This window comes from Leptosomus discolor, chromosome 2 (assembly GCF_034619465.1).
Source record: "Leptosomus discolor isolate bLepDis1 chromosome 2, bLepDis1.hap2, whole genome shotgun sequence".
Classification (NCBI taxonomy): domain Eukaryota; kingdom Metazoa; phylum Chordata; class Aves; order Leptosomiformes; family Leptosomidae; genus Leptosomus; species Leptosomus discolor.
Window position 1 is genome coordinate 12691297 of NC_141392.1, and position 144179 is coordinate 12835475.

A 144179-nucleotide genomic window follows, 5' to 3' on the forward strand; every position below is an offset into this window, starting at 1 on the left:
AGAATCACAGAATGATAGGGGTTGGAAGAGACCTGTGGAGATCATCTAGTTCAACCCCCCCTGCCAGAGCAGAATCACCTAGAGCAGGTTGCACAGAAATGCATCCAGGCAGATTTTGAATGTCTCCAGGGACAGAGGCTCCACAACCTCCCTGGGCAGCCTGTTCCAGTGCTCTGTCACCCTCAAAGTAAAGAAGTTCCTCCTTACGTTTAGATGGAACCTCCTACGTTCAAGTTTGTGCCCATTACCTCTTGTCCTGTCACTGGGCACCACTGAAAAAAGACTGGCCCCATCCTCCTGACACTCATCCTTTAAGTATTTATAAGCATTGATAAGATCCCCCCTCAGTCTTCTCTTCTTTAGGCTAAAAATCCTGAAGTCCCTCATTTAACAAAAAAAATATGCCCAAACCATTTCATAAAACAGGTAAACTTATGGAACTAGTTATTACTTTTTATTTTAAAATCTAAAATTGCCCTATCTGACATGAAGATCTACTGGGCCATCTGATACAAGTGTGTTCTACAGCAGACTAAAGAGATCCTGGAAACACATTTTTGGGGACAGAGTTGGAGAGAAAAGGTAGGGAAAAAGAAAGGAAGAAAATAGACAGTAAGGACAAAATGGAAAATAATGTAAGATCTACCGGCTGTAATATTTTTTCAATTTCTAGAAAATTCAAGTGACTACAATTGAATGACTACAATTGAGAGACATGATATCAGAGTTATGACTGCATGATCTTGGACTACAAATGAGATTTGCATTATTTTATCAAGGAAAAGAAAATTCGTTCTACCCTAATTCTCGGGACAACCCAGCAGAGTTCCCATTCCCCTAGGAATTCCAAGAAAACCTGTTATTTAGTCTCTGATTCATAGAGTCTGACTCTTCCCTTACTCTGGATTTACACTCGAAGGTCTTCATTAACTGACTCATATTAAGTGAATTCATTTCATACTTTCCTAATTATTGTCAGTACCCAAGTGCAGGCACACTAGATTTACAGAGAGTTGTGGCAATTCCTCACAGAAATGAGTTACACAACTTACAGAAATGGGAAAAGAAAACAGGCAATTTGTGTTCTTGTGTAATGACCAAATGATCAAAAATGGTCTAAGTAAAGAGAAGTGATAATCTGAAAGTGTTTTTGTAGACATGCACACCAGGAAAATGTTTTGCCTGTAGATAAAGCAATCAAAACAGAATTAGAGCAGAAATACATGCTATGTGGAATATCTCTCTTGATAATTTATGCTTTCAGCTCACAGTGTCAGGCTTGCTTTGGCCATCTTTGATGCTCCTTTTAGTTCCAAGAACTTCTTACTTATTTTTGACCTAAAACTCCTGGGGCTTGGTTTTCTGTGGGATTGATTTTTGTTGGTTCTTAGGTGGCAGCATTTACATGTTCATTTTCACAGAGAGACAGAAAGCTGGATCAAAAGATCTGTATCACTTCAAATTAAATGGGAGCAGAGGAGCATTGTCTATCTGAACTGTTACTGTAAGCAGTTGCCTACAGAGTAGCTGGGATCCTGTCCTTAAAATGCACAAAAATAGAAAACATTCTCTAATTTGAAGAACTCCTTATACTAGTGACTTATTAACAAAGAATACATATCTAAGTCTTGCTGAAAGGCAGATTTTCCTTTGATTTGCATCTCCATCATCATAGCTGTCAGGCTTTTGGTAAGTATAATGTTTTAAAGTTAATAAAAAATACTGCTATGGTCTTATTTTATTTGGTCTTTGTCAACTACAACTCATATTTCCAGCTTTTCACTGCAAACAAAAGACCAAGAAATCGAAGAAAAAATGTGGTGTTCTAAAATATTTGCCTGGCTTCAGACATCAGGGCTTTAAGCAAAATATTAACTGTTTTAGAGCTCCTGGTGGAAAGTTATGAAAGTTGGGCATATGGAACTCTTGAAGTATCTATCACAGGGACACACAGATGGCACATCTCCATATTAAGACTTCTATGAAAATCTTAAGAAAAGACATCACATTACTGGCCATGAGCACTATCATTGCTTTAATGCTGTCACATATGGGTCTGTTTCCAAAGTCTGGGCCCAGTTTACCAACCTGTGAAAGTAATGAGAAAAATTATTTTTATATTTAATATATTAAAATCCTTCTAATTAAATAAGACTGGGAATGAGTTCTCTGTAACACAGCCTTTAGAAACAGTTTTTTAAAATATTTTTCTTTTTGTCTAGAGGAGTTCATCTATTGGCCACAAAATAATTGGGATTATAAGTAGTGGATTGGAAATCAAGTGAGCACAAGTGTTTGGCTACAACTTAAAGTGCCAAGGGTCAAGCCAGACTTTCTTTTACTGAGAATAATATTTCTTTGTGGATGCATATATCTACAAGTGGATTACAGAATGTTTAAGAGAGAGAAAGTTACATTCATTCTCTTAACCCCTTGCCATGTCTTCAAATATTTCAAATGATGTATCGGAAATTTAAGAATAATGTTATATGACTGCCATATCACCACATTACTTAAAATAGTATTCTTTGTCTGCTTTGTTAGGTGACTGTTGTGACATTACATTTTCACAAATATTGCTAACAGACCGGTTTTTCTGTGTAAAATTCCTGTGTCATGTGATTTTCTAGAATAGAGAATAACTACGCCATATTATTTTTTTAAGGAATTCAATAAAAATGTAAACAGCATGCCTCAAATTACTGACATCTGAACTTGGCAAATCTGTGTGCAACTGAAGGTAGGGAACTAAATAAATCAGGGTCCTTTTTCAAAATTTGTCATTGGGATAATCATAATTCTGCAGCCCATGGGGAGGAGGAGTGGATGGGGGAGACATGAATAAAATTCCTAAAAAAAGTTACAGAAAATAAAATCAAACTCAAAAGATCTTGTTATTCTCTTCTCCTTTGTCCTAATCAATAACTATTGATACAGTTGAGAATAGATGCTTAAAAGCCTGTTTTGTGAATGCTACTTATGAAACTCACAACTGAAAAAGAAATTGTAGCAATGTAAGCCTTCCTCCTTTAAACAATGGAGAAAATTTTATGCTTTGAAGCACACCTGACTCTCTAAAACATGCTGGGGATCTTTCAGCGGCAATTAGACTGCATGCTGCATATGCATGTTTCGTGTGAATGATGCTTAAGAAAGGAAGAATTAATGGGAACACTGTTTTTCATCTATTATAGTAAAGAAGCTGTGGTCTTTTAAAGCCTTCTGGAACATTTGAGATACAATTATTCAATCTTTTAAGGGACTCTGGGTAATTTTGGTTCAGGTTTCTAAGCGCTTCCTAACCTGTTCAATCAGCTGCCCTTTGTAAAGTACTATAAAAATGTAAAAAAAAAAAAAAAAAAAAAAAAAAAGAATCATGATATGAATGCTATGTATCAGAATTAGTAACTTACTAGTTTACTTTTATGTGTACGTTGAGTATTTTGGACAGGAAATACAGAGAGAGAACATACGTGTACTTCGGAAGAGAATATGTTATGATGAAATGATTTGTTCAGAAGACTTCTTAAAGCCAGCAATAAAGGAAATGCTTTATCTTAGAACAAAAGTATGGTGACTTCTGAATATTACATCACCAAATGAGGAACCCACAAGCAAGACATAATTTTTACTGTAAGTACCACTACTAGAGACAAAAATTAGTTAAACTTTATAGTTTCTAATCAATTTCCATAACTTGAGATGGTCTAGAACATAGAATTAGATTAATTAATAATTAAATCAGAAAAAAAGCCTCAATGACATACAAATCAATTCTGAATAAAAGTGTCTTATTTTAGTTAATGTCCATTCTTTTGAAATGTTGATTTTGTGGTAAGGTCTGTTTAGACACAACACTCGTGTATGTATTGAAGACTTGCTATATCTAAATGGTATCATAAGGCAAATTGCATCAGTTATCCAGTATGCTGTTACTGAGAATGCTTATTTGGGTAGTTGTAGATATCCTTAACTTTGCTCAGATCACAAATATCACTTAAATATTGTGCATAATAGCAATGTGATGATTAATTTGGAGCTTGGAGATTAAGAAACTGTTGAATAGAGTGATCTTCACCCAAAAGCCCCACGGAAAATATGCTTTCACTTAAACATGTTAGTGTGAGTAGTCCCTACTGCAGTCAGATCTTGGACGTCCTTCTGTTTTTACTTGGGGATTCAGCAGGTATGTAAGTTTTGACTGGAAAGTTTTGTCAGGCCCTGAGGAAAATCTTAGACAAAATCTGAGAAAGAAAAAATTAATGCTGTAGTGCTTAGACTGTGTGAAAGAGGAAAATCTGTCTGCAGAGCTCCATCAGACTAGGGACTTGCATTGTAGGTTTCTGAATTGGAGGTGAGTCTTTTGGGCCACCACAAAAGGAGCTGTTCTGAGTTTAGAATATTTCCTTTGCTTTTATGTTTTTTTTTGTTCTGTTGTTTTTGTTTTGCTTTTTTCCCTGAAAAAAAAAAAAAATTTAGAAAGTTTCCTTCTCATGTGAGGTATGAGTGTTTTTTGTTTGTAAGCAGGAATTTTCTCCTTCTGCTTGGTTGTCTGTAGTCCTCACTGAGCATAAGGGTAAACAAAATCTTGAGTAATTGTGTTGGATTGGAGATAAACAACTTATCACCATAATGGAACCTTTAGTGCCATGTGACAGAACTTTATTCTTTCATGCAGTTCTGTTGTTCACAGAGTTCTGTGTCTCCTTTGGATCACTGCCTACTGCTTAACATTTCTGAAAGTGAACTAGAATTTATCTTTCTTTTAAATGCCTCATTATGCTGAAATGATACCTCCCAAAACACTTAACCCTCTTCATTGAAGGTCCACTTTTCCTTGAATTAATTGAATCCTTTATCTTATACTTCTTTTACTGCTTTAAGGTGTGTACTATGGATGTGCATGTTTAGGCTGGAATTACTGATTAAAAAGCCAGGTCTACGGTGATTTCTCCTTGTTTTACTTTCTTTCCTTCTCTGCCCTCTCAGAGTATAAGTGATACATAACTTTTCTCTAGAATTAGGTTAACATTGCTTTCTGGAGCAATGTCATAGGCTTTAGATAACTGTCAACCATTAGCATTACAGCTGAAGAAAGAGTAGATTTGAATCTTTAGGAAGCTGATGAACTCAAGCATTTATTTCTAAATACTGAAAACAACCACCACCATCACCACCACCAAGTTATTTTCTATTAGTTTTTATCCCACAATTCTAAAGATTATGGAAAACAGCTCAGGTAAATTATACTGAGGTACCAAGACTGCTGTAGCACCCAAGTGCAGCTGTTCCATAGCCTGCAGCACCACTACAAACTCATGACAAATGAAGAATACATTTTCAACGTCTAAAGGAGACCTCAGGCAGGCAGAATGTAATTACCTAACTAGAATTTCAGTAAGGCCCCAGGACCACCTGGGAAGGAAGTTGTTGCTTGCTGTTAGTATGGTGCCAGGCAGGAAATGTTTTTAGATTATTTACTACATAGAGTAACCTACAGTGCAGTCATAATTTACAATGATAGAATACTAAAGAGAAAAATGTACAGTGTCAGTAATTTTCAACCTAGTAATGAAGCATAATGGAACAGAGCCATCATGCTATATTATGCAGTCTGCATTTTATAGAAAGTGTGAATATAATTTGCTGTCTATTGGGTGAAATTGCACCAAGTAATATTTTTTAAAAAAAGTGCTTTTCGAAAGAAAAGGCAAAGAAGTTGCAACTCTGTCCTCTCTGAAATGTAAGTTTCATGTAGGGGCTTGGATTAGTAGAACACAATCCTTTTGTGCATCTATCTGTGGCATAAAATCGGAAGGGTACATTAGAGTGCATCTCAAAACAGAGTTGGTCCACCATATATAGGAGGAAGGTGGAGGTAAATATTAGCCATGGTCTGTAGCACAACCCCCTTTTCATATAAAAACAAAACATAATGCAAACAAGCCAACAAGATCAGATGTGCTTTGATTTGAAGTCTAATGTGTCTAGTAGACATTTAATTTGTACATCTTTAGGGTTATTGATGCTGTTTCAGTATTTGCAAGACAGGTGTTGCCAGAAAAGCCATAATCTGAAATAAGAAAGGTGAACTAAGAGCAGAAATAATAAAAAATCATAAACAGCCTAATACCACAAACAGCTCCTCACCTTCTTTCTCTGAGGATACTGGAGAAACTCAGGTGAAAGTCTGTTAAGAGAATGGAAAAGAGATAATATTTCTGGTATTTCTACATGCTTTAGAGATAGGTATTATGTTTGAAAGTAAAAGAGAAGTAGAAGGCTGTCCCAGAATTGGCACTCGTTGTTTGACCAACTGTTGGCCTTGCAAATATTTTTGGTACATCCTAGGTCATTCTCGAGCCAAATGGATGATGTTTTATTCTTGTAGCCTCTGTTCTATTATTCCATTGGTCTTCAAACTCTCTAGTCTTCTAGATTAGTTAAGGAACTTCATCAATAAATATAGTCAGGCATTTGTCAGCCCACTACATCTGTAAGGACTTAAATGCAGAGGTTATTTAAATTTATGTATGCTTAGTATGTATGCTTTGTGTTTCTCCTGGCCCTTGATGAGAATTCTACTGTGGTCAAGATTTTAAATTTGGTAGTATACCAAATGCAGGAACAGGGGAAAGCTGAAAATTGTCTGGGAGAAGATAATGAGACAGGGTTTGAAAAAGACAGGGAAAAAAAATAGGTGGAAATTAATTCCTAATACCTGTAAATTATGAAGACAAAAAGATAAACAGTACTGACAAAGCATGTTTGAGAAGTTAAGAGGCATCATGTTGAGATGAAGTAGACTTTTCATACTTTTATTTTAATGTGATTGATTGACATAGATAAAATAGATGGTAGTTTAATTTTCCCATATGTATAACCACTTCCAATCTTAATTAATCTGTGATTAAAAGAGAGGATTTACTTTCTATATTCACTTCTGGAAGAGAAAGGAACTGCTCTATGCTGGCAAGCAAATTCATATAACATTCAACACGGTATAGTGCTGAGATCTTCAGGATGATGCGGTAAACCACAAAACAACATGAAGACAAATACCTTTTTGGCCTCCTTCCACTGCTTTATTTATTACATCCTTTCTTTATTTTTGACTAGGGGAGAGTAAAAAAATATACGATGTGAAGTAGTCATGACCAATTTTCGTCTTTTGAGAAAATACTTGCTACACGAAACGTTAGAGTAAATGCATAGAGCTGTCCACACATGACTTTTGAGTGTGCACATCTTTCTACAGGGAGGTCAGAGCGGGCTGGGAGAGGGATGATTTTATTCATGTGGTGTTTCCTGTAAAGGTGAAATGCAGATTCACAGTGACGTGTAATATGCTGTAGTCCAGGATTCCACAGCAGGCTGGCACAAGTATGATAGTTTTTTTTTTTCTACCTCCTCTTTCACATTCCACAGGAGTCTAGGCTAGGATCTAAAAGTTCCATTCCTAACTGTTCTGTCTGCGCATTTTGACTAATCAAACCCACAAAGTTTGGGCAGGTTCTGGTTCCTGTCAATACAAACAATCCAAAATGTTTGGGCAAAAAAGTCCAGTGTGATTTTTCTGAGGAAGCACTGGCCAAAAATAGCCATGACTTTGAGTTTTGGCCTCCTGAAGCATTGTTGCAATAGCACTCTCCTAAATCAAACTCAGTGGCCACAGTTGCAGGACATCAGCCTATCTTCAAGGTTCAGCTTCTGTTCCCAGTGTTTTGGAAGGAGATGGAGATCAGCTTTCTTTGGTCACTGTTTATTCTTCGAAATAGGGTGGCTAGGACTTAATGGATCAAGTAGATGCTATGTCTCTCTGAATTACTGGAACTGTGATAGATGAAATGCTGCCCTGCAGCTGTGCAAGGATACAGTGTCAAAGCAAGGGTTCTAGTGGTGGGACCAAGGGAAGGTGAGTGGCTGAGAGGCAGCAGCGACAAGGCTGTGACATTTAGTGCTTAGCCTGTATGGACTGCGGAAGAAGGGAGAAGAACTGAGTACTTATCCAGGCAAGAGAGAGACCCCATTGTCAGAAAGAGGGTGCCTGGCGATAGAGCTTTCTGCAGAGAGCTTTTTAACTCTCACCTCTGCCAAACTAGATCAAAATGACCTCAGTACAGCTCTGCAGCTTTCCATCCCTGCATGCTTCAAAGAATTTAAGTCCTTTCTGTGCTTAAACCAAAGCAACCCTACTTCGGTAAAATAAAAGACAATTGTGACAGATTGAGTTCTGGATTGTTACTTTAATCCTTTTGCTGAAATGCTGATAATTTACAGAGCAGCATTAACAGGAAGGTTTTTTTCTTTTTTAAACTTTAGTAAAATCAGCCCTCCAAAAGGAAGACTATGTCTTTCAATCCTTGAAATAAACCGTTGCATTGCAGGGGCACTTAACTAAGTTATTGATATTTTTTTAAAAAAGACTCATATTCAATGTTATGAAACACTGAGAAAGATTTTTAAAATTGCTCTCCAAAATATGTTTTGCACACATTCTGCAAGAATCCACTTTCAGATCTATAAAGACATTATCTTCTTAGGCATAAAATAAAATTCCTTTGCCAGTTCATACTGCTTTAAGTAGAAATCCATTTTAAATACTACATTTATTTCAGAAAAATATGAAATTAAATACAAAGCTTGGGATGCATCAACCCACGTGAAACAGCAAAAACATTAAATTGCCAACTAGTGATCTTGAAGCATCGAATTTGGCAAAGGCTTTAGTTAAAAAAAGTAGAAGGAGAAACAGGATGATTTAAAAAAAAAAAATCATAATTTCTTTGCTCTATAACATCTAAAATGCTTTAACTAATGCCTAACTTAAAAGGAAGGCGTTTCCTCCCCTATCCAGGGTGCATAGTAAATATCGAGCTAGATGGAGTGCCTCTTTTTTCTTAACTTGAAGCTAAAACTGCAGAGCTTCGCTCTTTTCCTGGATGAATAGCCCTCGTGTAGCAGATAAATTTGCATGTGCGCAGGGGCCACAAAGTACTACTTTTAGACAGCTTTCTAGTTTTAACTTCGGAGCCACATCTTTGATTCTAGCTTGTGAAATGGATCAACAGATAAACAAAAATGACAAAAGTCTGCCTTGAAAGTCTGCTTCCAGCAGGGAAGAAACTGCATTCTAGAAATGTGTTGTTGTCTATGTAGGGGGTTGGTGCAAGTGCGAGGCCACAGGACTGGGAACACTCCAGTGTGGGACAGTGAAGAGAAGTGCCTGCATGTGAGGTTGGTTCATGTGCTCTGCCTGTTTTGAGTGAAAATGGGGATATTTTAAAGAAACTTTTGATTTAAAAAAAATGATTTAATACATTTATAGATCCATGAACATCACTTTTTCTCTGAATGAAAAAATGTATGTGACGTATGTTACATTAACTATCATGAAGAATGAAAGGTTGTTTTCCTTACTGCCGGATATTTGTTCTTGGAATTAATAGATAAAAGAATTGCGATTCCTGGAAATTAAATATATGACAGTCATCAAAACTACAAGTTTGATTTTTGGGTCAAATTAAAGGCTGCTAGTGTCATCTACAGGGTCTTCTTTCAAGAGATGTTCAGGGAGACTAGTATATCCTGTACTAGTTATTTAAATATTAACCTGACCCCTGTTAGATGAAGAATGCCTATTGCTGCTCACATGTAACAAAAAAAACATCACTTCTTTTTAATTTTGAATCTGCATATAAACAATTTAAAAGCCAAAATATTTCCTAATATCTCTTTTGATCTGGATTTTTTTTTGGTCTTGGTTTTAGACTCTTTACAAGTTAGGATAGTCTCTTATTTAAAAGCTCGATGGCAAAATTAAGTGATTCAAAATACATAAACTTAATTAGAAAACAGTTTCATTTATTTTAGGATCAGGATTAAGATTATAATACGATACTTTTTACTGATGATATGTGGTGGGAAGAGAAGCCCAGAGAAGAATAATATTTTTTCCACAAAATGAATGAGCAATTTTAGGAGCTGCTGTACTGGAACATATATTGGACACAGATAGGGCAGATAGAAAGCAACTTAAGCAAGCTTATTACCTCACTTTTTCCTGCTACCTGATAAGTATACAAATCTCCATGTATAAAATCAGTGTTATTCCATACAGGCATAGGAATCTGTTCAGAATTGATCGACAAATAGGAGAAACCCTGCCAATTCTATGTTTTAAGCCAAAATATGTTGCTTATTTCTGTGCTTAACATGGACCAGTCCTTGCACCAAAGCTGAAAAAAATTATTTTCCTTTCATACGTTTATACTAAAAATGTTACGTGTAGATTATTTAGGAGAAAAATTATTTTGACTTGTTTTCTCCCTCAAAGATTTGGAGTAATATATGCTGTATCATATTATAAACTAAGCATCTGTAAATACCAGGAAAAAATCTTAACAGTCACTTGAATGGTGGAGTGGTGGTTGCTGAACTGTTCATTTGAAAACTCATCAAGTTGCACAGTAATCACAGAATCTCCAGTTTTATTATCCTCTATGCCGCTGAGAAATGCCTGCTGTTTTGTTGTTCTGTATTCATTTTCATCATGTTCCAAACCAGAAATGTATCACTGTCTAAAAATGTGTTAGTTGGTAATAGAGAAAGGCGAGTGAATGGTCAAATCTCTTACAAATTGGTTAAACCACATAACTTGAATTTAAATAGAAACCACATTATATGACCAGAGATAAACAACTTATGGATTGTAGTATAATTTATAAAATGAAGAACATTATCATTAAGGGTACCTGGGACTGTAGCACTGATGAATAAGGCAAAATTCCCATTGACTTGCCTTTAGATGTGTGCTGCACTCTTGTTTGGTTGAGGTAACGGCATTTTTTTGGATTTTCTCTGCTGCCTCTAATACCTCTTTTTTCTCTACTACCTCTTTTATTTCTTCCCACTCTTCTCAGAAACACGTGTACAAAACAAAAGCTCCTCAGTAGGAGACATGCCTACATAATGATTTTATCTTGCTAATATTGCCATTATTCCCTCAAATAGATCTTTCAATTTTCCCACCTACCATTTGATTTATATTTGCTCACAAAACAACTTAGTGTATTGTGTACATTTATACACACGCAGGAAACTTAGTAGAATGCTAAAGAAAGTGCTGACACCATGCTCTGTTTTCTCAGACTTGTAACTTTACCTCCAAAGGACTCTTAAGAGGCTGCTGCAGGACCCCTTCAAAGTCTCGTTCTGCCCCCATTTCCTTGGTTGACGAGGATAGCTTCAGAGATGTTACCACCATACCAGAAGTGGCAGGAGGGGTGGAGAGGCTGTACCAGGGTTCTGCAGGTGATCTTTGTCACGTGGAAGACAGGAGCTCAGATTATATCCCCATCTACAAACGCATGGCTTGAGGTCATGCAGCCTCAATAGTTCTGAGTGTTGAATCTTCACCTCCTTTTTGGAGTACTCTCATGGTGTAGGTCAATGAGGCCATGGCAGCTGCTGGCTATACATGGTAGCCTACACGTACACCAAAGAGATCTGCCTTCAGACCCACTGTTCCTCTCACATGGAGAAAGCAGAGCCTTGAACACCTGGGTACACATTCAAATAAGAGACCGTATTTGACTGTTACGGTACCAGTGTTGCCTAAACTGCTTGTGTCCAACTCTCCTCTAAAAAGGGAAGCACATCAGCAGGGTCCATCTGTAATGTGCACGTGTTGCTGGCTGAGTTTGGTGTATGTAGTCTAATCTCTCACACAAATAAGCATTTGCTTCCGAAGAAGTCCATGCAGGCAAAAATCAAACATTGGAGCCTGGTGCAACATTTTGGAAATCACAATGAACTTGTATTATATACTTTTTTTAAAGGTGTGCTACCTCCAGTGTAACCTTGGCTATTGCAAAAATCCAAACGAAGTACTGAAATGATATCCATTACCAATTTGTGTAGGAAAAGGTTTCTAAAGTTTTTCTTGAGGCCTTTTTTAGAATGCTGTGCTTCAGATGAGACATCTACTACTTTCAAATTTAATTGTTAATTATTTTAAGGAATTTTGAAAACCATTGGTCAAGAAGAGTATAAAACCCAGAAATAATCTGGTCTGGGGCTGAAGTAGAAAGATTTATAGCCCCTGTTGCTGATGTATATGCAGAAATAATGTGATGAAAAGTGATAGGCATCATCACACTTCTGCTTTAACTTGGAAAACCCGTGTAAAGAATAAACTATAGGAGACTGAAAGTAAAATCCTGTTAATTTATGAGTCACTGCTGCTTGGATTTCTGGAATGCATTTTCCTATGAATGGAATAGTTACAAGAAAATGGCAGAGAAAGGCCTCACTGAAGAGCTCTGCTGACATAGCTCAGCCTCACTGTAGTTGGTATTTCAGACTATGAGCTATATTTCACCATCTGTCTTCTGGGCCATGACCATGTCTCTTCATATCATCAGCAAACATGGAGAGGCAAGACACTCGGGAGATGCTGCATGCTAACGCTTCCCTTGTTCTTCGTATGTGCTGTTTGGAGTTGAGTCCTCTTCCAGGCTGTGGCAATTGCCACCAAATTGACAGCAATGGCTTTATGGTGGTTTGTGACTTAGTGAGAAATGGCCAGCTCTCAGCCTGTGAACCAAAGCGAAAAGTAACAGTACTTGTCCTCTTCAAGGGGGGACAGAGTTTTTGCCTTTAACAAAGTGTATGATACAAAAGTAAAATTAAGTGTAAAACTCCATTGAAATCAACAATGAAACTCAGTGAAACCAATGCTTCAGTGCAGACACTTAACTAAACAGTTTTTCTCTGTTGTTGTCTGGGCGCTGCACATGAACTGTGTTGCCGTTTGCCTGTATAGCAAGTCTTCTGGGAGTCTTTTCTTTAGCTACTTAGAGTTGCCACTAGAGTCTTGGTTCTCTTCCTACATAAATGCAACCTGATATTAAAAAGTCCAAAAGAAGCTGATATATAACCTGTGCCTTTTTTACCAAGGGTAATTATTAAAAAAAAAACCCAACAATATATAAAAAATTTCCACCTGAAAAGTCTATCCTTTATGAACATAAGGAGAAAAAAAACTTTTAACATATGTAAAATCCTGGGAGAGGAGAAACTATATGCTACTGACCTTGTAAAATACAAATTTTTGGTCATTTATATGCTTCATTCCATTAATACTGCCCTCATACAGACTGTAAGGAGGCTCTGACACTTATATTCAAGAATCTACTTCAGGCTTCTATTCAACTGATGTAAGTATCCAGCAAAAGGGGACACCACCTTGAAGAGCTCACACAGACTGCCATTGTGTGGTAAAAAGAAGGCACATAGATAAGGAATGAAATTCTGCACAGAAGTTTTCTATAAGTTACAGATGCTATTGCTTCCATAGAGAACTGAGCATTTGTGCAAGGAAGAGAGCACCACCTTCACAACGCAAACCTGCTTAACACAAGTGCAAAGCTTTGGAGTAGGGTGGCTTAAAAGATCAAATTGAAAACTGGTGCAGATAAAATGTCTCTCAACAGAGGTGTAATGACAGGAAAGAAAAATGCAGCTATATCCAGGAAACACATTTATCAACAGGCTTTGCAAGAGTGTTTGGGATTTCTAGTAAACCATGACAAACACTGTAGAAATCCTGTTTTTAGCTGTGGGTGCAGAATGGTTTCTTTGCAAAAACTCAAGTATATTTAAAGCTAAGGGGAGACAGGACTGTAACAGAACAGCAATGGCAAAACTGTGGATGCTTCCAGCTGTACGACGAGAGTGTGCTGTAGGGCAGCCTGTATGACAGATATTTGGACAGAAAATCATCAGCTCTTAAGCAGAGGGTCATTCCTGGCACAGGTTGGCAGTCCTCAGAGTTAAGAACCGGGGGAAGTCTACCGCCTTCTCTACCGAACTCCCAACCGTCCCTTCAAAATTCTCCAGCTAGGCAGGCATTTGTCTGGGAATGTCTGTGTTGGCTTCTCCAGAAAGTATTCACTGATCCATTGGGCATTATACACTTTTCATTTTGAACTAACATTAAAGTGTGCATCAGAGCTCTGTTTCCATAATCTATGGGAAAAAAGATGGGGTGGGAACTTTGCTTTTGCTGAGTTTATTCAACACCGCATAGCGCCTTAGCCATGCACGGCTTTTGTGCATGGATGTAATTATACCTTGTACTCTAGCTATGGGTGTCTATTTGCATCACTGCAGAGTTAGCATACAGTAATAGGGATGTATGACACTCATGAAAGTCTGATGCCTTCATCCAGGTTGGTGGCAGACAGAACTAGACAGCAGGAATGCACACCTGGCATAGCGGGGACAAGGCTGTGTTGCTATTCTTTGCTACCACAAATTGGAGATGGTGAGAAATTTTTTGGAGGTGTAATAAAATGTCTTTGATGACAGAAGCCAGTTCTTCAAGAACAAAACCTTTGCTTACAGGAAAGCACTGGTCTAACTGAAACTTCCCATGGGAACCTGGCATTTCAGCTCCACCATGGACACAATAATTCGACTATTTGATACTGCCAGTCTAGTTAAGGTGCTGGATCAATCAGATTAATACTGTCTCTTGACTCTTCCATATACCAGGTGAGGGTCCTGACCCACAGTCTAGTTGCTTTTGTGGGATGTGGGAGGATCTTTTACTTAGTTCTTAACAAAAAACCCAACCAAGCAACCAACAAAAAGTTGTTTTAAAAAGTTTTAATTCTTACAGTATGTGGAAGAGGTCATTCACATATGTGGGAAGATCGAGCCTCTGACTACCTGTGCAGTCAGGGCATACACTGCCTTCGCAGTTTAGCTTCAGCAATTGCCTGGCTTCTTAGATCCTTCTCAGCAGCAAATAAGTCATATCAGCCTCTGACACCATTTAGAGGAAATAAGGAAAGGTTTTTATTTACCCAAAGTAAGAAGAATAACTCTGAACAGCATAGAAAATGGAGATGGAAAAATCCTGAAAAGAAAACATTTACATAACTGAACAACTCACAGTCAGCCCATGCCCACTCTTCTGATTCATTTTCCTATCTCAATCCACAAACACATACTTTGTTCCCTGTGACTGCCCCAGAAAGGGTTGTCCTCCCATTCACTATGACATTTTTTCTATTTCACATGGACAAGCACAGCCTCTTCTGCAATTTCCAAACGTATTATAAACAGAAGTATATTGCAGGGGAAAGTAACCTTGCTAACCTATGCAAATATCAGAGAAGAGCATGGGGATTATATTAGAAAGGGTAAAAAAAGGTTAGTAATATGAAGAAGTAGAAAAGGCAGTAAAAGGGTGTTCACACTGCTTTTTAAATCTGTCTTTAAATTATTTACTTGTCACTTTGACAGCTCACAATTTAAATTTTTTCATTCATCTTAATATTTAATCACAATTTTTAATTATGTTAGTAACTTCAGGCTACTTTTTAACTCAGCAATAGCTCCATCTTCTATTAATAAATGGCACATATCCTTGGCTTTGACACTTACTTGCTGCTAGTGTTTTGGCTTTGGTAGAACATGCGGTCCAGGACAATGTTATTGCCTCTTAAATCTCAAATCTTCTCAAGTTATTAGTACAGTGTTTCACCCTAGTGATGATAACTTAGCATAAAAATGTTTGATTTTCACTGTGGTTTTTAGTGCTACCTTTGATAAAAATACAGGAGATCAGAGAACAAGTTTTTTTTTAAAAAAATCTTACTCTAAAAGATACTATTCCAGAAGATTTTTCTTCTCCTTAGTCTGGAGAAGGGACAGTGTGGTACCTGAGAGCTGTGGGTTGGAAGAATGTTACATCTCAATGTGTGACTGAAAGGGTTTGGGATTAAGGTCTAGGTTTTTTTGAGCTGCATGACAAATTAACTCCCATGCTGGGGTTAAAGTGCTCATGTGGCAGTGGGCTGCAGTGGTTTGGAGGCTGCTGGGGGACATGACCCAATGGGCATGGCTTTGTCTGGGATGCAAAGGCCATCCAGCCCAAATCCACAAGGGAACAGTAAAAGATCTGGGACTTGCTGAGCTATCCGCTCTCCCCACAGTTCTCTGAACTGTATGTGGCTCTGTGAAGACTGGAGAATGTGGCTTATGGGGTCAGGAAGATTGACCATCTCTCCACTGAGCCTCTGAGACCAATCCCTGTTTTTGCAGGCAGCATGTCAGATAAATCTTTTTTATAAATTGACCAGCCTCTATTTTACAATGTTAGGTTTTTGTTCTCATCCTCCCTGTTGAGAGTTTGTTCCAGAAGCTGTCTCTTCTCATGCTTTTTGTGATTTCCAGCCAAAATTTATTCACAGAATGGTTTTGGTTTTGTGCCAGCATGGTCCATTAGCTCAAAGAAGTCTTTGATTGATCTACACACAGCAATCAGATGTCTTCTCAGCCTTCATTTTGCCAGAATAAGTGAGCTGAGCTCTTCCAGTTTCCTCTTACACAATCCATCTGGAAGTCTTTTCTGCTTCTCTTTGGGTTAATTTTTGCAGAGCACTGATGACTAGAACTAAGTGCACTTTTCCCACTGATGTTTCACTGGGGCCTGTGGGTTGGCATGCAGCACACTGATAGCACTTTCTGGCCAAACCCCACCTCCTACATATTGTTGATACTAGCAAAAATAATTGGTATAAACAAGATGGTGAATTTAACAGGACTTCTAATAAATTTGGTTAAAAAAGACTAGAAGGGCCCAGCTTATTATGTGGCACTTCTTTGAATTCATACAGTGACAACACCAAGATCAGGAACCAGCATGCACTGGCCTACGCAGGTAGTGCTGTTTGCAGGTGAGTCTGAAAGAATCAGTCTGAAAGAATCACCCAAATGCGTGGTGTTTGGTGGCTTTCTGCTGAGGGGCTGGCCACTTTGGGTTCCTTTCAGAAAGTGCTAACTCTCCCCATTCACGTATTTGAGACCTACTGCTTATAAGAATCTCCTTCCTATGGCCACAAAGCTTATTTTAGACTCAGGTTGAAACAAGGGTTTAAGGATAATGGACCATGAACAGTCTTAGGCAGAAGTGTAACATTCCCTGTGCAATATATTGCTTTGAACCAGAACAGATCAACAGCAAGAGGAAGAAGAAGAGAAGCATCAGCTTCCCTCCCTCACAAGCTCCAGTATTACATATATCTGATAAATGTTTGTCAGTTTACCCGTTACAATCAGAAAGATTCATCACAGTTACAAGATCCAACCTGGACACTTGCATTCATTACCACCAAAAGCACGCTATGGTATCTGAAGAACACATAGAAAAAGAAACATGCGTTCAGCATCATAAAAGGAGAAGAAAATGTGAGGGATGAAGGACCAGGAATAGCAGCTAAGGACTACAGCTATTGCACCTGAGGTTCTCAGAAAATGCATCAGGCAGAGTGATTAAATGAGAATTTTGTCTCTTCAAAAAGAAGTTTATTCTAGAAAGAAAGGTGGGCAAAAGCTAGCTACTCTTTTTCAGTAACCTCAGGTCAGAGGCAGTGGATATTATTTAATAGCCTACAATTAAAGAAGAGCACTCTAATTACCAGTTTGCACTAAAAATTTTGAGGGAATCACATTCTTTGAAAGAATGAAGTTCTGAAAGGACTAATTGCACGTGAAATACCCAAAAGAGATGTTTATTTAATATTTGTTTTTAAAAAAGTGGCTTTTTCCTGTTTATGGGATCTTAATTTTGAGATCAGATTGCAGTGGAGAGACCAAAACTGAGAGAGAAACATCATATGAGATTCTGACCTAGGTTTAGAAGCAGCTGTGTTGGTTTGCCAGGCTGCAGAACACTCTTGGATGACAACACAACTTCTAGAAAGAAAAAAGGTGATGGCACAGTAGATTGGGCTAACAAACAAGTCTTATATAAAAAAAAAAAAGATTTCAAAAAAAAAGCTTAAACAGTTGAGTCTTCATGTGTAGTGAATTTGCAAGAAGTAATATGAAAGTTTACACTTGAAGGAAAAAATGGAGAACTACATGCCTGGCCTTCAAAGCTGTACCTAAAAGTAAATTTAAGTATTCTGCACAGTAGAGATTGTTCTGTGGAAATTGCTCAGATAGAGAGCTATTTCAGATGACTGAAATGCCTCCTTGAAGATGAATGAAATTGTTGCTTAGAAATTGGATATTGATGCCCAGGCCAATATGAAATCTTAAGTCAATTTGAAATCAAACAAAAAGCCCAGGTCATGCAGTGACAAACTGAGTTCCATGATAGCTGTACACAAACTAAATGTAAGCATAAAGCAGTCTCCTGGAAACATAGAATTTTACTTATTACTGAGAGACAGAAGCTGGAAATGCGGGTGGTACTTCACCTCACAAGGAGAGTATATGCGCTAGAAGGCCAGAAGCACTTGGAGGTAGAAAGAAAAACAGGTTAAAAAAACTCCAAAGTAAATCAAGGTGTAGACAGCAAGGAAAAAATTGTAAGATAAATTTCACAAAGAAAGAAAACCAAAAATGTTGTAAGAGAATGCTAAGGAAAATGTAGAACAAAGATCAGAAGTTGTTAAACATACGTGCATGATTAAAGAAATTTTCTATCCATGTTCATGATATCCATTAGGTGTTTTGGAGATTTTAGAAATGAATGTCCATTACAAATGAGAAAACCAGCCCATTTCTCTCAGCACACATTTACAACTGACTAAACCACAACCTGCTAAAAATTTCTTGTCCACAGGGAACTCTCTATGTAACATTGTCAAGTCACTATTTTCTAGGCCCCTTTGATAAAAATGGACATAACAGCACTTTTCCACCTCAAAGAACTAATGAAATAAAGAACCCTTCACCATGTTTAACATATATGTGTTGTTGTAGTGAAGCCAATACACACATCTTACCTAGGCAGACTTAGCAGTCTGTACTAGAGAGAAAGTGGCATGCCCTGCGTTCTATAGTTATGGGTGAGTGTGTTTTGGCTTGGTTCATATGCCGATTCTGAATATGATGGGTAAGCGGGTTTCTACCATAGTTCCACTTTACTCAAAACCAAGCTGTTTACACTTTTTTTTCAGGTACACTTCTTTTAGTGTTTGCCTTTTGTGCTTTCCTGCAGTTAGTATTTTCTGAGAGCTGTGCTCTGCTGAACGCCCATGGAAACTTCTTAAGCAGGTAGGCTACTTCTGTGTCACGCTATGTGGGCGTCCTTCCCATTTCCCTGAGCTCAAAAGCAGATGCAGGCTGAAGGCATCTGGGGCAAGACCCAGGGGCAAGACCCAGGCATGCGCTGATCCCTTGTCCCCGCACCTCTCAGACCCAGTTCCCATGCCAAGGAAAGCTCAAGCCCAGAGCCTAAGCATGAGCCATGGCATGTTGTAGCCGGGCGTTGGTCTGAATGTTCGGTGGAGTAGGACCCTGGGACATGCCAAGGCATGCATGGGAACATAACTACAGACCCAGCCACAGATAATGTGAGAACTGAATGCCTGTAAGTTTTTAGGCTTCCTTTGAAGTTGATGGGAATTTGCCTACATAAGGTATGTGTAAAAATGTTATAAAAGTGTTCGGTTTTGGCCTGTTAGGACATGGATGCCAATAGCAAATGCTTTATTGCTGAAATCATAAGCAGCTAAATATTTGGGGATTAAGAATACTCCACCCAATGGCTTGCTGGTTAAAGCATTCACAGGGAAGTAGAAAAAGTGAACCCAGATCTCCTTTCCTGTCTCCTGGGTGGATGCATCAGCTACTGAATTGCACCAAGTGGTGCCTTTGAGCTCTTTGTTCTCTCCCTTTCCTCCCTCTCTTCCCACTTTTTACTCCATCCTTGCCCTTTAAAAAGCCCACCAAAACAACATCTGCAATCTGAAGTGCACACAGATCCTCCTTTGAGAGACTTAAACCCCAGAGCCTGACAGGGTTTCGTACACTTCTTTTTCTGTAGTGTTGCCCAGTGGCTAGTTGACAGCAGTTCCTGGAAGACCATTGTGAGTTCCTCTCGTGAGTGACTGACTTTCCCCATATGTTATATAGGGAACTCAGGCTCTAGCTTTGGTTTGCATCTGCTGTGTTTAACTAAAGCTAGGTGCATCAGTGCAGAGCACAGTGACTCTTAAATCACTGTGTTGACTAAGCCCAAAGCCCGTAAGAGCTGAGGTGAAATCACAAGAGATAACACTAAAGCTTGGCTGACTTTATTTACAGTGGTGTAGTCTAAGTCAGTGAGATCTCATCAAGACACAGTATCTGACAAGATGTGAATCTGGACTGGAAGAAAGACTGGGTCACTTGCCCTTGTCCTGCATTATTGCAGGCAGCTAGACCATGCAATTCCTTTCACAAACTAGTGACCCTCCAGCCTCCAGCTTAACGGTATACATTCTGTAGCTCTAAATGAATATGAGTCTAAGGAACAAAAGTTACAGACTTTACTACTGCAGCATCTAGTATGTCAGTGTGTCTGTAGTAAGGGGCCTTAGGGAACGCTTATGGTAAGACAGGGAGTCCCATGCTGCAGGTCAGAAAGTCAGACATTTCAATGCCAGTAGGCTGTTCAGCTAAGTGATAGCTCTGTCTTTGTTGCATAAGAGTGTATAAACTAAGTTAATTAAACTTCTGATATTTATTTAATTATTATAAACAGCTTACAATTTACTAATATAGTTTTTAATATTATAGTAATAATTAGAGCTTATAGCTAGTGTATAAATGCAGTATGTGTAGACAATACAGATGTATGTCTATCTAAAATGTGCAAGTGGTATATTGAAGGATGCATTGCTGTTAGCTCATCAGTACTTGTTATATATGGCTTTAATGTTATTTTAAGCAAAACATGGCTGGGTGTGACACTTTAAATATGAGTTGTGTTTTTCTATATACCACTTTCTGTTAAATATTCTACACAGCAGCTATCGTGCCTATGTCCTTCCCTAAGTGGTCGTTTTGAATGGCCAGTGGTTCAGCACTTATTGACAGGTTGCTTTCTTGTCTAAAAATAGAGGAATGCGTGGATCCTTGTGCACAGTGGGTATTCAAGTAATAATGAAAGTGACTGATGATAAAAAGCTTGCTTTCTACTCTTCTGTCATCAACAACCTATTGGGATCAAGAGAACACTGGAATAGAAATTAATCTTCCTTGAGTTGTTCTAAACAGTCAACTGATGGGAGATTTCTTTGATCTCATTCAGTTGAAATTGATTAATTCTGTTAATTACCCTGTTTGAACTGAGTTAGCAGGAATTTTCTGCGTGTTGCAGCATCCTTGATCGTTTGTCTTCTTGCATGCCAAACAAGTAAACTTGGTAAGGAATTTGAAGGGAGGTGGCGTCAGTGTAGTGTTTGCTGACTAAGATCGATGATGACTATCAGTGATAAATATCTGTAGAAGTGATCAGATGCAATTTGTTTCTGTACTTGGATTTTTCATTGAAACTGTCATTGGTTAAAATGCATAAACAGTCCTTGGAGCAGAACTCATGTCTTCCTCTGCCAAGTGAATACATAATCACTAAGCTAGGAATGTTTTCTCTCTTTCTTCCTCTATCCTTTTCCCACCTTGTGAATCCTGAATTCTACAGGAAGAACTGGGGTTACATTAGAGTTCCTCAATGCCTGCAGGATTATTGGATTGTCATAAATCTAAGGAGGTCCCTTGGATCTCATGTCATCTCCTTATTACCCTGACACCTGCTGAGTAAGTTCTGATTAACATTGATAGTGGGGGACTAATCTTCTACCAGGAGTCTGTTTTTCCCAGTAAGCAGACTGAACTTACAAGATAAAGGAGACACTTGGGGTGCTTGGAACTGTGAGAATAGGCTGACATACACTGAAGGATTTGCCACAAACTGATGAGATGGCTGCTCAAGGTTTGTCAGCCACCCTGAAATCCATCTTTGCTCTAACTATCTTTCAGTCAAAAATAAAATTAATTTATTATACTAAAATGTTAAGATTCAAAAAAAACCCAGTGACTATTTCTAGAGAGAGGTATGAGAAATGAACCAATAAAACATGTTGTAGCTACATCTCATTCTAGTTAGGCTTCAAGGTGATTTGTCTTTCCTGTGTACCTAGTAGGCATTTAAGCCAAAATAACTTCCAAAATAATTGCCACAGCCCTCTGGTGCTGGGATCCAGTTCTCTTGCATCCTGCCTGCCATGGGTGAGTCTTTGCTCTATAAAGATGCCTTCTGTGACAGCGTAGGCTCAGTTGGAAGTCAGCAGCTAACTGGCTCTGAAGAAACACTTTATGCAACAGGAATGCAGAACATAATGACAAGCTCAGTACTTCCTCTGGGGGTAAACAGGTCATCTACCTGTTTCCAGTAAAATTCTTTCTGCTGATGGCAAGGGAGGCTAGACTTTCTAAGCACCCATATAAGCATATTACTTTTATAACACTCAAGTGTAAACTTTATTTTGCACAAATATGTAAGTGAGAACAGCAGACACAGCTCAGTACTATTTCCTAGAGACCAGACATGATCACAGGTCAGCACAGTCCAGTAATGTATTAGGATTGGTGATCTCTCTGCATGGCTCACTGGAACTGGGGGAGTCCCAGTGACAGGCTCTCTCCAGCAAGGTGAAAGATGTGGATTTAAATTCCTTTATGCAGAAGAAATAGTTAATTTCCCTCTTATCCTGAGAGAGTCTTCCAATCATTGTGCTATTGCATAAAATCTGGTGGAGGCATTGCTTTTATTCATGTTTTAAAAGAAAGTGGTAACCATCCCTACATTTACATTGTTCTGCCTGCCTTCCAGAAAAGCCTACCAAATAAACTCCCCTGAGGAGATAAGTAAGCTAGGCTTATTTTCTGGATCTGTTGGGCACGAGAATGCCATTAGTGTTGAGCAGCATAGTGGGAACTGTATTTGTGTCCAGAAGCAAAAAGCCTGCTAAAGAACACCAGTAGAGCCACACAGAAATGACAAGAAACAGTTTTTTCTGGATCACAATTTTGCATATAGGCACCTCTGTCCAAGTCAGATGCCATGTCTGTCCCCTGCACAATGATACAGAAAAACTCAAAGCAGCTAACATAGTGGTAACTCCAGAGCTGGAGGCAACACATGCCTGCCATGGAAGTACTGTATTTGATTCAGTTTGCCGTGCTGAGAGGTCAGAGTTACTAGTCTGAGTGTGCTGCTGTGAAGACCATACCTGCCCTGCCTTCAGGAGCTGGCAATATTGTGTTACGCTGCACAATTTATGCATGCAGCAGCTTGCTCCAAATTCCCACACGGCTCCTTGTGCGGGGTTCTGCTGTGATGTACAGGTATATCCCAAATCCTTCACACGTGGATTACGTGTATTTCTGTAGGTTTGCTTGCAGCATGTGGGACCTACTCCCTGTGACCCTGTAAGTCAGGAATAAGGGATATTTTTCCCACACATCTACTTTACTAGTTACATTATTGTGATTGTAGCTGACTTTCCAAAATATTCTAGGTAATTTTTATGAGTAAGGAAAATCATCAGATCTTCCCTCTAAAATAAAGACAGACATTGCCAATGAATCCCCAAGAATCTGGTACAAATGTTCAGCCTGAGGCTTCCTTACTCACTGCTTTTGTATTTCTTTCATTGAGATAGTCTTACTGTATAAAGCCTTAAGTAAATTTTTTGAGTATTAATCCCCTTAATAATCTGAAGTTGTTATAAGAGAGAGCATGAAAAGCTAGGAAAGCAATAATTTCAGGAATTGGTTTCTTTACGGCTTTTCTATTAACTTTCTGTGGTGATCAAGTTTCTTAAATTGGTATATTCCCATTTTTAACAAAAAAAATCACAGAAAGTTTACATAAATTGTTATAGTGGGTCACTTATGCTGTATCTGTTGCCAATATAAATAACTTAGAAAAAAAAAATTATTGAAGAATACCTTTTACACTGGCGTAATGACTTTTTTACAATCTTACCTTGCCCATTTATGCAATAGGGCAATAGGGCAAGATCTTTTGGGGCAAGTGATTATAAAAATATTATGATGTTGAGGATTTCAGAAATAGAACAGCCTTCACGTCCAGGCTGCTAAAATGTCATGGAAATTTCATAATATTAATTTTAGCTGTTTTATGTGAAGGGGTCATACAAAGTAACTTTCTCACCAGTCACAGTTCTAACTGCATCTGGTTCTATTTGGTGCCGGGGGTATTTATATCTGGTGCGTATTTATATTTGCTGTGCAAAGAGGAAAATGTGGGCCAATCTTCCGCTATATTTTGTACCTACATTTTCCTTGGAGCTGGAGATAAGCTTAACAGGAAACTGTACAAAGCAGCGGATCAGTTTCCTTGTATGCTTAACATCAGTGGCACAACACAACTGAAAGACCTTATTTCTAGCAAAACGTAGAGATAGATTGGCAGATACGTTAAAGCTGAAAAGGTGAGTATGAACCTGTAGCCTGTTCTCCTGCCAACACGTTCATAGCTAGCCAGGCCAAGATTAAGCCACCAAGCCCAGAATTTCAAGGTTTCCACTCTAAAGAAAATAGAGGCAAGAGTGTTCAAGGATGGAAGTGCTGAGCAATGCCAATGCACCGTGCATCTGAATGGCAGCAGTTTATGCTTCTTGCTGCCCAAGTGCTGTACGAAAACTGGGTTCTGTTCACCCAGCTTTCTGCCTGCATGGTGCTGGTGGCATCTTTGTCACAGCAGAAAGGTTCGGTCACTGGAAAGGGCAGGTGGTCCTTTGCAGATAAGGCTATGAAGTTGTGAGGCCCAGATTTTCAAAGTCAGACTTTTAATGTGGTATAAAATTGCTTTTTCACCTCTGTTTATGTGCTTAAATGTGAATCTGGGAGATACTTTTTTTGCCCAGAGTTTTAAAAGCTGAAACTCTACACCTCTTTAAATTAACTAACCATTACTTACAACTGTCATATTTTGACATCAGCATTAGTGCACAGCTTAGTTTCACGCTGTGATTTGTGAGCTCTGTGCCTGGCATGAGGGGAGGAGAAAATGACAAAATAATTGAGAAGGGATAAAATAAGAGGTCTATCCTTAGAACAAGCTATTGAATTAAAAAAATAAAGGACTACCAAATGCTGTCTTTTTATAAAAAATCTGTAGCATCTTTTCCAGATGTATCTCCATGTAGCTGAACACACAGAGGCTGCCAGAAAGTGGAGTCTCTTGTGGACGTTTGAAAATAATTCATGGATTTCATTGCACTTTCTGTTATAGCTACTGCCATGTAGAGCAAGTCTGGTGGTTTTAAAACATAGATGGTACTTAATGTTCTTTTTCATCTCATCATTTGTATTCTTTATTTCTGCTAGCAGGTTCTTTCATTATCCCTGCATGATACTTAGTATTGCCTGGGCTATTTTCTCTCCTCTTGTCTTTGTCTGTTGGTTTTTTTTTTGTTTCTTCCAAATTTTAATTGTGGATTACTCTACAAGAAAAGCACTAATGCTATTTTAGGCAATTTCCAGTGTCCTCTGTCTGTATTTTAATTTATTTACAGATTGTTGTGCCATGGGTCTGTGTCACTATTTCCAGAGTTCCCTAAAACGTAGATGTAGTACTTTACAAATAGAAAATTCAAATCCTCAGCTCCTCAAGACATAGTTTAAAAATAAGCACCTGCTTACTCAAGGGAAACTACCTTTAGAGTCAGCACGAACTTTGGCCATTCTCTTGTCAGGCCTGATGTGTGCTGTCTTGTATGAACGTTCTTTTTCTTTCAAAATGCTCCATACTTTTTTTTCTATTCTGCAAAGACAGTACAGAGATGAGGTTTCCATCTCATAAGTTATCCACTAGCAGCATGAAAATCTATGAGGACAATTGCATGATTGGGTGTGGACAGACAGATATAAAATCTAGATATTCCCATTGTCAGTCTCCTATTTTGAAGAGACCACAACTAGCAAAAATGAAAAACAAATTACAAACCAGCAATTTTGTAGAACATTTTGATGATTACAGAAAAACATTTTGTAATCTTCCCAAAGCACCACTAGCTGTCCCTCAAGGAGGTCAGTAATTCAAAGTAGTAGTAAGTTTTTCCTGTGCATAAATAATCCATAATAAAGGTGACATATGGCAATTCACATTTATCATTGATGAGAAAGGCATTGAAAAGTTAGTTATAATTGTTGCTTCTGAAGCTGTCCAAGCATAACAGGTTTGTGAAAGCAAATATGAAAAAACAGTGGCAGAACATGTGACAAATAAATCCCATTAGGTCTGGTAACACGACACAGGCAGGGAGGAAACCCACTGGGAGATTTGCAAGCCAGTAAAGAAAAATACACATTCACAATATTAATTACAACAGCGAATACTTTATGGGTTCTAAAACAACTTCCCACTTGCTGCACGTGGATAAATAGATAAGAATTACTAGTGATGGAAAGAATTAGAACCTAATTAAAACTGACAACTGAGCTGTATGAAAATAGATGGGCACATGTAAACATTTTTTCTAGTAATTGATGAGGTGAGAAACAATGGCTTTTCTGCTGAGCAAATAATTTGTCACACTATAAGACATTCATGGTAGATGTAATAGCTTGCTAGTGAGGTAAAACTCATTAATATATATTCTAGTTGCACAGCATATGCTTAACTCATTTAAAAATGTGAATTTAAAAGTGATCACATATTTTTCAATGGGACTGCTTTAAGGCGTTACCATTGTCAGAGGCAGATGAGGGCTGACTATCATTTAGCTGCAGGTATCTCCTGCCTGTTTCTTTCTCTTTGCCCTCCTGAAGCTGGTGGTGGGCTGGGAGGGTGTGGTCTCGGCATGGTCACTGGGAGCCTGCGAAGCACATGACCTGTCTTCTCATTTGCTCAAAGGAGAAGCAGGCTGTATGCCATTAGTGTCTCGTTTAGTGTAAATTCCCATAGCAGGATATGACTAATGGTTTAATGGCAGAATACAGTAACATGGCATGCCCTTAATGTCATAATTATCCATAAAGAACTGACAGAGATCTCTTAATGTCTCCAAAGAAGTCAAGGGACAAGTCATTCCTAAGTCCCACTGAATAAGTAAAATGAGACTTAAAATTAACTTACTAAATAAGTCCAGTAGTATTTCTGCTGAGCTCTGTTGTAATAAAAGCTTAGGAGTGGCAAAGGTTTATCCTTGACTTTAACTGGGTGTATGGTTTGGCCCATTCTGAAGAGAAGCAGGTTTCCTGCTCTCTTGACACAAGGAAGTCTAATTTCGTTTAGAGGGGGAGATGCTGTGTCCACAGCAAGGCCTGAAGCCCCCGGCAATACACTGTTTGATTAAAGGCGCGGGTCCCCTGCGGTGAATTAACTAGGTGCCCGTACAAATAGCCTGTTGAAATGAGTAAGGGAAATGCCCTCACTGGAAGCCTTGCCATAACAGTCACTTGGGAATGTAGAAATCCCTGGCACCTAAACAAGAGCAAAAAATACTTGTGGTGTCTCCTGTTATGCAGCTGGTTAAGGGAGAAAAGCATTTACTGCACACAGAAGTGGGGGCTTAGCAGGAGCCCCTTGCTCTGGGCACAAAACAAGTGCTCCTCATGGCCTTCCAGGGCGGGGATGACTCTTCTAATTGGAAAGAGGAAAAGAAAGTGTTGGCGACAGATTAGGTGCTGCTAATGTACGCTTTTAAAATTGGTCTTTCTAAGGTGATATTTTTCTGGTAAAACTATTTCCTTACAAGTGTGCTCCTGTCCTATCAAAGCTATGTTTAGCTCATCTACAGCTGTTATTTGTATGAATATGTGATTGCTATGTTTATCATGCAACTTTGACTTCCTCTGCACGCTGCATGCCTGTCTCTCTCGGCTGAACCTACTTTTAACATTTCAAAGAGTTGAGCAGCTTCCAGCAGCCACCGTCTGTGAGTAATGTGGCCATCCCAAACTCATGCCAATACATTTTTAGACAGCATTTGACAGTCCTGTACTTTCTGAGTCTTTCTCATGTTCATTTCTCATGAAATACACAAACCTGCATCTACTTACTCTTACAAGCAATTTTTTATTTTTTTAGTTCAGATAAATCTCTTTGGCTCAGCAGCAAGCCCATTTGCTTGCAAAGCTGGAACTCTGTGTTGTAGCCCCTTTTATTACTTAATCTTGTCAGTGTTGGTTGGTGGTATGTTTTGTCAGTGATACGCTGCATCGGAGTGTGTTTGCTCAGTAAAGCTCAGGCCTGATGCGTCAAACCGGTCGAATGTCAGTTCCAAATTTGAGGGCAAAACAGTCACATACAATATTCAACCAATGTGTGGTGTACATTACAATAAAAATATTGGAGGGCACGACTCCATGGAATAAATGCTGGTGCTATACTACAGCCTCCAGAAAACAGGAGCTGCTATACACAATAGGTTTTGTTGTACATTGCAAAAAGCATTACTGGATTTCTTGTTGCATTTGAAGACATCTGTCATTAAAGGTACCTGCCGTGTGTGGAGTGTTTATATCCCTGGTAGAAGTGAGAAAGCACAGCTCGAGTCCACTTTAAGTAAGTGGTAAGCTCCAGCTGAGGATTGCGTCTGGGATCACAATAGGTGGAACAGTATCGGCCAACTGAAAGTAGACATTGGAGATATTTACTAGGTAATTAATGGAAATAATTACTTTCACAGAGGCAGCCATTCAGCTGGTAAATTTAAGGCACCAATGCAGTCATTCCTGGAGTGGATCTCAAAATGGTTTCTGCCCGTTGGGTGGAATGCATAAATGTCCAAACCCTCCTGAAGCTATTGGGAGGCTTCCCACTGATTTCAAATTGTAGGCAGTAAGTCTGACCCTTTTTCAGCTTTTAATAATAATTCCTCCACTCAAGGAAAAACAAAATCTTATTCCAAATATTTAGATTGCTAAAGAAAGGCATGTAGTACTATTTTCCACAGTATTTTATACAGACATGGGTCAGCATGGAGGAAAATTTTCATGCCTATTTTCCCATAGGATGTTGGAAGAAATCCTGTGAAATTATTCTTTTCCATGAGATAGGAACAGACAGCGTTTACACAGGCCGATGGTTAAGAAATCTTTTTGGGAGAAAGATGATGATTTTCTCTTGTATAAAAAAGATCCGGGCATGAAAATGTTTCATCTTCAAGAATCCCTTTATCAAGTGAGTATCAGTAGACAGGAGTAGGCATTTCGCTTTTCTTCTGTTGTTTGAGGATTGGGACTATGTCGATGAAGTCGACCGTATGACTGAAGGTCTACTTGCAAAAGGGTTGGTTGGATCGGGCCCAACGGCTCTTGTTACTCGACAACTGCTTTGCTGGTTCACGGCGATGGAGAGCGATGAGCTACAGCTCAAACTGAAATAGCAGATGCAGCTTCCTGCTCTACGCTGCATCTTGTGGAGACGTGTGAACACACTAGGGAAGATTGGCGTGATTGATGTTGCTGAAATTGGAGTCCCAAGGAACTCAGTATTACACTCATTTGTATTATGTCACATTGGTACAGAGGAGCGTTAAAATAAGTGACTTCTAAAGTGTTTGCTGATGGTGCTGCTGATTTGAGCAGGATTATAGCCCATTAAACACCCGATGTATGACTGACTTTGGCCGTTTCACAGATACAGCCTCTGGCTTTAAATGCTTGTGACCTATACCCATTTGTTACGCTGAGTAATTTTTTAATGTGTTTGCAGAGACTTTTTAGAGAGTGGTTGTGGGAGCAGTTTTTGGATTCTCTTGGTAAATCCTCTTCTGTCTTTAGGTGAGTGTAGATGTTCATCAGTTCAGTGTGAACAACCGACCCATGGATAACGTCACAGGTGACAGATGACTGGGAAATCGGGGAGTCAGCCCACGGCAAAGACGAGAATAATTTGAGGCTTTTAGTGGCAGAAACCACAGTTGAAGCAGCATTTCTGATGTATCTATCAGACTAAAATGGAAGGAGGCACTACGCTGGCAGTGCGTGCGATAGGAGAGCAGCTACCATCCCTGACTCCTAGATCCCACCTAGTTAACTCCTTGCAGCAAAACGCCGGGCTGCAAAGCATATGGGTTAAAAATCAGGCCAAGCCGGCAAGGACGGAGCCGCCTTGCTCCGCAGCCCCGTGCCGCTGCCCGGCGAGGGCCGAGGGCTCCCCGCTTGTCCCCCCGCTCCTGCGGCTGCGGGGACATTTCGCCTAGTTCAAAAGTTCACAGGGAGGCTCTGGCGAGGCGGGCGGCGTTGGGGGCCGGAGCGGGCACCGCCGGCAGGTCCTGCCTCGCCGGCGGCGGTGGCCGGTGCCTTTTCCTCCCCTCTCTGCTTGCTCCTTTCCAGGCGAGACCTCGGGCTCGGCAGGTACCGCTCTGTCTGCCCCCCGCCTCCCCCCTCCATTTTTTTCCCCTGCGCCCCTGCAGCATCTGCCCGCCGCCCAGCCGGGCTGCGGGGCTGCCGGCGCGGAGGGGCGCGGAGGGGCGCACACCCCCCGGCGGGCCGGGAGCGGCGGGGAGCGGCGCGGCGCTGTCCCCCCCCCGCCGGCGGGGGGCGCGGGGAGAGGGGGGGGGGGAGCGGCGGCGCGGCTGCCCGCCGCCCCACAAAAGGCATCGCTGAGCTCGGGCTGCTCCGCACGCCCGGCGCACCGGGGCGCGCACGGACACACACACACGCACACGGGCACGCAGGGACACACTCACGCACGGACACACACACACACACACTCACGCACACACACACACACACGCCGCGATGTGCGATGCGCGATGCGCGACGTGAGGCACCTCGCACGCCCCGGGGCCGGGGGGAGCCGGCGGGATCCGCGCTGCCAGCCCGCCCGCCCCTGCCGCTCCCTCTCCTTCAGACCCATCCATCAGCCTCTTCCTCTCGGTCTGCTCCCTCCTTTCTTTGCCTTGCCTTGCCTTTCTTTTTTTTTTCTTTTTTTTTTTCTTTTTTCTTTTTCTTTTTTTTTTTTTTTGATTTGCTCTAACTGTATCTACCCAAGCCCTGAAAAAATGCCTGCCCGTGGAGCGAGGAGAGGGCACCGGGTCGGTAAATAAGAAGTGAGTACGAGCACAATGGCGTGCCTCCCCGCTCCCAGCCCTGCGGATGCTGCATGCGCCCCTGCTTCCCCCGCTCCCGGGCGCGGGGGGGACACCGGGATGCTCCCCGCACCGCCGCGGCGGCCCGGGCCCCCTTTGTACCTTGCTTGGCTGCTTTCCCTTCCCTTCCCGGCCCCGCTCCGCGCCTCGCCCCGGCCCCGCCGCCGGCCGCCTCGCCCCCGCGCCGCTCCCCGACGCGGAGCATCCCCGCCGGCGGCGGCCCGGGGCTCGCCCGCCGCTGCCCGCCGCACCGGGGCTGTGCCCCTCGGGGGCGGCGGGCATCTCCCGGCGCATTGCACCGGCCCGGGGGAGGGGGCAGCGGGGCCGGCGGCGGAGCGGCGGTGCCCGGTGCCCGCTCCTTTGTTCGCTGCCGGCGGCCGCGGCGGGTCGGCGCTGCTCCGGGCGGGCGGGCGGCGAGCTCGGCGGCCCCCGCCGGGAGGGAAGCGGCCCCCGTCCCCGTCTTTGGGGGCTCGGAGGGGCCCGGGGGCTGCGACGGGAGAGGGGAAGGCGGCGGGGAGGGGGCTCCCCCTGCCAAGGTGTGGGGGGCGGGGGGGGCCGTGCCCGTCCCCCCCGGTGCCCGCGGGGCGTGGGGCGGGGGCCGGGGCAGTGGGAGGCGTGACCGCGGCGCGGTGGGGTGCGCGGGGCGCCCCGGGTCCCCGCTCGGCCCGGGCTGGGGCTGCCCCGCTCCCTCCTGGCCCCTTCTCCCTCCGCCGAGGTGTGTGCCCGATGCCGGCGGTGTCCAGGAGGGGACCCTGCCGAGTGCCACCCCAGCGCCAGCCCTGTGGGGACGGGTCCCACCTCCGCCGCCCGGAGGGAGACTTCCCTCTAGATTTAGATCGGGGCTTTTCCCACCGGCAGCTGGAAGCGGTGTCGTGGCCTTCCGAAATGTACTTGTAATTCAAAACAATTTAAATATAGCTTGTGTGGTCAACTGCTGTGGCCATCTTCCCACAGGAGACCTTTACCTGCGCTTGATGTGGTGGATATTTTTTTTAGTGCCCATGTAGTTGCTGGTAGTCACATGAGTTATGGAGATACTTGATAACACACTCAGCTGCTCTTTTCCTAACCCAGTGGGGTTTTTGTAGCTGTAAATAAAAATACATGCTCTAACAAATGGGTGACTTTTCCAGTAAGTACACATATGTTTTACTGGTATTTTCTGAAAGGTGTAATCGATACGCAATTAACGCTTTAAAACCGGGACGATGAGCAATGTATCATTTTTATGGTTGTGTCTGGGGAGTTTGGAAGTGACCAGGCAACTGTTCTCAGAGTGCATTCGTTGGAGTTCAGGACAAAGTAGGTGAAAGGAAGAAGGATTTGTGTATTTCTGCTGCTTCTGTAATGCTGAGGTAAAACACGCCTGGAAAGCTGCTTAGCAGTGCTTAAGAGAGCAGCAGATGTAAAGAATCTCTGCAGTGAAGTACCACCTTCTACTAATTCAGTGAAATGCAAGAGTGTAGGGGAAATCTGCATTTTGGAAATGACTGAATATCATAAGGGGACAGACGCATATAGAAATTGTTGCAAATGTGTGTATGCATGTAAAATGGATAATACTACTCAGAGCAGCAGATTTGTTGAAAGGTGGCATGGGATTTCAGGGAAAGATTCAACAGTTTAAGAATGCCGGTTACAAGCAACAGAATTTCTGTAGTCTCTTGGCAAGAAGTTCAGTTAACACAATCTGAGTGGTACCATAAAAATTAACTTTCTTTTTCTGTTTTGCCAGTGGCGGCACCTGACTTGCTGGACCCCAAATCGGCCACTCAGAACTCCAAACCAAGATTATCATTTTCCACCAAGCCTACTGTGCTGTCTTCACGGGAGGAGAGTGATTCGGCTATTAATGTTATGAAATGGAAGACAGTCTCAACAATTTTTCTGGTGGTAGTCGTGTATTTAATAATTGGAGCAACAGTATTTAAAGCCTTGGAGCAGCCTCATGAGACCTCCCAGAGAACCACCATTGTGATTCAGAAGCAGACGTTTGTATCTCAGCATTCCTGTGTGAATGCAACAGAGCTTGATGAACTGATTCAGGTAATCCATACCAAACCCTTGTCACCATGCCTTAGAGGAACAAATATATATGGCAGCACTGCTGTGATAAAGGGGAAAAACTTTATTAGCAAAGCTCTGTATTGGCCGTGCGATGTAACAAGTGTTAAGACCAGAAGTTGAGCGATAGCATTGTCACGCAAAGCCTCATGGTTGAAAAGCTATAGCTATTTTTAGGTCCAGTACGCTTGTAGACAGCCTTTTCACTGAAGCCTCCCATTATGCTAATTAAATGATTATTCATCAGCAATATAATTAATAGTTCACAAAGGAATTGATATATTGATTGTGCCTTACTAGGTCTGTCAATATTTGAAATGCCTAATTCTGAGGAAGAAAATACAACATCCATTGTCTTAAAGGACTTCTAATTTACCCTGATTGTATCAAGCTAGCTTTCCTTCCAGCTGTTTGTTTCTTTTTATTGATTTTGTTTTAAGTAGAGGAAAGTACCACGGACTTGCTATTTTGATCTTAAATCTCAATTTTCTCTGATTCTTAAAGGCACATCCACAACTGATGTACATCAGTGTGTTTCTACTAACATGACTTTAGCCTTGCAGGTCACCTGCCTCACAACCATAGGAAATATTTATCTGCACTACCACAGGACTAGATCCAGAGCCTGATGAGGCCCACTCCAACTTAAATCCCATGTTTCCATGGTCTTATGAATATCCAGTGGCACTGCAGGGAACAGCAAGGGGCTGCCAAATAATGTCAGTTGTGGGGATAAGACCATGATACTGGAGGCTGGAGTGAACAGCTAAGAGTTGGCAAGGATTGACCCCTTTGCTGACAGTAGCCGTGGGGCCGTATGGGTCTGCAGAGCCTGAGATGGGACACTGGAAAGCAGGAGAGCATGGTGGGTGCCCACACCCTGGCTAGCACAAGCTCTGGAGCATGCCAGTCGCATGGGTGGCAAAGCTTTCTGGAGGTGGTTTTTGACAGCAGATCTGGCTGGGAGTTTAGAAGTTGGTTTTACCTCCCCAGACCAATCTGCATTGAGCATCAGCATGGACACCTGTTTTTTTTTTTATTTCAGTTTTAAATGCAGAGCTCTGAGGTACTGAGGTATTTTTATGGCACACTACTTCTGAATTTTAAAGGCAAACTGGGAAAATATCTTGTATTTTGTGATTTCTCCCCTGCCTTGTTCCTAAAATGTGTACCAAAACTGCCACCCTTCAAATGACTGTCAAATGGTTCCTATCTCCATGTATCCTAACTAGACATGCCTGAGGAGGTGCTGTTGATATGAATTATTATGCTGTGTAATAACTATGTTTCAGTGGTGTTACCAGCACAATATGAGATAATCTTTCAGAGAAATATACACGCACATTTTGATTAAAACAATCTCTTGCAGGTAGTATAAATATCCCCATCTGAAATTTTTAGGTCAGATCCTGTACTTGTGAAGATGAAAGTAGAAATTTTGAAGCAATATTTTCTTACATCATCTGTGAGGTGGCCCTTAAGGCAAAAACCTTTGAAATTTGCTCTCGATATTTTAGCGTTTATGATTCCCTACCCAGAAGCACAGATTGGTAATAAAAAACCACCTTGTCAGCATTCAGTGCCCATTGATGTTCTGCGTAAAATAAATGACAGTTTCAGCACCATTATCAGAGCTCAGATACCCGTATCAGCATTAGCTCCCGTCTTTGCTAGTGATGTTGGCGTGACCAGAGGGACGCAGGTGTGTGAAGCATGGCGGGGTGACACAGCCTCCCACAGCTTGTGGATGAGAGGTGGTTGTGGGAAGAGTTTGCTCTGCTTGTTGTTGGGGTAAATGGAAAACTTCATTCCTCCTTGTTCCCTTCTGCTGCTCTGCGAAGAACACTGCGACATGGAGGTGTGAATGTGCTGTTACACTCCTTTTATAGGAGGAGAGCTGAGGCATAGGGAGCCTGGTCCTACAAGTGCATTTGGGTGCCTTTTTTTTATGCAGATTAAATGATGACGAAGTACATCAAGTTGTTTAAGGGTCAGGAATTAAGTGACTTGCCCAAAGTAAAATAGGAAGTCAGTGGTAAAGCAGAGTTTCAAATCATTTTTCCAAGTCTAGGCTGCTACCCCAACCATGGGGTCATATTCCTTCCCTACTTACCACTTTGTCCCAGAAGCTAAATTACTGGAATACATTTTTTCTCTCTGGGTTTATGTCTGACTGCTATTACAATATAATGCAGTGTTTCTGCAGTTTTTGTTGGATGTCTGTATGAATAAAAATAAATAGTGTGTGTGAGGAAAAAGTAAATTACATTTAAGAATTCACTGAAAGCTATAAAACTGAAAATTAATACATACTAGTCTATGTAGGAAGCTGAAATGATTAGTGTGTGTGAAGCAAATTACAGAGCTTACAGACTGTAATGTCTTCTTTAATCAAGAATTTACCTTGAGTCAAACTATAATGAAATTCATTATAAAGTTTTCCTTTTGAACTTAGTGTTCTGGGATTCCAGAAACTGGTTTGGCTCTAGTTCATGCTAGTCACTGCTCAAGGTGCTTATAATGCAATTTTCAATCTTCACAACTTCTGATCTGCCATTTAATCCTTACTCTGAAGCAGGCTTGACTATTCCAAGACTGCTAACTGATAGTACAATGTTCAGTGGCTTAGGTAAGCAAACTAGGGAGACTCGCTCGAGAGCACAAATTCAGCTAAAAAAATTGTGCAAGTGGGATGAAACTCTAGTTCACTAGCACTCAGGGGCCATCTAGTTTCTGTCACCTTTGCTAAAATCTTCCCTTTGCCATAGACCTGATCACAAAACAGAGTTGTGTGCTTTTGTAGATGCACATGGGATAGGGAATTTTCCCTTCCTGTCATCTCCATCCTTATTTTATCTCACCAATCATCAAAAACCTTCCTGCCACAACAATATACTATTGCCAACTTTTCAGCACACGGCTTTATTCCCTGGGTTTCCAATTCCTGAAACTATGTATTTTCACATTGATTCTGTGGCTCCTCTAGGTGTACTCAGTGAGAATTATACTTTTATAGACTTTTTTTTTTATATACATGTGAAACATGGGACAATGAGAGCTGCTATGCAGCATAGAAGATGTGCAAATTTGGTGAAATAGAGTGCTCAGATGATGATGGCCGAGCAGCTTCTGCTGCCTCAGAAAAATGACCTGGGTTTTCCTCATAACTTTTCATCCCAGTCCAGCAGCATTGTTCGTGTGTTGACGAGGAGGTGGTCTCCATGACCACCTCTGTCTCTGACTTCCGTGGTCCAGTGTTGCAAATCTTTTTCAGTCTAAACCACTTCAGTTACTTGTTGCCTCACTATAACAAAATATATCTACAATGAACAACAGCAACGTGTGACCTGAGACCTGCTTCCAGGTACATAATTTTTCTGATATTTTGTGAGCACGTCTATTTAGTACCATACTTAAAGTGTGCAAAAGTCACACAGAGCCTATCTGTACACCCAAGAGGCCATTTTTTCCAAGCAATTTCAACTGCTTTTGTTGTAGCCTGAAGTCGGTATTAACAACAACAATATTAAGTGGATCACTGCATGCTGTACACAGCAGTGCTGAGGTTGGCAGTGCACAGCAATCAGTCATGGTATATCTAAAGCTACAACTAGAGAAATATCCCAGGAGGGAAGCTTGTGAACGTACAAACAGTACCTTGGTGAGTCTAATGAGGATACAACAGACCAGCAAGCTGTACATGGCCTGGTGTTAAACTTCATTTTTTAGTTTCAGTAGGAAGGTCTTGAAAGGATTTCCGTTGAGATGAGAAAACACTGGTTTGGTGAAGGTTATATATAATGTCAAATACATTATAAGCTGTAGAAAGGGATGTGGCCAGACACTTTGCTACTATTGCTTCTTTTGGAAGAAGAAGAACTCTTGACAATTTATCATGGATGGTGTTTTGGTTTCTCTGTCCATGCCTGCTCTCAACTTGGCCTTGCCAGGCAATGCAAAGTAACTGCCAGGTGACAGAATAAAAGAGTAAATGTGGTTCAGACTGTGTGGATTTTATGTATATGTGACAAAATATATAAACCTGATCTTCATTTACACTAGGGATTTTTTACATCTCGCATGTAACAGGTTTTTCCCCACCACTGAGCTTTTTGTTGGCAGCAGCTGATAGAAACCTGGGAGTAATCCAGCTATACGCGCACAAATAACAATAAGCATTAACGAATGAAAAAATTTTCTAATTGGAGAACTTGTATCTAATTATTTCAGTCTAGTTCTAATTCTCTTTTGGCATGTTGACTGTTCCCTACAGCAAGCTTGCCACTAAACATTTGAAAATGCTGGAGACAGTTTCCAAACTCGGATGCACAAAGCGTATTGCCAAGTACCTAGGAAGATCTCCTGCTGTATTTATGCACCTGTACATAGTAGCAAATGTAAAGAGACCTTAGGTTACATTGCTGATGTTGAGGTTGCACACATGTCCTCCTGCAGTGCTGCGCAGCCATGAAATATGTGCCTATACCTTCGTGGCATCTCCTGGGGTTAAGAGTTTGTCTCCGGGGACAGGTGAGCCTGACTGAATATGATATCCAACAGCTTTGTAAAGTTAAAGGGCTATGAAATAACAATGAATTTGCTTTCCCCTTACCCAGAGGAACTCGTGCTGTTCCTAGGAGGTATGGCTCATTGTGGGGTGTCTTGTCAATGAAGAACAAATATTTGTCCCCCTGCCAAAGAGAAAGCTCATTAAAAAAAAGAGAAGAGCTTTTTATGTAAATATCACCCAATTACATACTGCTCAGCAGTTATTTGTTTTAGTGTTGACCTTTATAAACTGAAATGGAAAAAATATATCCTTTTAATCCCCAACCATCAAGTTAAGGTATTATTTTTGCATACAAAAATTAGAAATGAGAGAAATTTCAGTTATATTATTTTAAATAATATTGAGTGTCCCAGCAAGCTGTTGTGACTTATTTTAGTTATCTTAGTGAGTTGATTCTGAAAGAGTTTTTGAGTAAAGGAACACTGAAAGTGAAATTAATAACAGAACATACCTCATATCTGGTTCATTTAGCAGAAGCATCCTTCAAATATACTTATTCTGAAAACCCCAACAAGTGGAAAAAATAATATTGAATATCACACTAAACAGCACAATCTTTTAATGTGTTCCAAGTGCTGTTTGTGGTAATTTTTGTCTTACAAAGTCTTCGTTTTGAAATCTGAACAAGTTTTCAGTGTGCTGCACCAAGCTGTCTCAGCAATAAAGGACTCTTGTATGAGAGTTTTAAGTCCAGCCCCTTTCAGGGTATGTGGCTTCTTCTGAAAACTGCATGCCCACAAAAATGTGCTTGCATTTAAAACAAACAAACAAAAAGAATTAATGAACCACCAGGATTAACTGAATTGACCTTGATCCCACAAGTCGATCTCCTTGGGTTCTTTGTGGGCTTGTGGTTAACACGAGGAGAACAGCTCTCTGTGCTGGGGTCCACAGTCATGTCCCATGCCTGTTTTCATCTTACATTTGCATCAGCTGCATTCTCCCTTTTCTTTCCATTCATCTCTTAGACTGTGAATGAGACCAAAATATGTTTTCCCTTGAGGAAAAATGTGGTTTTTTTCTTTATCTCTCTGAGGGAAGCCTGACACAGTTATGAATGACATGGGAGCAGTGTTTCTTTCATCAAACTGGCGTCACTAGAATGTCGTTGTGGCTTCTTATGTGATTAATTTCTTGTAAAAATATTTCACTGCAAAATACGTGCTTTCTGTGGCTTTGTGTTTATAGTTCAGGATAGCTAGCTGCATTAAGTTGCACCTCCACCAGTAGCTGATTTTATGTCTTTTTAATTTTTTACAACTTGCATTGTAGCCCCAAGAAACTGATTTTGCTGCATCCTCAGGAATATGTTGTTTTATTTCAGCCAGTTAGGCTCCTTGAGCTGCAACCTCTCTGATTCTGTAGAAAACGGTTAAAATAAAGAAGTGTAAATCCTTCTTTCTCTCCCGGAGGTTAGAAGGTATTTGAGCTTGATGTATCATTTTTGGAGTTAATAAATCACAGAGATTCAAAGATCTTGTTTTCATAGAAATCTGAAATTTATTTAGACAAATTTAAAATCTATTAGCTGAACCTATTAAGGTTGAATCGAATTTTATTCACTCTTTGAGTCACAGCATTTATAGACATTCTCAGTCCTGTGAGCTCTAGCTTATGGGTCCTCTAAGCAGGAACTTTTTGAGGGAGTTTGGATGTACCAGTTTAAACCCTAAATATTCTTAGTCTCTCCATTTTGCTGTTCCTTCCAGCCTCTTCAAAGGGAAGCAGGAAACATCCCGTGTCTGGATTCTAACCTAGAAGCAGCAGATGTTCATGCTTTGTAAACCTTAAAGCCTTGAAAATATTGATAGACCAGTGTAAAAGAAATTGATGCTGCAGCATATTTTATTTATTTATCTGGGGATCCAAAATACCATTGCATCAGTTTTTTTATTGTTCCATCTGCATTTCAGACACAAATCTTATGACAAATTGCAAATACTAGTAGCAGAGCTGACCGTTGATGGTGTTTTCAAAGCAACGAAAAACGAATGACTTTTAAAGTGGTTAAAACATGAAGCGCAGGGACTGTAGTTTCTGTTGTTACCCTATGCATATGTCTGTCCTTAGTAAGGTGTCTGCCCGTCAAAGCACTTGAGCTTATGTTTTCTTAACTTTAAGTATACAGGTAGTCCTAACTGGTACAGTGAGATTGTGTTTCTGTTCTACTCCCACTGAGTCTGTAAGTCTAGTGTTCACCCCTGTTTTCTGGTTCACACTTGTCAGAAATAAATGTTCAGATGCTATTGTCTCCTTTCACAGTAAAGCTCCCCAAATTCTACCTGTATCTCTAGATCAGAGGAATATTTCTTAAATAAAACACCTCTGTGAAAGACCTTCGATCATAACTTGCCCAGACCTGCCCTCCATGCAGATACCCACCCGCTGTGGTCGAGCGCGGATGGGCTGCAGAAGCCCCTGGGCTGTGTGCACTCCTCACTTAGGGTTGCTCTGGTTCCTGCTGTCCTCTTGCAGCCACATCCCCTCTTCTGGCTCTGCACTTAGCTCCTGGAGGGAGGGAATTTTTTGCCAAACTTTCTGTTGCCTGGGAGCGTTCCCTTCAGTGACAGGACAGCTCCCTTTTCTATAGTTGTTTTCTACATGGCAGATAAACCAAAAGGAATTTTTTTAACTCCGGTCTTTATCCTTCATAAGCATAAAAGCAATACACATTTTTGGGAGAATAAATAAAATCTAACTGCCCTTGTCACTTCTTTGTTCAAGCAGGTTGGTTTCTAACTTTTTTTTTGCTGCTACTGGTGTTGTGGCTGTTAAAGGATACATTTACTTCAGATGAACAGTTTTATAGGACCTAGAACCAAGCTAGCTTGAATGCATCTGAATGACAGCTTTTGTCTTAGAAAGACTGGAAGATATGACTCATTAGTAAGTCAGTTTTGCTGAGCAGCTGTCTGCATAATTCTTCCAGTCTTTAATCTCAAGAAGCAAAGCAAAGCCCTCTTCCCTCAACGTGTATGTATACATACAGACATATATGTATGCACACACACAAAATTTATATACGTAGTCTGTTTGTAGTGCATATTTAGAAATAGAAATGTATTTCAGTATGTTTCTACTTGTTTTTAGTTCAAGTAAATTGTGAACACAGGTTGAAAAGAGTTCTTCAATGTGTTGGGTACTAGTCTCCAGTGCAGATTACAGTCATATGTTATACAAACATATATAAAAAGAAAAACATGGAGTCACAGAATTATAAAGCAAACTGCCTTGCAATCTCTTTCAATGGCAAGGCTCAAAAGCATAAGCTTTTGGAGGCTGGAGAGTTGTTTGCTAAGTGTTAAAAGCATCCTAATGTGCCTCTGAACAAAGAACTAGGATTTCCATTCTTTGTAAACCAAAGCTGAAATAAAAGCGCAGGACTCGTGCAGTAGCAGGGCCATATGAGATGTATCGTTTTACTGGAAAGTGAGAGAGTGCTCTTGTCAAATGGCAGCAGGACAGTGAAGGAAGAAATCCAGGCTGAGAAATGAGTTTTCAGAAACTTCGAGGCGTATCTGACTTTTTGACATCGCTCGTTAAATGATTGCCAGGAAGCACAAGCTGACTCCTCACAAGCTGGGTAACGAAAGGCTGCGCACTCTGTATTTTGTCAGGATCATAATTTAGGGTGCTTCTCTTTTCATCTTTGGATGGAAAAGCTGAAAGTAATGAAGTGTCGTGTTACATCATTTCATGAAAGTGAAGCGACTGGAAGATGGCACAAAAGCATGTATTCAGAGCCTGATGTGGAACAAGAAGATGAGCATTAGGGTGACTGGTTTTACATACACTTATTTCTGCCTGATCTCTGTATGAGGCAGTGGTTGACTACCAGAGGGTAGCCTTCGCAGTTTATAACCTCTCTGTATTTCTCCTGTGGCTCTGCAGACCCCTGCTTAGTGGATGCAGCTCTTTGGCCAACAGGCTGGCTTTTGTCAGTCATCTCCATTGGCTCCTTGCAGGGTCAGAGGACCAGAGGCTGAAATCCTTAACCCAGGAGAATTGTCTTCTGTTTTCACAAAATGACTGTGCTGCTTGAAAGGCTGTTTTATCTCTCATTTTGACAGAAAAAAGTCACAAAATTCTGTTTTAATCTGCAAGGGTAGCTCAGCGTGGCCTCTACAGACAGATCTCTGTGTGAATGCAGGGATGTGATAATACAAAACTGCACAATGTATTTATCAGAAACGGTTTCTAAATTATATGGGAAATGAAAAGCTGACATTCAATTAAAAAGTTATTTTATATTGTCACTCTTCTCTTTCAGTGTTCTGATTTCAGGCAGAAAAGTACAGTGTGAACACAATGCTTATGGTATTTTGGAGCTCAGGTCCTGGTTTTGAAAGTAAGGCAGGTCATGCCTGGCCTATCCACTCTGGGCTCAAGGGTCTCTGCCTCTTTTCTCTGATGCTCTACTAAAGCTTATTCCTGAATACAGGTGTAAAGTCAGGTGGTTTGTGTGTAGTACGTTAGAACTTGTACTCAGACACAACTAAAGGCTATCCTAAGATACAGTACAGAGATAGCCTAAGAATCCATGTAACGTGAAAAATGGGAATTAAGTTCCTAAAATATTTGAAAATTTTATCTCAGTTCTCTTTATTATCAAAAAAAGCTCAAATTTTTGCCATTATAAAGACAATTAAAGAAGAAAAGCCTATTACTTTTATTGTAGCCGTATAATATTCTTAAAATCATTGAGCATAGAGGCCTTGATTGGGTGCCATGTGCTGGGTGACCCCTCCTCTGCTCAGTCCTCAGTCATCTGATATGAAACAATTAGTAGACAAAGGCTCTGGAAGAAGGTAAGGCAAGAGAAATGATCTACATAGTTTAAGAACTGAAACTGTCCACATCCCTATTCTAATGCTGACTTGTTCTCTAATGCTGAAGTGAAACTGATTTTTAAGTCAGAATTTAGTTTGCATATGGAATAAAAATAAGAAAAACTAGAAAAGTTGCCACTGAGGTGGTCAGTTAACTTCAATACTATAAAGAAATTTTTTAAAAGTCAAGAAATTCCCATGTTAAGATCAGACAAATTGATTATAGGCTGCAACATATGATAAATGTACAGATTACATAGCGTTTTCAAGATTCTGACTGTTTCAAGATTCAAAATGCACAGAGTTATTATCACTATTGTATAAGTTAGGATAAGCCGAAGGGCTCAGGTGACAGAAAGAAGCTATGAAGTAAGGAAATAATGACATGCCAAACTTGTGACAGATGAAGCAATTGTGTTTGCTCTAGTAGTGAGGCATCAGTCAAGAAAAAAAGGCTGAAGATCAAGAATAACGTGCCAGAGAAAATTGAATCTAACAGCACGGACAATGAATAGCATGCTGTTTGAATGCTGAGGGTGAGATCCTGGCCCTTAGTGAAGTTAGTGGAAACCAGCTACATAAGCCTGGATTTTTGTTCTGGGCTAAGGAAATGTCAATATCCAATATTCCCGGAAAGTTTGTGCAGTGGATGTCGTCAGAAAGAAAATACTCCCCTGAAATTAGTGCCCAGAAATGTACATATGTTAAGAGTTATATTATAATTATTTTCTTTTAAAATTATGCTTGGGAATAGTTTTAGATGAGATCTGCTCATAGGCACTGACCAACCTAAGAAGAAAAGATGTCCTCTGATCCAAAGAACTGAAAATGCAGTTACCCTCCCAAAAAAATCTGCAGGCAACATTCAAAGACCTTATGAGACAGTAGTATTGATCTCAGTAAACCAGCAGCATTACCTAACTGTCATCCTTGTTAGTGAAGAAGACTCTTACAGAAGACTGAAGGAATATACAGCAGCTTTGTTAATGTTTAAGGCTGGATCTTCTCAAACGTGGGAACAGCGCAGGAGAAAGCATAATAGTGTGTGTTTAGAAACTTACTAACTTGGTGATGAAGAAGACATCATCTGGCCTTTTATGACTAAAACTGTTTAAAACAACACATAAGGTAAATCAGTAAAGGTACAAAGAAAGTCCATGAGAAATACTGGCAATAAAAAATTGCTTATATACGATGTTCAACAGATTTATTTAAGTAGGTAAATATATTTAATAAGAAAGAGTCTTTAATTCAGAAAAAAAGAGGCAGCTGTTGGGTCTATAAGATCATTAATTTCTTGAAGGAGACAAATAAGAAATTGATATTCAAGTGTTTCTCATAACATAAGAACTTGTAAAATTACTTTGAAGCACATAAAAATCTCAAAAGGGAAATGCTTTTAAAATGATCCACAAGTAAATTGCAGAACTTACTGCCACAGAACAACTTGGCTTCTAAAATACATGTGAACTCCAAAAGTAGTTAGATAAATTCATGGTAAAATGATCCACCCAAACCAATCTGAACACCATGGTGCAGATGCAGCCTCCCACTCAGAAAGTCCCTAAAACTGTGCTTAGTCAGAAGTTAAGAGGATGTATGAAGAGATAGCATCACTTGCCTACTTGCCCTGATTATTTTCCTAATTGGCAGTCAGCTAAAATCAGAGACATAATAATAGTGCCTAATTGTCTTTTGCAGCCATCCGTTGTGTTTTGTTAGGTCTGACCCAACAGAGCAGATTTGGGTTAAGTCGTAATTTTTTTTCCTGGAAGTCTGTAGGTACAGTGCACTGCAGTTAGGAAATGCATAGCTGTAATGGATCTTTGAGCAGTTTGGATTGGCACACTTCTCATACAAAAGACGTTGAGGTGGTATGGCTTCAAAACGCATAGTGGTGATATAATGCTCTAAATATGTTTTAAATCTGGATCTGTATAAAACTCGGTATTGCTAGACTGCCTAAACAGGTGCATTGCTCTGGGTAGTGCATTCGTTCGGTACAAGAAACTGTAATAAAACATGAATGGTCCCATAAAATTATATTTATCCAGTGCTTTACCATATGATATCCTCACTGGAGAGCATGTGCCCATTTGCAGGTACAAGGGCTTGTGGCAAAAGCTCTCAGTCCGCTGCATTGAAACAGGACTCAGAATGTATTCAGTAGGCTTTATAGTGCAGCACACTGGGGTTTACGAGTCAAAGGAATATCTGTATTACATAAATTATAAAATCCATACAGGGATGGTTTTTACATGCTGCTTAGTCTGGTGTGTCCCTGCCTACAGTAATGCAAACACCTAAGTCAGTATCAGTGCTTCTGTATTTACTGTTGACAAGTTGTACATGATGTACAAATGTAGAAGAAGCTTTATCCTTCCAACCCAAAGGAAAATTAAACTCTCTTCCCCTTCCCTTTGCCCATCCTTTCTCCTTCCTCAATAGGATTGAAAATTCCACATCTTTAATGTCTGCCTTTCTGGTGTTTTAAAAAAAAAGTTAGAATGACAACAGTTGAAGGTATAGGAGATAAAACAGTGTAAAGCCTATGTACAGATACCCCAGCTGGCTTTCTGCTGACAGCCCTGGCTGTTGAAAATGGCTTAGGTGTGGCAGCAAGATTCCTGTGGCTGCGGAGATGCAGCTGTGGACTTTAAATTGGCTCCTTTGTGCATCTGAGCTTTGAAAATGGCAAACTGGAAATGGTGGATTTAAGTTGAGACCCCGTCATGAAAAATCAATGGCCTGGTTAATCCAGTGTTGATATTTTGTCATTTCTGTCCAGATCAACTGAGTTCCATGGGCACTGTTTAGAAACAGAAATGTTTTCACTTGCAAATTATCAGTGTATTTTGGGATTGAAGAAATTATTGCTACTGCACAACACTGTTGCTCTGCAACAGACTGCCCACATGGGTCTGCCTGTTGCTGAGTATCTTTATGGGCTTAATCATTGTTGGACAACGCGCTAAGCAGAAACTAATAGTTAAATTGTTCATTTTAGCTTTGCAATATTTCTTCCTTTGTTCTTTTGTTAAACGCCAATTATTATTTTAAGGATCATGATTATGAAATATGTCCTGGTTTAAAGTTTCAGAATTAAATGATAACTTACATTCCTTAAAATATTTATTGCAAGTTTGAAAATACTTTTTCTTGATGTGCACTGTTTAACTCAAATACTGGTATATATCTGCAATAGCGAGGTAACTAAACAGGAATACTTTTTGTGGTAAGAAGTTACGGTAGGTGACACTGCTGAAACAGGAAATGTTTTATATTTCTTGAGACTATGAAAATGTCACTAGTGGCAACCTTGTTCATTTTAGCTTCTAGAACTGCATTTTTCAAGAACGATATTTATAGACTATATAGTTGTATAAACTCAAAGATACACATTTGATATTTGACTGAATTTTTTATTAATACAGTGAAAGTTTTATAACTGTAAGTGTAATTGTTAATCTTTAGTTATTGAATTGTCTGTTCTACAAAACTGTTTTAATTAATCTGACTTCATTTGATCCAAAACGATGCATGAGTTTTTCTTGGAGTTTTAAAATTGCTGTGTTTTAAGAAGTATATTTGCTTGCCTAACCCAATAGAGGAATATTTTGGGAAACTCATTGTAAATCTTTGTCTAATGTATATTTTTCTTCACCAAATAGTTGCAACAGCAAAAATAATTGTGTTTGCCATCTAGCTAAGGTGATGCTGTTACTGATGTTGTGGATTTTGTATTGTCCTTAATGGTCTGGAATGTACAGCTTTGCTGCATGTTGAAGTGCTTGGGGTGTCTGCTGAAGATTAAATTGTAGCCTGGCTGAATGATAAAACTCAAGCAGAGCAACACTGATCCTTTTCTGGTTTATTGGATTAAATAAGTGATTTAATCAATTTACTATGTAATGTATATTAATATGATTGTTTCATGATTATTGACAAAAATCTTTTTAAACTTGCAGCAAGTAGTGGCAGCAATAAATGCAGGAATCATACCTTTAGGAAACACATCTACTCAGAACAGTCACTGGGACTTGGGAAGTTCCTTCTTCTTTGCGGGCACTGTTATTACCACCATAGGTAGGACACAGCTTATTATCTTTTCATAGTAAATGAGCTGAAACTTTTCTGATTTCTAGTGTGTACATATATTTGTTAATGGTAAATCTTCCAAATCTTATGGTTTAAAGTAGAGAGTTACTTTCTAGCTGCAGGGGCAGAAATTATAGCTGTCTGTAAGGATCCCTAGCTGAGGAACTGGTTCTCCTGTAGAAGAAAAATGTTGCTGTATATTTCTGTGAGGTGACTAGAAGAGGTTGTGGAAATATTTTCTGGGGGGAATTTGGTCAACTGTGTAATCACAAATGTTAAATAGGGCATGATTTAAAGCACAAGTGCATTAAACCTTGACTGAGATGTATGGAATTTCAAGTCTGTGTAATCTTGTTCTATATTGTTTTCTCTAAATTCTGAAAAAATATGAGAACATGGTAAAGATTTTGTTCAGCTTAATTTGTATGGATAGGCAGATTTACATTCAAAGGCTTACTTTGAGGCTTCTGTTGCATTCAGATAATTATCCATGCCCCCAAGCCCGGGGAGTTTTCTGGATCCTTTCTGCATTTGAGGGCCACTGTCCCTCTGAGCAGGTGTGACTAGGAGCAGCGTTTGATCTTTCCCTTTGACTACAGTATAGGGCGCACGATATACGGTTCACAGATGTAGTGTGGCTCACAGATCGTAGAAGGGGCATCCACAAAGGTGGCTGGAAATTTGGAGAAGAAATTAAATGAGAAAGATTTAAGGCCTACATTATGAGAATAATGTATAAGTAATTGTAGCACTGTTACAATAATTATCTCTATGTCATATATACATGTATATTGCAATGGAAGGGGATGTTCTTTTCAAGTGTTGTATGTACCTTTGTTCTTTCTTTATGTAGAAGTGCATAAGTGCTATATATTTTGTGTGACTACATATATGTCTATATATATGTATAAATATTATATCTATGTGTAATATTTTTTCACATCTAGAATAACTGAAACACAGGTTTAGAGAAAACAGAGTGAAATTTTTACCTCCCCAAGGTTAGTAACAAATGTGGTGATTTTATAGTAGTTGGTCCACAAGATAATAAAAAAACAAGTATTGAAAAATGTAATTTTAACAGAATGTAACCAAGAAAAGCAAGAAACTGGAAAGGATAGCTTTATGATCAGTATTATGTTATCCTCTTCTGAAGGCAGAAAACTTTATGTCGTCAGTAAGTATACGTGATTCTGTAGAAAGTGCTTAATACTTTTTCCAGTTCCGAATAAGGATAACAGTTGATGTATGAAAAGTGTTCAAGGAATTAAATGACTCAAAAATTATTTTAAAGCAGTGGAACATTTTGTTTCACTATTTTGTTTCTAAGTGAAAATAAGGCTTTTCTAATTAAAAATGTTTCCTGATTTAATTTGTTGACCTGATTCAACCGAAACATGCATGAATCCTGCTTAGAGGAGAGAGAAGGATCTGCAAAGGCATCCAGGCCACAGATCTGCTGTCCCCAAGAGGCAAGATAACCCAATAGGAAATACATTTGAAAATTAATATTTCATGTCATTTCTGCAAACCAGAGTCATCAGAATCAATCAGACTAGGCAACTGTAAATATTTATTTCAGGTTTTGTGATAGAAAACTGAGAAAATCTAGGGAAAAAAAATCTTCTGGAAAATATTTTGGCTTTGGAGTGACTGTGTTTTTCGTCAGAGACTCTTTCTCATGGGAAACTTGCAGTCAGTTGCAGTTTTGAGCTTTGTTTCTTAGGACTTGAGGACCACTTGCTTACATGAAAGCCAAAGTGGGGTTGGCATTGTCTTACTGCTATGAAACATCTTCCCAATGGTTCACAGGGCTTGTGGTGTGACAGCAGGCAGAGTTGTCATGAAAAGCCCTTGGAATTGTGACTTTCCTGGGAAAATGGTGACAAAAGTAAAAGTTGGGTGTGCTTTCCCTGATTTTTTATATTATTATGTACCATCAAGTGATTTTGTGTTCAGAGCAGTATCTTTTTGTATACAAGTAAACTTTTGAAAATGAAGGCATTCCTTCCAATTAGGGGGCATACGGTTATCATGTAACTTGATATTTTAATTTTTCAAACTAAAAATGTGGTTTATGATCATCTCCAGAGAGTTGCCATAGGTTACAGCCAAACACTACAGATACTTTCTATGGACAAAGACAGGACCTTATAAATTCATAAAACAACTTGACAGAAATAATTTGTAAAAGTGATTTTATAAATATGAATAAAATCTACAAATATTATGTCCTTTAGATTGTATTCCTTAAGAAGTACTTGAACAGAAGAAAAAAGATTTAGTACTATTTAGAGAAAATGATAGCTTTCCAGTGTTGCAGCAGATTCTCTAGCTTTCCAAACCTCTTATTACTATAATTTTACCTTATCATTTAGCCCACACTCCTCCTGGTGATATCTCAGAATTCAAGGCATTCAAATGGAACCAAGAGTTTATTTATGGGTAGTGTTTCCCAAACCTTTTTTAATGACAGTAGCACTTGCATCCCACAAGTACTTGGTTCCTGGAGAGACGAGATAATAAATAAAGCCTTTAGCATTTCACTAAGCAATAAGTTATTGTTTTACAGTTACTGTTATTATTGTATCACAGTAGTAATGAACATTTAAGTTAAAAATATTGACTGTATTTTGGTGGCTATTGGAAGCAGTCCAGGACCATTTGTAGTTTCTTACTCTTCTGGGTCTCCTCTAGGCTGCTGAAAGTCTCTGTTATGGGGACCTGTAAATCTATTGAGCTTCAAAGCCAGCTAACTTTTGTAGAGGTAACGCTCGAGAAAGCATGGCTTGATGTTTATTTGACAGGATGTTTTTTATTCTTGTATAATCCTTCATGTTATCCAATAAATATTACAGTGCATATTATAAAATTAATAAACTCAGTTTTAATAGAACATAATCTGGCATACTGCTACTAGATCTTTCCTAAGAAGTGGATATACTTAAGAAGTCAGGGTCAAACAATTTCACAAGATTTTATTAGAAAAGATTCTTTGTAACTTTTTTTTTCCATGTCTGAGTGCGTTGGTTTTGGATTTACATTTACTACTGTGCAACAGCATAAAACTTCCTTCAGGAAGGGACCTCACTGGTTATAGGTTTGGCTTGCTTAGTTAGGTGTTCTATGTTTCTAGAACAAATATACCTCATCTTAACAAAGAAATGTGAAACTACGTGATTACTCTGTGTGTATGGAGCAGTTTCAGACAGTCCCTAAGAGGGAAAAGGGTTACAGGGGGAAATGGGAATGCAAAAATTGTCTATGAAAAATATTGTTGCATTGTTCCCTGGGATACTGTGCATGCTGCAAAGCACAAAAGGTACTTCATTTCGCTACTTGAAAATGTCATTATCCGGTCAGTCCTATTCTAAGACCACAAGTCCAAAGAAAAGGAAAAAGACAGTTGGAGAGAAAAGCAAGAAAAAATGATAACTCAATCATAATGCTGGAGATAGTGCTGAGGAAGAGGGGAAAATAATCTTTATGTCACCTCTTTTTGTTCTGAGAGCTCATTGTTGGTGCTGTGCATGGTTTTTTTATCCTCTGGATCATTTCCTTCAATAGGTAGCTTGACTCATAAATGGGCATACAGACCCAACCTGTGCACACCATGCTTCCTCCCAAAGAACTTAGATCTTAGGGCCTGAGAAAGTTTTATATTGGCAGCAGGGTAGGAAAGGAGACCTCTCTTACTGCAAGCTTGAGACCTGTATCTAGAAAAAAGAAAAAACAAAGTAGACATGCCAAGGCCTTGAGCTTAGCAGCTGTTTCCCAAATGACTGCTCTCTCCACACATAAAAAATGTAGTGTCAACTGTAATATCAGAAACTGTATCATGAAAACCTCTGCTAGACTCCTATGGGTCTTCATCTAAAATAGCTGTTTTATTTCTGCTGCTATTCCAGCCAGTCTATAATGACTTTTTCAAGCACTGCAAGTAGACATATAGCAGAAAGGGCACTTACTCAGACTCCTGGAAGATGGAGTATCTTGAATAGCAGTTGTAAGCATGTCGGGAGTGCCAGCAACTCCACTGGTCACTGTGGTTTGCCAGAGTGCATCCTTCCAAAGAGAGCCATGTCTACACTGGGGTGAGCTCACAGAGCTCGATTAATACCTTAGCACTTGAGGATGCTTTGCAGCCATATTGACGTCTGGATCCAATAGTTGCTAATAGCTGTGTCTACAAATCAAAAAAGGAAGAACACATAATTTCATTTTGACCTTTTCCACATTTTTTAACCAGCCCTTGATTTTTAAACCCAAGCTTCTCATATACACTGGAAACTGAATCTCTTGAGAAGTTCACTCATGACTAAAGTCTTCAACTTAGCTTCACGCTATGGTAATACAGTTACGTTTTTTGGGTCCAAAAGCTTAGAAACTGTTACTAAAGAGTGTAGAGGGATATGAATCTTTTTTTAAAAAATAAAAAACCCCACAAATTGTAAATATTTATGTTTTAGGGCACAGTTGTGAATAGCAAGCAGCAAATAGTCTGAAGAAAAGATTAATATTTTTGAGTAGAAATCTGAACTTGATTTGTCACATTTAGAGTTGCAATTAGTTATGTAGCTTCAAATGTAATTTTGCTGTAAGGAATACTTCTTTCTGCCATTTTACCACTGCCTGGACACAAGCTTTACTTGTGAAGGCAGGGTATTTTAAAAAGTCTTATTACATTGCTTATTGATTTGAAACAATAATAAAATCCTGCTGCTAAATCTGTCCCTTCTGGCACCATTTCACTGCATTTTTGAAGTACAAAGTAACAGAATAATGCGTTGATAACTAAAATATACAAAATATGGTTGATGTTATAAAAAGACAAATATTATTGATAATCAAATGTTACCTGTTATGTCAGATAATCATAAAACCAAAAAATTGCAAATGATGTTGAAAAATCTATTCCCTCAGTTCAGAAAAGTAAGAAGCATCACATACTTATGTTAGAATTGTTTTCTTTTTTTGTTTGTTTGTTTGTGCCACCAAAGAAGAAACAGAGCTATCAAGAATGAGCATAAAATTTTCATTTGAAAAGATTACTCCAATTTGCTTATCAGAATATAAATACTGTGATTTTTGTTTATGTATTTGAAAGGGAAGAGAGAAGCAGCAAGCAAAAGAGAGTGAAGTAGAAACGCTGAGGTGATTGAGGGGATTGGTGAAAAACTCCTAAAAGTAAAAAACATAAAATACACTGCCTGAAAAATACTCTGATATATGATTTTCTCCATCATATCAGTACTCAAATCTTCATTGAGAACTGCGACTTAAATGAACTTGACTACATGGTGGACGTTGAGGTATATGGCTTCTAAGGACCTGTTTCTTTTAAGGCTCCTCATCTTGAAATAATCTTCTTTGGTTCCCTTTCCAAAGGCACAGGTAAAGTTTCATTAAGGCAAGGTCATGGATCTTATCTTCCACTAGTAGCCTGGATGCATGTGTCCAGATTTCAGCTTCTAGCAGAGATATGTGTGTGGCAAAGCTCAGTATAACCACTTGACGAGACAAGTTGCAGAGCAACGCAGAAAAAGAGTGCCTAAGATTTATGGTCTATGAAAATGTGGTAGTGAGAGACATGCTAAAGAGGTCTTTGGGGAATGAGGTGGAAATGCGCCTTCTATCTTACTCTGCAGAGGACTCCACCGAAAACTCCTGCTGTCTTACCGTAATTTCATATCGATGCTCAAAGAGTGTTAAATATGTATGTCTCATCTGATAAAATGTCAATAGAAAGAACTATTTTGTTTAAAAAAAGTCCCACTGAGATCTTTTCAGAATTCAATCTTTCCTCCAGGTTAGCATTGTGCTTACCTTCCCATCCCCGTCTGCTGTTCTTAATAGAAGATATTAGAGCTAAAATAGCTTTTTAGTCCATTCTAATTTATCTCCTTTGCTTCTTTTGTTGCTCCTGTGAAAAAGTGTCTGAATTTGACCCAGTTATTGGCTGTTGACAAGTAGTGGTTCACTCATGCTCTGGAGAGACCTGTTAGGATTTGGCAACGAAATTCTCCAAATATTTCATCTGAATTGAGCGTACTCTCTCCCAGGACAGTAGCGACTAAACAAGATTTCCTCTATAATTATTTCTCCCAGGAACAAGGAGTAGAGAGTGTATTACCACTATGCCCTCAATTTTCTCCTGCATTTGTTCAGGCAGTGAGAAAGAGGCCTTATCTGACTCAAATGCTGAGGAAATAACACTTGTACAGTCCAAGATTCAGAAGTAATAATTAGGATAACACTGCTGGGAGCTAGAGAACCTTGAACAGTGGTGGAGGAAGGACCATGGTGAAGAACTGAAAGGAAATGACAGATGAAGAGCTCAGAGGCATTGAGTACTTACATATCAGGAAAATGGAATTAAATTGAATGAGCAAATCAGAGAAAAGAAATTGAGCCTCACTAACCAAAATGACTGAGACTAAGAGAAGGAGAGGACCACTTTTTCTTCCTGCACATGCTAGAATACTCAACAACACTAAGGGTGGCTCTGAACTTGAAGAAGTGCAAGTTTATGGGATGATACACAGCTTTAGTTACACAGAGAAGTGTATTTTTTCCTACCAGCCCCAGGTAATATATGCAGGTATCTGACGTGGAAGTATATGGTAAATTGCAAGCACCTGCATGTTCTGTAGGCCATACTCATAACAGAAAGGATCTGATATTTCTGGTGATATTGTTACTTTAAATTATTAGCTATATTAGAAAAGCTTAGGGTGATGTAGCCTTTCAGTAGTGTGAATGTACAAGGGAGTTTTTGTTGACCTGGTAAGTTCTGAATTCCAGACAAGAAACTTGGCAGTGGCTGGTAAAAAGGGATGTTGTCTCTTTAGGGAAGGTGGTGGCATCAATGACATTTCATATCACTTTTCGTATCTTATTTGCATTGTCTTCTTTTACACATTTCTGGTCCTTTAATCCTGATTCAGAGCACTGCCAGCTACTTACTTTTCTTGTAACACTGAGTTTCCAACTATGTTTATATTCTGGAATATTTTTTCCAACCACTAGGAATGTTTTTCAACATTGGTGTGGTTTCATTAAAAATTGGTTTTGTCAAAAAAGCCTTTTTAATTTAATTGATACGCTTTCTGCTAGGCAGCACTGATGGTTTTATTTTGGTGTGGTCTCTATTTATTGTTGGATCGTGCAAAGCAAGGAGGAAGAGGTACCATTTTTGCAGTTTGATGTGCTTGTAGATTCTGACCTTTTAATCCTCCTTTTTCTCAAAACCAGCAAAATGTTGTGTAAGAACAAATTGCCAGGTATGCAGTTTTCCATCACTCTTGTACCTTCTGTAGTTTCCTCAACAACAGACTACACTTAATGCAGTTCTGCTGAGGTCTTGCTGTGGAGTGAAAATGTCAATTCATCAGTTTGACACAGGCCCCAATTTACACTGCAAATGAGCACTGAAATTTTCACAGCTTACTCTGTTAATGCTAGTGTGCTAATGGAACTGGATTTTGTTTTCTTTATTCAGATTTCTCATCACCAGCTGATCAGTATAGGGTTTCTGAGCCTCCTGATCATGTCCATTTTTATTTCCAGGTTATGAAAGCTTGTTGTTATCAATAAAAGAAAGGCCGCCAGGAAGAATTGCTGAATATAGTTACACTGTTTGCAAAATGCTAGGTTGAATGAAATTATTTCCTGCTTCCCTTTTTGTTTATTTTCATAATTGCATCTGAAGTGGTGCAACCAGCTATGAGAACCTCAAACCCCGTAAGCAAACAGAGGCACAGGATTTTGCAAAATACAGAAAAAAGTGAATGTTTTAGGGTTTTTTTCTACTAAACAAGAAGTAATAAAATTGAAGTCACAGAGTGTGTAAGGCTTAGAGGTCAGAATAAAAGCACCTGCTTGTAATGTGTATATCCCATCAGGATGATCTGTTCCCCTTTGACCATATTAAGCTGTTGACCATTATGTGCTGCTTTATTTGCAGCTGTTTGCACTTACTGCTTAGTTGAGCTGCTAAACAGGACCAGCTTTTAAAAAGGGAATGGCAGCCATAACCAATGCCAGATTTTAAAAAAAAATTTTGGAGTCTAATAATATAAGAGTTGTTGGGCTGTAGCCTTTGAAAGTGAAGCTGACTGTCCCAGTTGGAGTTCCTGTGTACTGATCACTTTCTAAAGTAAGGCATTTTTTAGGTGCCTTTATCACCAGTTCTGGGTTCTAAAGTCTTGAAGGTCTTCTGTTGAGCAGTTTGACAAATCTGGACAAATAGCCTATTGCTTTATACCAGGTTAGCCCCATGTTCATGCAAATGTTTGCATGTAAACTGGGCTGTACCATCCCTGACAGCTGGAGTTAAAAACCTGATGGATTCTATTTCAATGATATTTGAAAGATAACTTTTTTTTTCCCTTTTTTTTTTTCCCTTTTTTTTTTTTTTTCCCCTCTAAAGAATATGAAAAGGAACTTATACTGATAGCCTAGAAGGACTTAAAGATTTCTTGAGAAAGTGAACTGCTAGTAATATAAAATGTGATGTGTTGTGCCACCAGCATTATAGAATAAAATAGCATTAAAGTATCACTACAGCGCATGAGAATATCCGTTAGCATTTTATGAAAGTGGTTTTTTTTTAATACACTGAGAGCTCTCTGTATTTTATAGTTTTCTCATTATTGCCAGCAGCTTGGTTCCATTAAAAAACCTGAAAAACCAAAAGGGAATCTGGGTAGAAATACAGGCGAAGGGGAAATTAACAAAATCCATTAACTTTTTTTCAGCGAATCTTTTGCGGTATTGAATCCTCTGGTGCTTTGGAAAATCTCACCCTCTGGTGTCATCCTTTTTAGCGAGATCTGCATCAGTCTGTATGACTGCAAGCAACGTTGTGGCTCACATCTCAGTGTGTGTTAGAAAGCCATATTTTTTAGGAGTACAAGCTAGTAGTAACATGCGTATAGTCTGCCTATGCAGTGCTTAAGATAAAGAAGGTAAAAAAGTGATAAAAACTGACTTGAACTGCTAATGCAAGTGTAATTGTTGAGTACAAAAGTGCTGTTCTGATGGCTTCAGTTTTTTGTTTGGTAGGAACAGACATTTACAAAAGACACCTGTCTGTTGCAAGTTAATAGTAAGTTAGGTGGTAAAAAGGACTCACGGGATGCAGATTTTAGGTGACTGTGTAGAAAACCCTTATATATGCATTACCTACCCTTTCCTGGTCATGCTGGGTTTCACCAATAAATAGTTAGATGCTTTTCCAGGTGGGAAGAAGTGCGATGTAGGCTAAAGGAAGGACAATTGTCTGCTACATACTAGCTAAAAGCAAGTAAATATGTGTGTTAGTACAACTGTTAGCCTGTAAAACATGATGAGCTGCTCTCTTTCTCAAGGTGTTCTTGTATTGAACAGTAGTGGTTAAAATTTTAGTCTGGACTTGCACAGCAGGATCAGGAAGAATAACACTTTTCCCCTTGTAGTTAATTTACTTTCTGAAAGCCATCCTATTCCAGCTAAGACTGTCTCAGATGGATTTTTTTTTTTTTTTTTTTTTTTTAAGAGAAACAGTTAGAAATAGCCTTTGATGTTAGTAAGAGATTAGCATCTAAGTTTTTGGCCTTTTGGTTCTGTGGGAACAAATCTGCAGATAGTTTCACAGTTGTAGCTTTTACTAGAGATGTGCTTTTCTCCCTTTTCTGCAATTGTGTGGGATTCTGATGTGTTTTGCTGGACCAGTAACCAGAGCCTAGAGAAAGCCAAGTATAATTAAAGAAAAGACATTACTTCATTTGGACATCTTTACTGTGGATGTTTCATAGCAACGATGCAAACTGTGTAAATTCAAGCCTCACTTGTTGGACAGGAATTTGATGGTAATCATGGTGCCGGTTATTCTCCCTTACCTGCAGGGATCCTTAGTCAAAACCAATTGTCCATCTGAAATCAGTAATTCAATATGCTCAGATACTGTGGGTACAGAAGTATTAATTTAATATTTAGATAAATAAGTGAAAAGTATAAATCAGTCTGAGTAGCAAAAAGAATTCCAATCTTGAGAATTCCAAAATCCATCAAGGCAAAGGTGCTTTGTTGTTGGTTTTTTTTTTTTTTTCTTAATATTTTGAATGTAACTACATTTTTTTCCTTTCACAAAACTTGTTATTCTTTTCTATAAAATGTATGTTTATGTTCTGGTGTCCAGTGTTAAGACTATATGGTTAAAGATGACATTATTTGAAAATGTTAATGATGTTTCTTATTTGTCAGAATGTCATGAGGATGCCTGAAATTTTAACCAAATGGAAAAATTTGGTACACGCTCTTGGGTCCTATCTTGTTTCAGATAGCCAGGCCCCAATTGTTACTTCTAAATAATTGCTTCCTTGCTATCACCACCTTTTGCTGTATAGATTTTTCATCTTGCTTCCACTCTCCAGGCATATAATTTGAATGAAATGCTTGGCACTTGTGGGTCTAACCAATAAAGTCTTTTCTGTCACTGGGGTTAGTTGTACAACTTATTTTAGTACAGGAAAGTTTTCTTTTGGGTAAAGATAAATACTTGAAGGATCAGATTGCTTTTATTACATGTTGGCACTTTGTTAACCTGTGAAAACTTTCACCATCTGGAGAGACTGCATAGGAAGGAAATTCCCTCCTCTTACCTACAGCTGCTGTTTCTTCTTGTCCAAATTCAGGATGTTTTAGTTGTCTTTTTTCCTCTTCAACCCCAAAGATTAGCTATAGTGAGGATTATTTGTTCACCTGTAATTTTTGTAGATTTTCATTTTGAAATTATACCATTGGATCATATATTAATAATAAGTTGCTCAGTTTACCTGCATTCTTTGGGTAGCGTGGCACAAAACAGTTTTTGGGGAAAACATGGATGGAAGAATGACCTTGGTTCACAGGTCTTTGAGGCTTTTAGCTGTGTGATGCATCACAGCAAACAAATTATTGTGGAACCAGCATGGTGCTTGCCATCCACTGTTCTGACCACTTTGCTGTTGTGCTATTTTGTCTGTCTTGTTTATTTAGATCACAGACTTTTTGAAGCAAGTGTTTTGGGTCATAATGGTAACAATATGATCAAGTATCCCAAATGCCTGTATTGCTCAGTTTAACTGATGACATGTTAGAGAGGTAACTTAAAATATACAGTTAAAATTGCTATTTTTTATTTTCTAGCTCTGCAATAAAGAAAAATTTCTGCATCAAAATTCTCTCAGATTAAGGATCTGTGCCACTAATTTACATAATCTTGTTCTATGTGGTATTTGAATACTGTTTAAAAAAAACCACAACCCCCCCCAACAAACTAACTTAAAAAGGCTGAAACTTTTTTCAAATTAGTGGTGGATCTTTTAATATTGCTCTATAATCTTTTAGTTAAATAAGATAAAGCAATGTCAGAGCTATTAAAGCCTCTAACTTTGGCTTTTAAGTAGGTAACATTCTCTATAGGAAATAACTTTAGTAATTTTGATGGCTTAATCTTTGATTAGATATTGTTGGCACCCACTCTAAAGTCATGTTGGCAGTCTGAATGTAGTCTTAGATTTGGACATAAATATGCTGAAACACACTTGATGTTGCAAAATGCTTTTAGAAATCTGCCAGCATTGTGGTTTTCATGGTTTTGTTGCACCACAGATTGATAAAACTAATTCTGATCAGAAAAGCACAGGTTATTTGCAAAAACCCCAGCATCTGGGCTTTTGATAAACAACCATGATTGCTGCTTGGAGAAATGGGTGCAGGAAAATATGTTTGCTAGAGTTCAGGAAGTGTTAGGGCACCGACAGCTATGGCAGTGCTCCTGGTGAAGGCAAAGAAACTTTTGCTCTCTGGCTTGCTCTGTTCTTTCTCTGATATGAGAAAGGGTGTTGGATGTGAAAGGAGATATATTAAGGGCTGTAAACCTTGCGCCACACATTGGACAATGTAATTGGAAAGTGTAATTCAACAGCCTGAGAAAGTAGAACTCCTCTGATCATATATGTCTGTCTGCTGTCTGGTTAAGAACCAGCCAGAGAAAATGTGCTTACCAGAACAAGAATCAGTTATCTGATTCACTGCTCCGTTATAGATCCTTGAGACTGAGAAATTTCTAATTTTTGTCTGTCTCATGGTATTTGTTGAGCTTCAGCTGAGCCCTGAAGTGGTATTTTCTTAGGCTACATAAAGGTGTAATTTAGGTTTGCATTTGCCTGAGATACTCTATCTTGCTGTGAGATGATTTGTAGATAATTTGTGTGAATCTGACAGATTCTTATTAATATATTTTTCATCCTAGTAAATAGCTGTTAAGTCTGTACTTGTAAGCATTGCATGCTCTCGTCTGAACTTTTGACTGCTAATTAGTCATTGCTGTTAAATTGTTGAGAATTTTCACGTCTACAGGCAAATATGAAACGTGGGTTTGATTGTTCAAGTAAACTGATAGTCCCTTTTGTCCACTATAGGTCAGTGAAGACTTAGAGAAGTCATTATTCTGTACTCTTTGCTCTGTGTTTTTATCTTGCAATCTTCAAGCTATGCTTTTCTTATGATTGGGTAAAACACATGGTAACCAGTGTGGTTCTGCAGCAATAATTAGAGAAGAAGTGAGTCAGTGCCATCAGAAATGCACTCACAGTATAACTGAGCAGTTGCTACTAGAAGAACATTTATCTCAAAATGGTGTTAGATAAGAGTGAAGATACTTAAATGCAAGAATTAAAGATTTCATTGCTAGATGTCTTGTAAAATATATATAAATATAAACCTATTATATAAATATAATAGATTTATAGGTGCCTCTGAAGCTGCAGTATTATCAGTAGAGTGATTTTTGTACATCTGGCATAAAAAGGGAAAAAAAAGTATCCTACTAAACCAGTTGACTTTGGGTTTGTGTACAGGGTAAGATACCAACATTTCCTTCTTTCTTTTTATTTTCATTCACTTATTTGCAGCAGAGACGAATGTTTGCATGGAGTGCTTCACTGGTGGGGTGAGAAGCCTGAATTGCATGTTCAAGTATACAGTATCAATTTGGGACTTTGTGCAGTAGATTTTTGCAGTATGAAGGAACATGAGTGTGTTGCGGAGACCAAGGCTTGTGCTCCATTTTAAAGGGTGGAGTTGCAGGAATTGCAGGTGGCAGATACCTAGTCTTGGAGCTTGATGTATTAGAGCTTACAACAGAAATGGTCATTTGATATCTTAAGTTCAGCTTTTTTGTTTTACTGAAATAGTGATGTGTAAAGAAGGCAGGAATATAGTTCCTTCAAGCACAATAGGAGTGGTGTGTTACCACTTTTTTCTTTTCCCCCCATCTTTTCTGTTTGATAGTTAGAGCACCTCAACCTTGCTGGTTGTCTAATATTTCCTCATGAGTGGTAACTTATAAGAACTAGAGATAATCACTCTTTCAGTAATATGCTGAAAATAAGAGATCAGATTTAGAATAAATGAATTTAGAGATATGATTCATAAAACATAATGAAGCAGTCAAAATTATTTGTCAGTCGAGACAATGATTTGTAATACATTGGCTTCCACATTAGAGATGTCCTTTCTCCAGGTTCTGGCTGGCTGACCAAGTCCTGCGCTCTGCAGCCATGATACGGCAAGAGAGGTAGAAATCAAAGAAAGAAACATGAGGATTTAACCCTAGAACTAGCAATAAAACAGAGATGGCTGATAGGATGGGAGCCATATTCAGCTCTCGTTAGCATCAAGAAGTTTTGTATTTGACTTTGAGAGAAACTAGCCCATCATGTTTGAGTGGGTAGCTTTACACCGTGGTGCTTTGTGAACCCTATGTTTGAATGCATTTGCGTATGTATGAATATATAAAGTTACCCATCATGAAAGCAGCCTGCTGGTCTTGGGCATGTGGGAGTTCCCTGCCAGCCAGGATGCATGCAGCAGTGAGCAGTGTGCCTTTGCTGAGGATATGTGCTGTGGTATGTTTCAGAAGGGCAATATGTCATGGCAGCTTGCCACTGGCTGGCCCTGCGCTCCTACAACTGTAAGATGGTTCATGTGCTGGATGTAAAGACAGAACTACTCCATTCTCATCCTTGTCCAGAAAGTTCAGGATTTGTCGAAAGATAGATTTTTATGTTCTACTTAAAGCACCCATCTCTAGTGATGGGATAGAGGAATGAAGTATTGAAAGCTGTTGGAAGACGTGAAAGATTACCAGATGCTTGTTAGAACAGCATGTTGCTAAGTAGTCACACAGAGAGAGGATGGAAACTTCAGCTGCAGTCCTCTGTGAAAATGCCCCCACAGAGATCTGCTTATTAACTCACACCAAAAAAATCATAGCAGGAGAAGCTGAAAAAGCAGCTGGGATGGTGAATGCTTTATTGGTGAGGGACCACTGGACACAGAATAGTCCAAAGGGTGTTCTGACTCTGGGGATATTATGCCTTTCCCTGGCATATAGCCTTTGGAGAAATTGTAAACAGAAGACACCTACCGTAAGCATCAAAGATGGGATGTTCCTCTGAGTTGTCTGGAAGCCCAAGTGGGCATTCTTCATCCTGTGCTGGCTGCTTTCTCCAGCACTCTCTTTCCCCGTCTTTTTCTAACATCCTTTTCATCTCAGGTTCATCTACACCCACCTTTCTTATCTCCTTTTCTGTTTGTCCTCCCTCTGAACTCACCTGGAAAAATAACTGCAAAACTAGCAGAACACCTCTCCAGGGAAGGCTGCAGCCTGCATTTGGGTGAGGAAGGGGCTTTGAGACAGCAAGTGGCACCGTTTGGAACTGCTTCTTTTTATCATGAAGCATTTTAAAACCTTAGTTTTGGGGCTAGTACAGTTGCGAGCTCCTAGTAACAAATCTGTCACATAGTATATTGCATATGGCACTACCATTAACACTATAGCTAAATACTAAATCACAAAGGAATTTCTAGGGAAATTAAAATCTGAAGGTTACAGAGAGAAAAGCAGATTTGACAGTATTTGACAGTATTGATGCATACAGTTAGTAAATCTATACATGAGTCAGATGGAATCATATCCCATCATGAACATTTAAAAACAATGCATGTGTGATATGTGGTGTAGTTAAAATGCTGGGTCCTGAGCCTACAAATAACTGCAGGCATATGCCTGACTTGAGGAGCATGAGGAGGTTCTCTGTGGGTCGGGACCTTGGAGAACTCTGGTGGAAAAGGGATGATTTTGAGGCTAGGAGAAGATAAGACATACCTGGTCTTACAGCTGGATTCAGTATTTGTGAGTTCAGCGATGTCTGACCTCAGAATTTTCCACTCTTCTGTTTTCAGTCTATTCAGAGGCATATGCTTCTGAAGTCTTTCTGTAGTCATGACATTTTGGGCTTCCTGTGAAGCACTCTGTGGTCACATTAATACAAATCGCTTTAAAAATGCTGGAAAAAATGGTATTTAAAAAATGTACCTTCAATCTGGGAAATACCACCCGGGTGCAGCATAAAGGTAGTTTTACTGAAACTACCTCTAGGTTACTTGGCTATATATTCTTTAGTATTTCTTCAAATCAATACCATTCTAGTTTTCTTTCTTACACATTAGATTCTGATGAGTTTATTTTGATACTGCTAAAGTCCTCTGCCAATCCTTGTCTTTTCATATACATATCAAAATTCTGTTTTTCGTAGAAATTGTATGTTTCTATCAATTCTTTGGCTTTCAGTGTCCTGAAAGCATGTAAGTACAGAAATCAGCTATTGTGTACTTCACCAATGGCTCAGTTGCTACCCACGCTTACTGTATTTTGGACACTTTCCACTGAAGTCCCACTCAAAACTGGTGACTTGGTGCACAGATGCTGAGTTCAGACCTTTGTGCTGCTTTGAGTGCTGCATATACTGTCCCAGCTGACTATGCAGATAAGTTTCAAGTCCAACTTAGTAAGGTAATTCTGCACTGGAAGGTTTTGGAGATTTTCTCACACCTGTTCTAATAGCGGAGTGATTTAGCTCCTGGTAGCTGTGTTGTAGGGCAGCCACAGGTGTTCCCATAACTTACCTCAGCTTGCTCAGAGCTAATGGGAGCTAAAATTACTGGAACAGCGAAAGCTTTCCAGAAGGATATGTCTTGTTGCATGCAAGAATATGAAGATTTCCTGGTATTTGGCTACAATACCATGGCTCAGCCATGTGGCAGGAAGAACAGTATAACATAATCTGTGTAAAACAAAGTTCTTTATTTGTGAACTGCACAAATAATGTATTTTTAAAGATATGAACTTATATTTACACATATGTATTTGCATCAAGGTCTTTTAAACATATATATATATATGTGTGTGTGTGTGTGTGTATGTTGGCATCTCTACAAGCAGTTTATGGCTTTATCTTTTAATAGTCACTTATTGTTCCCACCTCCAGACAAGTAAATGTATGTTAACAACTTTTTATTCATGCAGAGATTTCTTTTCAAATTAATGCAAAGAGGAGAGAGTCTGACCAGCTGTGAGAAATCAGATATCTCATATATAAATTGTGTACCTAAGATCTCCTTCTGGGTGTTGAGTGTTACTTCACATGTAGCTGATATACATTGGTAATTGTATGTATTTATCTCTGGGATGCAAAGGTACAAACGAGTCCCTTAACGAGTATATAAGTAGACACTAATTTAAAACCTCTGGTGTCTGCAGTTCCAGTCTGAACTGGGGTAACAGATAATTTCACAGACAAATGGCTGCACCAAGGCTATGTGACCTAGTTGCTTGTGGTGTTGATATGGTGACACCTTTGGTCCTCTCCTCTTTGCCCTGATACTTCCCCACCTGGTGGGAGGGGGTCTGCAGCACTTCGTGCTCTGCAGTTTTGTTCGTTGTGAAGCTCTTGACTGACAGGTAAGCTTGACTGTCAGGGGAGACATTTGATTTGGGCAATAGCAGGAGTGATCTTGGATGAATATTATCAGTCTGTTTGAGAATAGTACTGGTTTATGTAATATCTCTAAGGAATTTCTTGGGAATTTTTGAAGCCCTGAGCAGCGTTCTAGTTTATGCAGGTCTAATCTCTGGTACAAAAAATCTAGGTGAACCTGCTTGGGCAGGGGAGTTGGACTAGATGATCTCCAGAGGCCCCTTCCAACCCCTGCCATTCTGTGATTCTGTGAAAACTAAATATATCCAGCTTTTATAAGATACTTTCTTAGGAACTTTGCAGAGGATTGGTATTGCGGTCAGAGCCTCTGGCTGAGCTCTGGATCCTGGTCTCATTTTTGGTCAGACAGGTTTTAATGGAGCTAGATTCTGTGGAACTCAAGAGTTTGTCAGCCTTCTCCAAAGAAGGTGTTTGTGGTAGGAGCGTGGGAGCAAATAAAGGAAAGCTAATTCAGTAACAATGGGTGAAAAAACCCCTTCTTTCTACTATTCATGTTCTCCTTGTTTTGAGCCTCCTTAGATGGGACATCTCACGTCACTTGGCTAAAAGATGCAGTTTCCTCCTTCGTGTCAGAAGATAACAAGCAGCACAGGGGTTAGTGGTAGGTGAAGCCAGAAACAGTTATGCGAAGAGTAAAACCAGGGAATGGCAAGTGACCAGGCCGATCCTTTGTGCCTGCTTAGAAATACAGTGGGGACAAAAAGGACACTCATGTGGCTTCTCTGAAGAAAAGGAATGGAGTTAGCAGTGAGTCTGGTTTTCTTTTTGTGCACGAACAACATGGAGGAATTTTAAATAGCTGATTTTGTTCATCAGGGAGCTCTTACACGAAGAAGTTGCATTATAATTTATATTCTTAATTAACTTTATTACATGACTGTCCAAAGGCCAGGGTATATATCCAGATTTGAGCTCTGAATTTTTTGATGTATGACAATAATTTTGCAAGGAGATCTTTGTTCTCAAACCAGCTTGAGAGTGGTAGCAGTTAAAATGAGTGAGATAGTAAAAGGGAAACATTAGCCACTTCGAAATGTGCAGCTTTTTTTGTCCAATACTAAAAATTTGATTTGAACTTCCTTCACTCTTATATTGCTTGCCCGGTTTCTCCTAGTCTTCCATGGTTGCTACAGGCAGGCCTGCATCCTAAAATACTGATGCCAAATAAGGAAACAGATTAACTTTTTTTTTTTTGTTGTTGACAAAATGCTGCTGTGTGCAAAGATGATATATTGACTGGAGAAAAGTTCTGGTTTTGAGGATATTTTTTTTGTGGAATCCTGTATTTCCTAGCCTAAATTGTTCAATTGAGTGTTCCGTTTGTGTGGTAGTTTCAAGATTCTCAGTTCATCAAAATTATGATGACAGTGCTGTAAGAAAGACCGGTTGTGCACTAGATGCTTATTAGGACTCTGTAGTTTAACCAAGAGTTTCTGAGCACAGGGTGGTATGGCACAGCTGAGGTACACAATGTAGTTTTTGGCTGAAGAGGGTGGCACTGAAAAGCTCTATGCCAGCTTCTGTTAAATGCAGATTGTATTTCTCCACTGCAGACATCAGATTTATAATTCTGCACCCCCCCACACCCCCCCACACCCCCCAGTTCTACTGATATATGAAAATGAGCATCTGGAGGCTATTGTTCATGACAGAAGAAGTAGCATCAAGTGGCTTAGTCATATGCAGTAGATTTATTTTTTTTAAGATGTGCAGGGAAAGAATTGTGGTATATAGAGCCAGTTAGTCTCTGTAGTATTGAATACGCTTATTTCCAGTTTGCAGTCTGTTCTTTGCCTGGAGAATTGGGAGGGCATTAGCTATTTTGAGATGGTTAAATGTATACTTAAAATGGTTATACCTTTTTTTTTTTTTGTCAATACACATCTGAAAGTATACTTAGTTTCAAAGGTAGAATTTTTTTTTTAGAGATATCTGGAAAGTTGTTATACTGTTCTTGTAGCTGATTTGCATTTTTAATTGGCAAAAATCTTCTCAAGATAAGGAAGGTGATTCATGTGTTTCATGATCAACATCTTATGATGTCCAAGTACTTAAGCATCTCATCAAAATAGATAACCAGAAATTTCACTTCCAAAACGCTTTCTGGTACATGTTTTTTTGAGGGTTGTTATGCACCCATGTTGAGGATTCTGATTTTAAAAATTTGATTCCTTTTTTTCACCTCCAGAGATATGAGACTGGCTCTTTGAATGCAAACTCATGATTTGGTCTATTTTCATTATTGTCTGCATGTATTTCTAACCTGTATGTACAGATCCTGAAGGCAGAAGTGTTTAAGGCACAGTCTTAATATCTTTTTGGAAGGGCGTATCTTCTATACTTAAATACACTAATATGCATTCATGAAAATAACTGTTACTGTATTTCTGGAGCACTTTGATTTAGTATGAGCTAATGTCTGGAACAGTTTTCTTGAACTGAGTAACAAGAAGGAAAGATGCATCTCTTGCATCTAACTATTTTTTTTGTATGTGTATGCTGCATGAATATAATAAGACACGAAAGGAATAGGTTACTGTTACATAGAATCTTTGTATATTCTCTGTGTTTCCTGAGCATGGCTGCATGTGAGTCCTGTATCTACCCATTTTCACAATGGCTATTCCCATTAGAGACAGCTTTGGATCATTTAGCTCCACTTCTGTGACTTCCTCTAGAAGGCATATATAACGATTGTGTTCTAGTACAAAAATACAATTTGGGAACAATATTTCTTTTGAGAACAAGTTTAATCTGGAGGCATTTCATTAACCATTTATTTCTGTTCAAAACTTTCTATCTATTTTGACCCTTCTGAACTGTAGAATTAAGAGTAAATTAAATTTACGTAAAATTGTTTAGAAAAAATATTTCTAGTCTGATTATGAATAATTTTAATGTATTTTAATGTATGTAATACTGTAGTGATCTAAATTGCCAACAGTCCCATCCGGAAGAACTGTTATTGCCATTCATTCACTTAAAATTCTTGCAGTATGGGATGTTCTCCTTTTTTTGGTGTTGTGGCAGTACTCTTGTTATGCTCTGAATACTGAAGTACTACTTTAGATTGATTTCAGTAACTATAGTATGGAAAACCCTTAGGTCCCAGAGTTTGATCCTTTTGATTGGAGTTTATGTTGGACTGCAGAAACACATGCAGTTATTTTTGTGGTCTTACTGGGCGGCGGGGGGATGTGTGTGGAATACGTGGTGCATAAGTTGTTTGACTTCAACACCTCGGATGCGGAAGGGATTTCATTAATGTCTTAGTAGCCAGTTGAGAGCCTAAAGCGTTTTTTTTTTTGGTGTGGAAAAATTTAAAATGCCAGATGACAACTATCGTAACATTTGTACATGATCACTTAAAGAAGGGAATCAAAAGACTTACACTAATGAATCCGAGTCTTTGGGAATATGAATAGACATAGGAAAATTTAGCTTTCATCTGTATGTAAACATAAAGGATTAATTCAATGGTTGTTTTCTGAGCAAGAGTCACAGAGCTATGCTGAAAAAACAAAATGGCAACAAACAATTTATTTCCCATTTTTATGTTGACAGATGAAGCTGTAAGATACCAAACAGATACAGGTTGCTCTTACAAATATTCCCGGTCCCAGAAAAGAAGTCCTGGTTAAAGCAAGCTAAAAATAGTTAGGCTTCAGTTTATAATTACTTGCTGCAAAAGTAATTGTTATAATCAGAGGATTATGGTGTTCTCTTGGTTGAATAGTGTTCAGTAGAATCAGACAATTGTAGTGTAAACAAATTAATTTAGGTTTTGAGTGGGATTTTTCTAAAACATTCACTGTTTTCCCAGTTATTGTCTCAGGTTCTGTTCTTTTTGCATGAGGAAGATGAGATCATGTAAGCAAAAGCAGTTGGAGTTACAAAATGTTTTGAGTAGTGATATTTCTGTGATAATTCCATATAAACTAAACAGGAGACAATTTTGTTTACGTATTTGGACAAAAATTAGCTATTCTAATTTCCTTGTTCAAGCTGAGTGTAAAGAAAGTAATATGGATTGGGGAAAGTACATACAATTTTGTTGCTTTGTTTTCTCTATTTGTGATTGTTATGCAGGCTTCTGTAAAATTAGCTATTATTACTTGCCAAAAAATTTGAAGAAACTAATTTGCAGCATTTAGTTTCTTGTAAGCCCTTCAGCGTAGACAGTCTTGGTAATGTTGGTGTGATTTTCAGGATCATATATTCCTAAATAAAACCTGAAACCTGTGGAGGGTGTAGATAAAAGTATGCTGAGTAATACTTTTGTATTAACCTAGACTTCTGGTGTCTGGGTTTTCACATTTTCCCATCAGGGTGGTATGTGAAATAAACACAAATACCTGTTCAGGATGGAAATGCTTACAAACAACAAATTAGTAAATATTTGTGTGAACAAAAGCTATGTATGTAAATGTTCTAAGTGTCTTAAAAGCCCAAAGGAATAGAAACATGGTTAAACTTAATACCAGTTCAGCTCTTCAGAGGCAGTTTATGAACACTGCTGCAAAATATTTGTAAAAAAACTTATAAATATTTTCTGGCAAATATTATTTGCTGTGTGAAAGGGCAAAATACATTTAAAGAAAACGAGTGCAGATTTCTTTCTCTATACAGGATTTTTTCCTGAAATGTAGCCTAAGGAATTTTAAATTCCATGCATATTTACTATTTTAAACTGAAGTGACTAATACGGAATTCACAGCAGCTAAAACATTGATGAAACTTTCCCTATAATAAAGGATGAGTCTGAGCTCCTATTTGCTTATTTCTGGTAGTGATGGAGTAGTAGTGACCTTTAGTGAGGCTAATTAACACACGTTCTTTTCTGCAATGCGTTTCAGGATGCTATAATAACAATAGAAAAATGAATATCAATATATGCTATCTGCTAAAATACTATTATGGATATTACTCTTCTTACCTTCATCTTACTGTTTTAATTTTTAAGGTTGAATAAGGTTATGGGATATACTTTAATGTAACTGTCCTCGTACCAGGAATAGCCCTATTTAAAAGTCATTAAGATTTACTGTCCTTAGCTTGCATAACTGCTGTGCTCTCCATATCTCTATATGCTTTCATGTTTTAGGGGAAGAGAAACAGTATTTTTTTATTCAGGATATGGTTTTCCTTGTCTTTCAGTTCAAAGAGATATTGTGCTTTTGAAGAAAAGGGAGCTATTGCTTTTACAAGATGTACTGACACTCAAGGAGAAACAGAGAAAAAAATAGATGCTTCTGTGTTTTAAAACTGGCGTACAGGTGAATGTGTTTGTTCAAAGTAGGAACTAGATCAAACCTGCATCCATTAAACCTAAAACTTTTCTATTGAAAAACACCAATATGCACTCCTCAAAGGTGATGCTCTTTCCTTTTCCAACTCCATTTTACTGTTTGGCAGTGGTAATGCAACCCAGGACTTTGTTTGCTTCAGATATGCTTCCATGTGGGCTGTCAGACACCAAAGGATGGAGAAACAGAAGAGCTTGACCCTGCAGAGTGTGAAATGCCCTCAAGTAGTTTAGATTTAAGTAGGACAGCAGGCTGATAGTCTCCACAAGGATCTAAGGTCAGGGAATACCTGGAGGTCTTTTGGAAAGCCAGGGAAGAGACAGATCATGTCTTTTGCCTCACATCCATGACGGAGAGGAGCATTAAATGTTTGAGCTGATGATCTGAGCTTTTTAGATTACAGATTCTCAAGTTATTTTCCTTTTGATTTTCCCTTTGCTTAATAAATAAATAATTTTTTACTCTTAGCTGATGTGCTTGGTCTAATTAAGACTGTATTTCATAAAAGATTTCAGGAGACTATACATATCCCATAGTCCAAGCAAGACTCTGAGCTGTGTTTGTAGAGCCAGATACCTTTATTCTTTGCTATAGATTGCTATCTCTAGACTTCTGTCTTTGCCAAAGGGTCAAGTGAGAATCTCCAGAGTGACAGCTTACCAAGGGGCTTGGGTGAAGGCATGGAGTTGTACTGAGGGTTGGTAGGATGCTGGTGAGCCACAGAGTGCTCATCTTCCACTGCCTTCTGCAGAAGCACTCACTGCAGAGGACAAACCCACACACCTGCCTAGTTATAAGTCACTAAAAATTGAAAACTGTGGAAGCAGAAGTTAGTTCTTGTTCCTTTGAAGGATTTAAAATATTTTTGTATTCTCATAATTGCACTTTCTTCAGTTGCTTGGATAATGACATTATAACAGAAGATTTTCGATATATACAGTGAAATTCTGGGAAATTAAAGAGCCGATGACAGCATGATTTCCAGGATTGATTTCTGCCGCATCACGACAGTGTTGAAAATCAACTGAAAATATGTTAAGAATTTTATTTGAAGAAGTATATATGTTCATTCACCTTCACACATGTATATGCTGACAGAATGAGCATGCTTTCAGGTATTTAAATGTTACCTGAATAGAGATAAATTTAAACATTTTTAAAGTTAAACATGTTACTTGCTTTGCTTATTCAGGAATATAACACTTAAGTAGCTAGAAGCCAAAATGTGAAGTCAGTAGAAGCTATTTATGCATGGTGGTCCATTTTTTCTGTTTTTTGAGAGTTCATGCTAGTCCTAATTGTGAAGATTGCTCCAGGAAAAAAAAAAAAAGAGAAATAGGAGAATGACCTCACATTTTCAGGTACCTGATGGTGAGCCTCACTGACAAAAAAATTTCTAATTTTCTTTTTAAAGAAGATAATACTATGAATAAAAAAATCTTCAGAGTGCTTTCTTTTTAACCTTGAGTCCTTTAAGGAAATTGTATTTCTTAATATGCTGGTATATGTTAGGACTAACTGCACCAAGAGGCATTTTTATTAGCAATAAAATGCTCATAAAATACTCATCTATTTGATATTATGTGCAAAATAAAGTGTATGTGTGTGTGTGTATATATATATATTTTTTTTTTTTTCTCTTGAAGAGCCCTCCTTCTTACCTGTCTTACTAAGATTAAGCAATTGTGTACTTATATATGTGCAAAGGAGGAGGTTCTCTTTCCTGGCAGTCTCCTTGCCTCTTATCTCCCCTGGACTACTCTCTCTTCTCCAGAATTTCTTTGCCTGTCTCTGATTCAGGGTGAATGAGCTGGATATATGGGCTGTGTATGTGTAGCTTATAAGCAGAAATAGATACAAGACATACAGAAAAAAACTTGATGAGGCAAAATATTTGCATTTTTGAACACTGACTCTGGTGAAAGGTCTCCTGGTGAGATAGGGTGCATGAAGAAAAGTTTAAAGACACAAAGAAAATTGTAGCTTACCTAATAGGTCGTGGTACCTGCATTCAGTTTGGCCAGTTTTATTAGCTTAACATGATCCAAGGTCCTAGTCTGCTGATTGTAGGATTTCTAGTTCTTGTTTTAAATCTGTGACTTCACTGAAACCAGGGTGCATTTACAGAATACCTGTGCTGGCACGGAACATGTTTCACAAGAGAAACCGGCTGTCCTCACCTCTGAGAACAGCGGTGCTCCTAGAGAGAAAGGGCAAGTGCTGGAGACTTGACGTATTTTAGCTGTTCACATCTCATTTGTTGCTTTAAGTCTCCCATAGTTTTAATTTGCTAACACTTTTGCTTCCCTACAAATTTTATTATTTGTAGGGAAGACAGAAATGTGTACTGTCAAGGTGGTTTTCACCTCTGCTGGAAAGCATGCTGCTTGCTTTGTGCTTGGGATGGAGAGGCCAGCAAGAGCTTGCTTTACCCAGCCCCAAGAATTGTTTTATTTGTAAACAAAAAACCCCCTTTTTTTTTTCCGATTACTTATATGGAACAAAAATGAAAGGTACTAAAAGGAAGTCCCTAAACTCTCTAGAAAAAACTTATTTCAGACTTCCGTTTAAGTTGCAGTATCAGAAAAATTATTCATAGGTTGTTTTTGTCAGTACATCTAAAATTCACAATCCCTGTTTTTCTGTGGATTACCTGGATCAATGTATTTTATCTACACATTGATATCGTTCGTGACTTTGGTGCAGAACAAGTGTCCTTTTGTCACAGTTGATACATGTTTACACTTGACAAGAATATGTGGGTAGTAAAAGTTTCATGATATTGTGAACCTATTAATTTCTTACTTTAAAGTACATTATGTTTTTGCTAGCTGTGTTAGCCAGACATCTTGCTCCCATGGGGCAATCTTGCTTAAGGAAAAAAGCAAGTGGGAGTTTTTGGGTTTTGGAGCTGAATCAATTTTGCTAGAATAAGAATTAGAGGTAAAATGAATGCAAGCGTTAACAACAACAACAAAAAAAGGAAATAATTTAAAAAGGGACAGAAGTCCTGCTATGATGAGAAGTAGGTGCTCTTCACTGGGCAATGTGACAGCTGAATGAAATGAAGAACCTGTACTGGGAGGCAGAGCTATCTGAACTGATGTTTAAGCTTTTAAAAGTCTTTTAACAATTATTAGCCAGTTCCTTGAGAAATTGCCTTAGCAACTGAATGTGAGTTATTGAATATTGCAACAGCTTCTGTATCCATACAGATACTTTCCTTACAATGCTCTTTAACCTCTCCAGCACAGCATTTTGACTTGAAGGAAACTTACTTTATATGAATATTTATAGCCTGTTCTTTTAAAAGAAGTTTTATTGATTTGATTACTGCTCCCACAGAACACAGATGAAAAGAAGCCGCTGAAAGGAGATCAGCCTCTGTCTTGTCAATTCTTGAATATTACACACTTTATTAATGTCAGTCTGTGTTTTCCTGTTATTATTTATAGTTGAAAAAGAGAGATATTGTAATTGAGAGGTTTTTTAAATAAAATGTCTTTTTTTCAGGCTTGAGACAGAACATTATAACCTTCAAAATAATATATATTCATAGAATCATTAGGTTGGAAGAGACCTCTAAGATCATCAAGTCCAACCATCAACCTAACACCACCATGCCCACTAAATCATGTCCAGAAGCGCTACATCAATATGTTTTTTGAACACCTCCGGGGATGGTGACTCCACCACTTCCCTGGGCAGCCTGTTTCAATGTTAGACCACTCTTTCAGTAAAGAAACTTTTCCTAATGTCCAATCTAAACCTCTCCTGGTGCAACTTGAGGCCATGTCCTCTCATCCTATCACTTGGGAGAGGAGACCAACACCCACCTCACTACAACCTCCTCTCAGGTAGTTGTAGAGAGCAAAAGACATTAAAAAAAATAAATTAACAGTAAAAAAATATTGACATTTCTGTGACACAGAATTATGGATTAATGCTAAAAATCAGAATTCACTAGGTTGGAATCCAGGTAATACCAAAGGGAGTGCTGTGTTGAGCAATGATACTAAGTAAAGAGCAGTACTTTGTGACAACATGGTTCCCAAACCACTGACTAAACCGAAAAGAATTGGCTTCTAGAAGCTATAGTGAGTGATAAAGAAATTATGCTTAACTAGCAGAGATTTTCAGTTTCATAGCGAACTGCAGTTTAAGACAGAGGTACCTTCCCCTCTGTGTTATTGCACAGGGCACTTCCTTCAGCAAGGTTCATGCAACAATTACATCAATTGCATGTTCAGAAAAGTATTTAACTTTTAAATTGAAGAATTAACTTGGAGGAGGAGCATTAGCTGCATGCCCGTAATGGGATCCACAGGCAACAGCTTGTGAGCAGTGGCTGTAAGATACAGTTATAGTATGTGCATGTGTGAAAGAATCTGTATGTGTGTAACACAGAAATATTGTGCTTTCACTGCAAGGATATTAACATGCAGTTCATCCAAGTATTCAGATTTGCAAATAGTCTTTGTCTTTCTTCAGCCTTCAAATTCTTTTGTGCTGTGATGCAGAATGTATGTGCCTGCACACGTGCATGTGTGTTGGCCCTGACAGAAAGAGACTCCATAGATTTTGTAAGTATGCACAACAGATTTCTGTGTGGCCTCAAACAAGCATGATGGAGGTTCTTTGAAGACTTCAGATGCCAAACTTTCCCTAGTTAAGGGTTGATATAATGTGATTGTGTAGTCCTCAGCCACAGATTTGGTGTGAGTTACAGACCTAAATGATCTAGAGAATTTTGGACTTGCCTTCCCCCTGTGCTTCAGTTACCTATTTGTAAAAAGTGGAATAGGAATTTTCTAGCTATTTCACCAGGTTGGGAGGGCCCTCACAAGTAAGACTGAAAATGCCCTTATACTATTAATAACCAAAGCCGTAAAACTCCATGAAATATTTATTTGTAAATATATATTGTATGACATGGGCGTACACAAGCATGTCAAACTTTGGAGTATACTCCATAGGACAGAGCTAAGAAGAGGAAAGGAAAAGAGATCAGTGTAAAAATGCAGGTGTTTCCACACAATGAACACAAACATGCAAGTTTTATTATTTCTGCAGTATATGCAGAGATTTCCGCATAGCCAGTATGGATATATATACTGCCTTTTTGTTTAATGATTATTTATGCTAAAACAGCTATCTTATTTATCTCTGAATAAGTGCACATCTTTGCCTTGGCACTGATGGGCAGGCATGTGTTAAAATGCTAATCTCCTGAGCCCGAGTGGAGATCCAAAGGTAAAAAGCGTCTTAGCTACTAGAAATGCAGCGAGGTACCTTTCATAAAGATTTCGTCAGATAGGTCCTCAGGGCCTGGAAAAAGCATCTTTTGATCTTTTAAAATCAACTTGACATTCAGTATCAAAACACACGTATGCCCTTTGAAAAGCGTAATCACTGTAACTGAGCTGCATAACCGCGATACTGCCGCCAGTTCCACACAGTGTCCGGAGGCTGAAGCCAAGGGCATGGCAGCCACTTCACCTGGCTCTAGCCTCATGGGATTCTGCAGCCAGGAGCTCAGCCTTTCCTCCAAGTCTATGCAATCTTCTCAGTATCAAGTTTCTGTAATCCACTTTCATGTAATTGAGGGTGTGCGTGCGTGTTTGCCAAATTGTTTATCTTTCACTATTGAACCATTTCACCAGTTGCCCACGTATCCAAACCTACAGATGAGAGTTGTTTCTCATATCTCAAAATATATGACATTATTTCAGTATAGTTTTCACTTTGTTTCCTGCATGATGAATGATGTCTCGTGTAGTCTGAGGAATGTCAAAAACAGTGAGAAAACATTTACTGGTATTTGAATTTACATTTTCTTGTTTGGAAGGAAAATGTTTCAAACCTTCCACAGACCTTTCAATCCCACTTGAGCTATTTTATATAAATGAATCATAAGTGGTGCCACTCTTTCTCCAGTCAATTTTGCAAGTAAAATCTAGTCCTAGAACTCTCAAAAGCACCTATAATCTTTCACATGAGAAATACTTAATTGCAGCCAGATAGTTTCAGTTAGAAGCCCTGCTTTGTCTAGGAATTTTCTGTGAAAATATATTCGTTTGGAGTCTCTATTCTTCTAACTCCACTTTGAAAATATATATCTAAAAGACTGAGATACTGGTTAACTGGAAAACAAAAGCATCTTTTTCTCTACTTATTTATTATGATTACATTATGAAGGTTTGAATGCAAAGACAGCCTCATCACTGTACAAAAGTGTCTTGTCAATTGTATGAGAGTTTCCTGCATTTCAAACTTTTCCATATTTGCAATATAACCTATTGTTTGTTGGGGGCGGGGGGATCCAACTCAAAATTGAAACTTCAGACATTTTTTTGCTCAAAAGCAGGAATATATTTGTAGTTATCACAGTTACTAATTTCTACTTAATAGCAAATCTATTTCAGATGGGAAAGTTACACAGACTTTCATCCTCAAAGAAATATGTCAGAAAAGGGGACATGAAAATGAAATTAATTCCTACAAAGTCTTGGGTTTTTGGTTTGGTTTTTTTTTTTTTTTCTTTTTATTTAGCATACCCTTGCTTCCGTCTCTATTGTTGACCAAAGGGACTAAGGTACCCTTTGAATCTGATTTTGAATCTTGGAGTCTGGATGGGTTTTGGAGCTGAAACCATGGAATATATGATTTTGTTGAATGGAACAATTAGTTACAATCTACTTACAATGGCCTTTTATTCTTAATTCACTCAGGTTACTGGAAGTTCCTTCTAAAATGCATTTCTTGTCCACAGCTGCTTGTCAGAGACAACGTATTCTAAATGCACAGTGCCCCTTGGGCATTAAAGGCATGCTAAGCATTTAGCGGGACATGAAAGGGATTTGGTGCAACTAGGAGGCAAATTGTGCTCCTGGTTATGAGAGTGAAGGGGAAGGTGCATTGGGGAAGGACGGTCTGAAAATGGTGCTAACATTACCTTGGGTGAATCTGATCCCATTCGGCAAGTTAATTTTGTACTCTGTACTGTTCATTGTGGATAGCATTGGTTAAAAGCTCTTTGAGGGAAACTTTCCAACAAAATTAGCAAGCCTAAATCAAGTGCTTTGTTCATTCCTGTCTAAGTGTACTGGTTGTAATGGGGAACCAACTGGTTCTGGGAACTACCCACTTAGTAGTGGGTAAGAGAGGAAGAGAAAAACGAAACAGGGGAAGAGAAAAGCTGCATGGGACCAGAGGTGTGAAGAGTAACCGAGGTACTGAGGTTGCCTGCACGATTACAGTGTGTGCCACCCCCATCCCCTCTAGGCAAGCAGCTCAGAGGGAGGGAAGAGGCATCAGAGAGTGTGGTATGATGTGGCTGATTCCCTGAGGTTTCTCGGTGAGCAAGACAGTCATAGACTTTATGCTGGCCTCTGGAGCAGAAGTGGGAACTCTGAAGTGGCAACACCGTGCCAGGGAGGTGCTCCAGCTGTGCCAGGTGTTCCTGCCCTTCACATGCTTTGTGGCAGGCAGGGATATGTGATGGCATTCCTGTGGCCATGTACCTCTCTCCAAGCACAGTGTTGGAAATGGAGTTTTCCTTGGATTTTACCTAGCAGCAGGATTCTTCTAATTTTTTTAATTTTTTATTTTTTTTTTAGGAAAAGGATAATACTTTTCTGAGACAAAACCCTCAGGAATTACATCAACAATATGAAATATAAATACATATAAATGATGGATTAGCTTTTCACTGGAGAAAGCAAAAGTAGGATGTAAGGACAATTTGTGTAACTTGTAAAGTAGGCTGTGGTGTACAGCAGGAAACTGGTATAAAACATGACACTGTAGGAAATATGATTAATGTGTGATGGAAACACTTTGGCCGATCAGTTCACTAAAGCACATGTCCTATCTGTCATGTAGGTTGTACTATGTGCAGTGAGCGCCATGGTTTGTATTATGTGCAGTGAGCATCTGGACAGAGATAAACTACTACCTGTTGGCTTATTATTTTGTCCAGTAATGTGTGAGATTTTTTAAAAAGTATAATTGATAATACAAGATATGCTGTTGATGGAAGAAAAGCATTGGTCATTTTTCAGGATGAAAAGCAAGAATTTGTGAGTGTAGAAGTGAGGTACCATCCTTTTCTTGAGCAAGACATGGCTGTAAGTTAGGGAGGAGAACACACAGCGCTGAACGTGAACTTCGTGTCCTCATAACAATTAGCAGCAGATGAGAAGTGTGCCGCAGCAGTGATTGTCTCTAATAGCTGTGGGATGCACAGAGAATGCCGGTTTGCTTTATGAAGCTAACTGAGCAAAACTGCCTGCTTGGCATGTGCTTCACTGAGCTGGTATTTTGACATTGTTACAAGACACCACTTTTGTATATAGCAGTTGAATACAGTTCTTAATCTGAAAAAGAAAAAAAAGAAAAGGGTGTTGGGGAGAGCAATTTCCAAATCCCCTAGTACGAGTTTTTTTCTGGCATATCCAGACCCCTGATTCTGAATTGCATTAAGACCCCTCAGGAATTATACCCTGGCAACTATTCAAGCTCCTGTTGGTGCATAAACAGCCATGTTTATGAAAACAGAGTAGCTTGGATCTGTTTGTCCCCTTTTGGTTGGTGATGAGCCAATTTTATTTTAAAACTCAAGGGTCTTTTCTGCTTGGTGCATGAAGGGACAGAGTGAACTCAGTGGAGCTGAAATTTCCTGAAATATAATAATCAGTAATTTTAGCCCTGGCTCTGGGTTAGGCAGGGATACTAGGTTGGTCTAAAGGCACTGTGACTTTTTCCACTTGACTGAGTCAGACTTTTTTTTCATTATATTAGTGCAGGGAAAATTTACGAAGTTGGAGGACTCCACAACCTGTAATTGGTGATACTTCATCTAATTTTGTTCATTTTGTTTAGTTTGACAGGGTTTATTAGTCATGGTTTTGGGAAAATTTTAATATAAACTCTTTTACTTTTTTTATCTAACTGAACTCTATCAGCATTGCCTTTATTGTTTACACAGTTACTATCTGGAAACTGATATTAGGGCAAAATACCTATGACTGAAATATATTCCCAATGTCATTTAATTTTATTTTAATGAAGTTGAGTGAGGGGCAGCTTTGTCTCCTGTATACTGAAAGGAAAAAGTAGTTTTGACAATAGAGTTTCAGTGTACCTTATCTACATAACAGCAGAACCAAAAATTAAGTTAAATTTCATAAAGAAAATCTATGTGTTAAACCAACATGCTCAAAATAGTTAAATACAAATTCTGGTAACAGCCAAGATATTCATTAAATGTGCTTTATATTGTAGAAGCTTACAGTCGCATTGTGCAAATATACTAAGCTATTTTGAAAAGAAAACTACATTGCAAGCTCTCAATAGAGCTGATAAAATGTCTATCAGCTTTTTCACGGGAAAATGGGATTTTCATTGAATGATTTTTGTATATATGAAAATTATGTCTTATGCAAAATTTAAGACATTAAGAAACAAATTTCTCAATTACTTGCTAAAATATTTTACTTTTTATTTACAAGTTATTTTTTTCCACCAGAAATCTAGTTTTTTTAGAAAAGGCTTTTATTTAAATTCTCCAAGGAAAATAAGCCTTTTTCTGACAAGTTGTCCCTCCTTTGCCATTGTTGTGGCATGTTGTGCACATCGTTGTGTTGAAAAGTGAAACAATGTCAAAAATGCTGGGGTGTTACTACTGCTGCTCCCCCAAAACATGAGTTTGGAGGAGAAAAAAATTGTGAATTAAAACTGAGGACTGACACTCATGAAACTTGTCTGAAGGGTTCTGCCTATGTGACCTTGGCCAAATCATTAAAATACCAATCCTGGGAGATGCATTTGAAGGCATTTCACAGATGCTGGGGCCTTTGCTCTTCGTATTTCAGCTTCTCCACTCTAAGTGGACCAGCAGCAATCAAGGTACCACAGGCATATCAAGGTGCTCTTTTGCACAAGCCAGTGAAGACAATATTATTTCCACTTTCAAATGGGCAGAGCTGTGAACTGTAAACTGTTTTTTTTTTAAGCTTGCTTTGCAACACTAAGAACACCAAAGCCTTTAATAATGAAGTCTCTAAGCAGTCCCATTTATGCTAGAAAGCCCTGTTTTGCTCATCCAAGTGTGGTTTTTTTTTTTTTCGCACTGCTTCACTTTGAAGCACAGGACATCTGGAAGAAAACTGTATCTTGTTTAAAAATACTACAGCCTGTTGATTACAAGTCCAGTAACAGACATTTCCAGGTAGCAGAGGCTAAGACATAGCTTATCCAATTGGTATTAGCTACATGTAGTAGATAAGAAAAACTGTTCTTTATTAAAAAAAAAAAAAGAATTTTTTTCTGAGAGCCTTTTTTCCTCCATGGTACATATACAATATAAAAATAAGTTGGTGAACGGTGCAGCAGTTTAATTGTATGACCTACACTTTCATTTGATTTTTAACAATGTTTGCTGTGTCATATGGATAACTTAACTGTTCTGTTCCTGCAGTCCTTTTAAAATGTGTAATGTAATATATGTAACTTCTTAAACATCTCAAGTTGTTTGTAATTTAGGCTTTGGAAACATCTCCCCACGCACACAAGGTGGAAAGATATTCTGTATCATCTATGCCTTATTGGGAATTCCTCTGTTTGGTTTTCTGTTGGCTGGTGTTGGAGATCAACTAGGGACGATCTTTGGAAAAGGAATTGCCAAAGTAGAAGATACCTTTGTTGTGAGTATGCTGGCTGCCTCTTCTGTTCTTCATGCAGCTTGTTGTTCTGAAGTTAACAAGTGAAATGAAAAGTTTGAAAAATAGGGTATAGCTCATCATTGTAATCAGATGTATAGCGGAAGGCAGGAAGAACTTCGTGAAATCGGAACATGTTATTGAACAGCTTTAACTGAGAACTGGATGAATCCCAGAACTTTCTACAGTAATTATGGTTGGGAAGAGGAACAAGATCCAAAATACTTTATTTTTGCTTGGCCTTTATAAGACTCCTAAGCTTGCTGTGATGCTTATCTTTAAAGTTTTTCATATAGATTGTATTAGGAAATCAGCGACTCGGAGATGGAAGAGAGGAGCTGTAGGTGTAATGTGGAAATTATTGCTGCTGCTTTGAGTTGATTTAGAGAAGACATTTGGTGTCTGAGTCTGAAATCATAATTCTTAAAATCTCTACTCAGATGCCATCATAGTTGAGGAAATGCTTACAGTCTGTAGGCACCTACATTTCCAGATTTATGAGTCTATAGGTGACTAAAGCTTTGGGCATTCGCAGAAGCAGGACTGCCTGAATGGTACAGAGACTGTTGGTGCTTCCCTGACATTGGACTCTTCACTAGGCTGTAGGATGTTCTAGAGTTTAAGGTATTTTCAGCCGCTTCTGCTAAACTGCTTAGCATAGCCTAGAGGTTCATGCCCTTCATTTTCTTTGGCTGTTGATCTTTAATTATTCCTGCAAAGTGGCACAGCTTCAGTAGAAGAAGAGACCTGTCAAACAGACTAGAGGCTTGTGCAGATATTGTTAAAGTTCAGCCATAGCCAGCCCTTAACAACCAAATGCCTTGAATTCTAGCAGAGGAACTTAATTTACTTAGTCTCTGTTTCACACACAGAAAAGTTTATTAAAGTTGTATTTTGCTAATGCAGTTATTAAAAATGTATTTACTGAGATTTTTGAAGCACAGAATAAATAGCCTAATGATACTTAATAAAATCAATTATTTAGATGTTTTGCTAACCTTTAGTAAAATGTTGTAGGTTTAACTACGACCTAATGTTCAAAACATGTATGAAATAATATTTGTTTTTTGATATGTAGAACATGTCATATCCAGTGAATACTTAGTAGGCAGCCTGACTTTGTAGCTGTTTGCATGAGCACTGCAAATGTTAGAAGGATTTTCTTCTGCAACAAACCCTAATCTTACATGTAGGACACATTTTCTATGTAGAAAGGGTCTGCCAGGCCTTTATTTTGGAAGCAAAGCAAAGCAAACTGGGACTGTGCTGAGTAGTCTTATGCAATAGGTAAATACAAGCTTGAAAGCTTTTTAAGAAAAGGCAGGTATTTTTGACTTTGAAACATCAGTTCAAGTCCAGACAAGGTACTGGTGAATAACATCCATTTCCATTGAGATTTGTCTAAAAAAGGCAAGAACGATCCATAAGAACACTTTATTTTTATCCTTTCTGTTCTTTTATAACTGAATTTTATTTTTTGCTTAAAAGTACAAAAGATTGAGACCAGCTTGTCTGTCTCTCAGCCTGTTGCCCATAGGGATAATGGTTTTCCTTTTTTTGTAATGGATGTATCCCTACAACAAGAATGGCCCAACATAAAAAGCGGCATCTTGCCCCCTTTTGCAATATGAGAATGAAAACAGTAGTCCGGAACACTCCCTTGTTCTGTTTACTAGTTCTCCAAAAGAACAACTGGGAGATGCTGTTGGGTCAGAGCAGGGAGTTTCATGTTACCATAAACCAAACTACTGTGACTACAAAAGCTGGACCTTGGTCATGCTGACTGTAAAACCTAGTTTCCGTTGGCACTAAACTTAAATACAAGAAACCACGTATCATGAACCATCTGATTTAATTTTTGGTCTCCTTTTGTGAAAGTTTCCAGTTTTGTGCATTCCCTTGCTTCTTTTAAGTTGATGCAGCATGCTTTGGATGGATGGAAAACTCTTTGGAAAAATGCAAATTGGCAGGTCACATCAAATGGGAATTTGCAGTGGTCTGTTCTAGCTTTGGTACAGTTTTTTTGTAAAAAAAATCATTAATAGCTTACACAACAAATAAAGGACTTGGTTCATTAAATCTACAGATTATCATCTCAAGCTGGGGAGAGAACTAAAAGTTGGAGGACAGAATTAGAATCCAAAATGATCTTGAAAATTTTGAAAAGCAGTCTGAATATGTAGGATTCAATTCAAAAAGGACCAATTCAAAGCATTATATGAAGCAATAATAAAATATGTAATTACATGTCCGGAAACAGCTGTCAGTGCAATTTTGTAGCAATGTTCTGAGGACTCCATGGGCTCATATATTAACATAGGTTAATGTCATACTGCTGTGAAAAAGCACATATCATAGTTAGAAGTATGAATAGGAGTGCAAATAAATAAATAGGCAAAGCATAAGAAAGAATTCTCTCATTCTGTGTTGTAGTATTTTTTTTATATCTAGTTTTGAGTACAACACTTACAAAACACAGATTAGTTTGCTGGAGCCAAGTGATGGCAACAAGAATAGACAAGTGAAGAAAGACTGAAAGAAATGTATTTATTTGTTCTAAAGAACATATGACTGAAAGAAGACACCTGTAAAAATTTTGCTGGAAAGAGCAAAGTAGCAATTTCTTTGCCTTGGATAAGACCGTAAATAGCAGACTTAAACTGAAGGAGACGAAATGCAGGTTAAGCATTAGGAAAACTTTCTGATGACAAGAACAGTTAAGCATGATCACACATTGCCTGGCCAGTAATATGTCTGCAGTGGCTTAGGTGGAGTTCTTAGCCAATTACTTGATTAGAGAAAACTATATGGTTAAAATTAACTTTTTTTATTCAGTTAATTGTGGATGCACAAAAGTAGAAACATTGCAGGTGCAAGCACTACTTGAAGCTCACTCAAAACTTTAGCATGATCACCTGTTAATGTTAATGAATGCCACACATGCCACTCACCCAGATCATAAGCTTGACCACAATGAACAGTCCAGCCCTGCTCTGCATTTTCTGTTGGCAAATGTTTCCTAGGATAGTCATGTTCGCTTTGAAAACCCTTTTAAAAAACAACACCCTGCTTTGATTTTCCTGTTTGTCTGAGAATTATAATGCACTGTCCTCTTGAGCAGTGTAGTGCTCACTGAGCGTGATAGGTGCTTATGTACAGTGGTGCAGTTTTATTAACGATGGGTTTCCTCTCTTTCCCCTTCCCTTTCCAGAAATGGAATGTGAGTCAGACAAAGATTCGCATCATTTCAACAATAATATTCATACTGTTTGGCTGCGTGCTGTTTGTTGCTCTTCCTGCAGTTATATTCAAGCACATAGAAGGCTGGAGCACACTAGATGCAATTTACTTTGTGGTTATCACTTTAACTACCATTGGATTTGGTGACTATGTTGCAGGTAAGATTTTCTCATAACTCTGTCTTATAATTTGCACAGTGATATATGTTCTGCATTTTTGTATTATTTTGGGACAGACACATGTCTGTTATGGTGCCTCTCTCCCAGTTTTACCCTTTATCGTTCTTGCGTCAGTGCACGTGAGGGGGCCTGCCCTCACCTTGGATGATGTAGCAGACTAGAGACAGGAGGTGGGACAGTGAAATGCATGGTGCCTGTCTCTGCAAAATCTTCTCCTGTACTTTTAAAAGATGCTTTGCTTAATTTTCTGGTAGACTTGTTGTTCTTACGCATTGAGTGAAGTGCAAGAATTAATACACTATTTTAGTTTGCTAACTGTAATTTTTTTCAGCTGGAGTTGCTTAAATGTCTCACCCTGTGAAGTTATATGACATAGTTTTTGTGTGCATCTCTTACTTTCAAAGTGTTGTACCAGAGCTCTGTTTCTGTCATTGAGATCTCTCTATTGCTTTTGGATCCCGCTTCTGTGCTTGCTTTCTTTTGCTTGTTACGTACATGTTTGTCCGTATGTGTTTTGTAATGTAAGGAGAAGATTTAGCACAACCCATAGATAATGTGTTCAACTTTTGTGGTTCTGTTAACCCAATTGGATTGGCTGAAAATAACTTTGTCAAACTGAGCTAAAAATACTTTGGGCCAGTTCTCTGCGTCAACTTTTTTCTTGAAAAGGTGTTAAAGGTGTTAGACCACTTCTCGGAATAGGATTGAGCAAGTATATGTTTTCTGTGTTGAGAAAGCATCTTGATCCAAGTCAGTGATGTGTTGAGGTGAGGATTAGAAATTCAGAGCTTTGTGCTCTGTGAGAGACTTGCTTTCTTCAGCCTGACCTTATGCTTCTCCTGATGCAGCACCATTGTCTCTCTCGCTTATGAGATGCCTCTATCCCACCTCTAATCTTTATGCAAGGCAGAGGTAGCTGAGAAGGACAGCAGTGCTGGGCTGCTGTCAGTGAGCTCCTCTGCTGGAGGGAAGTGTTTCTAGCAGACATCCATGTGGCGTGGGCTCCTCTGGTGTCCCATCTGTAGCTACGGCTGTTGCGTGAGTCCAGGTGCACCAAGGTGAGGGTCTCGGGTCGGGTGACTCCTCCTAGTGACTTGCAGGCCTGCCTAAAGTTTGCCTTGATGGCAGGAATGTGACTGGTCTTGTCAACGGCAAAAGTTTTTCAGGTTGGTGAAGTTCCACAGAGACCTCCGAAGTATCTGAACTGTTTGGCATCTTCATAAATGATCTGGGTAAAATTGGGGGAAATTTATTTAGTGTTGAAGATAGTAGGTTATGCAAGCTGTTTAAAAAGAACAGGCCACGTGAGAAGTTGCCAAAGATTCTTGTGAACTATAAACTGGGCTTCAAAATGGCAAATTAAATTTATTTATTTTGACTTTTACGTAGCTTTCTGTGATGTTTCCTTATTTCTTTTGAATGATACCTCCCTTTCCATTTTCCTTTCCCATACTGTTTTTCTTATTTCCATTTTGTCTTCAGGAATTTGTAATTCTGGTCAGATTCTAACTAGCACCAAAAAATATTTATACAGTTTTCAAGCCATGAGTCTGGGTGTTTAGACTTTCATTCCTGAGGCGTATCTGTACATTAGGGAATAAAAATAATAGTGTATAAAGGCCTGGTTATATTTACTGTAAAGCATTATGTGAAATGGCCCACTTGGCTCTAACTAGAACACTGGGTACATTTATCATTACTCTCATTATATATTTCCATGGATCTTTCTATTTGTAGACCGCTTGATATTATAATTTGTTCCTACATCGTGTCTGGTTTTTAATTTTACCAGGAAACACTTTCTTTTTCTACGGGATGTCCTTGAATTACATTGTTCTATAGCTTGTGAACTTCTATGGTTCATTTCATATATGTTTTTTTTAAAGTTCCGCTGTAAATGCATGATGTCAAAATGTCATTAATGTTTTCTATTTTCTTGTAGAGTAACATGCACAAGACTTGATTTTGTGCTGTGATATGTTTTTGACTTAAAGTTTCAGTCTGTGGGAATTGGATTTGTGCTTGCAGAGATGATGCTCAAGAGAACAGTGTTAGATGACTATCTCCATCATAAGTGGGGGGTTAACATTGCCACTGGACTGTATTTTGTCAGAGATGAAGTTGACAATATTATCATCTTTGTGTGGACTGAAATACTCAGTTTATGGCAGATGACTTGAAGGATTTTTCAAAAATGTCTATTTGTTTTCTTGTCATCCCAGTACATAATTGTCTAGTTAAACAGAAATTCTGAAAAATAGGTAAGATATTCATTGACTGTGCTTTGCGTTGTGGTAGTTTATAGTCATTGGTGTGCATAAATCCTAAGCTGTTTGAAGAAAACTGACACTGCGTGTTCTCAATAGAGCTAATAAAATTTGTCTTAAGGAGTAGGCTTCCGTATTAGTTTTGAGGAATTATGCAGAATCTTTTGCATGCTAACAAATTAGTGAGTTGTCTTTATGATTTTTTTGGTTTGCTTGTTTTTCTTTTAGGTAAGTCATAACTACCATGCAGACACTAAGGGCCATTGATATTTTTGTGGTAGATATAATCTAGAACACTCTCTCCTGAAAGTTTAGGAAAGCTGAGTGCCATAAACAGGGGTGAAACAAGCATGTAGAGTTAAGGCATGTAATGCTGTATAACACTGTAGAGGAGGTTGTCATGAGACAATATGGGTGTTGCATCTGAAATTGCGGCTCTACAGCATGGTATTCTTGGTTCTGGTTTGTCACGGTGAGGCATGCAACAGGCAGAATGATGCTTCAGTCCACTTAGTGCCTAGATGGCAATGCATTTTGGAAAAAATCTCACGCTGGCATTAATTTATTCCTTTTTCTGATTTTTCCTGGCCAGAAAGGCATGTTTCTTAAATAATCTTTAGAGTGAAAATTACCTTCTTCCACTCAGAATTATAGTCAAACCCAGAGTGGTGGTCAGTGATACTAAAATTTGCAATTATAGTGAACTTTGTTAGCAATAAAAATAAAAATGGGAATTCTTGTAGCATATTGGAGGTCTATGGGCTGTTTGAAGATTATGTGTCAGTTTTGGCTCATAAAGTTCCGTCAAAAATCCAAAATTACTAAATATTTGAAAACTGCTAAATATTCTGGTAATTTTTTTCTAGGAACTGTCATCCCAGAGGAAATAACATGTTTGCAAGCACTACATACAAATGTCATGGATGTGATAATATGTGTATTGGGGTTAAAAGAAACATTTCTTACAATATCTGTCATTTATGACATGTTCCATCTAACACGGAACTTGCTGCTTTCTGGCACCACTGCAGCTGAGAGCTGAAAAGAAGCCCTTTTAGGAGGTAAAGGAGAGAGTGTTTCTAAATAGCTGTTCCAAATGAGATCCAACAGAAGAACTTGGAATTCAGGACTGTAATGGTGTTAAAGGCTGAAGTGCAGGTTGTCATATCAGAAATTCTTGTAGAGTTCTCCAGAATTTTTCTACAAGTCTCTTCTCATTTTTCCTGGAGACCAATTACTCTGTTTCTAGAAACTAGAATGCCAAAACGTCCCTTTTTGTACTCAGCACCTAGGTTGCTATTTGGAGCCAATGGAAATTTCAGCTGCAGTTTCCACCAGCAAGTGAAGCCTTAAGAAAAACATAAAAGACTGATCGCTCAAGGTGCATGCAAGGAGGGAAAAGATGAAGACCCCTTGTAGTGCGTCTTCAAGAAAATATACAAACAGTATTCCAAAAGAGAAACTTAATATTTGTTTCTCTGTCTTAAAAAATGGTTTGATTTTTCTAATTTTTGGAGGTGTTAAATTTTTAAAAAAAATGTGTAGGGAATAAGTAATTTTTTGTAATCGAAGAAAGTTTATTGTTGTAGCTTTTAACAAAAAAAAAGGAAGAAACTGTACTACAACCTGCACTGTTCTATGAAAATCAGGACATAGTCAAACATCCCTTTTCCTGTTTTCAAGAGAAAACACTGACATTAATATGACAGAAGAAAATCCAGTCAATATTATGAATATTCTGTGAAAGTGAAAAGAAAGTGATCTTTTCATGTCAAATGTGTCATTTTTAGTATAATGAAAGATATTACTGGGTACTAAAGTTAGCACTGAGGTACGTATGTGTGTGTGTGTATATATATATATAACATGACAATATATTGTTCACATGTGCAGATAAATCCTTTAACTGAAGTGCAGATTGGAACATATAGTCCAATATTTCTAAGGGAGTTAACCTAACGGGTTTCAAATCTAAATTAGATGAGATGTCCAAAACTTTGCTGAATTAAGTAGAGGTCAGAAATGTAAATAGCACATCAGTAGTCTGTTTCACAGCAAGGCATAATGATGATATGCTGCAATCTGTCCAATTCAACAGATGACAGAATTCTGCAAGTCTCTCTTAAGAAAGTATTCTAACTCATTTTGGTTTTCTTTTTGTTGTTTTTTTCCTTGCTTGAGCTCTGATTTTTAGCTTATTGCTTCTTTACAGTTTTAGTCTGTAATTGGATTGGGTATGTTGCCACTGTAATACACATATCTGGGTCTGCAGTGTATTGCTTGGCCTGAGACCCAGTTTGTAGAGTACTGAGATATTTTAGACTCATTTAATGTCACAGAACTGGAACGCTTCACTTGGTGGTCACAGCAGCCCAGTTGATCTGCTCTCACAATGTGATATTACTTACCCTGCAGAAAGACCTCTGCAGATGGAAATCGCTGTTGTGCCAAGCAGGAGGTGTGTGTTGAGTATCCTGTGGGAGAGCACACAGCTCTTACAGGCTTTGTGTCTTTTTTTGGCATTTGGAAGTGCTCTTTGCCACCTCAGGATTTCATGTCCATAATAGGGGCTGTCTGGTGTGAACCACGCAGCCTGCTTTAAGCTTAGGTCAGCATGCCATGCCTGGCTCAATTTCTGTATAGGACAGCGTGTAAGGAGTGTTTTATAGCTGTGCTTTGTATTCTGAAGTAGCTCTCCATTTTCCACTGAGTGGCATCAAGCAACTCGTATGGCCTACTTACATCTTCTGTCACAGACAGTGCAGTGTTATCTTGTCCCAGGCATGCTGCTTTTCCACGTCTCTCCATAAGCTAGCCTTTCTCCATCGCTTTCTGCAGTTCTCTGAGGTAATTCCTTTCAAGCCGCAGGACTGAACCTCCATATTTCTTTGGAGTGGGACAAATGACATTTCTGGATTAAGCCTGTTGGCCAGGTTTGTCACAATGGAGATGATGGACAGCTACTCATTATTCTGGCATTAAAATTGTGTTTGGAGTTAATCACATTTCTACATCCAGAATAATTTGTACTGCCGTTAAAAAATAATAAAGACATTTCCTGGTTTGAAGGGCCAACTTTTGAATAACCCAGAAATTTGTGCTGGTGTGGAATTAAGATACAAAATACCAATAGCACTTTCTATTCTCTGCTTCTGCTTTTGAAGCAGAAATGCAAACAAAACCAGGCAACTTCACAGAAATAATTGAGTGCTTCAATTTTGAGTCAGTTAGCTGCAGAAAGAATGGGGAAAAGAGTGGCAACAATGAAGAAAATTATTTACTTAAAATGTACTTATTTTATGTAAATAAATAAATAAAAATATATACATACATTTGAAAACCTGATCCCTTACCTGAAAACCAGAATCTGCCCTAATACACCCCTGAAATCTTTAATGCCATCTTTCACTAAAACACAGAGCTTTCACCTCAGTAAGGAACATGCGTTTGGGCCGTAAACCTGTATCTTCCAAAGTGGTGAAAATCCCAAATAATGCAAAAGTTGTTCGGCAGATGTAAGAACGGTGGCAGCAGCAATACAACAGCCTTTGATGAAGATGGATGGAAAAACTTTATTTTCTCATAGGCTTCAAGTGACTTTGGACCAAATCTTTAGCACGAAACTTCTCAGTAATAAACTGGATCTGCTCTTGGTAAAAGATTACGGCAGTGAGACTTCTGGTTAAAGAGTAAGCACACTCCAGCTGGGAGATATATTTCTTCTTCATTGGGGTTGTGATCCATTTCAGGCAGAGGTCAAACAAAGTTGGAAAAAAGTTTTGTCCCTTGGCCCACAAAATCGGTTTTGCCAAACGAACAACAAAATTCAGCTTCTCAGCATTTTACTTCCTAAAAGGCTACATAAAATAACATGCTTTGCAAAAAAAAAAAAAAAGATAGCATTATTAAGTAAAAATTATGCTATGAATAATCTGTGCAAATGTATCATGTTGATATGCTTTTTACAACATTACCAGTAAAATCATTAGATGAATTATCTTATATACTTCAGTATAAATATTTTTACCTATATATACTCATACCCAAATACATTCATACCTGTTTATGACAATTGTAAATCAATGGTTAATGAATTCCATTTACTTTAAATTCAGTACAGTTGACTTCAGATCATGTTTTCCTACCAGTAAAATCCTATTTAATGACATTCCCAGTAACTGCATTAGAGCACTCCATGACATTTAAGCGTCATGTGTAGCATGACATTTAAGCATAAGTGTAAGGAAACAATAGTTATCTCAGGAGTGTGTCTCTCTCCCTGGTATTCCATTAAATTGACACCTCATCCAAGGAGTCCTTGAAATTCAGAAGCTCCACAGCTAATAAAGATTTTAGCTGTTAAGTCTTTTCCTAGAGGGCTGTTGACTGTCCCTTTCTAAATTTAGGAAAGCTCCTTTGGGCATGGCTAGATGGAGCCACCTCCTGGCCAGATAGTAAAGAAAACTCTTGATCGAATATGAATGTGTCCTAACTCTTGCCCTGGTAATTAACCTTGCTGTAAACAAATTAGGTGTAAACTGTGAAGGAAATGCTCCCTGCAGACTGGCAGGGTTAGTTTCCAGTTTCAGTTTATAAACTTAACAAACCAAAAATCAGAAACCAGCTTTATATGATTCTGGTGCATTGTATGAACAGCTGGAGAAGATGAACCACCAAGTGTGGTTCATTACTAGCTCCTGAGAGAGCAAAGACATGGCGGTTATCAACCATTTTTTGCATAACAACAAATTTTGTGTGAATCATCCCTAAAATCTTGATTTACTGGATTGACATGAGCTGGTTGTTAACAAATGGCGTCATTGCTGACATTTTGTTTGTCTTGGGCTGTGACAAATTCAGCCCTTTGTTGGTTGGCTGTCTTCTGTTCCAGACAGAGCCCTGTCTTGTACCCTGCTTGTGACTGTGAGGGTGTCAAAGTATATCCATTTTTGCAATGTGGATTCATCTCTTGGATAGTTGAGTAAACGACTACAGCTCAATGGATCTTATTGACATGAGAATAACAAAATTTCTATCTCTGAGGGCTTCCATACAAAGATAACCATCAGTAAAATTCTTTGTTATTTGCATGAAATCTCTGTGATGATTAGGTAATAACAGCTAGGAAAAACCATTACTCTTCATGAGAGTTAATCTTGTTACTGTAACAAGGTGCTTGATATTTTGGGGCCAATTTTCCTTTGACTGTTTCAGTACAGGATGCAGATAGATAAAGCAACTTATTACATATGTACAGACTACTTGAATATTCCTGAAAAGGTTTTACTGTAGACTCTCTTCAATTGTGGGCAGATATGCACATCAAACTTCTACTAGCAGCAACTCAAACTAGGAGCCTGATTTTATTCGTTGTAACAGAGCTGAATTGCAAATTTAAGGCTTCTGTTTTATTGTACTGCAAGATGTGAAATATGAGTTATTCTGTGTTGTCAAGAGCTCTGGATGAACATAACTTTTCTTGTGTGGAAATAAGGCATCTGTTCTCTATAGCTTTCTTGTACCTGAAAGCTCCATTACAGACAGCCTTCAGCTGACATCTATTTTATCCACCTTTTTCTTTGAGTATGATCAGTTTCAGCTCAAGTCCCTGCACCCTGGTTTCCTCCTCTGCAAAATGGAGATGATAATATTTGTCTCCCCAACAGGGACACTTCTAGTGCAGGTGCTATTCTTCTTTACAGGGCTAAAGGATTTACACAAGTATTGAGATGTGTTTCAAAGCCCTTGCAAAATCAGATTTCTCTGGATATGAACATGTTACATATTCCAGAGCAATAGTTAAAATCAGCATTGTTATTTGGAGCAGGTGGGAAGTCCTTTCATTCAAGCTGTCCTCAATGAACTCTACATTAAATAATGATATATCAGAAGTTGAATCAGTTTGTCTGTGTTCATTTTTTTAAATTGTTATGAATTTTTATCAATCATTGTCTAAAATGTGCATACTCCAAACTGTGTTTTCAAGAGTGGATGAAGTTAGATCATCATTTATTCAAATTCAACAGAATGTTTTGCTATGAACTTTTGTATGGGTAAGAAAACAGAAAAAGTTGTAAGAAATATAACTGGCTTTTTTTTTTTTTTTTTTTTTTTTTTTTGGAAAATAATGTATTTAAAAACAGTTTTGCATCTATAACTATTAAGTCTGCTTTAACTTTAATGGTATTGTTTTTCAGGGGGATCAGATATTGAGTACCTAGATTTTTACAAGCCAGTGGTGTGGTTCTGGATCCTCGTTGGGCTTGCTTACTTTGCAGCTGTCCTCAGCATGATTGGAGACTGGCTAAGAGTCATATCAAAAAAGACAAAGGAAGAGGTAAGAACATTTTGAATGGGGAAAAAATAGTACTTTAAAAAATCTTTGTTTAGAAGTCAGGTGAGTTTATAGCTACTTTTGCTCTTAGGGCATAGGTCAAAGCTGTTTATGTATGTAGTATATGCTGCAGCTCGAACTGCAGAAGACTTTGTAGCAGCCTAATCATACAGTGAGTTTTACATGGCTGTATATAAAATTAGATTAAATGTATTATTAAATTAAGTGCATATGCACAATTGCATCTGATTTATAGGAAAAAATCTCCTAAAAGGATTATTCTAGACAGTAGAATGTAGTCCTTAATTTTTGAGGCAAAAGTCATTCTAATTTGTTTTTATATAGGATGCAGGTATGTAAAGAAAAAATACTAAATCACTAAATAGTTACATTCAAGATACCTTTGATCATTTTATAGTGTTGAGAGAAAAAATGTTTCATATCATGCGATGAATTATTTGAATATGCCTGGGTGTATTTTACCATAGTATCTTCAGCGGCATGCCTAGTTATTTGTAGTCTGGTGCATTGCTTTCAGTTCAAATATATTTTTACTTGTAAATATGTATTTAGCGCTATGGTGCTACAATATTTTACTTTAAATTTTGTCATTTAAGAAGGTGTCCTGGGTTTGAAAATGTTAGAGGATAAATAAAATTTCCTTTGACTGCAGCTAGCATAGTTCAGGTTTTACCAGAAGTTTGAGAAATAAATCAATTTTGTTTTAAGCAACACATTATTTCCCTCTAATTTAATTTCAGTCCCTCTGCACGCATCAGTTCATTTGTGTTACTCAAATATAAAACCTCTAATTTCTTTTTGATGGAATGAATATATTGTTTACTGTACAGTGACCTACTACTTATATTGTTTTAAATTGTTTTCCTAGCTGTAGGGCATGGCATCAATGCCTAGATGTAATCCTGGCAATCCATGAATTCCCAAAAACCCTGCTGTAAATGGTAGCTTACCCTCATATACCTTCACTCTTTACAGACCCTCAGGGTCCCTGCTGCTTTCTGACCAGAAGGTAGCAGCAGTAATGGTGACAGCAGGCGGGAGGATGTGGGCTGGGCGCTTGGGCAGGATTAAGCCCACTTTGTGAGGCATGTATGGTGGGCAGCCCTTTTCCATTGCCCTTGCTGCGCTCGTAGCTCTTTAGAGGCAGCGTTGTTGCAGGTGTGTTGTAGGTACACTTTTACCAGGCATTTCCTAAACACTTAACTCTGAGGCAGAGGACAATATTTATTTGATCAGTTTTGTTTAAAGAGTATCATCTTCTGCCCCTGTTTGAAAGGATATTTATAACTTTTCTTACGCAATGAGCTTCACTAGTGTCCTTCACAGATACGGAGCAGCAGTTATCTCACAAGTGTTCCCATTTGCAAGTTCAGCAGTTTATAGAGTCACCATTTCGTTTTCTGGAAAAGCACTGAGGGCATCTTTAACACCCAACCTGCATGATTTACACTCGCTGCAGGGAAGCCAATAGATCACTTCAAATGCCAATAATCTGCATGGTTTTTCTTATTTTGAACTTCAGAATTAGGTCAGTCTAGCCCATTTTTCCCTCTGCACTAGGAGGAAGTAAGACCTGGGCAAGCACATGTGTGTTTCATTTCCCCTGTGCACTCTCCTAGTGCCTAACTGTTCTCAACTTGTGACATTTCCTAAACTGCTCTTAGTTTCCCTGGGTTACTTTTTTCTGGATTCTTGAAAAAATGTGGTATGACTGAGGCACTATGACTTGGGACTATGCAAAAATACCTTCTTCAGGCTTGGTTTTGCTGCATTTCCTCAGACACTGGTGACACAGTTTAGTTCTTCACACTACTTCCTAGAATTAATCTGGTCTTTGATCTCACTTTTCTCATACTCTTCTCTCTTATACGGACAGTAAGATCTCTGGATAAGATGCTGTCTTGACTATATAATTGTACATAGCACACTGAGGGTTTAATCTTGTTTAGAGTGTCTCATTATCCATATTATTATAATGACAATAATACATTAAGAATGTTTGAATTTTATAGTATCTTATTTTTGTACTGAAGCTATTTCAATATAAACTAACTTTGGAAAAGGTATTTAAAGAAACGTGAATTGAGCAAACTCATGGGTTCCTTTAACACATCAAATACATTCGTATTTTTATCAAGTAAAACTCCATTTGCCAGGTTGTGCAGCACAGTGTTATGCCAAACTTTCTTTTCTCAGGCACCAGGAATGTATGCCCTATTTCATCTTCCCATTCTTTCTCACCTTTGTAGCCTAAACAAGCAAATTCATTTTGTCTACAGAAAGGAAAACCTTGTTCTTCAGATATATCCAAATTCTCTTGGCTGATGCAGGTATTCAGGATTTTGCTGTATAGAAGTGTCTCATGTGTTAGGTTAAAGACAGACATAACATAATTGGTACCATTTGTTCAATTAATCATATCTCTGATTCTCAGAAATCTCCTCTCTTAAGCCATTTCTCAGGCATGTCTGAGAATTCATAATAGAAAGAAAATGTTTTAGAAGTTTAAAAATGCTTCAGTTTTAAAATGATGGAGACCAGTTTGAGAACTGAATTATGGCATAGTACAAGTTGTGTGCTAGTTAGAAAATATGAAAAATTATTTCTGTGTTCTATCCTAACGATACTTTGTAGGAAGAAAATCATATGAATACATTGTATTTTGTTATAAAGTTGGCTGTGTTTGAACAGAAGCATTGTACATATATTCGCTTTACAGGTAGCATTTTATGATAAAAACTGCTGCTCTTAGGTCATCCTTGCTATCTGCCTAGGAAAATTTGACTGAAGCAGCTGAGGGAGTTTAGAGGAAATGTAGTCATCAAGTCTCCTCTATGCCAGCGAAAGCCAAAGGAGACTGAATTTCTAGTATTGTCTGTTTTTTCAGTTAAACCCAAATTTACAATGGTCTGTTCCAGCTTCTGTGATGCAGATTATAGCAGAGGAACCTATCTGGAGTTCAAATACTAGAAACAAGTGCAATGGGAATTCCTAGTTCTAAGTATGTTTTTTAATTATCTTTCACGGGAACGTTCCGTTAGTCCTTGGAGAAATAGCTCATTATACCTACAGGTAGCCTTTGAAATTAGAAACAATGTTATATACTGAAATCTACCAAGAGACAGAGGCTATGATAAAATCTATAGGACCATAATTAATGCACTCTGAAAACTGAAACTGTTTAATATATAAGACACTGAAAATTTTCCTTCACAAAACCTACTTACTGTGGGTCAACACCTACAAGTAAACAAGATTTTGTGTAGGATTCGTACCATATCTTTCATGAAAAAAATAGTAGTAGCCTACCATGTTTTAGATACAGGAGGGAGCAGATCATTCAATAGTGACCCGTTGTTTTGGTTTCAGCAGTCTAAGACCGAGGGCTTAGAGCAGCCAAGTTTAGTGAATTGTACCAGAATGCAGGATGAAGACAGAGGGATTGCAAGTGTTGAAAAGCCGATCGCTCTACTTGCCCTCAACAACCAAATTCTTATAGCAGCCCAAGTATTTGATATCTCTTTTGATAGGCAGCTGTAATTATCTCCTTTTCGCCTTTCCCTGTAGTCTAAAGTAAAAAATAGTGTATTGTAGCATATTTAGGGTGTATATTACGAAAGGAAACCTCCATATTCCAGGAAGTGGGCATGCTGGTAATGAATATTACCTAATATCTCTAGTCCTGTTCACATTTTTCTTAATACAGTTGCATTGGTCTTAAAAGCAGTTTATATAAGACTTCGCAGTAATAATACATTTCACTGTTTCAACAAAATAAAACATCTATTCTTTTTTCAGGAAACTACAAGGAAAGTTTTCCATGTGTAAGTGGAACTGAGACACAAAAATCTGATCAGATATGCACTGATCCACAATAGTGCTGTATTTTGATATTAAAATCCAGATAACCAGAATATCTGTCAATTGCTCAGGTGGTTTTGTTTCCTGAAATACTCTTGACGGTTTTGAATGCATCAAATAGGGAGGGAAGTGAAAGACAAGTAGACACAGAAGTGGGAGTTCTAGAAGGATAGATCTGCTGCTGGAAGCAGTTCATACAGTAAGATAGATGAAGTGTCAGAAAGTCACTGGAACATGCTGCGTGCTGTAATCTTAAGTAGGCGATCTGTCTCTGAAGTTCAGCTTCAGCTGTACTAGCTTGCCTTAAACTCCCTCCTCTTCATTATTCTCTATACTTTGATTACTCAGAGCACTTTTAAAGTCGTCTGATTTTAGTCTCTTTGAAAGGTAAAATTTCAGCAGGATTTTTTTCCTTGTCATATTTTTCTGTAGCATGCAGCAGCTTCTGAATTTCAGAGTTTTGAGCAAAAATGCCTACCCAACCAAGAATATTAGTCATTTGGACTATAAATTTCAAATTCATGTTTTTAAAGTTGAGTGCTTATGTCCCTTGGCCTCACGATATTCTCTTCTTTAAGCTCTGGTCCAGACTCCAAGTCAATGAAGATGAGATTCATCTCCAGTGTAGATACCAACATCTGACCTAGTCATCTATGTTCCCTTTGTAGTCAGTGGAAGGAAACAAGTGTCTCTAGCATGATCCATTTGAATTTTTTAAGACATTTACCATATGAGATTAAGTGCATCTTGGAAGAGCCTGTTCTCTTCACTGTATGTGAAGAGTCCAGGTGACTGACTCATGTTAGACATTGACTCAGTTTGGACAAGTGATTTTTCACGCTGTCTATGTTTTGAATTGAACAATATGGATCCAGCTTTAAGGACCAAGTCTAAAATTTAATGAGAAATAGCACATTCACTTGTGGAAATTCAAGAGGCAATTGTTATCTTTCATATTTATAAACAAATTAAATAAATTTGACTCATCTGAATCATCATTTGGTTTAATCTTCTTGGCACCAGTGGCAGAGCTGCCACTCATGTTTGTCAAAACAGAATTAGGCTTGTCATGATGATGCCACAGAGATTATCCCATTCTCTATAATATTTGTTGTCTTTTCCTTTTACTAGTTTCAGGCTAAAGGTGCTCACACAGCATAAGGGTCCCAGCCTAAAGAGACCTTGAACCCATCTCTCATATTCCGCAAGGAGGGACCCTAAATGTAGGCTGTGTGCAGGAAAAGATGAAAAAATGAGTGGATTCAAGTGAGAAACAGTTTTGCAAGTTTGTAGTGAGTTGAACTGGAACACCAGGAAAACAGATAGGCCTCAGAGGCTATTCAGTGAGGGTGTGTGACCAAGGAGGAGATGTTCTTTCAGTGTCAGTGAGCTCCTAACTTGGCTCTCACTGTTTTAAGAAACAAGATCTGTTCGCTTAGAAATGAAGGTGATAAGAATAACTTCAGCCTGGTGATGAGAGGCATTTTACAAAGGTGTGAGCCAATTGCTGAGCCATTGTGCATCGTTATAAGCGAGATGGATCAGCTTCTGTTGAAGAAAACAACTCTTTGGGCTTTTCCTTTTCTTACAAAAATTTAAAAAACCAGTTGCAGCAGTTTTAGGAATTGTATATCCACAAGTTCAATGGGTAGGTCAGACTGACTTGCTGGGAAGTCTGTTCCTAGAAAGCACTGAATCAGACATATTTGTGGGACACAGTCATGGTGTGAAAGCCATTGCATGTGAAGTCCTTTTGCAAGGCAATGTTTAATAGGGGTGACACAATTCTGGGATGTGCAAGCAGGAGCTTATTCAATTTCTGTAGGAAAGTGGTGTTACTGCTGCAGATTTACCAGAAACCAGTCCCTAGATCTGTGGTCCGAACTTTGGAAAGAATGCAGCGAGCTACAAAAATGGCAGAAGACCAGTCTGAAGAGAAGTCCACCTAGCATTAAGAGTTTTTTCCAGTCCATTCAAGATGTACAGAAAAGTGTATTTGAGAAAGAATAACCACATTCAAAAAGGTGCTTGTTTCTAATAGTTTCCATGAGATGGGGGAAAATACGAAATCTTTCTACAATGAATACAGACTTAGGTCTCTGGTCAAATTTGACTAGTGACAGGCCAAAAAAAAAACCAAACCCAAAACCCAACCAACCAAACAACCCCCCCCCCCAAACACCCCCAAAAAGAAAGAATGGAGTACAGTCCCTCCATAATGTCTCTGAGCCTCTGAAATGTATAAAGAGCAGTATTGGTGTAAGGAGAAGGTAGAAATGGCTGACCAGGTTTTGAATGCAATTTGATCTCTTCCCTTCTCAAGAGATTATAAGTCATCCTGGTCCTGTTCTTGGTGGAACACTTCCCTAGTAAGTGTCTTGTAATACTGAGTTTCTGTATCGATCGCTCTTTTACAAGTACGCTGTAGTACTGTGTGCAATAATGAATATGAAAGAACATGTTGTTCTGGCAGTCCCAGGAAAGCTAGTCTGCTGATGGATTTTGACACTTTTTTTGAGATGTCTTTCCTCATAGCTTTGTGTACTTTGGACATGTGATGCCTGCTTAACTTCAGATAAACACGCACACACAAAGGTAATATCTACACTTACCATTTTGGTATGGTTTATATTTATATTGTTTATATCATTTATATTTATATCACACCTCTTAGCTGGGCGCATTAAAGCCCTTTAGAGATGGATGTTTTGTTATTGCATATTAAGTACCAGGTCCTGAAGTGATGCTAGTGCAGTGCTGATTACAAGAGATGCGATGCCTAAATACCCTTCTGGGGCAGCACGGCATGCTGTGCCTGCTGAGGGCAGGGGGGCACTGTCTGTGCCTCGCCTGCTGGCCCTTCTGCCTGGCCCTGCTCTCCCACAGTGCTCCCCCTTGCCTCACCATGCCAACTGGATGGTTCAGGGGAGGTGGAAATGTCTCCAGTGCGGGCTGCATGCAACCAGGTAGTGACGGCAAGAGCTATCGAACTAGCTAATACAAAACTGGAGCAAGTGACTTATACTTCATAACAAGAAAAACGGACTAAAGAGAGCTCAGTTATAGCAGTGACATTTCTTGGAGTTAATTACCCATGAAGATTCCCTGAATGTATATTATCATGGTTTACATTAGGAAATTTTTGGAGACAAGATGTAATTGATACTGTGACAAATAGATCTGTGATTTAAGTCTATTGACAGGGTGGTGTTTCATCTGGAATCTGTTCAGCCCACATCATGATTAACATTCCTGAAAATTTACTTTTTAAAGCTAATCTCAGTACTTGGATATTGTTAGGAAAACATGCCAAAACATATTAGTAATACTGAGTGTGTATGTATTTGATAGCTGTCTTGTGGACCAGTCCTCAGACAAAGGCAGTTCAGCAGAATACCCTTGCATCTTGCAGAAGTTCTGTTGACAGTGAGGAAACTGCTTTGCAGTCATGGGTAAAAAGGACTGAAGAAACTGGGGAATACTTTCCTTTACAAGGGAGGAGAGTATTTGTAATACTAGTATTGAACAAGCGAAGTGGAGCTTTAATGTTTCACACAAATATCACTGCAGATATTGACCTTAGAAAGTTAAGAATGAAAGTTTTTACTGGAACTTGACCATGTGATTACAATAACCGTTCCTTACTCAATACCAAGTCAAAATTAAAAGTCCTTTTTTTGTGTGTTTTCTTTAGCATATCTTTATAAGCTAAAGAAGTCAAATGAGTTTATGAAACAGTTGTTGTCTCTTTCCTGTGGGAGAAAGTTGAGACAGCGTTTCAACTGCCTGTGGCTTGGGTTTCATTATGCTTCTAGTATAATTCTTAAAATGTTTGCTATTTCTGGCTACAGCAAAGTCATTGATGGTATAATGCAGAAAGAGAATACATGCTGTTCTCCTGAATAACCTTAGGCTTAGCTGGTAGAGCTTTATGTAAACCTACATAGTTTCTTGTGTTTAATACAGGTAGATATCATCCACTCTCATCAGGTTGCAAGAGGGTTGGATGGCTCTCTGATGTAGATGAAACAACTAAATAGGATTGTGATAGGAAAATGTCCGCATCTTTTATCTTTGGAAGTTATTAATAAAGTAGAACATTAGGAACTGAGATAATCAGGCCAATAGTATTGAGACACACACATGCAGCTCTACGCAAAGAGGTGTCTGATGGCCAGTATTCAATAATAGTTCTGAGGAGGTACCTAACATAGGAGTGTTTATCTCTCTGGAAAAAAAGAGGTAAAACAAAATAAATGTGGTGGCTGTTAGTATATCTGGTTCTGGTTTTGTAGACATGATTTTTATTTTTTTATTTTGTAAGCTACCTGTTTTTATTTTGTTGAATCAGACCATGATAGAGCAAAAGGGCCATTTCTGCTTCTGCCATCTGTCACATCTCCACAAAACATATTCCCACAGCTGCCACCATAGATGTTCCTCCACAAAAAAAATAATCAAAATTCATGGGCTCTCTGCATTCCCATTGGAGAATGTGGTTTATTTCATCCAAGGCATCAGATGTGCTCATAGAAGTTATGTGGGTGAAACCAAACAATCATTGCTCACCAGAATGTACTCACAAACATTGCTTATTACAGGACTGAATAACCCAATTTCCAGTGGGAAAGCATAGTTTCCAAAACATTTCTGACCACCATGGGCTACAAAAATACAACTGTCTATGTAATTTAAATCTTACTCCAGAAGATGGCAATTTCACAAAATAGAATATTTTCCCTTCTATTATTTGTCTGAAAAACAGAGGGATGTGTATACCAGTCAGGGGAATGAAAAAGGTTTGGTAGCTTAAAGACCTGGTATAGAAGAGTTCTCTGCTACAGAACTGAGGTCCTGACAGAATGAAGGAATAAGAGATAGTGGTTAAATACCTGTGAAATCTCAGCATGGGTATCTCATTAGTGCCTGTGGTATTTCTATGTTGCATTTTGTTAGTTTTCCTTTACCTTTGAAGACAAGTAGAGCACAGTCTTCTCTAAATACCTGTCCACAGATTACATCACAATGGAGTTTGGGTACTTACTAATAATGGTATAATTACAGAAATACTAAAAGCCAGATAATTCAGATGGCAATTTATTTAGTTGGACTATAAATGAGATTCCCTTAAAGTACAGGAAATGCACAGACTTCAGTAAAAATGTCCGTGAAACTTGTCTTTTTCTCTTGTGCACTCCAGTCTTCTCTAGCCTATAGACAACTGATGTAGTGAACATAAATTTGCAGCCAGCAGTAGCTCAGGTGGGAAGAAGTGGCATATGCTTGCCCAGAACTGCAGGAAAGTGGGATGGCAGATAGACAAACCGCCCTACCCACGCAGGGAATCAACCCACCCAGCAGCTGCATTGTTAAACCATCAACCCTCTCCTTACCTACATTTTTTTTTTATTTTAGATTTTTAAGTGGGACTTAAAGAACAATTTCTGTAAATGCTGGATGAGTTTCTTGAAAGCTAAGGCAAGATGTTACATGCTCTACTCTGCTGCCTGGATAATGTGACATGTACATGCTCTTTCTAGTTTTGTCTCCGAGTAGCATATCATGGAGAGGTTAATTGGATGTGTTATTTTTAAAGTAACAGCAAAAGTGCATTGGAGAGGAAAAATGAAACTGTGGAACTTTGGAGAATGCATTAGGGATAAATGTTAGAAATTATATACTGAGCAACATCTAGAGGGTGAAGAATATCTGTAAGGAAGGCTACTTTTTATTTTTTTTTCCACCTAAAATCCAGTCAGTTGGATATCTCCAGCTCATCTACTTGCTTTTAATTCGAATTAGCTTTTTTGGCTTGCACTAACATGGCCATCATAAAATGTATAAGCCCTGTATGCCAAAGGGAAACAACATAAAATACAGCTATGAAAGAAAAAGCTACACAAATTATTTAAAATATATTTTTTCACTTTCTTGCATAGCATATATAATGCTATTTTTTTTCTTATCTGGTACTTAGTGGTTTAGCTCCTCCCAAGCATATCATAACTTTCATATTATATATCTGAGTTCCATCCAAGCAGGGTATCTTTCTTCTCACTCTGTAAATAGAAGTAGATTAACTGGTTATACTGTAATGTTGAGAATTTTCAAGAATCTCCCTGAGGAGTAAAACTAAGGCAAAGTTAAGTTAGACAAGTGTGTATTCATTTTGGTCTATTTAAGGATGTCCTTAATTAGGCTTGTGATTTTTCTGTCAGACCACACATGTGGCTTAATTCAAAGTCCAGATTACTCATGTAGAGGTTATGGCTGCATGGCTTGTGCTGTCCAGACCACACTTAACAGGATCGTGGTCTTCCTGCATTGTGGGCAGTTTTATTTGTATAATTATTTGGATATCTCTTGTGAGTGGAGTGTGCAGAAGGATCCCCAACCTCCTGATGAGTATAAGGAATTAGAGTAAATGTACTGAAGAATGAAGCAGGTGCTTCAGTATCTTCAATTTTTATTTTTTTTTTCTTTTAACAGTAGCATCCCCATGGATATACTTACATTCTGCGTTATTCTGTTGGCCTCTATCCAAGCGCAGAGCTCAGCTATACAGTGAGAAAGCTAAAACATGGTGGCCACCAAAATGAATACAGAGTTTTGGTCTCACTGGGTGAGAGCCAGTTTTAGGTCATTATTAGTTTAGATGAGTTCTGGCAGGAGTAGGTGAAGGAATGGTTGCTTAATGTCCAAGTTTTTTCCTAGTTTTGTCAAATTCAATATGTCTGTAAATGATAATGGTGATAATGTATATGAACACCCTGGGAACTGTTTGGTCATTCAGGAAGTTCACACAGTATTTCTTTTTTGATGTATACTTAAAAACAGACAGACAAACCCCCCAAAAATCAAAAGTGCCTTTAACAGGAATGAGTAGACGCATTTCAAAATTGTTCAGAAGCTATTCCTCATTATATCCTAATAGAATAAATGTGACATTTCCACCACAGGTAGACGGAGACACCTTAACATAGACATTTAGAGATGCTACTAGAGATGACCTGTGGTATTTGAGACAATCTCGTGGGGCTGTCAGATACGATGCAGAATGTATGGGATACGGAGGCCCATCTGCAGTGGTAGCTGGAGGCCCGGCAACCTGTGCTGGGCAAGGAATTGAGTCAATGCTCTTTATTTGATATGAGTCCTTGGACTCATAAGGCAGTAGGGTATTGCTTAATAAATTTACTAGCTGTCGATGTTCAAAGTACAATGTTAATAGGTTAGAGTTGATGATATTCTGTGTGAAATAATGAGTAACACCTTGCAGTCTAACTTGGATTCTGATGTGGAGGAAGTCAATCCTGGAGCTGGATTAGGGACTGTGTACCCATTACTGGTGGCATGTCTGTTCCCCAAAGGGTAGGAGTGAACAGCACCACCAGATTAGTGCTGCTTATTGTATGGCTGAGTCAGATGCTATCACTGTGACATGTTTTTCCTATTACTTTTGAAGTATTTTGTGTCATTCAGCCTTATGTAAAGTACTTGGTTGCCAATAATCTCCGTGACTAAGATGCCTTGTTCTCCTGTCACATTGCCCCCAACTATGACAGCTGCAGAGTCTACAGAGCTGTGTGCTGTAGTGAGGCAAGAGAATTGGAGAAAAGTAAACAATTGTTACGATAGGTAGACATGTTAAGGTTGTTTTTTTTGAGCAGCATAGGCAACTGGCATTTCAATCACTTTGCATAAGACGTTTTGTGGCTGTCATCCCCCAGATGAAGAGGAGCTGAAATGCAGTGTGATAAAATGTCATACCCTAAGGACAGAAAGAACCTGAACATACAGAAATGTCTGTATGGAAGAGTAAGTTACTTATGTACAGTGGTAGTTAAAACCTGCACATTTCTTTTCCTATAACCTTTTGTGCTTGAGTCTGTAAGTGCTATGGAATTAAGAGTTTTATTCTGAAGAGGTAACATTTTTTTTTGAGTGCATTTCAGTTCACACAAAAGCTAGGGGCAGAATGCAGTAATTTGAGGCACGCATAGTTCACACAGCACTGAACTTCTAGTTTCTCATGCTGTGCCAATTACCTCTGTTTTACTACTAATGCATTTCAATTCTGCTTAGCAATAGGACTGCATTTTTCATTTTTTTTCTGTGATTTTGATATAAAACCGAAATTGTGCCAAGCAGCACCATAGCTCTGGTCTATGGGCAGACAGAATTGAGTCTAGTATGTTCGTGTTCCAGATCACCTTAATTGGAACATAAACCCATCTCCGAAGGCATATTTAATGTTCTTTAACTGGCTGCTGAAACTTGCTTCCCAAAAGAAATCTAATTAGGATTTAGTCCTCAGATATTCTAACTACTACACTTTCAAAATTCTCCTGAATAACTTACATGCATAGGAGTTAAAATACAGCAACTTGCCCTGTGCAAGATATGTCTGTCACCAGCATGTGGTGAGGTGGACTGATGAGGGAATTCTGAACCTATCCTTCCAAAAGAGACTTGCTTTTGTCAGAAACACGACTAGCTTTTTTTTTCTTTGCTCATAAAACATGAGAGAAGTGGGAACTGAAACTACTAGTAAAAGGAAGGTTAAAAAGCATATGGGGACACAGTTCAAGACACTTGTAACTTCCAGCAGGTTGCCAAGACACAATTTTAAAGCTACCAGCCTGATAACATCCCTTGAATGTGTCCATATGCAATGCAAGAGATGTGTGCCTGAGCAAAATAACTGGTCTGGCAAATGCTTACACAGCTGGTGAGGGGTACAAATGTGTAGGGTAAGATAGGAACCCATATACTGGCTCCCCAGGCAGAAGCATGCTCCAGAACCTGAGCAGCCTGCCTTTAGTAAAGCTTTTGGAGAAGGACAAAGCTGCCCCAGGGTGTGCACTGATGTTGCTTATCATATTTTTATTACTTGTTTACTACAAATAAAAATATTGTAGCAGCTGAAATGTTTCAGCATTACAGATTTCATTATTTTCAGATCTGGAGTGCAGTGTGTCTGATCCTAATTGCACAATTTAAATACTAATAATCATTCAGCTGGGTGAGTCCTCTGTGTATAACAGATAATAATCCTTGTTTTAGAAAATATACATAATGGGTCCACATTAGTAATCTGTGTAATTCACTGAAGCTGAGACAGATGTAATAAAATGGCCCCTGAGTAAAGAGAACTTTTTTTTTTTTTTTTCTGGGGGGGGAAAGTTTTCCTGAAACCCTGTCACTCTGGGGTGAGCTGACTATTTTTTACCTATATTATATTCCTGTTTTCTACTGCCCTGCAAAGCATAAATAAGCCCATGGCCACTTTTCTCTGATGGCTTACCCCCATATTTCTCCGTGCTATTTTTTTTTTTTAATTTTATTTCTGTGCTCACCAAGTCTTAGCTTGCTTGCCAATGATTGAAATTCTGGACTGAGCAGTACCAATTAGACTAATTTATTTAAGTGGGTTAATTCTTCTGAAATGCTTTTCTTTGGAGTTATATTTGTCAGCAGTCTATCTTCCCTGTTCTTTTCCTTCCAACTATTAAACTGGCTACAAAGAAGAGATATAAAGAGAAACAATCTATTTCCTTTGCAGTAATAATGAGATAATCTCCTCAAAAGGTGCCTTCTTTAATTACCTATATAACTTATTTAATATTGTAACAGTGGTTTGGTTGAAATACAGGAGCAAAAATATAAATAGCATACAAATTACAAGGCTATAGTTCACCTCAGACTATTATCTGAGCGAGCTGCTGTCTACTTTGTGCCATATCTGTGGAAAACATAAGGGTAATTTGGGACTCTGTGCCAGCAGCTGCCTTCCTCCCCCTCCTCAGCCCTGCCCTCAGAACTTGGGCTTATGGGATGTTCCAGCTTTCCTAGTACTGAAACACTGAAACAGTGGAAAGAAATCTTAAGGAGTAAAAATTATGGTAGTTCTTAGTGAAAGTGGATCAGCTTTTGCTGTAAAGGCTGTCACAATAAGGACATACAGAGTTAGAGCACAGGAACTGAGCGGACAGCAGGGATCTACATACATTCGTGAAATGGTAACGATGGTACAAACTAGAACCTTGCAGCCAACCTGACTGGAGATCTGCACATAGCAGGGGAAATACCCCCCTCCAGCTGTTTGGCAGCAGCGACTGGCAGGCTGCGAGTCTTTGGGCATGATTGGTAACAGCTCTCCAAGTTCCACTCTGTGATGGTCCTCACGCTGTTTTTTAGTAGGTCATTTTGGTGGAGTCAGGGTGGTAAGGAGACATGTTGCTGACATGACTGAAACTGTTGCTATATCAGTGCTACATTTGAGCAAGCACAGAAAAATGACAATACAAGCAGCTGATGTTTTCTTTTAAAAAAGGCTTTCTGTCTAAATTTAGAAAATTCTTTGCCAAGTCTCCTAGGGATCTTTCCAGAGACAGTAAAAGTGCTCATAAATAACCCTGCAACCTAGTAGCAATACATAACACAGCCTGGATTGCTGGGATTTCAGCATCCCCTGACCAGCTGGGTACTGTGCAGCTGTCAGGGCTCTGCGGCTTCCTTGTATTGCTGACTGCCTATAATTAAAGAAAAAAATTTTAGCAGAAAAGATTTTTATTGTGTTTTTGGAATAACTCTTACCAGTGTGATGTTTCTTCTTGTTTAGTTGCTGTCAATAAATGAGCGAGTCTGCAGATGAGAAATCTGTGCTGGCAGCACTGGCAGCTCTTTGCTAGCCCAAAGCTGCGTTGCTTTCTCACTGGCCTCTTCAGCCTAAACAGTGTCTAAAGTCCTTGGTCCCATAATACTTTTTTTTTTTTTTTTTTTTTCTTTTCCTTGTTTTTTGCCACAGGTAGGGGAATTCAGAGCCCATGCTGCAGAGTGGACAGCCAACGTCACTGCAGAGTTCAAAGAAACTCGAAGGCGCCTGAGTGTGGAGATCTATGACAAGTTCCAGCGGGCTACCTCTATCAAAAGGAAGCTCTCTGCAGAACTCGCCGTCAACCACAATCAAGACCTGACTCCCTGCAAGAGAACCCTGTCGGTCAACCATCTCACCAGTGAGAAGGACATCTTGCCAGCTCTAACAAAGACAGACAGCATTTACATGAATGGGTTGACACCGCACTGTGCAACAGAAGAGATAGCTGTTATTGAAAACATTAAGTAGCCGGGACTTTGGATCCCAGTCCTTGAGAAGCTCTTGGCTTAGACTAGCCATATACCTTTTTTTCTCCACCCTGTTGATGATTAATGCTAATAGCATTTTATATGTGTGCATGAGTTCCACAGAAACTACAGTCCAGAGTTATCATCGCATCTCTTCAAAGACACAAAGATGAATGGCACTTCTGTTATCGAAAGATGCTGGAATAAGCAATGTCTTCTGCCTTTATCTGCCCAGACTGTTTTTCACTTCTTCTAATGTGCCATATGGCCTCAAGAATGAATCGCATTTGTTTATGTAGCTTTGACGGATCAGTCCTTAAAATTTCAGGGTCTACCTTACTGAGCCTAGGAATGCACCATTTCTGGACTACAACACATTTGTAAATGGCAAGAAATTCTTATGCAGCCTTTTACCTAAGAAATTTTTGTCAGTGCCTTATCTTTTGAAGAACAAGAACCTCTATAGTTCCTGTACGGTTTTTGTTTGTTTTTCAGTTTTGGGTTGTTTTTTTTTTTTTTTTTTTGCATGAGAAGTGTATTTCATTTGAGCTTTCATTCTTCTTGGAACGATGGTGTTTTAAAGGTGTCTGTTGTGAAGATGCCAACCAGCATGAATGAATGCCAAAACTCAACAATCGTCAAATGATGTTCTTAGCTCTAAATTTAAAGGCACTGCAGTTTCAAAAGTTGTGGACATGTCCCCCAGAAGCATTTTGTTTTACTCAGGTCCAGCTGATACTTGTTCACACTGACTTGTAGAATTTGCAGACCCTCTTTGGGTATTATTTTTTCAAGCAGTGTTCAGCAGTTGTTTTTCTCTGCGTCAGATGTACCAAAAAGTCTGCAGCTTATCTATCACTAAATAATTTGGTAGATGACAAGAGCAAATAAAAAATTACTATTTTGAGGAGAGGCAGGAGAGGGTTTTAATTGTTGTATTCTATTAACTACATCCAGAAAACAATGCAGAAAAATACAGCAATTTTTAATTATCATAAACCTTCTGACAGATATTTGCTCTATAAAAAGGATTCTTAACTTCCTCATTAAGTCAAGTCACACCAGACGCCATATGATATTTTACCCAGGAATCCTGCTGGAGTGCTTTCCTGAATGTCACACAGTACAGTGGCTGCCTGTGCCGGAGCTGTGACTAACGTGGGAATGCAATTGAAACTGGTATCACTGTGACTTTCTACATTTCAAATAGAGATGGCTCTGAATATAAGCGCAGGCATGAAGAAGAGAGCTGATAAATAGCACAATCTGAATACCGATGATTGTTCAGACAGTATAGGCTGATGAGAAGCATACCTAAACCAGACTATGGGTTTTCTTTATTGGTTTTAAGAAAACACATTAATTTTGTATCTTCTGTTTTGCTTATAGGTATACATGAGATTCAGAAGAAATGCAGGATGGAATGGATAATTTTGCATTTTTTTCTTATGTTAGTCTACTATAACCTGGCTGTACATAAAATGAATAGAACAGGCCTTAAAGAATAATTTAGGCTCTGTGTAAATTAAAAAAGAATGGGACTTTGCTGATTGGGCATGATTCAAGTGGCAAATCTTACAGCATCTCTGACCATTAGATAACATGCAAGATATGAATGTTAATGTTTTTTGGATGCTTAGCTTGTTTTCTAATAAATATAAGTTAATATGTAAATTCAGCCAATTCAGTGTAAATATCAGTCAATTAACATTTGCAGAGATACGCTTTTAAAACTAAGGAAGTTCCATGACACAGCACCAAGCAATGCTCTTATAACAAAGACCCTTGTCTCCCCAGCACAGTGTTCTGAATGTCCACATGGCAAGGGTTCGTCTTGCCATGTATAAACTGTGAATTGTAATGAAAAATAAAGTTTTTAATTAAAATAAGCTTTTCTGAATCTCCTGCTTGCTGCAACTGGAATGCTAAGAAATAATTTGTGAAACTGATCTTTGTGCTTTCATTTGTTACAGAGTATAGCAGTTTGCCACCTGCTTTAATTTAAGCTGGTTTAGCAATAAAGGCTTGACTCACCCAGCACAGAAATTTTTTTTTTCTTGATATTAAAAATAATACTATTTGGTTGCTGTACCTTAGTTGTATTTCTTGCTATTTTATTTCAAAAACTCGGCAGGCTGCAGTTTCTCCTGTCGTGCTACAGAGCTGACGGCAATTGCTCCGTCTGCACTGAGGGAGGTGCGGGGAGCTCTGACCTGCTGTCCTGCCAGTTCTCCTGCGGTTGCTGGTAACCTCCTGCAGAAGCGTGTGAACACGTAGCTCTAAGGGCAGTAGCCTTTCATGCCAGAGCAGTCATTTCTGCAGTGAACGTTTTATAATGGCGTCTTTAATTAGGTCTTGGCCAAGGGAACGATAGCCTGCAATTGTGTGTTGGTAAGTGAAGAGGACTGTCTTCTTGCTTCGTTCCAATCTGATTTGCGTTGGATGTGTCTCAGTGCCTTTTGGATCTGATTTTCAGAATGGGACTGATAATATTTAATTTTTATTGTCTTTGACACTCAGAGATGTCATGTCTTAGGTTAAACCCTTGGGTCATTCTAACCAGTTTGTTTCCGTTCACCAACCTATAGAAGTGAGTGTCTATGTGGTTTCTTTCATTTTAAAGAAATTGGGCATCTCGGGACCTGCTTGAAAAGAGTGCGTTGTTTTGAGATCCTGTGACTATGCTTGAGATACTAGTATGGATAATTGTTAAATCTCTTCAGCATTCGCTTACCTTGACTTTGTATATGGTCTCTAGGAAAAGACCCCCTGTTAATTTATATATATAAAATATATTGTTTCTTTTTTCACTTTTGTAACAGATCTAAATTATCCTACCTTATCAAACTAGATTTGCCTGCTTGGAACAAAGCATTAACAAATAAAATCCTTTATTTTTAAGTTTAATAAGTGAAGAAGAAGAAAAGATGCAACAGTCCAGATGGTGTAAGTAGGTAGAGTTATCATGATCCAAATGTGTCTAGTACCATTAATGTTATTGGAAAAGATTTTTCTCACTCTCCACATACATGTGATAGATTGCAAATGCTGAGGATGGCTAAGTGAATTTACAAAATTGATGAACCTTATAAAAGTTTTTCTTTTCATTCCTGTAAGAGCAGACTTTTGTATTAAAAACCTGTCTGTCTTGCCTCTGGAAATTTTGCATAGCTCTGTTTTCCCTTCCAAATATGAAGCTATGAAAGCATGAACTAGGACTTAAGGAAAATCCATTCGTAATCTCCTTTCTCTCTCACACAGACTGTTAGGATACTTAAGTGAGTTTGTGAAAATGGTATTTCAGTGTGGTAGAGGGTTGTTTTCTTTTGTACTGTCTATCAAATATCATAAAAAAATTGGTAAAACATTTTGGATGAGAGACGAGTTGTAGCACATAAGAATCTGTAAAGACACATGTGCCACCTAACAATTTATTTCTCAGTGTTCAAGGAAACACTATATTAATAAAAATGATCTGAAATCTGTTAGAGATGTAGCTAGAGAGAATCTGTATTGTTTACTGTTGCCCATGATAATCTCGTCTTTTCCTTCATTCTGTGGTGTACTGCATCTCGTAAAGTGTCTGTGTTGGTCAAAGCCTTGATTTTTGGATAGCCCAGCATGAGAGGCAGGCACATCGAGTTACAGAGAATTTATTCCATGCCGCATTCTTGCTCAAGTACCAGGGCAAGAGCTTACTTTGTCATCCCCTCTGTCTTTCATAGCTCCAGCCTACCTGTCCTCCTTTTTCTAATATTTAGGCAGTGTTGAGGTGATACTGTCTAAGCTGCTAACAGCCTGGAAGGATCAAAGCCAGAAGCTTGCTGAATCTCATGAACATCCTAGCCATCCCTTCCTCTCTTTACCTCTTCCTGAAACTTTTTCCATACAACAAGAGGAAAGTTGGAAGGTAACACAGGAACCCACAGAAATTCTATGCCTCTAAAGGCAGCACCCTTGAACTGGAATGGACTGACCATAGGTCACTAAGCAAACTGTAAGACCAGGATGGCAGATGGGAGAAAATCTGGTCTGTATGCTTGTTTGGAGTTCTTGCTCCTCCAGCATTACTTCTACACCAATGACCTCTAAACAGAAATATAACATGTCCCGTGGAAGAAGAAATGAAAGGCTGCTCTACTGAGTCAGACCTACATGCACATCACAAGTCTATACAAGTGTATAACTTTATTTCCTGGGAAGGAAATTTTCCTGTTAGGGAAACTACATATAGTGTCAAAATACAGCAGTAATATTTCTAGTAAATTTCTGTCGTGTGGTTATGTGGTAATTACCTTTTCTTTCCTACCTTGCAGTACCGTTTGGAAGGAAAGGATTTTATATATTAAGAGAAATATACATTTTACATGAATTTGTCAGAGTTAATTATTTTGTCATAGAAACATGAATAACATTTTTCTGTTTGTGTTGCCCTCCAGATTTAAATGAACAACGTAACCTTGCTGCAAATAAAGTGTTCTATTTTACAATACTTATTGTAGAACAACATCATTTTACCCTTTATACGTAACAGCTGAATCAGTAGCTTATACAGCTTTTTATTCTGGTCCCAGATATATTTGTGCCTTCAGTATGTATAAACATTGTTGTATCATCTTAAATTGACTAAAAAATCTACTTCGGTACACTGATTATTGTTTGATGTAAACGTAGTGATTCGAAAATATAGCTCAATCTAAAATGAGTGTCTTAGAAAACCAATGGACTTCACAACTTTTTATGAATTATAGCAGTCTATCTACACTGGTGATGTAATAAATAATATATTATTTATTGCCTGGTTTAGTTATTTCTGAATGTTTAGCTTGTTCTCTAGTCTAGTTGCTGTAGACAGATAATTATAGAGAAAGCAACTCATCTCACTATGGTTTGTATTTAATACCCTATGACCAGGCTACTGGTATTAGAATTCTTTGTGACTAGAACTGGGATAATACGTTGTGTTCTGTCTCCACTGTTACTAATTATTATTAGTAGTATTCATTAAATGCTCTGGGTGCACTGTTTTTTCTGAGAATGTCACAAGAGTGTTTATATAGACATCTTTAGTCTGACTTTGGCAAATGAATGTCCTCAGTGAGAAACTCCTTTAGAAGGATTTACTTTATTAACTCAATTGTTAATTCTAGCTAATTCTCAAGACAATTATATGTAGTCAGATCTTCATCCTCCACAGAAAGGCATATAATATGCATATAATAGAATGTACTGTTTGTCATTAGTAATAAATAACAATAATCTCCAGATGAACATCAGCCTGAATAACTTCTTAAATAGTAGTTTAGTGATAGTTCCTTTTTTTTTTTTTTTTTTCCTAATTGCCCTATTAATTTAATCCTTCAAATTAGCCAGGGAGGTATGAGAAGTTTTTCTGAAGAGGTCCATCCTTCACAGTAAGGGTATTTTAGTCTTTGGCTCACGGGAAATGGAGACTTAACTTTGCTGGATGACTAGAAATACTGAATCTATTTTTTAAAAATTCTCTCATGGGAACATGAGAGAATACATTGCTGTACTGCTGATTCTGACTTTTTCACCAGTCACAAACCTGTTCCTATTTTGTGTGGATTTTGCATTTTCTCTAAAGATTATAGCATTCAGTATTCATGCCCTCAAGAATGCTCAAGCAGAGTGGTGGAAAGCCGTTCCTGAAGTTTTTTTCCAAGATCGTGGTTTTGTCCAAAGCTTCCCTGTATTTTCTACCATGCACAAATTTCCTGACAGTTGAGTGCCAAACCCAACAGGGCTATATGAATATTCTGAAAGATGCAAATATGGTATATGCCCAAACAAGGCATTGCATCCCCGCAGTGGACAATCCCTGATTCAAGTCTTCTAGATCTGGTGCTAAACGTGACAAAGAAAGGTTCTGCTTTATCTAGCACAGCCATACTTAGTACACCCTTCTCTGTAACGTATGGAGCATTTGGAATACTTTGCCATCTTTGCTTGTTCTGTAGCAGAAGAGAGGGAATTTTACAGGCACTGTATTGTACGTTTGGACAGAATAGTAACCCAAGAGTTTCAGTGTAGGCCTTTCTGAATTACAGAAAGAAAAGTCACAAAGTCTGAATGCTTTTTTAATAGAGAATACCTTAGTGGTTTGTAGCAAAAAGGAGGATAAAAAAATTAGGCTCCTCTCTGAAAAGTGAAAGTGGGAGTAACTTGTCATGTACTACTGCATGCTTTATAAAGTGGAGGTGGTACAGGCACAAAGACCTTTTCATTTCTCAGTGTCCTTAGAGACTGTCAGAAGAGAGTCAGAGCGTAGCCTGCATCGTATCGGTGTACTCTTACTCTTTTGCAATGCTTCTGCAAGCTCTCAAAGTGCCCCAGCTATAAATGTATTATACCTTTCTGGGAGCCGGATGACTAAATATGATGGGATAGCTTGAAAGGGAAGAAAATTTTCTCTTGCTCATACTGCACAGGTGGAGTAAGAAGAGATGGGTTTGGCCTTTGTAGGACAGGAACAGCCTTTGGGAACAGGCACTCCACAGCTGAGTGCTAGATGAAATTCACTTTTTCCAATGTGAAGCCCTTAAAACACTGTTTTACATAGAGAAAGGGTTTTGAAAAAATGGATTCCTATTTGCTCTATCAAGATCAGAGCAGGGGCTGCAGTTTTGTTTCATCACTGCAGCTACATGCTGATTTTGAGCTTGGCCTGTCTTTCAGTGAACAATACTTCAGTACAAAATTAGCGTGAGAAGTGCCTTCTGCTTATATGGACTGAAAACACAAGAAAACAGTGCCTTAAAAATTAGTAAAAGAATTCCTCTAAGTTCTTTCTGCTGGTTGATGGTCATGGAAATCAGGTATAGAACTGAAACTAATTTTTATTGTTCGTACAAGAGGGCTGCATTTGCACATCAGTTTAACTCTGCTAACCTCAACAAAATTGTTCCATACTTACTGTCCTTTAAAGGAGCCTACTGCTCCAAGAGTAAAGGATTACAGTGGAGAATATGTAGAGCATACCATAAATCTTTCCTTCTTTTCATTACAAATCCTAAGCCAGTTATTCCGTACAGAAAATCAGAATGCAGAAATGCATAACTAGCTACAAAGATAAGTCAGGATATATTCCTTTTGCTCTTTTTTTTTTCTGTTTATGTCTGTAGGCTTTAGTTAAATGACTTCATACATTTTAATGTTTTTTTAGAGGCATCTTGCATAACAAATGTAACTCATTGAAGCAAATTTATGTGCTGTAGGCCTCTGGTTTGCACATTTCTGGTCCTATTAGAAATTAATAAAACAATCTCCAGTGCAGATGGAAAAGCTTATTTATGAAAAAAACGTGCATGCGAAATGGTAAAGATGGACTAAGCAACTGATCAGTGTTTTCCCAATTAATATGCCAGAAATTTTGAAACCAATATGTTGCTGCAAAGATTGTGGCATGACATGATGTATGAAGAGGACAACATGATTGTGTGCAGATCTCTATGGGTTGCCATTTCCTGCAGTGCCTAAGACAGCTGTTGGAATTGCATGCAACCAAAATAAAGCTGTTTTCTTATCTCTTCCAGCTTGTCTGCCTGTCAGTTTGGTAATTTTGCAGGAAAAAGATCTTTGAAGCCAGTTGGAAGAACAGAAAGACAGGGGATACTGACCTGAAAGGATCTGGGGGCAGCTGCAGTGATTACATCAAGTTCTCAAGTGTTTTTTTTCTCCACCTGTGCTATCTGGGAGCTGTGTGAGAGATACAGCTTGACAACTGAAGTGCTATCTCATCACTGCAGATACATAGCTCGGGTTGGAAACTGCTTGTGAGCCTCCACTAAATCTTATCTTGAAATAAATAAACTAAAAATTAATTCAAAGCAGCATTGCAATTCTTAGGACAGTAATTATCTCAGGAGCTTTTGATGGTCAGTCTATATTTGAGCTGAAGCAAGTGTTCCTTAATGCAAGTCCAGAGCATTACAAATCAGGGTACCCTGAAGTCAGGCCCTTTATACTTGACTTTGTATTCCTCCAACATCCTACAGAAGGTGATAAAAATCATTAGCCTGAAAATTCATCACAAACAAAATCAGTCCAACAGTTCAGCAGAATGCCTTCTTTCCTCAGTAGTCTTCAGCAATATCCCACCACAATGATGTTGCAATTTTTTCTTTTTTCTTTTTTTTTTTTTTAATTTTATTTTACATTTGTGGTGTTGTACAGCAGTTAGAGAGCAGTTTGAGAGTTGTTTATGTACTCTATTCCAGCTTGTGGCTGATTCAGAGAGGAGCAAAAATAATCTCTTTAGTATAGATAACAATTGTGTTAGGACACCTCTGTAAAAAGAAAAAAAAAGTTGAACACCTAACATAGGAAGCATTTTGGAACTGCATTTTGTTTTCTTTTTACTGCTTCCAGCTAGTGCCAGGACATGCTTGAGAGAAGCTCTCTACAAGTATTTTATCTGCTTTTCTTCAATCACTCTAAGAAATTTGCTTTTGCTGTGAATAAAAGATGTAGTAGTGCTTGGCTGCTGTCATGCTCAGAGCAAATTTGTTGTGGTTACTCATTTTGTTTCCATTTTGCTGGAATACCCCACATCTGTCTGTATCCCTGTACTGTCTCTTTTCCTGGGATTGTAACCTTTGGAGACAAGGATCATCTCTTTGCTCTCTGCTGTATTCTCTGCCAATCCAGTGAGGTTCTCTCTTTATGGCTGGTTGGTGTTACAGTAATGTAGATTCACAGTGTGATCAAACAGTTGCATCTTTCCATTGAGTTGGACACCAAAACGCCTAATTTCTTTCCTGTGGCAAGGAAAATAAGTTGTCTTGAATACCTAATCACATAGCCTACCAGGAACTTCTCCCTCTTTACCTTGGCCACCAACGGTTCCTTTATCACCTTGGGTATCTAGTGAAGTGCAGGGTGATTCTGAAGAAAGGAAAAAATGTCATGCACAGAAGAAATCTTTTTGAATTAGGATGTTAAAACATTGCTGTGTGTTTGGGGAATTAGGATGATACTTTAATTCTTAACCAATGCAGTTTACTGGGAATGATTTGTGGCTATGTAATAAATAAATAGGATCATGGTAGGGAAAAGTATGGGAACCACAGATAATATGTTAATTTTGTTTGTCATGTTTATTTCAGAGCACTCTAAACATCTGTGAAGTCACTGTAATGACAGGCATGTAAAATCAAAGCCAGCATGTGGGGTCTGGCCTTCTCCCCAGAAGAGAACTGCTGGCTCACTGAAACTTCATAGCGTTAGGCTGTAAACCTGTACTCATTAAATGTCCAAATTTTTCTGAAAAATAGGCAACCCTTAGAGTACAGACTCTTGGAAAGAGTGTGAAAGGACTTTGGACCTACACTTTAAACTGTAACAATGGTTACCTCTGGATTCCCTTTCATGGGAGATGACAGCAATTATTAATCTACTAAAATCTATGTTGCCAAATTACAGTAAAACACTGGACATGAAGCTGCTTTGATAAATGAGGTAGCCAGATTGCTGGAGTGCTTCAGAGGTGCTACTCATGAAAAATCCAAGTCCAGTGTAAGGTACATGAAATGAAAAAAAAGCAAGAGAAAATATAAAAGGAGAGCTTTGCTTTGAGTACTGCTACCAAGAATGAAAAGACTACAAGCCAGAGTCATGTTTTTAATGTCAAACAAACTGTCAGTAAAGGCAACATAAATAACTCTGCTTCCTATGAGAAGGCTATTACAGGGATATCCTTCCGTCTGGACAGAAATCAGGCCATAGACTCATTTCTGTGTCTCTTTGACTAGCTATATCCCTCAGTCTCCTCCTGGAGTAGGATAAATGACGGTAGTTTCTACCCAAAGGAATTGAACGATTGAGAAAGAAAACAAGAATACAATGCTTGTGGAGATAATTTCAGTGCTGTGTGCCTCTCTAGGGTTCTAAAGTTTTGATGAAGTGTGTTGTTAAAGTGCCTTTCCAACCATTTTTTGACCCTCTTCCTGAAATTATCTCTTATCCAGTTTCTGAATGGGGGGATGGGGGAAGTCTTTTCTTGCTGTTTCTTCTCATTTCCTTGTGCAGTTGAACCTCACATATAAATACCACAATTGTTTCTGCTCCAATAACACACAAGGTAACATTGTCTTCAAGAAAAAGTGGGAGAGCAAGGACATTGCAGGAAAGGGTTTGCTTTAAATCAACCTGAACTCTTAGTATTTGCAAAAGCACAATTTATGCAGTGAGTGGGAGCTTAATACAAGTGCAATTAGCCATAATGATGCTGCTAATATGCCTGTTCATTCATCTTAGCACTTGAAGCTACAAAACCAAGTCACCTTCAGGCCTGTTGAGGTCTGCAGCCACCCCAGCTCACTGGCAGTGTAGCTGAGTGGCAGAAGGGAAAAAAGCTGCTCCGGGCATCTTAACAGCTGATCCTAGGGTGACAAGGTGCACCGAACTAGAGCTTCCTATGGCTGTCCTAAGCTGTGCAACTTGTACTCGCTTCAGACCTCTTCTGCTAGCCCTTCACTGGAAAGATGTGTCCTGTGTATTGGAGTGAGAAATATGGACTCAAGCTGGAAGCAGAATAGTCACAGCGCCGTGGCACTTCAAGTCACCTAAGCTTTTGGGAGATTGTCTTGGGGTTCAGTAACTTGCCAGCTCAGCAATTTTGCTTTCTGAACTAGTTGTGTGTGCCTGACAGCTTGTGTGCCGAGCTGCATGGAGGTGAGGGAAGAGATACCTCAATGGTCCCTTTGATGTTCCCCATCCTCCAGAGGAGCCAAACCTTCTGAAGGTGCTTTTCCCATCCAAGGGAGTGCCTGTCCTGTCTTTGTCACTTTCACTTTATTCCATATATAGAAGGACAGATAGGCTGACAGATGACATTAGAGCTGGATTTTTCCTTTTTTTTTAATAAATCAAGCTAGTAAAAAGAAGTGGATGAAGAGGAGGAAATCGGCTTCAGCTTCATCTTCATCCTTCTGCAATGCACTGCTACAGTCATCTGAAGATCTTGTCACAGCCTTCAAGATTCTAGAAGAAAACAAAGGTCATGGTATCACTTATCTAAAAGGGGGAAAGAAAAAGCAAACCAAAAGAACACTTTCTAAGGCAATCTTTATGCACCTCAGATCCACAAACGAAAGGGCATAATATGTCTAAATTTTCCTTTGCAAATCATGGAGATGACATAAGCACAAGAGATGAGGCTGGAATATCATGTGGTGGGACTGACCCATCTAGTCTTGCCCCGTTTTTGAGTGACCTCCATGCAGCTAAATTCTTATTGTGTATAAAAGCGCCTATCAACTGCTGGTGGGTTTTTTTGGTAGAATAAAATACAGAGTTAATTAACATGCATTAGAATAACTTCCAGCCCTCACTTTTATTATATCACAGAACATTTTCCTTCTAATTCATAAGCCCTCAAGTTTAAAAGATCAAGCTTGACATAAAAATGTCTGAAATGACAGAAAATGAGAAGAAGAGACAGAGACCTCTGATCAAATGAGGGAATGCTAAGCTTTTCAGCTAACATGAAAGACTAATTACTGAGGTGATACTTAATAATTGATGCCTTCATTCAGTATAGCTCTGAGATTTAGGTCCAATAAAGAATTTATGTACCTAAAAATAGTTAACATAGAACCTAATTTTCCAGCATTTAGTCCCCAGACAGGGACCCAGAACCCTATGCATATTATTGAGGCCCCAGAGCAACAAAGCAGCCAAGGAAATTTCTCAGATCATCAGAGAGGGGCTAAGGCTAGTGCCCTCAGCCTGCCCACAATTAGCTAGGCTGGATGTGACTCTGCTAATGATGCAGAGGATGTGGCGGGAGGGCTGAGGAGCAACTGAGCTCTCTTCTGCCACCTGATAGAAAGTACCATTAACATGGATGTTGCAGTTTCCTTCAAATCCCCATTGAATCCTCACGTCTGGATCCAGTTTAAAAAATGGAAAAGCTGAAAGTAGAGGCAAGTGTTATGTTCAAGATTTATTTGAGAATGCTGACACATGCTTCTTCCCAATCCTTGATCTAATGTGTTAGGTTTTTTCCTCCCAAAGCACTTAACACGACCTTTTAATGTCCAGTCAGAAAAGGTTGAAGTGGGTTTTGTTACTGCCCCTTTTCTACACAATAGCTCTTACCCACCAGCTCTCTAGGAGTCTGAATTTCTTTAGCTGGAGAGGATGAGTTCATTCATCTCTGAAAAGCAGCTAAACCATGGGGCAACAGGTTAGGCTATCAAGGTAGGACTTCTACTTCTCCTGATTGAAATTGAAGTGATGTGTGGCAAATCATGGAGCTGAGAGATGAAAGCCCTGCAGCTCAGGTGCAAGCTAGTTAGTCCTACGCAGCTGAGCCCTTATTGCTGACCCACTGCCCACGTAAAGCAAGGTGACAGAGACGTAACTGACTCTAAAGGCCAGAGTCTCCAGTCCGAGAGAGGCCCCTGGGTATTAGCCTAAAGAGTAAGGCTGCTTCTGAAAAATAGCCTAATTCCAAAAATACAGTGCTCTAGGACTGAAAGGATTGATCTGTCTTCTGGTGAAACATGGTGGTTTTGTGACCTGCAACAGGGTGTGGTTGGGGTCTCATCAGCCTCCACCTCTGCAGCTGTGGTGGTGGAGATGAAATCAGGTGGTGAGGGTGGTTGTGGTGGTAAGGCCTTTTGGATCAATGGGCTGCATGGAGGGCCTGTGTAGGGCAGTGAGTTGTGGTGGTGGGCTGAGGACTTGTGACTCCCTTAGAAAGGATGACTGATGCATCCAGACAAAGCCTGGTGAGTGGGTTAAAACAAGGGAGAAGGATAGTGTGGCCACTTGTACCCAGTTTGAGGGGGGCATTGAGTTCAGGCCATGTTGGAAGAGGGGCTGGAAGGGCTGTCTTGGTTATTTGTCTTTTTCTTTGATTCCCTGCCCTCCTTTCTTTTTTTTTATTCTTTAAAAAAAAAGGGTAAGGGTTTTGTGGCTGTTCTGCTTCCTGCCAAGACTGTCTAGGGCTAGAGGGATTGTAGGTCCATGCATGTGGCTGCCATGGAGGGGGGACACTTCTCCAGAGGTGGCCTCAGTCCAGATGGGGAAACGAGGAGGGGTTAAAATTCCACAGTTAAAGAAACTAATATTTTCTAATACACTATATTGCTTCTTTTCTCTCAATCTAGAAGTGAGGGGTTTTTAGGTCTGAGATTGCCTTGTACTTCAGCCAAGATAGCAATACCTGTTGTAGAAAATATTATGACTGATGATGGCAAGTTAATATTCATCCTACAGTTGTGGCATTCCTGGAGAGCTGTAAGAAATGTCCCAATGTCGTTAAGTAAGCAGGTTGATAAGGACTCCAGCAGCAACTATGCTGCAGACAGAGAAATCAAGCAGAAGCTGCACATTAATCAAATGCATAAGAGGAAAGAAAATGTGCTGTGCAAAAATCAGATGAGTTGCCTGTTACGCTGCTTCATGTTTTTTATGTTGGTAGTTCACTGCAAAAATGCTTTGTAAAATTTATTGCTGAAGATTACTTAATGAATGTGGGCTTTTGCCAGATATAACTAAAAGAACAAAGCAATTATCAGTGTGTAACTGGCTTTCAGAAGAGGAGTCAAACAAGTCCACATTTTATTACAGATGGAAGAAAAATTATATGTGAGTTAGCTTTTCTTTAAGTTCCCCTTTTGGCCCTTAGTTTTTCTATTCTCTTTTGTCTTTGATCCAAATTCATCTGTACTGATGCAGCATGAAGAATGATACCTAAAAATTCATTATTCCTACTCTTATTTGTGGGTTTCTGTTTGCATGTTTTGTTCTGTGGTTTTTGGGGGGGGGGGGGGGTGTGTGTCAATTTGTGTGCATGTTAGGTTGATTGCTTGTTTTCTTCGAATAAAGCAAAACTTAGGGCTGTCAGATGAATTTGTCTAATTGGGAATTGCTAAATATGGTTTTGGAAAAAAAAGTGGCACTAGGTTTGAGTATATAGGAACAATTCTGAAACAATCCAGGCAAGATCACCACAAACAACCAAAAAATTAAGTGGCTTCATTATTCTGGCTCTTAAAAAAACCACCTGCAGGCCTGCCTTTTTCGTCCTAGTTAATAAATATGTGGGTTTAGTGTTTAAAACCTCCCCTCAAATGACTGTTGTTTATTGCTTTGTTCTTCTGTGTTGACTTAGTCACTTTGTTCAGTCTTGCATCACTCTGGGAGAGGCTGTTCCTTTTCCTCTTCCAGAGCGTTCGGGTTCTAGCCGTTCATATTTGCTTGATGGCTCTTGTCTTGGCTTTGAACTGACAGCCTAATGACAGGCACAGACTGCCTAATAGGCCACAGAAAGCCATGTGTAGGAGACCACAGTGTCTGGAATCAAGGGCTTTTGGATAGCCACCCAGAGATGATGGCTGAGGTACTGTGGACAAATAGTCAGAAATGTTTTATTTACTCTTCCTGCAGAGAAATGGATTAAAAAGCAAGCATTGCTAAGTTCTAGTTTTCATCTGCCAGATGCTTGTATGCTCGATTATAGTATCTTCCTTTTTGTGTCCAAGAGGAATAGACATTTCTTCCTCTCTTTATTTTGGCCTGCCTCAGCCTCCTTCTACTCCGGTGCTCTCTTTGTATTGACTACATGGTAGTTGTTGCCTTGGGAGCTGCAAATGCCCCTCTCTAACCCAAGGCCGATCTCTCCACGAGAGTCTTGCTCTGAGCAAAGTAGTCTGGTTGGGCGTATGGGTTACTAAGCTTACCCACCTTCATCTCTGGCATGAGATGAGTTAGCTGTGAGTTGTGGGACTGCGCTTGGAGACACTGTGAATTGCATGTGTGTGTTATTGACTGGTTCATTTCAAACTAAGGTCAATATGCAAAACATTCCTGGGGTCACTCTTTGCTGATTGCCTGACCGTGTTCTTATCTCTAGCTGTAGAGATTTGTAAGAAACATTACATTTGGCACGAATGAAATGCAAACTGAAATGTGTCTATGAAAACACTGGAAGAAGCATCAGACCAAGGGTTAAAAGAATGGCCTGTGCTCAGAATGAAGGATGCTGCTGCAAGGTTGCTCTTCCCAGAAGCAGAACTAAGAAATGTGGTTTTTATGTCATGACTATGCTGGCAAGACCACAGCATAGATGATTTCTAGGTGGAAGACCCTGCATCATAACAGGGGGCACATGACCTTTCATGTTAGATCAATGATAAAACAAGCCTTTCTCCCTGCCTGCTGCCTTCTGTCTGTCTGTCTGTCTGTCTTTTTTCCAGGAAAACCAATGAACAACCACTTTTGCTTTTTTTTTTTTTTTTTTTTTTTTTTTTTTTTGTCGCATGGCACTGTGCTCTCATTCCAGAGGGGACCATTCCAGGGCAAATGTAAGATACTTGGCTGCAGCACTGAGCCACTGTCACATACCAAATCTCTTCTGCATGTCATTACAAACTTCTTAAACTGGACTTTTTATCTGCAATATACAATTCTCTTTAAAATATTTAGAAATTTAACAGTTGTGTATATGCTTCTCCTGTTAACTCTAGAAGACCTCAGGGTTTTTTTTCTTTTGTAGACTTTGGATAGCTAGTCTTGTTCTTCAGTTCTGCTTCATGCAAATTTCTTATTCTTATGTAATATATATTTCTTATATATTAGCTTTGATATATAGCCAAACTACTGGCAAACAGGAATTTAAAAAAAAAAAAAAAGATTGTTTAGAAAAGTAGATGCAGAGTTACACCCCATAAAGAAATTAAACTCTATGTTAATTCTGTCCTGCAGCATAGACCCAAGGAAATCCCCACCTCCAGCTCTCTGATACCCACAGTTCATGCATCTCTGAAGAGCAGCTAAACCATGAGGGAACAGGTCAGGCTATCAAGGTAGGACTTCTGCTTCTCCTGATTGAAACTGAAGTGATGTGTGGCAAATCATGGAGCTGAGGAGATGAAAGCCCTGCAGCGCAGGTGCAAGCTAGTTAGTCCTACGCAGCTGAGCCCTTATTGCTGACCCGACCCACTGCCCACATAAAGCAAGGTGACAGAGATATAACCGGCTGCTTTCCCCTTCCCCTGTCCCATATTGGATAATTAAATTTTAGACTACGTGGTCATATAGAGCTTAGTTGTAGAGTTCAGTGAATTTAATTCCTGCATATTACTTGCATACCCTTATTGGCAAATCTGTTGATAGGGTCAGGTTCAATAACAAAAAATGAATTTTGGAAATTGGTGACTCTGAGAGCTAATGGCTTTCGTAGTGATTCCAAGCAACATGCAATGCTCTAGCACTAAAAAGTGAAAGTGTAACTGCCAACAAACATGCATGGCATATAACGTATTTGCATTGGTTATTTTCAAACTGTGCTCTAATCTTGATATCAAGGAAGAAAAAAAAGAGGGATGGGTGGAGAACTTTGTTACAGTTTTATCGTTGTAACACCCATGCTCTTTTCCCTTGACTTTTGATGATCCGTGAGGTTGTTAGCATCTCGGGGGATAAAAATAAACCAGTGTTCAGGCCAGCTCTGAAGAGTGTTAGCACATTAAAGATCAATTATTTTGTCAAGAGAAGAAGACAAAAGAGGAAACACCACCAGCATAGTGGCCATATGGTCTGAATAACAGTACAGCTCCAAAAGGAACTACAGTTGTTTTAAGCGTATCTGCTGTAGATGAACACTAATGTTAACTAGAAATTAATGTAACTGAACCACAGAAAGAGGGTAATTGTAGTTTAATAGGAAAAATGCAACAATATAACATGCCAGGATTTGAAAGAACCATTAGATTTTCAGCAAACAGCCAGTCTCCATAAACAGAGCTTTATGTAGTTCTGTTTCTACCAATAGCAGAGAGGGTGTTAAAGAATGAAATCATTGAAGCTTCCATTGAACAACATCCTCTTTAGTCTGTTCACTTTCTAAACTATAACCAAATTATTCTTTATTTGTATAACCTAAGGCTTGGCAAAATTTCATCCAAACCTCAGTGACTCTCTTAAACTCTGCAGTAATTATCCTGTTAAACTCACTACAAGTAAAAATAAAAACTGCAAACCTACTCAGCTTGCTGCTGTCTTGGCACACTGAGTCTGGTTTCCAAGTTTTGTTTTTATTAGCTTAGGCAGAGAAGTTGATCAGAATTAAAGGTGAGATCAGTTACATACTGCATTTCTGGGTATTCAAAAGTGCTGATAAAAATCCATTTTGGATTGTGTGGATCAAATGTCATTGGGTGCCAGACATCTTTCATGTTTGTGAGCTCTACGTCAGGCTTATTGCAAATAGATTTCCTTTGGGAAATCTATACCTTCATTTGGAACTACCTTTAGGTTAACCAGTACCAGAATGGCACTGTCTTGAAAAGAGTCAGTCCATTTGTATGCGAGTCATACCGTTATTCATGCACTTTCCTCAAAATGAAATGGCATGTGACCACTTGAATGGCATGCTAACTGGAGAAGTAGCTGTTCATTTCACCCTACCACTGTAGATTAGAGAAAATGAAGACTAAATTAAGGATAAAAATGGTTACTTCTTCACCTAATCTCAATTCTGTTGTTCCTGAATGTTGCGGAAATACAGAGATAACCTAATCAATTTTTATGGGGAAAATCTGGGCTCCACTAAATTTGGTTGGTCTCCAGATCTCATTTATAACTGCTTTACCTAGTCAGGGCTAGAAACTTTTGGAGCTAGAAAAGAGAACAACTCTATTCACATGATAGCCACAGCAGAATCAAGTGACTGAAGAGCCAGTTAAACATTACTGTGCTCCCTGGTTTTCTTGGAGTAATTTTCTAGAAATAATGAAATATTTTTGATTACAGAAATACTGAAATACAGCACACTGATTACAGAAATTTAACTGTTGTGCTATTTTTATCAAAGACTTGCTTGATCATTTTTAAAAATGAAGGGTCATACAGGAAAAGGAAAGTCTTATAGTACAGCCATTTTGAAGATGCCAGACATTTCCAGCTAAGATTTTATACCTCTGAAATGGTCATCAAAATTTCTCTTATTCATGCAATTAACAGTAAATCCTGTGTCTACCTTGCTCAGTCACTTACTTTTAACTAAGAGGGGATCTTCAAGACAGAAAAGATAGACAGCAGTGTTCAGGAACAGCACTCTTCCACGATTTACTACTGTCTATGGTGCTTTGGAAATGAAAGATACTTTATTATTATTTGGGATATTATATTGGGTGCTCAAGATCTACTAGTGAGGGGAAAAGATGGAGTTGGAATCCATTGGAATAAATAAGCAATGTGGATTTGTTCAAAATTGTTTGTTGTTTTTGTATTTTCTGAGGTTAGGACAACATGGAAAGCTTCCAGCACCACTGCCTGTGCTATTCTTGCCCTCTGGATAAAATGAGGCTTTTCATCTCTCTGACTGCCAATTCTCTGTCGGGGTACCAAAACTACAGACGTCGTTCAAACCTGCGTTTTCTTTTTCGAATTTTCAACTCACTCTACCAGGGCATGATAATGTAAATATGTAACTACCTGTTTGATCTGGAAGGTAGCCTGGATGCCTGGTAGTAGTGGAATCATTTTTCCAGCAATTCTGGATGCAGCCAGGCTAAGAGCCATGCTTAAATAACCTCTCTGCAAAACCTGAGTTTATTTGAAACAACATAAAAGATCTTACAATTGAAAATAAATTCTGTTTTCAAACAATACAGAATTAGAAATATTTTTGTTTCTGTTTTAATTATCACTACTCCTTAGGATGTTTTCACAGTCCTATCTTCAAACAGGCCATGTCCCAGTCATTCGTAGAAGGATTTAGTTTACTGTTGTAGCAGTGAAGAATGTCAGTCATATAACACTCATCTTGTGTTGCAGAAAGGGGCGTCCTTCTGTAGTTTGGTCTCAGCCAGCCAAACTTGTCTGAGCTGAAAAGCATGCTAAAGTGACAAGGGGTTTTTGCTGTTGTTGACTGGTTTTGTTTTTATATTTCAGTGATTAGTGTAAAGACATTACCCTTCGAACTAAAGAGTTAGAAGTTCACCTGGGTGTATGTACTTGTCTCTGGAGCATGTATGTCATGTCTGTTTTAATCAAGGATAAAACCTAGAACATGCATGGTTCTTTAGAAAGGTTAAGACAGTTTTCATGCCTGGATTTTTTTTTTCTTTTTGTTGACTTGGGATATTTTCCCTACAAATTTTAGAAAAATTGGAAAACATATTTCTGTTTCTATTGAGATGGGAATTAATTTCCTGCCTCTTAATGATCATCTCTGACTAAACTCAGGGACTCTATGTTGATGTCATTGAATGTACTAATTCAGAGTCTGATTCAGCTTTTAATTTAGCTGCAGGGACAAGCAGTACAATTTAACTTCTGGTTTTTATTTTTATATGTATAGTTGGTAATCTTAAGAGGTGGGCTGTCCAAGGATATGCAGGATTTTTCTTCAAGCTTTGAAGTTTAAATTTAATTACTGTGCACATAACTCTTGAGTAGGCATCAACAATTTGATAAGAACGACTTGTTTTTTCTGTTGGCTTTCGTAAGTAGCCCATAGAATAATTTATATTTGTTTGTTAAAAAATTATTTTGAGTTCTAGCAGTGTGCCCTGGAGATACTTATTTTGGTTGAAATGTATCCTCTTTTTTTTTTTTTTTCCCTCCCCATGTAAGGAAATGTTCTATTCACCTTGCAAAGAAATCAAATTAACGCAGTCATTTTCACAGTGGTAGATGATCAGTGCTATGAAGCCTAGACACAGGATTTAGTTCTTGCAAGAAATCATTTTATACGAGTATACTATTAGCTGCTTATTTCTGAAAATTTAGGTTTACTGCCCAAGATGCAATGAAGAGCAAATTTCTGGTAGCAATAAGCTATGTATGTTAAGATGGCTAGGGTCATTTGGGTGCTGTGGACCTCATTGAAGGATCTGTAACATGGGGCTTTCCTTCCAGGGATGTGTCTGGAGATAGCCTGTTTGCAGCAACTTATTAAAACTAGATCAGGCTTATCTAACAGTGATTGACGCTAAAATAATAATCTTAAATGGAAGTCCTACTAAAAAGTGAAATTTTTGAAGCTTTGTTTTGTATTTTGGAGTAAGGAACAAAAAGTAAGTCTTGTGCTCTTCTTCAGAGAGAGGAGAGTCTGAAAGAAATCAGAGGAAAAAAGTTTTTGGAAAGACACTGATGGTGGTTGGGCCTGTATTTATCATACCACGTAGGGTTAATCTCTCTTAGCTACAGTTATCTAAAAATTAGTTGTTTAGGTTTTTTCCTTTTTATCTGCTGGAAGGGAAAGTCTTATTTTGAACTACCGATCCAACTGACTTGGGTGCAAACTTTAGCTAAACCCTTCTATGTTATAATAGTTGGGTTTGGTTTTTTTGCAGTATAATATATACACAACATACAATACCTTATATAATTGTAGTATCAAATTAAATGCTGATGTAATGTGCATATAAATAAAACACTATACTCTTTATTTCACTCGAGGAGAAATGTCTCCCCTTCATACAGTTAAACCTCCTATTCCTCACTCTCACACTGTGGGAAGAAAAAAGGTCATGCTTTATTTAAATAGTTAACCTATCTGACTGTGTCTGGCTTCAAATTTGATTTCCCCCAACTTTAAAAGTATACATATATCAAATTTTGTTTCAGATCTAGCTCTAGACATTTCTTTGAAATCCAGAACAATTTTCAAAGACTACATGACTGCTTCTAATTAAAGCTTTTTTGATGAAGGTGCCTGGGTTGTTGCTGACAGTTTCTTGCTAAAGTAGTATTTCTTAAGATCCTTCAGAGAAGACCATTTAATCAAGTTAGTTATTTCCCCTGTGGAATTGCCAAAAAAACTCCAAACAATTTGCTAGCTTAGTTGCTGACAACTCATTTGCAAACTAGTATGCCCAGCTCTTTTGCTAGCAAGCCTTTTGCAGAGTCAACCATAACTTCTGCTATCTAATTAATGTGATCTGAAAAACTAAACATACAATGACCCGTTTAGATATGAAAGGTATAAATAACACTGCAGGTCTGAGCACGTCATCCCTCTCCCTTATTTATACTACCTATTCTTCAATAATTAAGGACAGACTTAATCAAAGCATTCTGAGCTTGCCTTTTATACCATATGAGCTGTGAATGTGCAACTCTCCAGGGTTCCGTGGGACTGCTGTCTTCCCTATTTTCCCTATTTTTCAGTCCTTTTTTTTTTTTTTTTTTTATTTGAGGTTTGCTGAGATCAAAGATCAAAACATGAGGATACCACTAGCATAACCACACCTTTGCTTGAGGGTAACTAAAACATTTTACTACTTTTCTCTTCTAACCCTGAAAAGAAAGAATGATGGAGGAGGGTTAATACTTTCTGAAAGCTGATTTATTTATAAAACCTATTTACAGAATTTTCCACCTGCATATCTGAAGAGATTTTACAGATCATAGGATATTATCCTTTGCAGTAAAAAGTTAAGGTGCAATTTCAAGTGACCTTAAATATTTTTCCTAGAAAAGAAACCCTCATCTTTGTCCTCTTTTTCTCCTGTATGCAGCAGTGAAAAGGAAGGTTCCCTGTAGCAGAAGTGCTCCAGTTATTCTATCTGAAATTAAATCTGACATTAAATGTTCCCTCCTCAAAGAGCAGCTGTCCATAAGAGAAGATTTTTTTTTTACCATTCAGTTTCCATTTCTTTTTATAAGCTAAAGAGCATTATCAGTAGTCACAGACAATAACCTGTGTAGCTATTGGCCTTCCCAAAGAGCAGAATCAGAGCGGTGGTGGCCATATACTTTCAAATGGCTGATTAGAAACACTCAATGTTTTGACGCATAAGAATAAAAACCAAGAGAGATTTATTTGGGGGAGTATATTATTTTTTTTTATTTTTAATTAAAATTAGCAAAACTTCTGAAGTGATTCCGAAAATAAATGTCTGTAAGAAATGTAGCTTGGAAGTATCCCTGGTTTTCTCTGTGCAGCTTCATTGCCACAATGCTCAGAGAGTGCACATCTGTAATGCTGGAAGCCTGAGGTGGTCACCTGTGAGCTATGTCTTTGCTGGTGAAAATGCCAATAATAACTTTTTAGATTGGTTTAACTGGTACAAAATAAAGGCCTGGGTTTTGTGGGCAAAAGACCTCTTCTTCAAAGTCTCAACATCTGAAAATTCCAAGTTTTCAGCTAATCTAGCTATAAACTGTGAAGTTTCTGAGTCAGCTATGCTTACACTACTTTGTAGGGTGGAGCAAGCGAAGGTGTGAAGATGAATAAATGTGCTTGGAAAACTACAAACTAGGTAAAGCTTTCCACAGAACCAGTTTTCCTATCTTTCTTTTGTATATGAAAAAAAAAAAGTCTGCGAATTGCCCAGAAATTTCACGGCTCTGGGAGTCACATTAAGGGGTTGTGAAGGGCTAGAGCATGCTCAGCTTTGTTTTTAGTCTAATGTATGTACAAGCTGTTCAACAGGAAGATCTATGCACGGTCTCCATTCACTAAGATTTTTAGACATCTTATCTGTCAAGGTCCAGCAAACCTCTATAGATTACCCAAAAACAAATGATTAAACAAAGGTACCTTTAATAGGATCCAAGGAGCCTGCATCTTTGACACAAAATCCATAAAGTGATTAGGGTTTTGCAGAGTCATAACTAACCAAAAGCAGGGTCTTAGAGAAGTTCCCTGACACCTTCCATTATAACAGCTAGAGCTATGCAATTGTGTGAGCAACCTGGGCTAAGAGTTTTGTAAACAGTGTGTACGGTGCTGAAGACTCTGAAAACAAATTGTTTGAATATATGATAGTCTGAGAGGGTGTGTATTTTATTTATTTTAGTTAAGCCTCACTTGAGGAAACGGCCAGTGTTTTGTCTCACTGGTAAATTCTTCTTTAAAATAGCAAGCCACAAAGAATGCCACAAAATGAAGAATATCTCACAGTTCTCAATTCAACAAAATCTTAACACAAAAAAAAAAAAAAAAAAAAGAGAGAGAAGGAGCACAAAACCAAGTTCAGTGGGATTTATGCTGAGAGTGTCACTCTGCCTTGGTACAGGAGGTGATAAGTCAATGGGATGTCACTGGGTGACCTCAGGGTGATCATTTTGAGTTCTCCCACTATTTTTCCCTTCTCACCAGAGGAGACAGTAGCAGTGGCTGGTGTCAGGAGAGAGAATAGCCTTGCTGCTGGACCGTGCTGGAGCTATTGCCTTCCAAAAATGCAATCTGACTTGTTCTAGGCATATCTCATCTTTGAGTAACATGTATGGCATTGATGGAGAGCTGAGCTCAGTTTCCCACCTTGTATCAAATTGCACTTTACTCCACAAGGATGTGTGAAACACTGGCTGTGAGCTACTGTTCAAAAGCATCATCGTATCCTGTGTATTTTACATTATATTTAAAATAATAATAGTATATAGTAACTGATACACTATTCAAATTACAAATACCTTAAAGCAAAGTTACTTCCAAGCAAATACACTATTTCTTTCCAGCTGTTAAAGCTTGCTGCTAGGAAAATACTTCTTTTTCCGTATGTAGAAGGAAAACATAACCAAATCTAATACTCTCTCACTGAATGTAGGAGAAGTAGTATCTTTTAACTGAAAGAGATTTGATTACTTGGGGCTACAGTAATGATCATTTAAAAAAAAAAATTATATGTTCACATTCTTGGCCCTTTTCAGAGTCTCATTGTACAGTGGAGGGATGTTTGCAAGGTATTTGCTGTAGACTAGAACATTTAGATATTTCATATGGGGCCTTGGTACACAGTCATCGCATCAGCCTTGCAGTTACTCTGATCCTATGGATATGGAGGGTGACTGTCCTGAGATCCAGGCTGGCATGATTGGCATTTGTTGTATAAACTTACAAGTTAAGGCTGGCTGTTCCTCGTGGCATTCACACAGGCTGGCAGCAGTACCAGAGTCTGGTCTAACTGAATAAGGACCCTGTAATTTTCCTTTCCACTTCTATGGCTTTTCTGTTTGGTGGCTTGTTTGTTGGGTTTTTGTTTGTTTGTTTGTTTGCTTATTTTTAATTCCAAATCTCTTTCTGCTCTTCAAACACTAAACCGACTTAAGTAGAAAGCATAAAAATAAAGGCACTGGTGCTTTATGCAGTTCTAAATACCTGCACACACAACAAGCCATGTTAAGCAGGACAAGGGCTGAAACTGATATTTAAGCTCCCTCGCATGTCTGCTTTCCTAAAATAATATTACCTGTCCAGTCTAAGCTTAGAGACCTCTTCTCTGATACTGGGGCAATGTTACCAGTGGGGATAACAGGGACTTTAGAAGTAGCTGGTTCGTTTCCTTGGTGTAACTTTTAAATTAGAGGGAGCAGGGGTGGGGAGGTGGTTAAAAAAAAGAAATCTGTCACCACCATTCCTAGTTGATTTTTCTGATGTGCTAAAAAGATGAGAGAAAAACATCAGAAGCTTCTTTAATGAAGAAAAGGGAGAGATTTAGTTTCATCTCTGAAGGACCCAGTCAGTAGAGGAAAAAGGTGCAAAATATGTTTGCAAGTTACCCTGACTTTTATAATATTTAGATGTGTGTGATTGCTCTATTGACGTCAGCTGGCAGGGTGGGATGGCATTCTTCCAGAGCACTTGTTTTTTTTCTCATTAGCAAGGAAGAGCTATCAACCTTTTTTCGATATTATGTCTAATTGAAGCCACAGCTTCTGCACCATGTTTTCATTTCCAGCTACTTGAAAGGATCAAGGACAAACTAAAGGGCCTCCTGTGACTTGCAGAGCATTAAAACTCATAACCTCTGGGACTGATTTGAGAGTTTGATAGGGTTTGGTGGGGTTTTTTCCTCTCCAAATATCTTAATGCTTTATAGAGAAGTGTTTCAGCATCCAAGCTGATGAGCCATGTCTCCTTTCTTTTTATTTTTTTCTTTTGTTTCTGATCAAAGCATCTCAGGAAATTTCTTTGATGTCTCCCCAGATCTAGCTGTATCAAAAGCAGTTTGACACAGTGAAAAGGAAAAAAGCATTTGTGGAAAAAATAATTTTCCAAACAAGATAATTTTTCACTCAAGTGACTAAGAAGCGCACAGAGGCAAAGGCTTATACAGACAGTGATGTTTTGATTCCATGCTCAGCCTTCACGGAACGGAGGACTTAACCAAAGCATTTTTTTTTTTTTTAATTCCTGCTGGCTTTTCTTCTGGTGGTTCTTGTACGCCACCTCTCAGAGCCTCCCCTTGCACTGACCGCAGAAAGCCTGCTTATTCCATCCCAGTCGAGACTTAAACAAGCATGAAGTCTATTGTGAGGGAGAGGAAAATCAGGCCAAGTGTGTTTATATTGAGAGTTGTTAATAACAACAACAGCTCTTGGCTTTTGTGAAGCACATGTCAGGCAAGGAATGAAAAGTGCTCTTAGAACAGGCGTTAATTAAGGTTGAAAACCTCCACCCTCTTCCCTTGCAATGAAGTTAGTAATGAGCCAGGAACGTTGACTGACTTTTAATCTCCCTTCCCCAATGGTGACCTGCCCCTTGAAGGGCTCAGTGGGTGCGTCAGGGCAGGTAAGGGAGGAGATGGGACCTTTCCATCCATGTAAGGATCGTGCATTTCCCCCACCAGGAGGGGCTTCTGGCACTGAAAGTCTTTTGCGACCTGAGAAGCAGATCAGCTTTGAGGGAGGGATTTCTGAGGTGAGTTTTGACCTGTCTAGAAATGGCTGCTGTTCCTTAAATGGTAGTGTTGAGACTGGCTCAGTTACTCCATGGTGGGAAAAGAAAGATTGCTCACACGGTAATTGGGGCATGGTGATGTGAACTGCTCTGTTGGGCAGCTACTCATCTCTGCTGGATTTCACTGTCCTGTCATTTCGTCTAGTGATAAAAAGTCTCTGAGTCAAGCCAGAATTAAAAAAAAAAAAAAAAAAAAAAGAGAGAGAGAAAAAAATCCCTTTTGCACTAGAATTGCTAGAATTTAAAAATTCTAATAAAGGAGAGCTGAAAACCATTCACACTATTTATTGTACCTGCTTTCTGTGACTGCAGAGGGAACTTTGGTCATGTACACCTAGAGAAATGTATAGCAGCTCCTTTGCAAGTTATATGTTGATGCAGACACTGTGAATATGATGCTTTAGTCTTTGATACAAAACTAGGATGAAGTTATCTGTAGGGTTCCATTAATTTCAGTAAGCTATGAACTGGACTGACATTTCACAAATGGACCTAAGAATTCTTCTCCCCACACACAGATCCAGATGCTTTCATGTGGACCTGAGCCTTCCCTTGAGCTGCTTGGGCTAGCTGAACCAGTTGTAACTGACGGACTTACTGTCACTCTACCTTTAAATGATACAAAAGTATCTTGAAATATCATTTTAGGATCTTTATATCAAAAAGGTCTTTTAAAGTATCTTTTAACTGCCTAATGTAAAATTATTGCTATATAAGCTTCCAGATCAATTCAGATCATCTATTGGGGCAATTATTTTAACATGTTTATAAATAACACACAGGGCTGTAGTTGCTTTGCAACTTCTTAATCTTCCAAGCAGCTAAGGATCCAAACCATGGCTTATAAATTAACAGTTTCCTTGGGAAAGAAAAATATAGTGTTCAATGGCACGAACATCAGCTCACTGGTTTATTGAAGTTAATGTTTATTTTAAAATGAAAAGGAATTAATAAGAACATTTGACACACTAGATTGATATAAAGACACAAGCAATGTATTTTTAACATAGCCGAGCATGTCCTGGCCATCTCTTATAATAGTGCCCAGGTTGCAATTTTTTGCGTATATGTAATTTTACAGGGAGCAGACTCATGGTTCATTTTGACCCAGATCCTGGCCCTATGATAGGCCATGGCTTCTTATTTCAAACAACAGTATTCCAGTATAGGAGAGATTTTTCTCCTATATTAGTCTTTTCTCTGATCTTTAACATTATTAAAATCTGTAGCCATCCTGAGGCTTGGGGTTCCAAGCTTTTGTAGCTATGATTGGTATAACTTTAGGTGGAAACAGTTGATTACTTCTGCTACAACTGAATTATAGATGTAGTACATGTGTAAATTTATTATTAATGATCAGAATTGCCACAATACCTACATAAACCAGTTATGGACCAGCTCTTCACTGTGTTAGAAGCTTTGTAAACATAGAATAAAGAGATCTTCTGTGTCTCAGAGTTTAATATCTACATAAAAGTCAAGCGGATGGTGATTGACAGATGGAAGTCACTGAATAGAGGCCCTAATGAGATGGATTTTATTTGCACAATGTGGAGTCATACCAACGCATCTGAGGCTTAAACTCTGCTATGTGTATCACAGTTTGTAGTCTGAGTTTTAAGGAACAGTAGGGGAACTGAAGGAAGATCACTGAGGTAACTGTGGGTATTGATGAGGAATTCCTTTCCAGTACAATGGGCAGCATGGGAGAAAGCAAGAAACAGTATCACAACAGAAAGAGGAGAAGGGAATAGGGGAGAAAACTCATCTGTATTGATGGACTGGAAGTTATAGGAAAAAGATGTGAGACAGTATGATGTGAGAGGACTGGTGATGTGGAACAGCATTAAGTTGTGCTTGGAGAGAGGGAGCAGTTCAACATGATTTCCACTTACAGTTTAACAACAGTTAGAAGCAAATATGCAGAGACAAACACTCCAAACAGAAATTATGTTGGCAAAAGGAGGTTATTTTCTGTGCTTGCTTTTGTACCTCAGAGTATGCTGTCGCATCAACTGATAGCTAATTTGCAACCCACTGGTTTGGCAAAATCAATGTCCCAGTTGGGCAGCTCAGCACATGAAATGCACGTTAGATGTGCCTTAAAACCATAATTTCAGACCTATTTATTATGGTCCTCTATAATGAATATATAGTCAGTCTATATAGACAAATAGTTTTGAGTAGTATCACTCTGCTCCGCACAGCCCAGCAGCACCTGTGAGGGGCATATTTTGACTTAAGGGACTAACTTTTCAACTTAACATGTAGCAATGTATTTTTTTTTCTCAAAGAGGAAAAACATCTAACCTGTCTTTACCTCTTTCGAGTGGCACAAAACCAGCATTAGGAAAAGAGAGATTAAAACACACAAAGGAGTTGTGTATGAACAGTGTGGGAATATAATGACTTAAGGAAGGTATGACGCCTAGAGCAGATTTTCACTGACTTGATTTGTTTCCATACAGTTCTTCCCCCCCCCCAATGTAAATTAAGAGTGCAGCTGGCTACTCTGAAGCCACACTGTTGAGCATTCTCCCCATTTCGTGTTTCCCATGTGTGACACCTGAGAAATCTGAATTTATGTTGAATTGTTCAGAATGGCAGTCATGCTGACAGTGAAGAACGAAGTCCCTGTGGTTTATTTTCTTCCATTTACTGAGTAGTGAATTACAATTCATAAAGCCATTCCCTGCTCTTAGTGCACAGTGCCCCATATTACTAAAATCATTTGGTTTCACAAATCTGATTATGTTCATACTATTTCTGAAACAAGACATTTCCCTTTCTGTTATCTTGGATAATAGAATTTCCAGTGTGCATTTAGAAGATCAGAGAACATCAATGACTACAGCTGCTCCTATTTTTATGGCACATATTGTTCATGGTTCTCCACAGCTAGAGATGACTTAGTTATGTGCTTCTGATTATTAAACCTTATAATAACATAAGGCATGCTATACAATCAATTACAATAAATGACTTTATTGCCAATATCTAGCAATTTCCTGTTATTCTTATCTCAATTATTTTCAACAGAACAAATTGCCTAAGGGTGATTATGGGTGTTTTATGCACAGACCAGTGTGACCTTAAGGCTGCAGGGGCAATGCATGAAAACAGGTGGAGAGCGTCTTGAAGACCCTCAATCATACTTGCTTATTATTGCATCTCACCAGGGAAAGTTGGAAAGGTCCTCACCTTGGCTGTGCACATCATAGCCCTGAGCCTCTCTGTATATGTGCTAGTTCACTAGCAGCTTATGGTGGTCAAGGAGGGAAGATGAAGGTGGTCTTTACAGTAATGTCTAACTGCTAAACACCTATGGGTTGACTTATAAACTATTAAATGAAAAAAAAATGTTCAATGCTCAACCATTTTATTAGCCTTCTGAGCCTTTGACCATTCCTCTGTAGCAACACGAACTAGAACAGTCTTTGAGAGAGGACTGAAATTCTCCTGTAACCTCTCTGCAAAACAACAAGTACAAAAGATCACAGGGACAACACTGAAATGATGCTAGCACTTGGCAATATCTCATGCATTGCTGGCTCTGAAGAAGCAGGCTGAAATCAGAGACATGCTGTGAAAGGCCATCTTGTGAATGCAGGGAGAGCCACTTGCTGCACCCAAGAATACGTAACCTGAACTACGAGACTAACAGACTATGAAGTCCATTTTATAGAAGAAATTAAAGTGCAAAGCAATAGAAAAAAAAAAATAGTCCATATCCTGTGTGTAACAGGAACTATAGAGAGGAGCCCAGACATCTCTATTTCAAGTTCAGAGAATTAACTAAAAAAAAATCCCCTTTCGTTTCAGCATGTGCGTAGCAGTGCCCAAGAACAATGAGAACATAGAACAGCTAGAGACCCTCACAGGCTCTGGTACCCAGGCAAAGCATTGCTGTGCTCTCTTTGCCTATGTCTCCGCCTTTCTAAGTGACCCCCATGTTTACATGTTAGTGTCATGACCTTTACTTCAACTGAGAATCTACAGTTCCCTGTGAAAAATTCAAGGTGTTTTCTCCCTTCTGCACGTTATCTGCTTCCATTAGTACGGGATGTAGCCACTGACTTTAGATCCTAAACACTCTTTCCATAAGACATCAGGCCAGTCTGAGGTCTAGAAATAATTGCATTCATAACAGGTTCTTAGATGCAAATACAAAGCACATAACATTTCTGGCTATTATCCCATATTTGTTCCTTGCCATAAGAGGCAACAATGACATCAGTAGGTTATCCACAGCAAAAAGTGAGCATTTGGGAAACAATTCATTGGACTAGGAGGAACATACCATTCACTATTGATAAAAATATAAAAATGCCCAGAGAATGTCTTCGAAGTAGCACAGCCTTCAACTTGTCAAAAACAGGACACCTAAATCAATGTGGTGTTGTTACACAAAAGAGATACTCAAGATTTCTTGTTCATTATTAGAATGCTTCAATTGGCTCTTGTGCTATAGAAAACGGATTCATTTTAAAGTGACAGGTCTAATTCTGGGAACTTCTTAAGTTTTTTATATAGTGATAACTGAGGCTTGAAAATACATTACAAAAATGTTTGGTCAGGTTTGAACATATTTGAAAATATGTTACAAGAAAACAGAACAAGCTAACTAGCAAGTGAAAGGGAAATGATTTGCTATTCTTCCACAAAGATGAAGAATTTATCTATTTCCATTGGTGCAAAGTGGAGGGAAAAAATCATGGAGCAGAAGAAAGTAATGCACTTTTAAAGTAAGCAATTTCTATGACAAAAGGAAGATTATTTTTCGCTTTCAGTTTTCTGATTTGTTTCTCAAAATGGAATTGAAAGTCCATTCACAGGGAGCTTTTTCTCAATAAGGGGCTACTTAAATGAGTGAAGAAGTTAAGTTCTAGGACTGCTTTTTGTTGGAGTTTCATTTTGGGGGATTTTTCGTTTTTTGTTTGTGTGGGTTTTTTTGGTTTATTTTTTTGTTTGTTTTGCTTTTAAGCCAAAACCCCCATTTTATTTTAAAGTGTTATTTCCTTGCATGAATAAAGTTTCTGTCATATAGCAGCATTCAGTGTTGCGAGAATCAAGGCAGAGAGTGGGCAGGTATGTTAAAAAATATTTTGCCAAATAAATCATAATGAAAATCTATTGAAATATTACTTGCCAGTTAGAAGGCTGCAGAAGTCAAGAATCATGTCCAGGCTTGTCTATTTGGTCCAAAATTCATTCTACTGATGTGAGGGCCTAATTTAAGAGGCCGAGTTCTTTGGGCTAGAGTTGTCAGAGAGATGCTGGGTGGGATGTGTTGCCCCCAGCAGGCCTCCCACACTGACTCTGGAAGCTATCTGAACAGGTGGGTTTTAGGCACCAGGGGTCTGAGCCCTGAGGTTCAGAGACCAAGGATCTGAGAAGTCCTGACACCTGATTTTCAGAGGTTATCTTTAGATGGGCAGCTCCAGTGATTCCAAATTTGAAAATAACTTTAAAAATCACTGTATCTCCATTTAAAGGTGTCTGACTTGCTTCAAATTGGAATTAGTTTCTGAAGCTTTGGTTTTCTGGAAGTATTAGACTAGTTCTAGTCTTCATAGGTGGCAAGTTAATACAGGGCTTGTAATAAAGTGCTTTTCAGGCTTTCTCCTTTTCCTTTAGAGCTTCCTATATGCCACCTGAGACTGATCTAGTGAGTGGAAGTTCTTGCAAATAGCACGACTTTTTAGTCTAAATGAGCTCATGTTCTGCAGCTCTGCATTGCGATGGGCTCTACAATTTTTCCAAGAAACAATTCTTTTCATACAACTCTTAACCTTTCTGTCTTTGAGGCAATGATCAAAAATAACCCAACTTGCCAGTAGCTCTCTATGAGATCAAAGAGAAAGAGAAAGTGGATTGCTAACAATAGGCTACCATCCTCTAGCTGAACAGACTGAAATTATGATGAGGTATAAGGTGGGGACGTATTTTTGATGCATGGTTCTCTGCCAGAGCTTGAGCATTTTGAAGGTTTAACATGAGCCCTTGAAGGTATTTCTGTGTGTGAACAGGAAGGAAATTTTGACTTAGTGAAAATCATGTTATTTAGTCCTATATTAATCCCGACAAATTTCTGAAGCAGCTAAACCATGAACATATTGATTTCTCAAAACATACTGATATAGCAAAGAATTTAACCACTTGCTGGATACTTAATGTTAATTGAGGCTTATTTCTTTGCTTAAGATTAACTGCTTTCAAATGTTTTGTTCATTTTTGACCTAAAAATTTCAGTTATGCTTGAATATAGGGAAAGCTTGATTAGGGGAATACTGATTTCAGAGTCTCCTGATATAGCCTGTCCTTGGGAGATCCTGCTTCTTTGAAATAGGCTCTCTATACATTATTTTTGGAGAGCTATTGCCTAGCTGAGAAGCCAGGACAACTATTTCATTAGTTATGTTCCTCAAGTATGCTGGGTAACGGCAACTAGTTTATATGTTTACAAAGTAGATGTATTAGCTGCTAGGCTGTGAAAACCCTTAGGACTCAGTCTTCCATGTTTGTATGTGATAATCTCCAAGAGGACCCCAGGAAGACTCTTTTAATGCACCTCATCGGGTTCATTGTGCTGCCTAACTGATCTTTATGGTCTAAACCTGCTGTTACAGCTTGTGAGAGAATGCAGTGGAAAATGTGTTTTATCAGCACTTGCTACACTGGGAGGAAATTTAAACCGTGACTCTCTGGTCTTTAGCTTGATGGGTCCAGGATATGAATGTTTTATCAGAAATTTTCCAAACAGGAAGGGACTTGTCGACCATTATCAAGGTCCTCAGCGATAAAGCAGAAGAACGTGGGAGTATTTCATTTTGAGCCTTGCACCTGGACTTTGAGAGCTCATAAACAGATGGGGTTTCTCCCATTTTGGAATCAAGAGTCCTTATGAATCCACCTTAGACATCCTGAACACCTGGCATGGAAACAACAGAAGTGCCAGGTGAGTGGACTTGGACACATCAAGACACTTAGATATCTTCTTGGCAAGTCAGTCTTACTATTTTTGGCCACCCAGTGTTTTTTAATGTCTCATGCTACTCTGTTTAAAAAGCTTAAGAAAGCTCATAGGTGTTGAAGTAGTTTTACATTTCTGGGAAAGCAATACTCACACTATTAATATAATTGGACATCTGCAGTTCAGAATTAGACCTGCATAAGACATAAGAGCAGTGAAAGTGGAGTTCAGAAGCTCTTTTGTCACTTTCCTTCTAACACAATGATTTCATGTGAGTCTTATAAGATAGAACTGAGTCAGGTTTTGCTGCAGTTAAAATTCACCCAGTCTCTGGGTATTCTTCTTTGTATTGTTGTGTTTTTATATTGTATAATTGTAGTTCTTTATAGTCATGACATTGTGCACACCTTTCAAAACCCCTAAGAAAACTGGGGCCTTCTGTGTTTGGAAATAGCAAACGCAACTGTGACAAAGCATGCTTCTTCTAGTCTGTGGAAGCAAATAGTGAATCTTATAATTAAAGAACGCTCAACACCTCTCTCTAAGAGTACTTAACTGACAACGCTGTAGCTGATAAAATTATGGTATAGATGCATCTGTGCCAAAAAGAAAAATCAATTACTCTCAACCTCTAATTTTTCATGTAGGTTCTAGCACAAATCTCATTTTCTTAACTCCTCTCAATGCACCAAAATATACATTACTTAATTCTTGGCCACAGTTGTGTTGATAATTCTTTACAATTAATGAAGCTTAAATCATAGCAATTGTTGGATGTTTCCTGTGGCCCAGGATAGCATGCAATACACTTATTAAAGATTAAAACATGACCTATGCTCATGCATCCATTGATGGATTAATAGCATCCATCAAGGTGGCCATTCATAACTTTTACAGTAAATGCCCCAGAATAGGGACAGTGTCCCTAGATGACACCTTGCAATCCAGTATGTTCCAGAGATACTGACCATGTATTGTTCCCAGGAACAACATCACAATTCTAGTTTCTGTTTTAGCAAATCCTGAGCCCTACTTGGGTTTAGCTGTTTAAATGGTGTTTCATACTTAGACAGTTGTGCTAAAGGTCTCCTAAGAACAGTCAGTGCTAATCATCAAATATAAAGGGGGCTGTCAACACAGGGAAAGGCCCCGTCTCCACATGAGACCTTTCCATATAGAGTTACATTTGAAATTATGAACTATGTACTCTGTGTTGGCAGGAGAGGTTCTATTTTTTACATGCATTAAAACAGTGAAATCATCGTTTTATATATATATATATATATAAAAAAATATATAAATAAAATTACTGCCTGAAAAGCTAATGGTTTTGAGCAGTTTCTATGAGTTTAAGGAAGGATTTGCTAGAGCAGAAATCTGTATTTCATTGTGGTACCCAGCAATGATAGACAGTGCATAAAAGGGTCCCTAGGTGTACCACAATATAATCACGAATATTTCATTCTTCTACAACATATTGAGTTAAATCCTCAACTTTGTAAGGTCATTGCAATTTTTGCAGTCAATCACACAGATTCATCTACCAGACTTCATGAAACCCTGTAATGAAGTATGTTTCACTAATAACTTCTGGGTAGAGAACTATATTAAAAGGCCATACACTGTAGTTTTCAAAATTAAGTTATTCAACAACAGGAACAAGTGTATTTCTCTTGGAGGAATATTACAGGTGAAAGTGGCTTCTTTGTATTTTATATGCTTTTCAGAAGTCAAAACATTGTGCTAACTTGCAATTAAGAGCCTAACTTTCAATTCATAAGTAGAAGTTATTGAGCTCTTTTAAAACTGTCTTGCAAGGCAATCTGAAGATCTCATCTAGCTTACATCCCTAGAGGTTGAAAGCTGGAAAATTTTGAGCCTGTGAAAGGATATCTGGAGGATCGATAATCTGCAGACAAAAATCACAGAGGATGCCTGTACCAGGAAAATGTAGAACATTCCTTTTTCTTAAGTGAAAGAAGGTTCTTGGAAGCAGGACTGTGTTTGCATATATTCCCAGATTCTGTATGGAGAAAATAAAGGAGGGCTGGTGGGGGGAAGCACTGCAGCTGAGCTGATGTAATGTTTTTGTAATGGAAACTGAAAACCTAGGCGAAACAGTGCTGTCTTCCCAGTATTATGTATGAGAAAAACTGATTACTCAGTCACTAGCAGAAGATGGTAAACTTCCATACCTCTTGAGTAAGGTTTTGTATCGCCCACGAAAGCATTTCAGTGTAGGTAGTTTCAAAATAAACACTAGAGCATGAAGTTAAGGCTGTAATACTATAAATATCTCTCAGCATCTTCCTCTGTGTTTCTGTAGTGAACGTTCATCCTTTGAGTCATCGTGTGGTTTTTCAAGGAGGTTTCCGTGGCTTGATATCAGCCTTCAGGATCTCATGGGAGGATGCAGTGCAATTCTGCTCCCTTGTGTGGTGAGATGTACCTCTTTACTTCCATCTCAGCCACACACAACCTGTTTTGAGACAGGAAAGAGACGGGAAGTCCAACTTGGAAAACACCATGCTATTCAGATCTTGAAGTTGGCGCTAAAAAAAAAAAAAAATATCTAACAAATGTAATCCAGTTTCAGGGGATCATTATGGCCCTCAGTGAGGCCTGATGAATTCAGGACAAAGGCTTACTTTGTGGAAAGAGTGTAAAGGATGTAAACTTAATCATGCTGTTGTGTGGGTGTATGTTCACTGGGAACTGGGAAGAGACAGTAAGAAGCTCAGCTCAGTGGGCTATGGGTAAAAGGCTCCCTCCTGCTCATCTCCAGCACACTAAGCCACTCAACAGTACCAGCAGGACAGGACAAAACAGATACAAAGCAGAGATTGTATCTGGAGTATGATTTTAGACCAGTTCTGTATTTACATGTCCACCAGACAGCCCTGGTGAATCTGGTGGCAAATGTGGGCAGATTAAAATGTCTGTCTTCAGGAAAAATCCTCCTCCCATTAAACGTGCAGGAAAATAAAAACATCATAATGATTTTTTTTTTTTTTTTAAATTTGAATGAGATTAAAATAAAATGATGTTGCCTTTGTAATCCTTAAAATGAAATCCAGAACACTCCAAGACAAAACTGAGGAAACCTAGGTCAGAGTAGAAGCAATCTGGGTAAAAATGAGATGTAACTAGTAATAACATGGTATTTCTGACATGGAGTTCACTCTCACCTGAAGCAGGATTTGCTACTTTGATGTATTTTGTGCCATTTGTAGATTAGTGCTCTTAAATTACGTGTGTTGATTAAAAATCAGTGGGTCCAGCACCAGCCTTGTTACAGATGGTACGCAGAAAGTGTTTCCACTTATTTAAACATTTACTCTATATTTGCAGATGTGTAATTGAGAATGGTGTTGAGACCCCCTACTGTACAGGTAAATAAGAGACAAGCTGATATTTAAACAGTTTTTTAGTGAGTACCTGTCACAAATAACTGAAAGTCTTTAACAGTTATCTTAGCAGGGAGGCTGAAAGAAGTCAAACTGGGAGAAGTCTGTACCAGGCAAGGCTGAGGCAGAAGGTAAATGTGTATTTCACCTGTTCTTTAATCCTTTCCTGGGAAAGAAAAGGACTTTTCTATCCAGAATGATTAATTAGACCTCTTTCACCTGAGCTTAAAATAAAAAGGAGGAAGATCTTTAGAGGCAAGTGAGTCAATTAGTTGTCAGCAGTAATCTGCATTGTTGATGTACAGTATCTCACAGAAAATGATGCATGAGAGGCTGACTATGTGCTAGAAGGAACTTCAGGACACAATAATAATTTATTTGAAGGAAGGAGAATAATCATAATTAAAATACCACCAACCCCCCCCCCCTACAACCTGAAAACAGCTGTAATAGCACAAGAGGTAAAAGGACATTCAGTACGTGAGAGTTTTAGTGTGATAAATGCAGGACCTTTAGCCATGTCCTTAAATGTGCTGCTTTCAAATTTCAATCTGAGAACCCTGAAGTGTAGAATATGAATGAGTGGTGTCTCTTCAGTTTAGCTACTGCAAGTTAAAAATAAAAGAGCAATACAATTCCAAGAACCGATCAGGCAGCAATGTCAATAAGCAGGAGAGTTAGCCCCTTTTCTGAGCCTAAGGCTAGCTGCTATTTCAGGTTTAGAGGTCTGAAGCCTGATTAATCCTGGCAGAGGTACTGCAATGTATATCATAGGGAAGGGATGTTCTAAATCCCTCATTTGTCCTTTTCTGGCCTTCTGTACTAGTGTGTATTAAAAATTTATCAATTCCAGCTCTTAATGCTTGATCACCTTTACATTGTAACTGCAATAAAAATAGAATCCAATTGTAAACGAGGATCGATCCTGTCAACATTTACAATTAAGGTTTTTAAGCATAAAATCATAGAATAATTTGGGTTGGAACGGACCTTAAAGATCATGTAGTTCCAACCCCCTGCCATGGGCAGGGACACCTTCCACTAGATTAGGTGCCTCATCCAACCTGGCCTTGAACACTTCCAGGGAGGGGGCATCCACACCTTCTCTGGGCAACCTGTTCCACTGCCTCACCACCCTCACAGTGGAAGGTTTTCTTCCTAATATCTAATCTAAATCCTACCCTCTTTCAGTTTGAAACCATAACAACGATACAAATGTTTTCACTATGTCTCAGACTTGTAGACTGTAGAGATAGTCAAAAGAACATTTTCCGTCACAGCAGAAAGATAATGCCACCTTAAAAGGTAGTCACAATTACAGATTCTTCTTGAATGTTTCTTGTCATCAACAATTTCCTTGAAAAACCCAGCATTTTATTTGTTCAGTTTCCAAATGGATGCTTCTCTCTCCCCAGGTAGCAGAGAATAATTTAGAGTGAAATTCCACTTGCATGTGAAGATGCACTCATCACTCATGGTACCCCTTGAAGGTTTATGCAGGACCATGTTCAAGAAATGCAGTGTATCAGAGCTGAGGGCAAGGATACAGCAGAGAATGATACTGTCCATAAAACACTCCTCAAAAGTCCTCAATAAATTTTAAACCCATAGTTAATGTACTATATATGTACATACTAAACATGCTGCTATAAACTGAGTACAAAGGAGTACAGCTCTGTTAGAATTGCTGTTCAGTGTTTTTTATAATTTTCATCTTTAAAGTTT

At 38.7% G+C, this 144179-nt stretch overlaps 1 protein-coding gene across 1 annotated transcript; it reads left to right on the forward strand.

Annotated features, from left to right (window-relative positions):
• The first annotated feature begins 28906 nt into the window (after positions 1-28906).
• On the forward strand, positions 28907-106406 carry KCNK2 (potassium two pore domain channel subfamily K member 2). The gene is made up of 9 exons (XM_086460363.1): positions 28907-29005; positions 29540-29607; positions 29874-30183; positions 32649-32966; positions 46352-46469; positions 79201-79361; positions 82588-82774; positions 91260-91399; positions 106089-106406. The coding sequence occupies exons 1-9, from the start codon at positions 28907-28909 to the stop codon at positions 106404-106406; spliced, it is 1719 nt and encodes a 572-aa protein (XP_086316489.1).
• Positions 106407-144179: the final 37773 nt, after the last annotated feature.

What these genes read in the sequence shown, in the direction of transcription:
- KCNK2 (XM_086460363.1), top strand. Translation starts at nt 28,907, where the DNA reads ATGGTTAAGAAATCTTTTTGGGAGAAAGATGATGATTTTCTCTTGTAT. An exon ending in TTCAAGAATCCCTTTATCAA is followed by an intron (nt 29,006 to 29,539) that starts GTGAGTATCAGT and finishes ATGTGTTTGCAG; the next exon opens with AGACTTTTTAGAGAGTGGTT. An exon ending in AGCTTGATGAACTGATTCAG is followed by an intron (nt 32,967 to 46,351) that starts GTAATCCATACC and finishes TTAAACTTGCAG; the next exon opens with CAAGTAGTGGCAGCAATAAA.